Raw genomic sequence first — 117,674 nt, forward strand, 5'->3', positions numbered from 1 at the left:
CCCCTCCCTCACCTAGGGGCCCCCCCTTCCGCGCACCCCCCCTCCTCCAGAAGTGCAGCCAGCAACTAGCGGAGAATAGCTTATCGAGCTTCAGATGATGCTAGCTCCGCTCCGCATGCCGCTGCTGCTGCCCTGCTGGTCTCCGTCTCCAGTAGTGACGCTGTCCAATCACGCTCTCGCACGAAGTACTGCGAGAGCGTGATTGGACAGCGTCACTGTAGGAGACAGAGACCAGCAGGGCAGCAGCGGCATGCGGAGCGGAGCTAGCATCATCTGAAGCTCTGTAGCTATTCTCCACTCGCTGCTGGCTGCACTTCTGGCGGAGGGGGGTGCGAGGAAGGGGGGCCCCTAGGTGAGGGAGGGGGGGGAGGCTTCCCCCCCTCCCCGCCGCTCTGTGCCCAATTTCCCCCCTTCCAAGCTATGCCCCCCTCCCTGTTAGCTCTGGGGCCCCGCAGTCGGGGCCCATCGATGGGACCATCGGTGATTCGGTGGCTCAGTCCGAGCCTGGTTAGATAGGTATGTGTCTGCAGTATGGATTAGATAGGTAGGTGCCTGCAGTATAGGTTAGATAGTTAGGTTCCCAAAGTATAGGTTAGATAGGTAGATTTCCGCAGTATAGGTTAAATAAGTAGGTCACCCCAGTATAGGTTAGATAGGTAGGTTCCTACAGTTTAGGTTAGATAGGTAGGTTTCTACAGTTTAGGTTAGATAGGTAGGTTCCCGCAGTTTAGGTTAGATAGGTAGGTTCCCGCATTATAAGTTAGATAGGTAGGTTTCCGCAGTATAGGTTAAATAAGTAGGTTACCCCAGTATAGGTTAGATAGGTAGGTTCCTACAGTTTAGGTTAGATAGGTAGGTTCCCGCAGTTTAGGTTAGATAGGTAGGTTCCCGCAGTATAAGTTAGAAAAGTAGGTTCCCGCAGTTTAGGTTAAATAGGCAGGTTCCCGCAGTATAGGTTAGATAGATATGTGCAGGGGAAGAGCAGACATAGCAGTTATAACTAACCTTCCGCCGCCGATCCCGCGCAGCCTCAATGTCCTTCCTTTCCCGGCATCTGTCTCATTAGTAACAGCAGACCCTGTGATGACATGCGGTACGTCATCACAGGGGGCGCTGTTGCCATGCGACGGACGCCGGGAGAGGAAGGACATTGAAGCTGTGGGGGATCGGCTGAAGAAGGTGAGTTATAACTATTATGTCCGCTCCCCCCACTGCTGTGCCCCCCTCCTGCCTCACAATACAGCGCCCCGGGCGATTGCACGTATCGCACGCCCATAGAAATGGGGCTGCTTCCACGACATGCCCAACCGCAGAAGTTTTAGACAGATAAGGACTGATGTAATTATTTTACTGCACACATTAGTAGAGAGCAGACAAAAGCTTTCATCTGCATGGGGGGCGGGGGGGGGGGGGGGCGGAGGATAGGACACTATGCTTCAACTTTAGAGAAATCACACATGCTACCTTCACACTATTGAAAACCAAGACAAAAAGGTGGTGTTTGGTTCCCTTTTAAGGGAAACTGAAGTGAGAGAGGTGTGGAGGCTGCCAAATGTATTTACATTTAAGCAATACCAGTTGCCCGCCTGCCCTGCTGATCCTCTGCATCTAATACTTTTAGCCATAGACCCTAAACAAGCATGCATAAGCTTAGGTGTTTCTAACATTAGATTAGCTGCATGCTTGTTTGTGGTGTAATTCAGATGTAATTCAGACACTATTGTAGCCAAATAGATCAGCAGGACAGCCAGGCAACTGGTATTGTTTAAAGAGAACCCGAGGTGGGTTTGAAGAATATTATCTGCATACAGAGGCTGGATCTGCCTATACAGCCCAGCCTCTGTTGCTATCCCAAACCCCCCTAAGGTCCCCCTGCACTCTGCAATCCCTCATAAATCACAGCCACGCTGCTGACAAACAGCTTGTCAGAGCTGGCTGTGTTTATCTCTATAGTGTCAGTCTGCTGCTCTCCCCGCCTCCTGCAGAACTCCAGTCCCCGCCTGCATCCCTTCCCTCCCTGCTGATTGGAGGGAAGGGACGGGGGCAGGGACCGGAGCTATGCAGGAGGCGGGGGAGCAGCTGAGACTGACACTACAGATGTAAACACAGCCTCACAGCATGGCTGTGATTTATGAGGGATTGCAGAGTGCAGGGGGACCTTAGTGGGGTTTGGGATAGCAACAGAGGCTGGGCTGTATAGGCAGACCCAGCCTCTGTATACAGATAACATTCTTTAAACACACCTCGGGTTCTCTTTAAAAGGAGATAAATATGGCACCCACCATATCACTCTCACTTCAGTTCCCCTTTAAGGATCTGACACATTGCATCCTTAAGCAACATTGAGTGGCTGCTGTACACACACTAGATAATTGCATCTTTTTTTTATCTAGTTTGTGGACATTCCTATAGTTAAGGAGAGGAGTAAAGCAACAGAGAACTACACAGACAAATAAACCAGAAAGTACAGGAACACACAGACATTACCACAGAACACACTTTCCACATGCACATATTCATAGAAACACATATATGTTTATCCACACATGCACACCCATCTCTGCATACTCCCACATCCATACATGACCATACAAACATATACTCTTCATGCATATGCATATATACAGTATGCTAAACGCACATACAAACAAGCACAGACACATACATGGATTGTCATTTAGCACAGATCGGAATCAATCCCTCGGATGTCAATTCAGGGACCAATGCTTTAAAGATGGTAGCTAGCCCCTAGGCTAGTGATGCACCTGTTACTATGGTGTTGGGAGGAGGGACGACATACAGCAGAGCAGATTCTGGCGGGAGGGTTGAGCAGGCAGAGCAGTGCACTCAGGGGTCGCTCAGAGGTGGGTAAAGATCCACCATGCCAGATTTCATGTTGATGTCCGGGTGCTTCTTACTAGTGTTGGGCGAACAGTGTTCGCCACTGTTCGGGTTCTGCAGAACATCACCCTGTTCGGGTGATGTTCGAGTTCGGCCGAACACCTGACGGTGCTCGGCCAAACCGTTCGGCCACATGGCCGAACTAAGAGCGCATGGCCGAACGTTCCCCGAACGTTCGGCTAGCGCTGTGATTGGCCGAACGGGTCACGTGGTTCGGGCCCGAACGCGCTCTGATTGGCCGAACGGTCACGTGGTTCGGGTAAATAAATACCCGAACCACGTCATATCTCCGCCATTTGTCTGTGGGTTTAGCTTTGGGTAGGCAGGCAGGCAGGGTAGTTCGCTCTCCAGCCACGCTAGCCAGGGTCCCCCCCAGTCATTGTGTGTCGCTGCTGGGAACAGTAGTACACCGCTCGCTCAGCCACACTATATATAGCATTGTTTACTGCCACTGTGTACCTCGCTCAGCCACGCTATATATATAGCATTGTGTTTTCTGACACTCTGTGTACACGGCTTAGCCTGACTAATATAGCATTGTGTGTACTGCCACTGTGCACCTCGCTCAGCCACGCTATATATAGCATTGTGTTTTCTGACACTCTGTGTACACGGCTTAGCCTGACTAATATAGCATTGTGTGTACTGCCACTGTGCACCTCGCTCAGCCACGCTATATATAGCATTGTGTTTTCTGACACTCTGTGTACACGGCTTAGCCTGACTAATATAGCATTGTGTGTACTGCCACTGTGCACCTCGCTCAGCCACGCTATATATAGCATTGTGTTTTCTGACACTCTGTGTACACGGCTTAGCCTGACTAATATAGCATTGTGTGTACTGCCACTGTGCACCTCGCTCAGCCACGCTATATATAGCATTGTGTTTTCTGACACTCTGTGTACACGGCTTAGCCTGGCTATATAGCATTGTGTGTACTGCCACTGTGCACCTCGCTCAGCCACGCTATATATAGCATTGTGTTTTCTGACACTCTGTGTACACGGCTTAGCCTGACTAATATAGCATTGTGTGTACTGCCACTGTGCACCTCGCTCAGCCACGCTATATATAGCATTGTGTTTTCTGACACTCTGTGTACACGGCTTAGCCTGACTAATATAGCATTGTGTGTACTGCCACTGTGCACCTCGCTCAGCCACGCTATATATAGCATTGTGTTTTCTGACACTCTGTGTACACGGCTTAGCCTGACTAATATAGCATTGTGTGTACTGCCACTGTGCACCTCGCTCAGCCACGCTATATATAGCATTGTGTTTTCTGACACTCTGTGTACACGGCTTAGCCTGGCTATATAGCATTGTGTGTACTGCCACTGTGCACCTCGCTCAGCCACGCTATATATAGCATTGTGTTTACTGCCACTCTGTGTACACGGCTCAGCCAGACTATATAGCATTGTGTGTACTGCCACTCTGTGTACACCGCTCAGCCAGACTATATAGCATTGTGTGTACTGCCACTCTGTGTACACGGCTCAGCCAGACTATATAGCATTGTGTGTACTGCCACTCTGTGTACACCGCTCAGCCAGACTATATAGCATTGCGTACTCTGCCAGTCAGTGTGTATATTGCTGGGATCAGTAATACTCCACTCACCGCCAACCACTATATGAGCTCACCATGAGTTCCTCAGAGACCTCCGCTGTGAGCAGCACTCCCAACAACAGCAACAGCCAACGCCCCACGCAAGCTATAACATCCACTACAGCAGCCAGTGGTCAGCAGCAGCCCTCTCCGGAGGAGAATGTTGTGTCCATCGGTCCGTCGCCAGAACGATTAATGAGGGCTGCCATTGAGGAGATGATGGGGCCTGATGTGGAGGAGGAGGTCGGGCTCAGGCCAGCATCCCAAGTTAATGTTGAGGACGATGAGGGGTCTGTGTCTGGGGATGTTGGGGTGGCAGAGGTGGTGGGTGGGTCAGACTCAGGAGAAGAGTTGTATGATGAGGATGATGATCGGGACCATCTGTATGTGCCTCAGAGTCCGACCCCGGAAAACATGTTGTATCGTGTGTTTAGGTACTAAAATCTGCGTTCCCACTTCCCAGTACTGCCTGCAGTGCCCGGGTCCACGGATCCATATAATTTTTTGGGCAGCACTATCAAACTGTGGTACTATGAGTGAGTTGCCATGGTCCTTCTGTGCTGCCTGTCACACTCACCGTCTGTCTGCAGATGGATTGTTCAACACAGCTACGCCATCTGACATGTAGTCCTGGACCTTGACCATCTTCTCTAGGCGATTGGTGTTGGAGGACGTGGAACTGCCCGATTGCTGTTCTGTGGGCTGCTGCATGGGTGTCAGAAAATGTTCCCACTCCAAGGACACTGCCAATACCATTCCCTTTTGGGCACTAGCAGCAGCTTGTGTTCTTTGCTGCCCTCCTGGTCCTCCTGAGGTTGCTGAAGTCAGTCTGTCGGCGTACAACTGGCTAGAGAAGGAGGAGGATGTCAATCTCCTCTCTAAAGTCTCCATCCTCAAGGGCCTGCTGGAATTGTTCCATTTTTGACCTGTCTGACACTTTCTTCAATCATTTTTTTAACATTGTGTTTGTATAAACTGGGTATAAACCCAGTAATTGGTGTTGTCCAGATTCCAGAATAATGAATAATAATGAATAGTGAATAATGCGCGGGCCGCTTTCAATGCAGTCTAGCATGAATTGAGCCATGTGTGCCAGAGAGTCCTGCCAGACTCCTCTATCTTCATGTTCTTGTAAGCGTTGTGATTGTTGTGATGCACCATATTCGTCACCAGCATCACTTTCTTCCTCTTCTGCTGTCCTTTCCCGCTAAATTGTGGAAGTCCAACGTGCACCGCTCTGTCCCTCGGCAGTGGGGGCATCCAATTCCTGCTCCAACTCCAGCTGTTCCTCATCCTGTTCTTTGTCATAGCTGGGACCAGCGTTTCCTGAGGCAGGTTGCCTGATGTTGGTATCATCACGCTGATCGTTTTCATCTTCAGAATCCCCCACTTGCATCATGCCAGCGGTTTCCATCTTCAACATTGATTTCTTCAGTAAACACAGCAGTGGTATTGTAATGCTGACTGTAGAGTTGTCACTGCTCAGTCACGCAACGTGGATTGCTCAAAATTTTGGAGGACTTGGCAGAGATCCAACATGGTGGCCCAATCAGATCCACAGAAGCTTGGTAGCTACTAGCTGCTGGAATGCGCCTCGGCACTGCGCAAAAGCGTGCTAGCATGTGCAGCGTAGAATTCCAGCGCGTAGGCAGGGACATCACCCAGCGAGCGATGGTGCGCTGGATTGAAGCGCTCCTGCATCTCTTGGTGAGTCCTTCAGAAGCGGTACTGGACTTTTAACAATGTTTTTTTTTTTTCCTTCAACAGAAGATCTGCCACGTTGGAGTGAGGAGGACGCCGCCGACCCCGACACCAAGCTGAACCCCGGCGAACTCCAAGCAGAGGATCTTCAGGAACCCTCAAGGCTTTGAGCAAGCTGAGGAGGATCAGCAGTCCCGACGAGACCTCTCCTCATATGCGACTGAGTGCAGTGGAGCTCCCCAGAACAACCTCTCAGTTGTCACTTTGTCACTGGTCACTTTGTCACTTTGTCACTTTGTCATTTTGTTACTTTGTCAGTTGTCACTTTGTCACTGGTCACTTTGTCACTTGTCACTTTGTCATTTTGTCACTTGTCACTTTGTCACTTGTCACTTTGTCACTTGTCACTTTGTCATTTTGTCACTTGTCACTTTGTCATTTTGTCACTTGTCACTTCTCACTTTGTCACTTGTCACTTTGTCATTTTGTCACTTGTCACTTTGTCATTTTGTCACTTTGTCATTTTGTCACTTTGTCACTTTGTCACTAGTCACTTTGTCACTTGGTCACTTGTCCAGATGATCTCGGTACACCTCCTGAGATTCAAATTCCTGCACACATTGCTCTGGGATTTGGGTGTGATGAATGATGCATCTAACTGGCCACCGGAGGCAATTAAGGCCTTCAAAACATTGAAAGCAGCTTTCTGTTCCGCCCCCATTTTGCATCATGTTGAGTTGTTGACGTCATGTTCATCCTCGGCCTCGCCTTGCATTTCAGTGCGAGGTGCATTTTCCACAGAAAAAGGTTGTGAATCCGGGCACAACATTTGTGGCTGTTCCATTGACCTTTCACAGGTAGAAGATTGTGGGGGTGGGAATAGCTCCTCCGAATAGCCCATTGTGTCCTGAAAACTACTCATTGCATTGCTTTGCGCACACATTTTTTTGTCCTCATGCAAGGCCTGAGTTGCACCTGAAAGCGTGGCCTTCTCCTCCTGCGCCTCCTCCTGTTCCATCACGTCTGCTGCTGCTGGGTTAGCGTTGACGCCCGGTCCCTGTTTATTGAACCTCTTATCTTTATTACATTTATGACTGCATGGCGGTAAAAAGCATGCTATCCGCACGCTTCTTGTCCTCATGCAAGGCCTGGGTTGTTGTGTCTCAAAAAGCATGGCCTTCTCCTCCTGCGCCTGCTCCTGTTCCATCACGTGTGCTGCTGCTGCTGGGTTACCGTTACCGGTCCCTTTTCCTGGAACCTCTTCTCTGTATTACATTTATGACTGCATGGCGACAAAAAGCATGTTACCTGTGCAAAGAAACATGACATTTTCCACATTTAAAAGACAGTTTTTCCTTTGAAACTTTACAATCAATTTTCTCAAAAACTATAAGCTCTTTTTCAAATATTTTTTTTCCTCTTGTACCCACTCCCAAGGTGCACATACCCTGCTAATTTGGGGTATGTAGCATGTAAGGAAGCTTTACAAAGCACGAAAGTTCGGGTCCCCATTGACTTCCATTATGTTCGAAGTTCGGGTCGAACACCCGAACATCGCGGCCATGTTCGGCCTGTTCGGCCCGAACCCGAACATCTAGATGTTCGCCCAACACTACTTCTTACCTGAGGCATTCGTTATCTGCAACCCCGGCCAAGTTTAATCTAGCGTGTGTACATTGCTGTTCGTAAGCTCTCAAGGGAACGGTTCTCTCCCTTTTTTGTCTTGTAAGATGCTGAATGTTTTATTAATCACTACATTTGTTACTATTAAGAGTGCTGTCTGTGTCACTTTGAGAAAGAGTCCCCTCTCTTCCTGTGATTCACTAGAAGGTCCTTTTACTTACCACCGTGAACCCTGTTGATCCAGGGATTTTATCTGATTGCCATCTGGAGTCAGGAAGGATTTTCTTTCCCTTTTAGGGCTAATTGGACCATGCCTTGTAAGGGTTTTTTGCCTTCCTCTGGATCAACAGGGATATGTAAGGGAGTGGTGTTCTACTTTGTTCTGTGGTTGAACTTGATGGACATATGTCTTTTTTCAACCAAAATAACTATGTAACTATATGTGTTGCTGTACTCTCCCCTGCCACAGCTCATCACAGTGGCCATTGCAGTCAATGGAACAAGACCCACTGCCTGCAGTGTGACAAGATGTGATGGAAGTGCTCCGTGTAGCACACAAGCTGCAGTGCAATACCGTGTGACTCCCGCGGTAAATCCCGGAAGAGCACCGGAAGTCTCATGTCAATTTTTTTTTCTTCAGTAACACCATGGGCTTGATTCAGTAAACCGTGATAACTCGTAGCACGGCCGCTCTAGCGTTTTCGCATGCAACCGCGATTTTTTTTGCACAAAAACACTAGTGCAGCCGTGCTTTGAGTTATCACGGTTTAGTGAATCAAGCCCCATGACTGTAATGCGCTGTGTGCCTTTAGTCTGAGGTGCAATTGTTCCAAATTGCACCAAGTGTAAAAAGACCCTGAGCATTTTTGGAAGTGTTTTTGAATCACCGACAATCGCTGGTGAACACTTTGCCAATGTAAGGCAATGTAGGTAAACCCACTAGAGCGATTGCGATTACAACAAATAGCAATTGCTCAGCCTGCAACATACAAAGCATAGGATCGCTGAAAAATCCCTTTGAAATCACTGTATAAAAGCAATTTTACTACCAGAATCACCAAAAAAAAAAAAAACACAAATAGCAATCGCAACAAAAACCGCCAGTAATTGGTGCTCAAATCGCTTGGCAATTACTAACTAACCCTATCATCATATTGGCTTAAATGGTGTGTGTGAGCCAGGGAGCTCTACCAATGCACTATTCCTATGCTGTATATCTAAACTATTAAGCCTTTTTTTATATCAATATTATTTGTGTTGTACCTCTAGATGTTTGCACTGACCATGCACATTATACTTATTATTATACAACCCTACTATCAAAGCATAGTCTAACGTCTGACCAGTTGTTTCACAAGCCTCAAGGAAACAGCAAGATTTAATTCTATCCCAGTCAACCTTTCTTTGCTTCACACAACCAATTAGGTTACGGGTAAATAAAAAAGTCCCCTTAATGTGATTGGGTATTTGATGTGAGCAGGGAATCACTGGTCTGGTGAACTCTAGTGATTAGCTTCCACAACCCTACATTCTATTGACAATCATTTGGATGATGAGCTTTGTTGTCTTTCAGCGCTAGGGTCTTTGGTTTAAGCCCAGAAGGAGTTTGTATGTTCTTTTTGTGTTCTTACGGGCTCCTACTGTCTTCCCTGTTCATCCATCTAAAATCATACACATAGATTTGTGGGTTTCCCCAGGTATATAAACTGTAAGGCAGGAAAAAATGTGCTGTAAGGATCTAAAATAAAATGATATACTATAAGTTATATATTAAATGAATGCAGTTAATGGTCTATTTATAAATATTGTCCCTTAATATGATGATGTATTAAGCAATGGATGCACGTGTGTAAATGTCTACACTCACCTATTTTTCAATGGATGGATGCGTTTGCGATTTATTAATAAAATATTATAAAAATAATCATTTGGTTATGTGTCCAGAGTCCTTTTTGTGCACATTTATGTAGAAGGACCAAGACCTCTGGATAGTCCCAAAAATGAGCCAAGCTGCAAAACTATACCCCCAATATAATTTTGAAGGGGTTTAATTAAGGTATATAATAAATATATACTACCCTTATACTACATTAAAAGCTACACAATATACTACCTAAATACTATGTAATCATGCTACAGTATATACTAACTATATACCTATACATTATATATACATTAACTATGTACCTATATACTATATATAGTATATACTATACTATATACTTCATAAATACTAGATTTTATCACGTTGCACTATATTCTAACTATATACCTATATACAATATATATGCGCCTTACTATATACTACCTAAATACTATGCATAATCATGCTATGCTATATACTAACTATATATTATATATACACTCAGTATGTACCTCGAATCCTATCTTGAGCTATAACAGTGTTATTGCTGCACAAGATAGAAAAAAAGTCTCTCTGAATGATGTACATAAATCTCTCTATTGTTTTGCATTAGCTCCCTTCCACCTAAAAGCTAAAGGCTTCAGATTTTGTTGGGTGGGCTGTCGTCTTAATTGTCAGAAGGCAGGAGGAGGGTCCAGCGCTTAAAGAGTTACTCCTGGCCGGTGTTTGATTGCACATCTGTCAGATTTTAGGCTAGTGACGTGTGGTAGCAGGAAACTGGAGTGTTTGGGACTAAAATCGATGAGACTTAGCTGTGGGCTGGAAGCAGAAGCGAGCAGGGGCACTGATCTCTGAGAGGGAGACAATATCACAATAGGACCTGGGCTAGAAGAGAAAGCTCTCTCTCCCTCTCTCTCTCTCTCTCTTTGCCTGTCTGCACAGCTAGGAGCTTCAAACTCTCAAGGAGAGAACCAAGACAGTCAGCATCTGTGGGAATTGTCTTTAACAAACTGAACAGCTCATTTGCCCATGAAAAGAAGAAACTGATGAAGATTTGTAGCTTCCAACCAGCTGATATGTGTCTGATCTAAACAGCATTTCAATAGGTAAGCATCTGTATTGACCATAAGTGCTGTATATTCTGTGCATCCTTCGTGGTGTACTGTGGTGTGGGCATTTAGGGGTTGGTTGCTGTTGCATGTCACAGGGTTGATCATGGTGCTGCTTCCGTTACATGTATTATGGATGGGATCGTAATTTCTGTATTAGTAAATGTTCAACCTGATCAGAATGTAGATCTGTTTGCAAGAAAAAAATAAATAAATAATAAGACAGGGTAGCCGACTTAGGTCTAAAGCTGTGATTCTCTCCAGTCAATTTAGAGTAAAGATTAATGGCACGCAACTAGATAAAGAGGAGGATGTTGTAGCCTGAAGACATGAACGTCCAGTTGGGTTTGGAAACCGGAGAAGACATCTCTAGCTCAGGCCAGGAGCTGATGCACAATCAAGGTAGGACTTTGCATCCACCTGTACCGAGATCCTCACTGGTGTCCAGTATGACCTCTGTGTTAGATGGAAGTGATTATCACCGCTCAGAACATCAACATCACCTGGCTACATCGTTGCACCCAGGGTTGGGATTTGGAGGTGACTCTCCTCCAGGATCAGCCAACAGTTACACGACCTTGACCCCATTACAGCCCCTTCACGAAAAGTTCCACCATCACCAGCATCATCAATGTGTACCAGTTGGAAATGTCATTGGAAGTTTTACCCTTATGAGGGAGGACAGGGGACTGGGGCCTCCTAGCAACTTTTACAGTCACTATCCAAAAGATATAAGCATGGGCCAAAGTCTTTCGTCTTTGCCAAGCCCCAACTTAACCACCATGCACGGTTATGGTCATCCTTCGGGACACTTATCAAATGAGAAAATGGTGTCTGGCAATGGTTTTGATGCTCATCACAGCATGTTTAGCAGGATAGACCAGCACTTTTCTAGAGAGTTATCCCCACCACCTTCCTCTGGAGTGGGGTCACCAAATAACATGCACCAACACCACTATGTTCACCACAGGGCTGATATTAACTGTAGACAGAATCCTCCCATGCCAACGCAAAGCACTACCCTTTCCGGCCAACTGGAAGAGATTAATACCAAAGATGTTGCCCAAAGAATTATTGCAGAACTAAAAAGATACAGCATCCCACAAGCTATTTTTGCAGAGAGAGTCCTGTGTAGGTCACAAGGTACTCTCTCAGACCTCCTGAGGAATCCAAAGCCATGGAGCAAGCTCAAGTCTGGGAGAGAGACCTTCAAGAGGATGTGGCGATGGCTTCAGGAACCAGAATTCCAAAGAATGGCAGCTTTAAGGTTAGAAGGTAAGATACTTTATTAAAAGCATGCTGCTCACAAGAACCTTGGGCAATGCAAGGAAATATATCACATAATGAGTGCATAAACACCTGCAAAAATTATGACTGTCTATAATATTTGTAGCATTTTATAGGATATGTTTTAATACCAGTGTATGTAGGCCCAGAGATCGACACTTATTTTTTATTTGTGGACCACAAAACAAGTGGAAACGGACAGTTTAAATGTTGTATCCTAAAAAGTATCAATAGTAAAAAATACTAATATTAACATTTTCATTTTCACCCCAGGTGGACCCTTGCATGTGAAATCACGTTAGTGTGACACAGCAGATGGTCTGCAAGTGCCACATAAGGTCTGAGCACTTTTACCATGCAAATTAAATGCACTTTCAGTGTGTCTAATTGTGTAATGCTATGCCTTTAGACAGTGGCATCCAGGGTCAGTGACTTAAGTGACATTCCCTGCATTGTTCCTGGTTTGTCATATAACATACATTGCATTACAGCCTCCTGCTACTGAGATGGATTTCACGATTTCAACAGATTGCTGCCTATCTATCTATCTATCTATCTATCTATCTATCTATCTATCTATCTATCTATCTATCTATCTATCTATGTATCTATCTATCTATCATCCACACATATAGAATATGTATGTATGTATGTATATATATATATATATATATATATATATATATATATATATATTTCTTTCGTTATGAAATGTCATGACAAAACAGAGATAGACGTGTTTATTACAACCATCTACATATACCTTCATTACTTCATTATGCAAGCGCGACTCTCTTCATTGTACTAAGAGAACTACCAGATCAATTTTCTATTTTTCGTATTTGTTTTTCTCACTGCCGGGTTTATTTGCACACATGAGACTGTTTCAAGACAGCTTTTCAGTACCATTTCATGCATTTGGAGATGTTGGTTTATTTTTAATACCATTTCATGCATTTGCAATTGACTTGTCATATATGCGTTGTAAACATTAAAGGGTAGCAAATACAATGAGTCACCTCAGTGCTTCCTTTTTTTATATATTTGTCTTAAAATACATATTCATTTTTCTGCTGAAGAAAAAAAATCCAATATGTTAATTGAAGCGCAGGCACAAGATCTGCCTGGTGTATTGATGTATTGTCTAAGGTGAGTTTTATATTGTAAAAAGCTATTGGCCTAGCCAGTTAGCCATCTTGTTTTCTACAATGCTTACAATATCCTATCTTTTTTCAAATGATGGAATACATTATTAAGTTTCTTCTCCAGTTTGCAGCCCAAAAAATTTCCTTATACAGGGTAACCAGTTGGTTCAATTTTCCATTTGGTAAAAAAAAACAATCTTATTAATTATTTATATACAAGTTCCATTGCACTGGCCATGCTAAATTCTTTTTACCCTCCAGTTTAGCCTGCAGAGTTTTCTAATAACCCTAACGATCATGGCTAGCTATTTAGATACATTGCTGAAAATTGATTATGATGAAGGTAATTGTCTTTGTGTTATAACTAAACAGCCGCGCATACAAAATGGCGGCAAGGAGGTTACGTTTGCCATCTAATCCGCTTTTTTTTTCTCTATTCCTTCTAGATTAAAAATAATAATGTATCCTATTACATTATTATTTTATTACATACTATAGTACATCTTTTTTTTTCTTTGACAAACAGCTATAGAGACTTACATAATAATAAACATAACTTTTTATTTTGGGGCAGGAAGAAGGCTTAGGCCTTCGAATTTAACAGGAGCTGAGATTTCAGTTGATTATGAACATACATGCAAATCAATAAGTAGTTCTCACCCATTTATTCAGAAGTCTTCCTTTCTTGACCAAATTTGTGTTGTACAATATCTATAAATGCTAGATATCACAGTGCCATTGCAATAAATGTGTTTTCAAACAGATTTTCTATATAACTTATATTTTTCAAGCCTCCTTTAAATATAGGTTGATTCTAATGTTTGCCTGTTGCTGGTACAAGCCATGTTTGTGACTATACTCAATTATTTGCAGACACTTTTTACAGTATTAATCCTAGCCAGGAGTTGCTTGAGAAAAAGAAAGCCCTCAGATTCAAATTTTAGTGCAATGTTTTGAAATGATGGTTGTAGATTTGTTTTTTTTACATCAAGTGCCTAATGCGAATTGAGTAAAGTTTGTTTTAAATCACTACTAGCAATGCACTTTTTGTATACCTTTGGCTATGGTACCAGAGAATAGCAAAGACCTACATTGCCAATTTTATTGGAATAACTCATAGATGTATTTTCAGGTGCAAAAAAATTAATAGAAATAATGGAATGCATTTGTTACATAGGTATACTATTGACGGATAGCGCTAAGTAAAACTGGGGCTATCTATTTAACACTAAAAGGAGTGGTTTATCAATCATGTCCATACCAGTGAAGCTATGTTGTTTAACCTTCAAATCATATTACTTTTTTTCCTAAATGCACAGGTTTGCTGTTGTAACTATCCTCTTTAGTAACTTATCTCATTAGCTAAAGAAAGAACTGGTTATAATAATGTAAAACTTCCAAATCATCTCAAAGCAAATCTCATGAGTTTTTTTTTATTCTTCCTTAAATGGTTAACACAGGATTTCTAATATGATGATCTTCTTTAGTACTTTTTTCCATAAGCTAAGGAAAATATTGTCTTTATAAACTTTTTAGTGAGTTCAATAAAAGTTGATGAAAAAAAAAGAACATCAAAATACAAAAGTTAAAAAGTAACCATGGACATGTACGCACTAATATTGGTATAAACATCTAACCCAAAATGAGGCACTAACCTTTATGTAAATGAAGTAATTACTTTTTAAATAAATAAATGACATTGTTCATAAGTATAATGCATTGCTAATAGCCCCTTGTATTTATTAAAAGGGGGAACAACAGTTATTGCCATACTGAGATTTTCATTGTGTAGAGCAAAAATGTCACATAAAAGAATATAAAATTTTCAGAGAGGATAAACAATAGGTTACAAATAGGATACACCGCTTATTGATGCTCCATCAGTACAGTTGGTATTACATGGAAAATTAGAGTTATAAAATGAATATAATTTAGCCAGATAAAAAGGGGTAAAAAAGGAATCTGGGTGGGCCAGGTGGTTGCTTTCTGCTGTCCAACTCTGCAATGCTTGCACATGAACAAAAGCCCAAAGTGCATTTTAACCTTTTTTATTGTCAGTGCATTAAAGTGTGAATTGCTGCAGCCCCTTGCAGGAGACGTGTCTGAGACACACTGGTCAATGACAGCTCAGAAAATAAACATAGCAATAATAGATATAAAATACTGGTGTTACAAAAAGGGAATCAAGCCCCTGAAAAAAAGATTTAAACTTAATGTGTCAGCTGTTATGTGTCAGGATTTACATGCACATTCACAAAGTATGCTCACTTCGCTGCCTGATAAATATTTATGACGAGGCAAGCAGAGAAGCCAGAAACAAATATGCAGCTGTACTTTACTTGTTGTAACAATATTTAAGTCAAAAGGGTAAAAAGTGACAAAGTGTAATTTATGAACAGACAATGCATGGTTATTATAAAGATAAGTAAAATTAGTTGCTAGAGACAGGTTTCTTTAAGTATTTAGTCAAAATGAAAAAACAAAACAAAAAGTTCATAAAATAAAATTTAAACAATTTGCAAAACAACATTTCTGAAGATAATTTAGCCACTTACCCAAAAATAAATAAATACAAATATATCTCAGTTCTGAAGCCACAAGACTTTTTTTTAAATAGCAAATTACATGGAGTTTTATCTTAAGTGCGGTTAGGTCATTGTAATCTAGAGCGAATGATTGATTGATGGTTTTTTAATCATACCCCAGTGAGGCATTTTAAACCATGCTTGTTTGTACACATTACAGGTTGAAGCAAAGGGTTTTAATTATGCTAAGCTCTCTACATAGGTATAGATAGTATTAATAGACATTAACTTGTCTTTGTCAATCCAGCATTTAGGAATATGGTAATATCCGGCGACAAGGTAGGGAGTTTACAGAGATAAACCATAACAAACAATTTTGGATTGAATGTAATCTTTGGGATAGCTAAATGAAGAATAGATCAATTAACAATTCAAGAATTATGCCAAAATAGTCAATAAATAAACTTGTTTGCATTATCCCCTCTTTTTTCTTAATAAATAATCCTAACTGGCCGTATAAAGCATACAATGCTCTGGAAAAGCTTTAATTCAAAACTTCTTTAATTTAATTTATCAGCATTTTCAGGGTGTATTAATAATTTAAGTAGAGGCCTCATCTCATTTTGAAAACAGCAATACATTTTCACTTTGGCACGGCAGCACGAGGGTTACAGAGAAAATCATTGATTTCTACAGCAGACTCAGTCAGCGCCACTCACACACACACACACAATCCACTCATAAACTACCCAGAAGCCTTTGCGCTTTGTTCCCAGGGGGAGCTTTCTGTGAGCTTCCTATTGATTTTTGATTTCGCAGAAATTAGCCCCCTTTTCCCCCCAAATCTTTTGATCTTCATTTTTTTGGTTTTTGAACCGATATATTCTCCTGTTTATTAGGCCATTTATTATACAGGATGAAATAGAAAGAAAAGTGACGGTCAGACAAGAAAAGGTTTGACAAAGTATGTAGTAGACACGGAAGACTTAGAAATTATATATTTAGAATAATGGTATGTAAAAGTAGTTGAAGGCTTTAAATTATTTAGACAGAAGATGGCATCACTAAACAATGCAGTTCAGCATATTTACCCATGTCAAGTTAGGCCAGGCTGTAATAATGACAATGATGCAAAAAAATTCCTTCCGCTCTGAACTAATTCTCTCTGTTTATTATACCGGTTTAATATTTAATACAGGGATAGGCCTATTTGAACTGGTGTGAAAGTGAAGCTGCTGCTGCCCACAGTGGCCATTCACATTAAAACTTTAATTCTCTGTGGAAATGAAGCCAGTAATCGGCTTGGATGATGAGAACAAGAGCTTTACTTTTGTTTTGTTTAGTTTTTTTTTTTTTTTTTTTCATTAATCAGCAAGATAATTACAGCTGATTACAAAAATCTACAGAAAACACTGACCAAATATCTAGTGCCATTGTTGCTGTTTTACTCTATTAGAGTATCTTAGAAAATGAAATAAATAATCAGATAGGCTGTTTTGAACAGCAAAGAGCTATCTATGCTATAGTTTTTTTTTTTTTATAATTTGAAGAAAATAGAATACAAGGCTAATTTAGCTGGAGGTATAAGGCCAAGGGTGAGGAGAGTATTCTGCAATCCAGACTAAACTATAAACTATACGTGTACATTTATAATGAATTGACTATGAGAAATGATCTTTATTTTTTTTATCCATGTCATGGCACCTTTTCTATCACTGTAGGCTCAATATTGTTTTTTGTTTTTGTTTTTTTGTTTTTTCTGGTTTCCGCAGGATACCAAAGCAAAGGCTAAGTCTGCATTGTTACTTTAAAGAGGAACTGTAGTGAAAATAACATAATGAGTATAAATGCTTATTTTTTTACAATATTCATTTGTAAATTATTCAGTCAGTGTTAACATCCTTAGTTCTGCAAGGTGTTTACTGAGTGTTCTCAAGGCAGTAGAAAATATGCCTGGTCTACCAGAATGCTTTGGGCTGGATGTTAGGGGGGGGGGGGGGGGTACCACATTGCTAATCAGCCTAGGTTGAACATCACCAGGAGGCCAAGAATACATACCAGTATTGTGTGTATATATATATATATATATATATATATATATATATATATATATATATATATATATATATATATATATATATATATATATATATATATATATATATATAGTGTTTCTGATGCTTAAATTAGGAAAATTACTGTTAAAGTGGGTCTCCCGAATAGTTTACTGCACTTTATTATATGTCACTACAGGGCCTCTTTAATGCCTGGCAAAATCTCATTGACCATAACTGTCAGGCATGCATGGTGCAGGCCGCAGTAGTCACAAAAGAGGAGTCATGCTTGCTGGGATTTTTTAATTTAATTTATCTTAAATTAATCATAAAAATATTGTTGTAAAAGCTGCAGTTTCTGCAAGATAAAAGCAGACACATACCTGCATCGATATATCAGTTCAGAAATCCCCATCTCCTCTTCAGTAACCTCCAGTTGCGCGTGACCGTCCTCTTCCCCAGGTTGCCCGAGTTATTCTGAAACCACGCTATTATACTAGAGAATGCAATGATAGGCTTTATTAGTAGGAAGGTTTCAACTGACAAAGAAACCAATTTCCTCGTTGCATACATCAATATATAGATGTAGGAAGGGTTTTTGATGCTGAAACCAGAAAAATTACAATAAAAGTGAGTATCCTGAATAATTTACTGCACTGTAATTTATATGTCACTACAGTGACTCTTTAAGCTCTTACAGGTAGTTAGGGTGATCTGAGAGCACCCTGAAATCTAAAAAAAAAACACAGACACCGGGAACCTCAATAGTGTTGTATGTCAAACAATTGAAGCAAATGGTGGAGAAGACTGGGTACTCACAAACAGAGGTTGCAACCGGACAACCAGCCACTGTAGGCAGGTGGAGATGCACAAACCCGACTCCATTCGGATGTCCAGACGGGCTGGAAGTGGTCTCTCTCTTGTTAGAAAATAGCTGTAGATGGTTGTGGGGGTAGAAGGTCCTAACCAAAAAGACTACCCCTCCCGAAGGAGGGTGTGTGACACAAAGAGGGATAAGAGGCGCTCAGATGATGATAAAACTGTATTAAAAACAGTTCAAATAGAAGGGGTGACATGGCTTACCTCAATGACGCCAAAGTAAGATAATGACAAGGAACTTTAACATGAACATATTTAACATGAACATATGACGACTTTGTCGTCATTGAGGTAAGCTACCTCACCCCTTCTAATTTAACTATTTTTAACGCAGTTTTACCATCATCTCTTATCCCCCTTTGTTTCTATAAGCTCTTATGCACATTGCTTTTTATAGCCATTTTACATAATTTCATCCATGCAATCCCAGAATTAGAGAAAATTGCACAAAAACGTTGTCATAGGAACCATAAAAAAATATTATAATGTATTTGGATATTATGTTTTTTTCATATACATTTTAATAAATGAGGCCCATTGGGACTGATTTGTGAAACGTGGAACACAGAGGAACCTAACTTGTCACGTACGCAGCACAGACCCTGCCCAAGTTGCCATTAATCAGTCCCATTGATTATGTATCGCTGCTGGACACACATGGATCTATATGTGGCTTCTGTTCTGCTGCTGTGTGTGCAAGTCACAATATTGTAGAAAGCCACATGGATGTATTGATTTTTGTGGCAAGTATAGATTTGCGTGTGAATAGCCATGTGTAACTCAGCATACATATTAAATCTACTGCATATACAATGCATCGATATACGGCAATTTATTAGATAGAGCTGCATAAAGCGCAATGATGTGCCTATAGGAACCCTTCGACCAATCGCTTTCAGCAGTTTTGGTTAGGTAATTGTTTTCCTATTGGTTGCCCAAGATTTTTACAAATTTAAATTTTTATGAAAGAACCACTTTCGTAAAAAATACATATAAATGTACATTTCTTCATGGAATATGTTGGCTCTTTATCAATCAATAATAAAAATAATTTCTTCCAGAGTAAAATGCACTATAAATTACTTTCTTCCCTATTTTGCTGTCACTTAGAGCATCTAATAACATTTAGACCTGTCATGTTTTGGACTAGTCCATCTCCACATGGGGGAATTTTCAGTTACTTCCTTGGTTACAAAAGCACTTACTGCACTGCAATTGCTTAGTCCAACTGCCAAAATAGTGTGCAAATGCATAGGAAAGATGGCTGATATCTTTGTATAGATCCTTTTTAGGGGTGCTTTTGTAAAAAAAAATAAGAACCTCCCCTGAGGAAATGGACTAATCCAAAATCTGTCAGCTTTTTACTACCTACTGTAAGTGACAGCAACATAGGAAAAAAGTATAGTGCATTTAGGCTGCTTTCACAGTGCGACGTTAAAGTCGCACGTTATAAAAAGTAATAACACAGACTACACACAGCAACACAAAGTATGTGTGACATTCACAGTGCTCACGTTGCGTTGTGTGCAACGTGTAGCAATATTTAGAAAGTGCTGCAAGCTGTGCGTTCTCTGCGTTATTAGCTAAGTTGGACTGTTTGCACATGCTCAGTAATGTTTTTTTTTTTTTAAATGTGATGCATGCGCCGTTTTCGTTCTATCAGTATGCAATGAAAACGGTGCACCAAGAGACACAACACAGTTTAAAATAACGTCCAACTTCAAAACCACATCACATCAAACGCAACGTCCCACTGGGAAAGAGGCCTTAACTGTGGGAGAAATATCCATTTTATACGTATGTATTTTACATTTTACAATTGTTTAGAATAGTGGTCCTTTAACCATTTAAGCCTTCTGGAAGTAGAAGCTACGTCCAGAAGGCCATGTGTACTCCGCTCCTGCATGGTGCCCGATGATTGATTCCTCTCCCCCGCAGAAAAAGCGACCGCTTCTCTCGGAAGCCTCGCTTTTTCTGCCTCTTGCGTCCCCCTACATCCCTTTAAGCGTACATGTTACGCTTAGAGAGACGTCATGTAAACAAACTCATGGCTGCCATCTTGTGGCCAAAAATTATACCGACATCTACATGTAAAAAACAATAATAATAAACATATATTTACATAAAAAAATTACTATTTACATCCCACCTTCCCAAAAATACCCAAATAAAATGTTCAATTAAAAAAAATTACAATAAAAAAAACATAAATATTTACCTAAGGGTCTAAACTTTTTAAATATCAATTTAAAGATGACATATTTCTTTTTTATTATAATGCTTTTTTTATTATTATACTTGTAAATAGTGATGGATGCAAATTGGAAAAAATTCATTTTTATTTCCAAAGAAAATTTTGTCGCCATACATTGTGATAGGGACATCATTTAAACGGTGTAATACCCGGGACTATTAGGCAAATACAATACGTGGGTTTTAATTATGGAGGCATGTATTATTTTAAAACTATAATGGCCGAAAACTGAGAAATAATTAATTTTTTCAGTTTTTTTCTTATTCTTCCTGTTAAAATGCATTTACAGTAAAGTGTCTCTTAGCAAAATGTACCACCCAAAGAAAGCCTAATTAGTGGCTGAAAAAATCAAGATACAGATCAGTTCATTGTGATAAGTAGTGATAAAGTTATAGGCTAATGAATGGGAGGTGAAAATTGCTCAGATGCATAAAGTGAAAACGACTGAAGGCTGAAGTGGTTGAAGTGATTGTAATCTTTTAAGGCAGATATACAGTATATGTCAATTTTTAAGCACATTTATAGGGAGTCTTCCCCTTCATTTGACTGTATCCTATGGACTTGACCATTCTTTAGTGCAATGTATGATTTATTCTATATACTTTTATTTTAAAATAATAATTGTTTTGTATTGATGAATGCACTGCCTGCCTAGGATTCCGTAGCTGCTAGAGAGACAGTCTTTTCTCATGTAGTCAGAGAGCAGAGAAGCGACGAGGGCACCTGCCCTGTCTACACAAAAAGAGGGGACAACATCAGACATATTGGTATTATAATAAATGACGGATGCGCCACTATTTCCCATGTCTCAGCATTCTGGCGTTCTGTATAAGCAATTGACCCATTATTTTTATAGCGCTTTGTTTCATGTTAATTTAATGAATCCATAAAGCAGTGGAGTTTAGAAGGCAGAAACTACTTTGTTCTTTCACTGTCTAAGGTTTGAGGGAATTTCTTTTGCTCAGTGTACCTCTGTATTTTTTGCAGGTTACCATTACAAAGCTATCGGGCTAGCCCGTGAAGCAATGCATCATACAGTTCCACAACCTATCCTCCTATTAAAGGAGATCATAACATAACACCCCCCCCCCCCCCGAAAACAAATTGCCCTAAGTTCATGCCCCACGAATATAGTGAAATTGACCTTATATGTCCCCCAATTTTTTTCCATTTTACCTGGTCCAGATGAACTGCAGGAGCTGTGCAGTGCCAGCAGGATAGTGGGAAGCTTTTTTTTAGCTACAGTAACAATCTTACAGCATCTCAGCATGCAAATAACACTAAGCTCCCTATTTTGAATAAGATAAGGACACTATGTAAAAGAAATTGAATCACCACCCCGGTCCATTTGAAGAGTCTACGCAGTGATGCGTGTTGTCTAAGTGATGTTTGCTGTGGGAGGGACAGAAAGCTGTGACAGTAGGGAGGTAAAATAACTGAGCTGAGTTTAAAAAAAAAGGCAGAAGTGATGTTACTTTATGCATCGCATAGGAACAGTAAAGATGGAAACCAGCAGAAATATTATTTATTTTTTCATATCACATTTCTCCTAAATCTGACAGTGAACACTAAAAATAACAGTATACGAAGGCTAAATTAATAGGTAATTTCTTATTGGATATTTAAAAAAAATGTCAGGTAATATGGAGGTTCATCCAACTTTAAAATATCTAAAAAGAGTATAGTTCAATAAATGGAAAGCCCTTAGGCCCCTTGCACACTGGCACATTGTGGCAAACAATTTAGCAAGAGGCCACCAAGTCAATGAAAGTCTATGAAGATTTCCTACTGATGTGATGCGACGCGGCTTAACAAATTCGCCGCAATGCTGTTGCAAAGTCTGCAATTCGTACTGCATGAGCTGCGCCTACCGCATGGATCATGCAGTAATGCGACAACGGCAGAGTGCAGTGCAGCACAGCGCGCATGCGTGGACCAGCGGACAGCAGAGAGTATGTCACTGAGTGGGGGGTGGGCCTATGCATATGACCCTGTAGGCGCACTGTCCCGCAAGGTCATATGAAGATGGATTTGTGTGGTGTGGTAATGCGGCGGTAAGCTAGAGTGTAAAATCAGACATAAAGAGTACTTGAAGTGACATGTAACCTAATGAGATAAACATTTGGATGTGCAGCCCCCAAGGCTATAGACTACTCTTCTTCTGCAGCCTGACTTGATTCAGAGAGTAGCATAACTTTAACTGATAACTAATTACAGTCAGTCCATATCCCTCTCCAACACGTCCGGGAGGGTCGGGGCAACAGTATACATACATGGCTCTCAGCAGAGGCAGCCCTGCACAACTGCTTTGGTTAAGGACCATCTAGTGTATGTGCAACAAGGTTTAAAGAGTAACTGTCGGGCATAAAATCAAAAATCAATTCTTTATTTTTATCTGGTAAACAAATAATAAAGATGCTAACTAGGCAATCCAAAAGTTAAAATCACTATTACTTTTCTTCTTGATAGATTATCATTCCCCAGTTTACATGACTCTTATTTGGTACACAGAAAATTTGGTACACAAAAGAGAAGTGGCAGGGCATGCTGGGTTGTCTTTTTTTGCTTCGCTACTTCCCCTCAGACTTAACTAATGCAGCCTGATTGGCTGAAGCGTCTTTCCCTCCTGTTTTCCACTCCCACACCTCTGTTCCTCTATGATTGGCCAAAACTTCTAAGGCTGAAACAATGCACTTTCTTTAGTAATAGGTGGGCAAATCAGGCAGAGGAGACTAAGGGCGGATATTACATCACGACTGGCTTCAAAATAGACACAATAAATATGGAAACTGTCTAGAATAGGATTCTCTACTTTTCCTTTATAAAATTCACAGGAATCATAACGTGGACAGTGCATATGTTATGTAAGTAGAGCAAGTATTTATCTACTTATATATTTGTTTTTTTTCCCCCCTAAGATAGTATGGCTGACAGCTCCTCTTTAACCTCCCTGGCGGTCTATTAAGATCGCCAGGGCGGCTGCGGGAGGTTTTTTTTTTAATAAAAAAAAAACTGTTTCATGCAGCCAAATGAAAGTTGGCTGCATGAAAGCCCACTAGAGGGCGCTTCGGAGGCGTTCTTCCGATCGCCTCCGGCGCCCAGAATAAACAAGCAAGGCCGCAATGAGCAGCCTTCCTTGTTTTGCTTACATCGTCGCCATAGCGACGAGCGGAGTGACGTCATGGACGTCAGCCGACGTCCTGACGTCAGCCGCCTCCGATCCAGCCCTTAGCGCTGGCCGGAACTTTTGTTCCGGCTGCGCAGGGCTCGGGCGGCTGGGGGGACCCTCTGTCGCCGCTGCTCGCGGCGGATCGCCGCAGAGCGGCGGCGATCAGGCAACACACGCGGCTGGCAAAGTGCCGGCTGCGTGTGCTGCTTTTTATTTCGCTCAAATCGGCCCAGCAGGGCCTGAGCGGCGACCTCCGGCGGTGATGGACGTGTATAGTCGTCCATACCGCTGAGGAGGTTAAATGCAGGAAACAGATAAATAGGCCATTAGTTCAAGATTTTTATGGGAGTTGCAAAACATTAAAAACTGTTGTCATTCACCTGAGACAGCAAAGACATTTAACTTCTTCCATATCTCCTTTAGAAGGGTTGTATCCCATGTGAGTTGCTCTATATTGTGCATATTGCTTGGAAAGTTCGTTTATATGGTTATTCTGGAGATGTATTACGCTCTCCAGTTGTTAAATGTTCTTATTTCAGGTACTTGTAGTCTGGATCAGTAAACCATGGGCGTAGCCAGGGCCGGATTTGTACTTCTTACCGCCCAAGGCCGACTATTACCAGCCGCCCCAACCGAAACCGTATCCTACCACCTCTCTCCACACACACCAATCCAAAAATGTTTGGGCCGATGGTGTCCACTATTGGGGCTAGTGCCGAGGTCTCCATGGCAATGTGAAGTGAATCAATCATGTCACACGGGGGAACTGGTCAATCAAGCGATCTACTCTACAGGTGATGGGCGTGGTGGGAGCCTTCCACCACACACACATAGTCAAAAGTGGCTCACAATTGGACATTGGGTGGGGTCAGCAACATGTAAAAGTGAGTCCTGTACCCACTGCTGTCTCCAGGGTAACAGCGCTGGCCAATCAATAATTAAGAAATGGGTACTGTGAGAGGCTGCCTTCTGTATTCTGTACTATTTGCTGGTGCTGCCCCTAGTCCTTTCATCCCCCACACCAAGTGTGTGAGACCTGGCCTTCTGTAACTGCCTGGAGCTGCTGCTATGTCATTGGACAAGGTCTGGCTTTTTGCTAGTCACACACTGTTCACAAACGTTTGGTTAACGGACTGCAGCTGCCTGTAGCACAGCACAGGCAGATGCCAGCTGGTACTAATAGTGCAGTTATCCTGACCACTTTCATTTGTTTGGACACTTGCAAATAATGCCCACTATCTGCAGGCCGCCCCTTGTTTATCTGGTGCCCTAGGCCATGGCCTATGTGGCCTTGCCAGAAATCCGGCCATGGGCGTAGCAATTACACCTGCGACCCCTGCCATCGCAGGGGGGCCCAGAGGCTTTGGGGGCTCCTCTTCCTCCCTCTCCCCAACCACAAGTGCAGCCAAATAGCAAAAAACCTCCCTGATTGCTCACAAAAACCATGTGCAGGAGCATGTATAATGTTTTCCTGCTTCGAGACGCTTCTTCATGGCAGAGCACTCTCTGCTGCCATTCGCTAGTACCTGATCATGTGATCTGAATGGGGTTCAGGGACCAAAGGGGCCCCATACTACCATTTTTGCAGGGGGGCGGGCTATTAAGTCTTGTTACGCCCCTGCAGTAAACCCACTGATTCTGCACGGTGGCCCTCAATACATGTATACTCTGTATGCCATATGTAGACCTTGTTAACATGTTGGCATTTGATGCCTTGATGCTACTAACATCTGAATGTCATTTCTGTGTAAGTTCTCCCGCTGTATGTGGACGCTAACTGTACCTGATACGTATATATCTGCGCCATGTTGTGTCCGTGTGTTATATTGTAACATATTGTTCTTTAAAACAGAAATAATGTTTTTTGCTGGAAAAACAACAACTATAAACTTCATTTTTAGCTTTTAAACAGAAAATGTGACTACGGGATTGCTAATAGCAATAGGAGCAGAATGTCCAGTTCATGATTTATCAGGATTAGTTGTGTTGTACATTTTTTCTTTACTATTTTCTCTTGCATTTGTGTTTTACTTTATTATTATTATTATCATGCATTTACATAGTGTTGACACTGTTTTTTTTTTTTTGTTTTTTTTACAAAATCCATTGAATCGTTCATGTCACTTACTGTCCTTTGGAGGGGCTCATCTAATGTCCTTACCAGAGACTAGGGTTCATTTAGGAGGAAGCCAGTTAAAGCAGTTATGTAAATTGTTCTTATACCCTTCTGAATCTTCAGATTGCTTGAAGACCCTCAGAGCCCAGGTACCTGCTCTAATGCCTAATACACACCATACGATTTTCTGTAATGCTGGGAATACACGCTAAGATCCGGCGGCTCGATTAGCCGCCCGGATCGATTCCCGCTCATACCCGCGGGCGCTTCCTTATCTTCCGCTCGATTTCCGCTATTGTCCGCCCGCGGGTATCGAGCGGGGAATCGATCCGCGTGTTGATTTGACATGTCGGAAATTATCAATCGAGCCATCAGCGGCTCGATTGTTAACAAACTATCTACCCGTGTATGCCAAGCATAAGATTTAATGTATTTTACGCCGTATAAGACGCTCCGGAATATAAGACGCACCCAAATTTAGAGGGCAAAAACCAGGAAAAAAAATACTAAACCTGGTGCGTCCATATTCCAGGAGCGTCTTGTACATGTTGTGTGCTCCTGTGTACCTCATGTCTCTTCCTGTGTGCCCCATCTGTCCTGCTGTATGCCCCATGTGTTTTTGCTATGTATTCAGTGTGCCCCTTCTCCCCATGTGTACCTGTCTGCCCCATGTGTACCCTGTCTGTCTGTCTCCCTCTGTGTCCTGTTTCCCCCATGTGTCCTGACTGCCCCTTCTCCCCATGTGACCTGTCTCCCATATATGTCCTGTGTGTCCCTTCTCCCCATGTGCACCTTGTCTGCCAGTCTCCCCATGAGTCCTGACTCCCACATGTGTCCTGACTGCCCCTTCTCCCCATGTGTCCTCCTTTGTCAGTCTCCCCATGTGTCCTCCTGTGTCAGTCTGTGTCCTCTCCCCATGTGTCCTCCTGTGTCAGTCTCCCCATGTGTCCTCCTGTGTCAGCCTCCCCATGTGTCCTCCTGTGTCAGTCTCCCCATGTGCCCTCCTGTGTCAGTCTGTGTCCTCTCCCCATGTGTCCTCCTGTGTCCCACTCCCCATCAGTCCTGTTTCCCCCATGTGGCATGTGCCTGGCTCCCCTGCGTGCTTAAGGTGACCCCCTCTAATTTCCTCCTGCCCCCTCCATGTGTGCATCTCCCTCAAACCCCCCCTCCCCCGCGCGTGTCTCTGATATCTCCGATGTCCCTCTAATTTCCTCCTGCCCCCTCCATGTGCGCATCTCCCTAGCCCCCCCACGTGTCTCTGATATCACCGATGTAAAGCCTTCCCCCCTCCGGGTATGCAGCTGAAGCGGCTTACCTGATACATGCCGCCGCGAAGACTGCAGACACCCGGCTACTCCATGTGTTTCGTGTACTGCGCGGCTTGTACTGATGACGCAATCAGTACAAGCCGCGCAGTAGACGAAGCACATTGAGTAGCCGGGTGTCTGCAGTCTTCGCGGCGGCATGTATCAGGTAAGCCACTGCAGCTGCAGACCCGGAGGTGGGAAGGATTAACATCGGTGATATCAGAGACACGCGGGGGGCGCAAGGAAGATGCACACATGGAGGGTGCAGGAGGAAATTAGAGGGACATCGGAGATATCGGAGACACGCGGGGGGGGGGGGGGGGGGGGTTTGAGGGAGATGCACACATGGAGGGGGCAGGAGGAAATTAGAGGGGGACACCTTAAGCACGCAGGGGAGCCAGGCACAGCGAGCGCACATACAGGCAGGGAATCCCCAATGGCGGCGGGTCGGCGGTTCATATCGGCGGGCGTTCGCAAGTTGGGGATTCCCTGCCTCTGCCGTATAAGACGCAGGGACTTTTTCTCCCTATTTTGGGGGGAGAAAAAGTGCGTCTTATACGGCGGAAAATACGGTACCTGCCAGATAGATAATTTCTAATGCTGGGAATACACGGTTAGTTTCTTTCTTATCAACCGAGCTGCTGATGGCTCGATTGATAATTTCCGATGACCCTGCTCGATCCCCGCCCGCTCGATCCCCGTGGGCGGACAATGGGCAGAAAACGAGCGGAAGATAAGAAACGCCAGCAGGGACGAGCGGGGATGTGCCGGGATCGAGCCAGCGGCTCGATCTGGCGCATAATTTGTTCCGTGTAGGCCCAGCAGAACATGTTGGAAATTATCTATCTAACCATCTATCTGCCTAGCAATTAAGCATTGTTCTACTCAGCGGGAGGTAACCCAGAAGACAATTCACCAGAGATAATGACCAGTCTCTACCAGTACTTTACAGAAAATAATCTAATTACAGAAAATCTTACAGAAAATCTAACAGAAATTTTTTTACAGAAAATTGTATGGTGTGTACTAGGCATCACACTGTCTGCACCTGTAGGTCTTGGGAGACATGTTTTCCTTTGTTCACATCCAGTAAAGTTCTGCATTGTCCCGAGAGTCCATCTGTTTTCTACTCAACAGCACCACCTAATAGTCTAAAGAAGTGTTGGTGCTTAAAGGGAACTCAAGGTGAGAGAGATATGGAGGCTTCCATATTTATTTCCATGTAACAAATGCCAGTTGCCTGACAGCCCTATTCACCTTCAAGCATTAGTAGTGTCTGAGTAAAAACCCTGGAACAAGCATATGACTAATCCAGTAAAACCTGAGTCAGGGTACCTGATCTGCTGCAGGCTTGTTCAGGGTTTATGGCTAAAAGTATTAGACACATGATCAGGAGTACTGCCAGAAAACTGGTATTGCTATAAAGGAAATAAATATGGCAGCCTCCATTTCCCCCTTACCTCAGGTTGCCTTTAATATCATTATTATATGGCATTGTTATCATTGCTCTGGGCTCACTTGTGGCTTAAAGTGAGTCTGTTTGAAGTTTACCTTGGCCTTACAGTACACAAGGGAGTTGAAAAAATGGCCAGACCAGCCACTGAATAACCACTCAGAACCAGCTTTGCCAAGTCTAGTTCATCATAGTAAATAAATTAAAAACAAAAAAAACAAAAAACAAAAAAAAAACCCAGAAGGAAGTGATAAGGCAATGAAAGCTACTACAGCCATTATACTTTTCAAAATGCATTCGTTGCTGGTAGCTAATAATTCCAGCTCACGTGCTGATTTCATGATAATTGTTTACAGATTGAAAAAGGGTCCATCAAATGCATCTCTTGTCAAATTTGATGGGCTCACTTGGACTCTGGATACAATTTTCATTACATTTGCATACAAATCAGAATTATTAGCATCTCATCTTTAGTTGCCTTGCCAGTAGTTTAAATGAACCAAGCACAGTTTTTAGCACCCAGGGCATCTCAACAGCACTTCAAACATGCATGCCAACAATGTGGCTCAATATTAAAAACAATTTTAATTTTATCTCTTCTTATTATATTTAGAAGTTTAGCAGAGGCCTTTATAATCCTACTTTCACTTACTTCCAAGGCCTGATAAGGACTGCTCTAATTATCTTGTTGCACACATTTGCTGGAGGTTGGTGAGGGATAGACAGAGTTATGAATCAGTTAGTAATTTTAAGTTTTAAACTATATTTGCTTTTGTTTTGTTTTTTTTCAATAACTGTCTACAATTAAGTTTATTATTAATTTCTCTTAAATTCTCATACCAACTTGTGCCTAACTAGGACTTTAAAACAAAGGAATCAGCAGACTCACTTTATTTTTTACTTGTCAAACCACATCATTGGTATTCACTCTATTTAAAGATGCCTAAAAAGTCCACTCTGGGTATTTGTGGCAAAAGTTAGCCATTCAGAATATTGAAAGTACCAAATATGATAAAAACTGGTGATAAAGCAGAAAAATGCAACAGCATTTAGTAAGAAGAAAGTGTCAACTCTCCCATTGGCCTCCATTGACAGCGCCACCTTCAGCACGCCACAGTTACTGCAGAGCATTGACGGGAGGGAGACTTCTTCATGCTGGATAGTTAGTTGCAGCCAGCCACAGTCAAACCGTACCTACAGCTGTAATATTATGGTAAATAAGACATAGATTATGCTGTACACCTTCTCCTATAAATCCCTGCTTTATATATAGGAGGAAGCAGCAATATCGATTGCAAGTGCTGTTTTAATGTAGTTTTATTTAAAAAAGGCCTCATAGCTTTACATATTGTGTGGTAAAGGTAGTCAGGGATTTTTTGTGTCTGTGTCCCAGGTGAGGAGATGTCCCCTCATAGGCCCAGATTTACATTGCTGGAGCCTATAGGCACGGATGTCCTGGCACCCTAGACTTCGCCCTCCATGACCCTACCACCTCCAGCCAAACTGCACTGCAAGTGTGCTGGCTGTCCCAGCTGTCACTTCTCCCTTACTTCCCTTGCCTGGCATAGGTAGCTACAGGTGTCCCTTCATTGTAGGTAGCCAGAAGTACCTTCAGTATTGAGAAGTTAGTAGTGCCCCGACTGAAGGGAGATTCCATCAGTTGAATGCCGAGAGCTGGGTGAGTAACCTCTCATTTACTCTCCACTTGGAATGGGGCTGTAGGCAATACTACATGTATCCCACTTAATAAATAAACTCTAAAATAAATAAAGGACATTGGACACTTCGAGCTGGCATTTAAAGGCCGTGGCCATCTTTATTCATATTTACTCAAACTTTAACAAATAAGTAATTGGGTCTAATAAAACGAACTTTATTAAACAAACAAGTATAGCTTAGTGTAAATCAGGTGCATATCCGACTACCACAGCCCGGATATGTTTAGTCAGAAAACAACTCAAGACCCCAATTACAACTGACCATGCCTCCAGGCATGCCATAAAAATGAGTAAAGATTGACCACGACGTCTTTTGAACAAAGGGGGAATGGGAGGGCGGGGAGCTCACCTATAGCCACAGAGGTGACAGGCAGCTAGATAGCTGGACGGACTCTTCTTATATATAGGCCCAACTCTCCCCTGATTGGTCAGGGCAGACCTGTTTGACCCTAGCAACACCTGAGGAGAGATGACCTAAGCTTTACCTAGCCAATCACAGCTTCTGATATCGCCACTAACCTTTTTTTCTATCCTGTACCTAATTTTGACCAATCAGGGGAGAGCATACCTCACAGAGGGAAATTCAACATACTGCCTATGAAACAGATACTGCATTAAAATGTATTGTGACTGACTTTTTCATACAGGATTGCCACAGACCCATGCAGGGCCTGCTTTAATGTTAGGCCCTGTTTTATTCTGCACAGGGAAAAAGGGAGGGAGGCACTAGGGGAGGGGAGTGAGCTGCCTTTCCATCATCAGGCGCTTGTAGGCACGTGCCTACAGTGCCTTATGGTAAATTCGACCCTGCCCATCATTCTTGTGCAGGTAAATGGGGTTATCATAGACAAAAGTCACTAAAAAAGTTCTGCAATAGGGACACAAAAAGCATTATAAGCAATGTCAAGAAGGGCTAGGTTTCTGTGAAGTTTTTATTGCTATCTGTGTCCCCCTTGAGGAAATGAACTCACATTTCTTGTTCCTCCATGATTAGGGTCACAAAATACAACAATGAATGTTACAACTGGATGATTCTCTACAGATCTGGGATCACAAATCTTTACCAACTCTTTATGACGATATTTTTTGGAAAAGTTCAAAATTTAAAATTGGATGCAGATCCATTTACAATATGCCCCATGTTGACAGTGATAGAGATAATAGCAGACGTTCTAGACACAACCCATTGCTAATGGACTGATGAAGAAGACTGCTTACAAAACAATCTTAATGGATAAAAACTTACTGGCAATGCAATGGGTGCTGGGTGTGCTTGGCCTGACAACCGTTTCGTATCTCTGCTTCATCTCAGACAGAGAGGTGAACCGGCTTCAGGTCATTTGAAGCAATAAAGGATTCACATTTTATTAGAGCTACGCCAGGCAGAGTTGGATTAAGGTGAAATGGGGCACTAGTCAAGCTAATATACAGGGGTTGGAGGCACCCAAATTGTATATTTATACATCTATATAAGATAAGAGAGGTAAGGTGGCCATACATTAGACGACTTAGCGGCTCATCGACCATCCAATCCAATTATTATAATCTAATTGTATGAAAATCAGTGCCGCCAAGTGCATGCCTGACCAACGATGCAACCAATTGCAGGCAGAAATTGGTCGCATGAATTGGTCAGACAAGCTTCAAAACATAGGGCCGAATTGCTTGATTCGGTGCACGGCGGTAACGGCAAGTGATATCGGGATGAGCGACAAACGTGACGACACCCCCCAGTGCCCAGTGCACTATACATTACCTGTCCATGGCCGCCGGGCGCAGTCCTTAGTCCATACACACGGCCCACAAGATTGCTGGAGTTATGAGGGCACATGTGTGACGCCACACGCGCCGCCCACGTGTACTGGCCATAGTCAAGATAATAAACGGGTTAAAAGCGCCAAAATTGTATATTTATATATCTATATAAGGTAAGATAGGTAAGGTGGCCGTACATCAGGCAACAATGCGAAAAAAAGGTCCCAAGTTACAAACAGCCATATAAGACATAACATACTAGGAAGGGTTTGTACTTTTTACCATAACAATGTTTAGAAATCTTAAATCATAATTACATAGCTAGCAAATGTCTCCTTTTCAAGAGGACTGTCCCTCTTTTGGCAACCATGACCTTTTCACTCTTTCATGCTTGTTTATGCCACTTTCAGGACTGGCACACTGCTTTTTGTAAATAGATTTATTTCTCTCTACTAAAATTGTATTTATGAGGCCCCTATCATAAATCGTGCTGGTGTTTACATTCAGGATACACAATTCTGAATGCCTGAATTTTTCCAAACGCCACACTTCAGCACCATTCAGCACCAAACCGGTGGACAGGGTCAGAGGGAGTTCACTTAGTTGCACTTCATACATGAAAATAAAAGAGCATAAAACTATCTCTTGGATGGTGCTGGCTCACTTCCTTCTACTATTGAATTGTCTGGAGTACTGCTGGACATAGTTAAGGCACAACATATACTGGCAAACAAGAGGTGTGCTTCACACTACTTCTTTCTTACTTGCACTTCATGGCGTGTTCACGTGGCCCTAATACTCCAAAAGCATCAGAGACACGTGAAACACACTGTGAAGTGCACGTGAGTGAACTCCCTCAGGTTCAGTGCTGAATGGTGCTGAGTGAAGTGTTCAGAATTTGATATTCCCAATTCAAACACCAAAACTAATCATAAAAAGCAAGATTGTGGTTTCGCTCATAAATTCTTTGTGGTATGAGTTACTTGTGTGAGGTAAAGGCGGGACTGGAGCAGTGGTAGGGCAGGGGCGTGACTGGAGCAGTGGCAGGGCAGGGGCGTGACTGGAGCAGTGGCAGGGCAGGGGCGTGACTGGAGCAGTGGCAGGACAGGGGCATGACTGTAGTAGTGGCAGGGCAGGGGCATGGGCAGGGGTAAACCACGGATGAAACCCGGGGAATATTTAATGGGGAGATCTTTGCGTGTAACCTCTATTTAGGGTATCAGTAAAAGTTATGCTGCTGCCTGACTGCCTCAACTGCAGAGAAAAAGTCCTTTAGAGTCCTGGATCCTTAAGGGCCCGTTTCTACTTGTGCAGTGGGAATCGCTGCGGTAAAAATTTGCATATGGATGCGAATTTCGCATGCGGTTATAAGCAAATTTTCATACAAATTCACATACGATTTCGTATGGATGACGATGTATGCGAATTTAACCATGGCAGTGCCTGTGTGCTTTTTCATTGATTCCATGAAAAATCGTATGCGAATTTGCATGAAAATTCGCATACCAATACCGCATGCGAGTTCCCTATTAAATACATTGTATGCGATTCGCATAGCGGTATGCGGTATGCAAATTCTGATGGCTCTGCCATGCAGTTTTTTTCTGCACAGAAAAATGCAAAGGAATCCTGACAAGTAGAAACAGTCCCATCCACTTGTATTGGCTATGCGAATTCGCATGCAGCAAACACATGCAAATTATAGAGAGAAAAAGTAAACATAGCCTGGCTTTAACCTCCTGGGCGATAATCCCGAGCTGAGCTCGGGGTATGTCGCGCAGGAGGATTTCTCAGGCCCTAGTGGGCCGATTTGCATAATTTTTTTGTTACATGCAGCTAGCACTTTGCTAGCTGCGTGTAACTTCCGCTCGCCACCGCTCGCCACCGATCCGAAACTACCCGCCGTGCCGCGCAGCCCCCCCCCCCAGACCCCTTGCGCACCCTGCCAATCAGTGCCAGGCAGCGCTGAGGGGTGGATCGGGACTCCCTCTGACGTCACGACGTCGATGACGTCTGCAACGTCATCACGGGCGTCGCCATGGCGACGGGTGAAGCCAAGCAGGAGATCCCGTTCTGAACGGAAACTCCTGCTTGCGCTGATCGCCGGAGGCAATCGGAGGGGGTGGGGGGATGCCGCTGCACAGCGGCTATCATGTAGCTAGGCTAGCTACATGATTTTAAAAAAAATGTTTTTTTTTAAAAAGTGCTGCACCCCCTCCTGGGCGATGTAATTGTATTGCCCAGAGGGTTAAGTAGGATTTGGACTATACTTTTTAAGTAGCACGTGCACCAAATAACTCCCATCATATTGCTCTCTATTATGGTTTCCCGCTCTCCATAGACACCAACCTTACTTTATTGTCCTCTTCTTGTAACGTGTGTCAACAGCCCATTATCTCTTTCTGTAACCATCCTTCACCCACTGTCATCACTACCTTCTCCTTTAGCTGTCATAACCTGCCTCCCACATAACCCGCCTCCAACTAAACCCACCTCCCACATAATCCACCTTCCACATAATCCGCCTCCCACATAACCCACCTCCCACATAACCCACCTCCCACATAATCCACCTCTCACATAACCCCCCTCCCACATAACCTACCTCCCACATAATCCGCCATGCACATAATCCGCCTCCCACATAACCAGCCTCCCACATAACCCGCCTCCCACAAAACCCACCTTCCACATAATCCGCCTTCCACATAAACCACCTCCCACATAACCTGCCTCCCACATAACCCACCTCCCACATAACCCGCCTTCCACATAACCCACCTCTCACATAACCCACCTCCCACATAATCCGCCTTGCACATAATCCGCCTCCCACATAACCCGCCTCCCACATAACACACCTCCCACATAATCGGCCTACCACATAACCTGCCTCCCACATAACCCATCCCACATAACCCGCCTCCCAAATAACCCACCTCCCACATAACCCACCTCCCAAAAAGCCCGCCTCCCACATAGCCCGCCTCCCACATAATCCGCCTTCCACATAATCCATCTCCCACATAACCCACCTTCCACATAGCCCGCCTCCCACATAGCCCGCCTCCCACATAACCCACCTCCCACATAACCCACCTCCCACATAACCCACCTCACACATAATCCGCCTCCCACATAACCCATATCCAACATAACCCGCCTCCCACATAACCCACCTCCCACATAACCTGCCTCCCACATAAGCCACCTCCCACATAACCAGCCTCCCACATAACCCCCTCCCACATAACCTGCCTCCCACATAACCCACCCAACACATAACTCACATAACCCACCTCCCACATAACCCGCCTCCAAAATAACCCACCTCCCCATGCCATTGCCTGCAGTGCTTTGGTGTTCAGTGATAATTACTGTTATATGTGAATCACTGAGCCACAGGTGACTACTCTGTACCAGAAGTTTTCGAATAAGACTTGTGCAGTACCTACCTATTCTTCTAAAAACTTTTCTGTGAAAGTGTGATTTCATTTTAACAGGTAATCCTTGGTTCGTTATCTTTCAATAGTCTTCTAGGACTGAGTTGAATTGCATTAATTAGGCTATGCATAAATCCCTCCACACACAGAACTAGGACAGTGAGGACACAGCACACACTTAGACTGGCAATGTTTCTTTCAGTGTCCCATTGTAGGACCTATACAGGTAGGTATTCTCTTTACACAGCACATTACCCTACAGAGTCAAATAGTTCTCTGCTCCACCCGTTCACATACTTAAAGTGACCACTGTCTAGTACAGGGATGATCCAGGACCTTCCAATCTCCCTGACAGCTGCACTCCTCTGGCCTTACTCACCTTGGCAATGGCCTTCTGTCTTTTCACTACTGCTAGACACCACCAACAGCTGAAGTTCTCAGTCACCTTGACACTGCATCTGCCATAATTACACATACCTTAGATGCAGAGAGCACTCCTACCGAGCTAATCTGTACAGCTGTGTTGGTTCAAGGAAGTGACATCACACTTCCTGTATTTCAAAAGACCAGCAAGACTTCAAATCAGCAATGGGTAACTACAAGACAAAAGTACTTGGCTTCTACTCGTCCACAGACTCCATCCCACTCCGACCCTCACCAACTGAAGTGAACACAGAGGTCATAGCAGTGTTGCCATCCCTTTAATTACTGACATGTATAAATTATACAGGTCTTGTGACTAGTTAGATTCAGTGTAGGCTCTGGTTACACGTAAGTAGCGATTCGGTTCCTATAATTTGTATAGGAGCACAGGAAAATCCCACAGCAATTGCACTGCAATTTGGCAATGCCTTCTTTGTTTATTCCATGGCACAAAATGCACTGCAATCGCACAATACACCCAATGGATTGCGGCAGAATCCCAGTGGTCGAAGTTGAATCATTAGTGGAAAAAAGGTGGCCACTGATGAAACAATTTGTATGGTATATCGGAAGCGATACTTCGGGACCACTAATGAACAAAAATCTCCAAATCAATCCAATCAGATTGATTGACAGGCTCTATTAAAAAATCTGATAGATTTTATTAATCCAATTGGATTATCGGTAGTTAGGAGATTTCTGTCCATTACCGTAAGTAGTCTCAAATGATCATTTCTGATCAATCATATGAATGATTGGAAACAAATGATCATCTGGTCAATTGTATCGTTAGTGGCAATGGTAAGGAATGCTATTCGTTTTTCAGAAGTACTATGCTGAAAACCAATGCATTCCTAACCAAATGCCTCCTCTTCTGTTTGCTGTTTTGTTGCACCGTCTTTAGACAATAAAGTTCCATACAGAAAACATAAAAATAAACGTAGGAGAATGTTTCAATATGAAAAGTCCCTTTTGCAGTTGACAACAGTGGCCATTACCATTCCTCACGATATACAAAGAATCCGTAATTATTCATTTATAGAGCGGTGAATCCCTTGTTAGAAAACAGACATGTAAGATCCACCTTTATCTGGTTTAAGTGCAGTGATCTCTTCTTCTGCTACTCCCATTTTTGTATCTCGCCCTGTATCTACTGCTCTTTGTTTCCAGGTGTGGTGATCATGTGATGTCAAGAATTTCTATTGGCTGTTTTCCATCAAGCAGGTTCTCCATAGATGGGTAGTGTCTGTGTAATAAATGTATATACCCACATAAAGAGGTGCCAAGCTTTTTATTCAGGAAGCAAGTTAATAGCACAGATATTAAATCCTATCCTGCTGACGAAAAGGAGGTCAGCAATCTAAGACCGTGTTAAATAACGTGTCATATAAAACAAAAGGAGCATCAGCCTGAAGTACTATGCTGATTGCATTGTTTGATTTACTAGGCCCCTGTATGTCGCGATCATTGTGCGCTGTCCGCCTGTTAGAGATGCGAATGTCAGCGACTTCCTGGCGTCATATATAATGGCGGTGAGTGTGTGCGGGGGGGGGGGGGTGGATTTAGCATGCGCCACAGTGTCGTTAAGCCAGGCTGATTGCGATCACATTAACCTTTATATAGTTCTAACGTGTGCCGAGCTCTCAGCCTCTGTCCATTAATTGCTTCTCCACTACTTACAAATCACTATTCCAATAAAATTGTCACAGGCCCCGCTCCTTGCGACTCCCATTCTGTGTCGCCACTTAAACAATGATGTCTCCTCATCCTCCATAGGCAGGTATCACTCAAGACTTTATCGCCTTATAATAGAACGTTTACCCTATCAATTGTCCCTAGCTGGCCTCTTCCCCCTGCACAGGAATCTTCATTAAGGAGCCGGTCTGCACACAGCCCTTTCCTCTCATTCCACCAAACAAATCAACTCATTATTGTCATTTCGTATTCAATTACTGCCGTTATTACATTATGGCCCGTTGCATTTTGTTTTAACTGAATCGTTATGACAGGAGCTTTACTTAACCCTTTGTCTAGAGGAGGCGTGTTGATTTCAGGCGCAACTTCATAAAATAAGACTGAGTCTATCACCACAATATAGATTTTTCTCTTTTTTTCTTCGCTGTCTTCGTTTTAACGCTTCCATCCCCCAAATCCCGATTCCAGCTTCGTTAACAGCTAACGAAGAACTAGAGCCCGGCCCCTCGTTCAGATTGTGAATTTCGAGCCTACGTGGCAACTGCTCCTCAGGGGTTAACTTGCACGTATACAGTAGGCTGTGCACAGGCCTCACAGCTGGGTTGTGATCAATATTTTTCTATCAGTGTGCAATGTCCCAGACAAGAGCGGGGGGAAGGGCGCGGAGGGTGGACAGACCAGATGGGGCAGAAGACAGGAGAGTGAGGATCTAGGGGTTTGCCTCTGTAAATAGCCAAATCCATAACACAATCAACCGCAGCAATATAGCTCTATCGATAATCATCCGCATAGCAACATACATGCATTAATATAACATGACCTGGGATTAGGCATTAATAATGTAGCATCGTCCTTAAGCCAAATTCTAGGATAGATTGCACTTATTATAACAAATACTGAATGCCACCATTTTTTTTCCTTGCTGGCAAATGGCATAACACATATTTGTGTAGAATAGGATCAGTTGCCTCATGTTTATCTGGCTCATCAATAATGGTATATCTGACTCTGCAAATTGCTGAGGGGCTGAATACGTGCCTGTAGCTCCAGCATCCATAGAAGCAGTCTGTGCTACCCACAGTAGCCAATCAAATCATTCTGTTTTTGTTCCTAGTGCAGCCTTAAAAACAATAGGAGGAACCTGACTCGTTACTAGTAGCAACAGACACCCAAGCTTTCAGACAGACACGTTCCTATGAGTGGACCGATGATGCTGCTTGTTGCTATGACAGATCTAAGTAATTGGAGTGATGAGCAGTGAACTCTTTTGCTATGAATATGTGATCAGTTCACTGCTAATACAGATCAGAGTGAAAGATGAGATCTCTGCAGCAATCCAAGCACAGATATAGACAGCTTAACGTTACAATAGTCATTATTTAAGTATTGAAATTTATGATTATCTCTGCAAGTCCCTTAAAATTCCCTTTGAAATCACATTATTATTGGCTTCTGCAAAGAACGTGTCAGCTTTTGGATGTGAGAGAGTCACAAAACTAGAAGACTATTAACTAAATGAAATACAGCTTCTCATTCTGTATGGTCGTGCGATCCTGTATGAAATAATTTTAAAAAATAGCGCTGTAGGGGGATTAAAAAAGGGGAGACGTGACATCATGTCTCACATACAGAGCTTTTTTAAATTTTTTGTGTGTAGAGTTGCCCAGTGCAACCAATCAGATTTCACCTGTTGAATGAAAACTGGAGTCTGATTGGAAGCTCTGAGCAAATGTTCAACTTTTACTCCAGTATTCTTTGCATCTGTCTTGATAAATCTCTCTCACTGTCCCACTACACAAGAATACGAGCATAAAGGAAATCATGTAATTCCTATCTGTTAGTGCTGTGTGTCTGTATAAACGTTACAGGCAGATATCGTTTGCTGCATTCACAGCAGCACTGGCCGTGATTGATGCTTTCAACAGACTATCAACAACTGATCATCCAGCCATGGCAGAAAGGGCCAGTTCTCTCATGAAGCAAGGTGAAGCATTTGCATCAGGCGCAGAGGTTACAGGGGCAGCATGTTTGTACTGTGTTTACACTTACAGCATGCAGATAGAGTAGGAGGAGAAGCGAGAGGAGAGCAAACAAGGTGAAGAGGTCATCATTGGGGAAAAGCAGCCTGTTGTGCTGTGTGAGGAGTCTGACAGTGAGTGAGGAGGGGGGAGTTGGGAGAGCAGCATTGGGGAGAAGCAGCTTGTTGTGCTGTGTGAGGAGTCTGACAGTGAGTGAGGAGGGGGGAGTTGGGAGAGCAGCAGTGTTTCATTTGACTTGCACAGCAGAAGGGAGGAGGTGGCTCTGCTGACCTGACAGAGGAGGAATGGAGTGGCTGAGGGTGAGCAGTTTGTTTGTCACAGACTCACAGCCAGCCAGTGTGCTATTGTGTTTATCTACAGCATGTCATGTGAGAACATTAAATGAAGCACAGTAAATTGTCGGGTGATGTGTGATCATTCTAAGTTGGGGCACATCCTCACAAGTTTGCCTCAGGCAGCAAAAAGTCTAGAACCAGCCCTGATGGCAGATCATTCTCTAATGTCTTATGAGGCAGCTTTACACTGAACATCTAGAAGCTGATGCTGCCCGTAGTATGCTTAAAAGAAGTACTGTAGTGACATATAGTAAATCATTCAGGACACTCTAACGTTACTGTATTTTTGGACTATAAGATGCTCCAGAAGTTAAGACACTCCCTAGGTTTAGATTGTAAAAACCAGGGGGAAAAACCTGCTGCGTCTATGGAGCAGGGGCATCTTATGGACTTTTTACCCCCAAACTGACTCTATCTAAGCTACACTGCCCAGCTACACTACACTAACCCCTGCTGCCCCACCAACTACACTACACTACACTACACCTTACTAACCCCTGATGCCCCCCAGTTTCACTGCACTACACTAACTTCTGATTCCCCCCAGTTACACTACACTATACTACACTACACTAACCTCTGATGCCCCCCAGTTACACTGCACTACACTAACTCCTGATTCCCACCAGTTACACTACACTACACTAACTCCTGATGCCCACCAGCTATATGTGGCCCTCTTGGGTTTTCTCTGATCCACCACACATCCATCAGCAACATGCCCAATGCTTACACCTTTGTGAACATGAAACTAGCAAATCATGTGGGAGGGTCTTGAGGTCATCAGAATTAATGGATAAGCAATGCACCTGCTAAAAATCCCTGACAAATCTTCAGATCTGGTATGCTTTGAAATGATTTCTAATAGTGTATAGAGATGATCACATTAAGCTAACCAATACACAAATACATGATTGATTTCAAGGTCTCTAATTAGCTTTTCAGGATGACCTGGTCAGTAGTCACTTCTGTATCCTGTGTAATTCTACATGATTTTGTCTATAGAACAAATCATATGCACCACGTCCACAACACTGAAGGACAACAATTGAAGAGAAATCGAGAGCCCAATATGGTGTAGTATGTCAAGACAGATTGAATAATTGAGACAGTGAGATGGTAATACTCACAAACATGGGTTACCGCTCAGGTAACTACTCAATAGGCAGGTGAGGATTAAGAAGTCGCTCTCTGTAGATAGGAAGAAAGGGAGTAGATCACCCCTCCACCTGGGGTGGACTTAAATATATTGCTAGGTGAACAGAGGCGCCAGAAGGAGAAAAGTACATAACATTTTAAAAAAATTGCTGGGAGGAAGTGGTGGACTTGCCTCCGTTAAAACAGACACCAAGGACTGTGATTAAATAAATAAATACACATTTATTGAAGATACCCCAAGGATGCAACGCGTTTCGCGGGCACAGCCCACTTCTTCAGGCAATAAGCAGGGGATAAACAACAGCAATTCTGTTACAGCAAGCAGAGCACCTCAGAGGTACAATAAATGTGTATTTAATTATTTAATCACAGTCCTTGGTGTCTGCTTTAACGGAGGCAAGTCCACCACTTCCTCCCAGCAATTTTTTAAAAATTTGATGTACTTTTATTCTACTGGCGCCTCTGTTCACCTACCAGTACAACACTGAAGGAATACTTGCAGTCAGTGGTGTAACTACAGTTCATTGGGCACCCCAGCAAAACTCTGATGGGCCCCCAATGTTCACACCCCTTCCCTTGCCTCCCTTTGGTGCCCTTCTCAGTCATGGGGCCCATCTCACAGGGGTCATAATACAAGTGTGGCCATCGTGATCTTCACACCCATAAAAAGTGTAGCCACAAAAACACCTCATCTGAAGTCTTGTCTCCTGTATCGGAGGAAGGGAAGGTTAGTAGTTGGGTCCCCCCCACAGCTCTGGGCCCCCCTGTGATCACAGGTGTTGCTGCCCTCTAGTTACACCCCTGCTTGCAGTATCAAATAATTAAAAACAAAAAGGGTGAAAATCCTTCAGAAATAAATTTGCACTAGCAAGTAGCAAATATTAAAGAGACACTGAAGCGAAAAAAAAATATGATATAGTGAATTGGTTGTGTACTATGAATAATTACTAGAAGATTAGCAGCAAAGAAAATATTCTCATATTTTTATTTTCAGGTATATAGTGTTTTTTCTAACATTGCATCATGCTATAATATGTGCAGATTACACAACATTCAGCATTCAAAATGAGTCTTTCAGAGCAGTCTGTGCACTAATGACCTCTCCTCTAGCAGAGGAAAAGAAAACAGTTGAGATAATAAAAGTCAGATAACAGCCCTCTCCACGACTAAACTTAGTCGGAGAGATAATGGCTTTTTTGCATAGAGATAACAACTGGAGTTTCTTAACTCTTCCTGTACTGGAAACAATTAGACTGATGTATCTGATCTTAATGTTTTATTTCTTAGCTGTACTACACATACAAATCATATTATCATAATTTTTTTTTCGCTTCAGTGTCTCTTTAACAACTCAAAATAAACTCTTATTTTGTTGTAAATGTTAGTAAGCGCATAAACTGTTATACACATTAAAACCAAACAATGGCAACTCCTGCCTCAAAAGACCACAGACATAACTAGAATCTCAACAGCTCTAAGCAACCCAACACCGTTCAATAAATATGCCCAACTGGAAGATCAAAAAGATAAGCCAAAATAACATGGATGGAAAAATAAAAACACCCCGTGAATATGATGTGCAAAATCAAAACAATTCTGAAACCTTAAGTGGGATAAAATCTAAACTTCATCCAGGCAATACTGATTAAAAAGCAAATGGTGACAACACTGATTCCAAGAAATGTACCATATTTAGAATACATGAAGCGAGACAGGCACTGCTCAGTAATTCCCATCCGCAATCAGTGGCGGAAATGTGACAGGCTTGCTGTGATGTTCCCTCCTATTACCCTCCAAATTCCTCCTCATAAAGTAGCCCTGAACTCGGAACTTCTACTTTGCTCCAAAAGATAACCAACAGCATAATAACATTTACAGAAAAAAAAAATGTTGTTGCAGTCCACAGAACACCTGCAACATATCTACCGTGTGCCTACTTCCTACTTTCATGGAAGTAGACAAAGGGTAACATCCTGTGTTTTTTAATGAATTGAGGCTGCTGAGATTCCGGTGCTAACACAGCTGAGAGCTCAAATTATAATTGTGATTACTTGCAGCTGATGGGGAATTAGACAGGCTCTTCACACTAAACACAAACAGGGTGTATTAATCTGTGTTTTTCTAGAGTCCTGTGCCTTAGATTCACTTTAAGCGGGAGTGAATGGGAGCAACACCGGATTTGTACTCTTTACCGCCCTAGGCCACTGTCACAAGCCACCCCCCTTCAGTGTAGGTAGCGAGATTACCCCCCCTTCCCTCTAGTATAGGTAGCCTGATAACCCCCCAGTATAGGTAGCCAGATGACTCCTTCCCCCTTTCCCTCAAGTATAGGTAGCCAGATGACTCCCTTAATCCCTCCATTTCCCACACTCCCCCCTTTCAAAATAGGTAGCCAGCTCGACTTCACACCGCAGCAGCCATCTGTGTCACTCATTTCTCCGCTCATCTCCAGTGCAGAAGCTTCCTCTTCCTTTCTGTCTCCAATGCTGCCCAAGTCAATAGCCGCTGGCCACAATGCAAACGTGCACAGAGAGCAAGGTGGCTGCTGCACAGGCAGCTAGCAGCAGAGTACTGCGGTCAGCCGCTTGCCTGATCTCTCTGCATTGCAGCATTTGTAAGCCTGCTGCTTTGGTGCCCTTCCTTTTGTGGTGCCCAAGGCCATGGCCTTCGATGGCCTTGGCCTGAATCCGGCCCTGAATGGGAGGGGGATAAGAGGGAACAATGCAGCAAGTCCACCTTTTCCTGTCTGAAAATTTCACATTAGCCAAAAGTAAAAATTTTAAAGGTGTGATTGAGGGATGGGGAGGGGAATAGATAGCACACAGAGGTATGCAGCTCCAGCATAAACATTACGCTGTGATTACCTTAAATAGCTTTGCTTTAGGTCAGGCAGGCTTTAAAGGTAAAAAAATACCTTTAAACTTTTCACTGACTCTGGTACATGAGTGTAGTTCCCTGCTTTATACGTGTTTCTTAGCCACACTGGTTCATATGCATTTATCTTTCTACCACAAGATCATTTTTTATCTTCTCTACAAAGTAACTTTTCAGTACTTTGTAACTGAAAAAAGAAAAAAATTACGTAAAAACAAATAAGCATTTTTTTTAAATATTTTTTTGCTTGTTGGTGGCTTAAAATGAATTTTATTTATACGGTGTGAAAATATCTCCTAGATAAAAGTTAATTAAACAGGGGCCAAAAAGTCTTATCATCTCCAATTAGGTATCAGAGTACCCGCTACAGTCTCATTGCAGAAAAAGTTTCCTTAGAACCTTGATTCTTAACCCTTACAGTGAGAAAAAAAATTAAAAAAAGGAACATAGCCTAGTTATAAGTTGGATTGGGACTGTACAGTGCATAGACATGTTCACCATATCACAATCGCATGATACTTCAGGTACCTTTTTGTAGCAAAGAAACAGCAGTGGGACTGGCACTCAAGCAATTCCGGAACACAACAGCTGGACCCTGGTTCCAAGCAGTACGTGCTCTAGGTCTCATACAACTTAGTATTTCCCATAGAACAAACAGCAGACCTGGCACCGATTTGCAATTTTCCAAGAGTTTCCTTTAATCCAGCAGGTACAAGCAATACATAAAGAGTAAGTAGGTGGTCGGCCTAACAGCCACTTCGCAGGTTGCCCTGCTTCTTCAGGGGCAAAAAGACTTTGTGCCTCTGAAGAAGCAGGGCAACCTGCGAAACGGCTGTTAGACCGACCACCTACTTACTCTTTATGTATTGCTTGTACCCGCTGGATTAAAGGAAACTCTTGGAAAATTGCAAATCAGTGCCAGGTCTGCTGTTTGTTCTATGGGAAATACTTCAGGTACCCTTTCAAGAAGAATTGTCATTCAATTAAATAGCCTAACACTCAATAACTTTTAAGAGCTATGTGCTACAAAATGTGTCCTGACTTCCGCCAATCCCCTCTTGCCCCTCCGGAGGCCTTCTTTAGTTAGCCAATGACTGGCCAATTGAACCACACGTCCATGTAGTATGAGGATCAACAGATTTTGAATACTATGAACAGATTGCATAGGTAAGCTATACTACATGGAAGGTTGTAATGTAAGCTTAGCATTTTTTTTTACTTTATTACTTTTATTTTACCTAAATGGATAGTTGCACAGCAAATACTGTAGAAGTAATTAAGCCTCATTCAGAGTGGAGGCTGAACTGCGTGCTTTTCTAGCAATTTAGTGTTCCATCTGCTGACCGATTTGTGTGCAATTAAAACGTTTTTGTCACCACAAGTGTCAGTGCTTGACACACGGTGTTGTTTCCCATCAACAGCGGTGCTCAGATGTGAATCAATAGTGGAGCCACCTGCCCACCACCAGTACCAAGCACTAGCAAGTGCCCGGCCTGTGCAAGAAAGCAGCTGACAGTTGTTGAATTCACCACCTTCAGCTGTCCATATGAAAGAGCCCTTATATTCATCTCCCTGAATAAATATAAATTCAGATAAACAAAAAGATAAGGGATTCAGCTGACCCACAGTATGCCAAAACACCTTTTAATACAATGTCTGATAAAAAAAACAAAAAACAAAAACGGAATGCATGAAAACAATAGCTCACATGTGAAAAATTCATGGTTTGTACAACAGCCTGGTGTGTGTTTTGTGGCTCATATGAGTCACTTCCTCAGAGGTCAAATTCCACCTTATATGCTAACTTGTCATGACTTGGTGACTTGGTGTTCAAATCTCCAGATCATTAAATACATTAGTGAGGCCCCTTCCCCAGTTGAGCGCATCGGGAAGCAGACGTGCCGATGCAAAGCATTGGACTTCTGTTTCGAAGCAATTTTTTGTGACGTGTTTGCAATAACATTATTACAATGAATGGAAATCACAACGTGTTTGTGTATTTTCATCGGCAACAGTTGTGTAGCAATAAGGGATACAGAGGTTGCAACCACGCCGATGTCCCTGGACCAGATGCACCCACTAGGGGCCCTCTTTCATCAATACTTTTTAGGTTTTCATTGGTACTTTGCTTGTAATGAATATCTCTATATGTGCATTAAATAGTGGTACATTAACAAATGGTTTCCCTCCTCTAATTACTCACCTCTTACACTGGAGATGTCTTTGGTAGGTATTGGGGCTAAATATCAATAAAGAGCTTGGAGCCCCCAAAACTCATACTGGGACCCCTGACTCCTTAGCTACACCACTGGTTGGCAACTATGCATTATGGTTTCACAGTGAATCACAATGCATAGAAGGGGACATCAGACAGTGCAGTTTATGCACTTTCGATGTCCCTGTGGACCACGTTGCTCCATGTTCCTGCAAATGAGGTGAGAATCCTGATCTGTGAGGCCTTACACACGTAATGCATTACACTATATATATCTCCAATAGTTGAATGAACTGCCCACGTGATCCCTTTTGACCCCCATCTTCCTAGGGAGTCACCCTGTCCAATTGTGTTATTTCATTCAACAAGGCATCTGCTCCATTTATCACAAATCAGAGAGCCATGAGACATCAATGACCATGTCTAGGTAACAAAATTATGTAAATATATTATGGAATATGTGCAAAATTATAAACAAAATAGTTAAAAATAAGAGTCTATCATCTTAAGCTTATAACCTTTACTGAAAATGCACAATAGTTTGACTTCAAATTCACCAGATTTTCCTCTTTTTATCTTGTCTACAGCATGCAAAAGGAAAGAGCAAGAGCAAAGCAAAGCCGAAAGAAACCACGTGCCTAAACGGCACCGCCTGGTGTTCACCGACATCCAGCGACGCACACTGCATGCAATTTTTCATGAGAACCAGCGGCCCTCCAAGGAGTTGCAAATCACCATTGCGCAGCAGCTGGGCCTAGAGCTTTCCACTGTTAGCAACTTCTTCATGAACGCCCGTAGGAGGAGCTTGGACAAGTGGATGGATGAGGGTCATGGACGTCCACCTTCCTCCTCTGGCTCTTTAACTTCCAAAGGTGGCTCTGCCATTGCTTGCACCAAAGCATGAGAAGATGCCTATCGCACTATAAACCAAAGGTAGTACCCACTCAGCCTTCATAGTCATCACTTCACCATATTTTGGGACACCATAACAAAGAACATTGACCTAAAGGTGTCTCATCAAAGATGGTGACTTGTAGAGGTTTATGAGTTGACTCACTGACTGTTTTTCACCCCAAAATAAGTCATTTTAACTGTTTTGGCTGATGCCTCCTTCACAGGAGATCTATGGGTACAGAACGGTTCCTACGTGTTATTTATTTATTTATTTTCTAAGGCACTGTTTGGACACAGAGCGCACTATAGAAGATACAGGTATCATGTTTATACGCCCCTTTTAATGATAGCTTCAAAGTCACATGACAAAGGAGTTGTTTGGCCGCCAACTTAAGATTCTCAATGTAGTCATTGCTTGAATCCATAGGCTACGTTTAAGTTGTCCTTTAAGGCTGATAAAAGGCATTCTGGACAGTAGTGCCACCTGGCATATATCCTAGCATGACAGATGTTGGTGGAGCTATGAGAAGGCATAAGTCTGTCTCCTCCTACCAATCATGCACACTGGCAACTCTGATTGGCAGGATTGCCTAAAATGGAATCAGTTCTGCTTTCACACACCATGTTCATGTCCATTTGCTTTCAGACTCCTGTTATGCATCTAAGCTGACAATTCTTATATGGCACTACAAAAACAATGACACAAAAATCCTCTACCTCTCTTTTGAAGCTGTCAGTGGTGGGTTGTCGAAGTGCTTTACAATTCATGTGACTGTGAAGACTTTTAGGATATAAAATGTCATTTAACAGCTTAATAGTGTTTTTATGGCAGAGAACAATAAGAACATTAAAACAAGCTTACTGCATTTCATGGTGTAGAATTAAGAGAGCTTTGAGTAAACCAGAAAGTCAAAACGTGATTGGTTGTGCGAACTACAAACTACTCTTCACTAGTGATGGTCATGTCTAGGAGAGCTCATGGAGAAGCATGTGAACAGTTTGGTCAGGTGATAGACATGTAAATCTATGATTTGCTAGTCATGATCATGTGCTAAAGCAGGATGTGATCACAGCTAATCAGAGTTTTGCAAATTATCAGCTGATCAAACAAATCACGTGCTCCTCTATGAGTTCTTCTAGACATGCCCATCACTACTCTCCACAAACTCAGTTTCTCATAACACTATGAAATGCACCACTTGGTTTTTAAAGCTGAAACTTTAAGGTTGGCTAAGGCAAGGCTAGACTATTGCCCACCCCATTTCTGACTTCAGTTTTGGACTGATCTTTAGATGAGGCAGGTAAGACTACTCCAGGGAACCTTTAAGTTAATAATTACGTTGTGGTCACATGACCCCTAGTATTGTTTACTCCTCCATCTACTCTTGGCTCTGGAAGAGGGTCTATAGCAGATCTATCCTTTAACTTTGATATAGCATTTCATTAACTCCTGAGGTGATAGGGAGAGTCAGGGACTTGTCAGTTGAGCCTGTTACTGAAACAGAGAAATACATCATGAACACAATGTAAGCATCTCAAATTAAAATATTTAATAATCTTTTCTTGTATTTAAAGTGGTACCCCACTCAAGTACAATAATCTATTGATGGGACATAATCACTACACAAGTCATTTTGCACCCGAATATCAAAAAAATATGAACTTTCATTTTAAGTCTGCAGCAACTATAACTTTTCTTTAAGGAAACTTGCTGGAAACATTGGCAAAAGTACACAACTGGGCCTGAATTATCCTCTCCCTGATAGTGTCATTGGTTCATAAGGCTACACAAAGCAGGAAGTAAAACTTACTGCATGATTTTCAACCCAGATTGCTTTTCTGAGTTTACTGCAGTGACAAATACATTTAACAGGAAAAAGAGGATGTTACACATCCGTACGTATGCCCACTATGCAGCGTTCTCTGTCCCATCTCATTAGCAGCTGAGAGCGAACAAGGTAGGTTTCCCAGTGAAACATGCAGAGCTACTGAGTGTAATTTGCAGCAGAGAAATCACAGGTATCAGTTTGCAATACATATTGGTAAAATACTTAAAGCACACCTGACCCAAGGCAACGCTATCTAAAGTAAGCATACCTCTATGCATCCTCTCCTTGTTTTCCCCAGTCCCCACAATCACTAGTTGTAAAATGTGACTTGTGGCTAGGGAAGAGGCAGGCTTGTGGGGATGTTCCCTCCTATCACTCTCCCATTTCCTCCTCTTCCCTCCCCCATTCACGCCCTTTAAGAGGAGGGAATAAGAGGGTGATAGGGAACACTGCAGTAAGTTTGAAAATTTCTCTTGAGCCAAATGTCAATTTTTTTAGTGAGTAATTATGGGGTCGGGGGGTGGGAATGGACAACGCACAGAGCTGTGTGCAACCAGCATGAAAATACCATTGTACTTACCTTAGGTAGCTTTCCCTTGGGTCAGTTATTTTTTTAAAAAAATATAGGTCCCTATTCAATCAGTTTTTCTCTTGAGTTTTCTCACAGGAATTAACTTTAAACCTAATCAATAAAATGTTCACAATAAGTTTGATACTACAGTACTCTGTAATCTTCTTTTTAGCACTTGAGAAAACTCAAGAGAATAGTTATTTGCATAAAGGCCATAGAGGCAGGTTTCTTTTGTAATGGAATTATTCTCTAAATACTTTTATCATTGAGGGTGGAAGCTTGATGTTAAATTTGTGTAATCCATAGCACTGAATGTAATGTGAGGTCTCACTTATGGTACCGGGAGGAATTACAGAATCTTGTCACAGGACAACGTGCTGTGCAACCCCTGACTCCTTCCTCTATGTCTAGGACAGCTTTTTCTCCTAGGTGGTATTTCACACCTCATCAATGAAATGCCTTATAAGCCACCAGCAAGCAATAACATACACAGAATAATTTTGACAGTATTTTTTTCACTGACTTTTTGATATTTTTTCAGAGTGTTGAAAAGTTTTTTCAAACAAACTATGAAAAATTATCCCCTAGGAGAAAACTTAGGAGAAAAGTGAAGGTCCAATAAAACTACAATAAGTAAAACTACAAATAGTTCGGGCTCGAAAAACCTGCCCCACACATTTACTTGTCTCTGCAACAAATGTTCTCAGAATCCCATATTGGTGGGAGCAATGCGGCTTTCAGCAATGGGGTTTTTAAATACACTACAATTTCGGTATACCTGGACAATAAACGGAAGCAATAGACATCAAGGTGGGGCACTGCAAGGTGAATTGTAAAAATGAAATTAAGCAGAGCCCTAAATGGTATTCCTAATGGTATTGCTAAGCACTTTTGAAAGATATACCCATCATTTTGATAAAAGAGGCTGGCATTTCTGTAAAGAGAATATGTTTTTGATAGATGGATACAATACTAGGCAATTGCCAGTCATTCTGTGTCTTCAGTGATTGCACAGATTGCCTGACTGAAGTATACAGCATGATGGCCTAGTGGTTAGCACTCTTGCCTTGCAGCACTGGATTCCGGGTTTGTATCCAGGGCAGCCATCGGGGGGGACAACTGACACTGCAGTGAGGGGCCCAGGGCTTCTGGGGGCCCTGCCCCCCCCCCCCAAAAGTGATGGAAGGGCCGCATGTGCTGGCTGCGGGCCTGTGGCTAAGTAACCAGCACACCGCGTTCCAGCACTGAGAGAAGAGTGACATCAGTGCTTAAATGTGGGAAGCAGATGAGTGATCCTGCTACAGCGGACTTTCTATACTGGGGCACCACCTATATCTGGCTACAGGCTACCTATACTGGGCCACCACCTATACCTTGCTATCTATACTGGGGCTGGAACCACCTATACCTAGCTACCTATACTGGGGCACCACCTATACCTGGCTACCTATACCTGGCTACCTATACTGGGGCTGGAACCACCTATACCTAGTTACCTATACTGGAGCACCACCTATACCTGGCTGCCTATACTGGGGCACCACCTATACTTGGCTTGTTAACCGGGGCCTACCTGTATTTTGCTAGTATTTGGCTCCACCCACAACATGCCATGGCCACTTTTTGCCACATCACGATGTGCATGCCCCTTTCTCCGGTGTCGGAGCCATGCGCATTTTTCGCCGCAGAGTAGTTCACGCATGGACACAGGGTGGGGTGGCTAGTGGGCGGGTACATCAACCAGTGGGTGGGCCCAGGGAGGGGGGCCCAGGCCTGATGATGTGTGAGGGGCCGCAACATTTCTGATGGCAGCCTTGTTTGTATCCCAGCCAGGGCAACATCTGCAAGGAGTTTGTATGTTGTCCCCGTGTCTGCATGAGTTTCCCCCGGGCGCTCCAGTTTCCTCATGTATTCAAAAAACATACAGAGAAGTTAATTGGCTTTCCCTAAATTGCCACTAGACTACTATACATACACTACACTATACATAAAAATTGGCTCTAGGCTATGATATAGACATATGACTATGGTAGGGATTAGATTGTGGGCCTCTCTGAGGAACAGTTAAGTGACAACACAATATATAATCTGTACAGCACTGCGGAGGATGTCAGCGCTATATAAATACTAAATAATAAGAATAACAGATCATTAGGAAACAGCTGCACCGATAAGACGTTCTTAGGGTGCCCCTACATTACTGTACTTGAGGCATCGATATCTGGCCAATTCGATCATACTGATCGAATCTGTCGCAACACTGACACGCGATCGATCATTTTGATCGATTTCTAGCTGCATCAAATGAAATCAATCGATCCAACATGCTGGAAAGATTTCACTTAATATGTGCAGCAGTGACGGCGTTTGATATTTTGACAATCAACGGACCTGACGAACCTCATGGCCAGTCTCCCTGTGAGAGAGTCACCATTCTGCTCTCTTCTCCTGTAAACAAGCTTTTTCTTCAAAGTGTACAGATTCTCCATAAGATTACTGTACATATCAAAAGTAGTGGAATTAAATGTTGATATTTCTAATGTATACACCAAAACACTAATATAGTGTAATTTCCTCTTGTGTAAATGCAGATTACCTAAGCTTTCACCCATCTTTGCTGCAGTCTGATGCCACTCATGCAAGTCATGCTGGTCTATTCATGCCAAGATTGCAGAATCATTTATATAATGCAAAACAAAATTTTGTTTTCTTAAAACTAGGGATGCTCATTCGGATTCCGCGGAAATGCAATTTCCGAAATTCCGATCAGAAATTGCATTTGCGTAATGCAAGTGCGGTAGGCGGATTTCCGCCGGAAATCGCGGAAATTTCCGCCGGAAATCGCGGAAATTCCACTCTACTTTAACATCGATTTTCTCAAAAACTATAAGGTCTTTTTGAAAACTTTTTTTTGCATCTTGTTCACAAGATTCTGTTTAATAAACCCTGATTTTTACTGTAATGTAAAATGCAGAAAATCTGCATTTGCCTATTTTCTGCATTTTACATTACAGTAAAAATCAGCCGACTTTAGCGGTTAATAGCAAAGCCCTCGTAAGTCCTAGAAACACCAAATTTTCAGGGTTTATTAAACAGAATCTTCTGAACAAGACACAACAAAAAGTTTTCAAAAAGATCGTATAGTTTTTGAGAAAATCTATGTTAAATTCGGGCGGAATTTCCACGATTTCCGGCGGAAATTCCGCATTGGTATGCGGAAATTGGTAGCGGAAAGCGGAATCGGTAATTGGCAATGGCGGAATGCAGATTTACCGCGGAATCGGAAATTGCCATTTCCGACCATCCCTACTTAAAACAGACGGTACTTGTGGTAATTCAGGTTGGAGTGAGCCTATGATGTCTCCCACAATGCATCACTGCTGAAAATGCAAACCCCCCTTTGTTGTCCCTGTAAGCTTGCACATTCAGCAGTGATGCATCATGGGAGACATTATATGCACACTCCAACCTGAATTATAGCAAATACCTTCTGTTTTAAAGAGACACTGTAACATCAAAAAGTTCCCCTGGGGGGTACTCACCTCGGGAGGGGGAAGTCTTGGGGTCCCAATGAGGCTTCCCACACCATCCTCTGTCCCACGGGGGTCTCTCTGCAGCCCTCCGAACAGCGGCCTGACAGCTTATTCAATATTTACCTTTGCTGGCTCCAGCGGGGGTGCTGTTGCGGCTTTCGGCTCCGAAGTAGACGGAAATACCTGATCTCAGTCGGGTCCGCTCTACTGCGCGGGTGCCGGAACTTGCGCCTGCGCAGTAGAGCAAACCCGAAAGCGATCGGGTATTTCCGCCTATTTCGGAGCTGAGAGCCGCCACAGCGCCTGCGCAGGAGCCGGGAAGGTAAATATTTACATCGCTGCTGTTCGGAGGGCTGCAGCGAGACCGCCGAGGGGCGGAGGACAGCGTGGGAAGCCTCATTGGGACCCTGAGACTTCCCCCTCCCGAGGTGAGTACCCCCCAGGGGAACTTTTTGATGTTACAGGTTTTCTTTAAGAAGGCAAACTTTTGTTTAGCTTAACATTTTAGTAAGAGGGCTTTTTGGTCCTTTGCAGCCCCTTACACACTCTAATGAGTTCTGGTCCACCATGAGCTTGCTGGGTAATCTGTAACTGGTATATTATGCAATGATCTGGAGGAATAGAGAACCTTTAGCATATCAGGATTACAGTCATTATCAGGCCACCAGCAATACCTCTAATTTTACCCAATGTATCCTTCTGCACCACCCAAATAATTACCTCTTAAAATTGTTCCAAATAAAAAAAAGGTGTCACCACCTGCAGGGGTCTCTGCAAACACAGACAATGTAATTATAAATAATTCCCCACCCCAGCAGCATCGCATTCTATTATCCCCTGCCACCCGCTTGAGTAGCGCTGACCCCAATCACAGTGCTGAAAATTCAAAGCCTCCCCGTGTAACTTTGAAGAGGTGATGACCTTTTCGCCTTCAGAAGCCATGGCCTGCAGTCTGGATGTACAGCCGGACCCACCCCAGGCTCTTTTCATTTTATTCCTGACCAGCTGACAAGGAATTAGTGAGTTCAATGGAACAGTGGGAGATGAGAGGAGGCCGAGGTTGGAAGGTCAAGGCAGTCTCCATTCTCCAGAGTCCACTGATCACATCCTCTGCGGGAGTCACTAACCCTTCTCGCTCCAGAGCCACCTCCAATGCATTGTCTTGGCCTGGGCATATAGTGGTCCCTCTTCTATTTATGTTTGGCAACAATAACATATCACAGCGCTTTCAATTCATACATGGCTGTTCTGATTAGCACAGCAGCTTTTAGGGCAATACAGGTGCACATCAACTGCTACCAACCTGTGCAAAAGATCACTGGACAGACAATTCCATCTGCCAGTGTGTGGGGAAGTGTAGCAGAAGCAAGTGCAGTACAGCTCTTTAAAATACATCTGTTCTGAAAAGTAGAAATATTTTAATGATTTGAATTATTTTTTGAATCAACATTGTTTCTCTGCTGAAACAATATTATATTCACTTGGACCTCAGCATTGTTCTTGTCACATAAGAGCTTCAAATAACCTGCGACCGATCACTAAGGTCCCTTTCACACTGAGTCGGGTGCGTTAAGCTTGCAGTACAACATATGTGAAAAGTTGCATCACGAGGTAACATTGTGGCGCAATCATACAGAGAAGCATGAAGTACAATGAAAGTATGCCTCACTGCCACTGTAAATGCACGTTACCCAGTTAACGCACAGCATGGGGTGCACAAATCAGCTAATAGGCTGTAAGGAGACGTACAGCTATAGTGGTGCTCAGTGATTAATTCGGGCGTCAGCGAATTGGAAAAAAATAGGTAATTCGGCTTCTGGCAGTAGCTGGGGCCAGAATTATGTATTCCCCCCGAGTTGCAACAGCTCAGAGTGGGAATAGCATTAACACCACCCAGGAGTTTCTTTGCAGCAGGGTGAGCTGTTTTACGGCTTCACCCTGCACTGAAATTTGTCCGGGGCCATTTCAAATGTGTGCGCTGTGCATTACTGTGTCAGACCCCGCTGCTTTGGTACTCAATGTAAAAGCCCCATCCAATGGTCTAGGTGCTAGGGCCCTTCTCCACTTCACAACTTTCAATCAGATTTTCGGATCAGACACGATTTGCTGATCACAAGTGTACCGTGATTAACTTACTAATCGTGGTGCTATTTTTGCACTGATGATATTCAATTTTTTTGCGTATACTGCATTTTTTTTTTACTGTATTTGGTCAACGGCAGCACAAGAAAATTGCATAGCAAATGCAGTGCTATGTGATGTTCTTGCGATTTACCAGTTAAACGTTTTTTCCCAATTCCCAACCCTGACTGTCACAAACTGCGAATGCAGTTGTACAGTAAGGAGCGTCCACACATGATAATTGTGTTGCAGCGAGTGTAGTGGAAACTGCGTGTTTCTGTTTGCATATTAAAGTTGAAAAGGTCCTTAAAAACCAGCTTAGCGGTATGGACGAGCTCAGCTCGTCCATGACCGCCGCGCTGGATTGCTCTGGCCCTGGTGGGCCGAGTTTCGTAATTTTTTTTTAAAACACGCAGCTAGCACTTTGCTAGCTGAGTGTTGGGGCTGCTCGCCGCTAGTGCGGCGCTACCTGCCGCGTAACAGGCCCCCCCCCAGACCCCGTGCGCAGCCTGGCCAATCAGTGCCAGGCAGCGCTGAGCGGTGGATCGGGACTCCCTCTGACGTCACGATGTCGATGACGTCATAACGATTGTCGCCATGACGGGGGAAGCCAAACAGGAAATCCTGTTCTGAACAGGCTATCATGTAGCTAGCTCTAGGCTAGCTACATGATTTAAAAAAAAAATGTAAATAGTGCTGCGCAGCCACCCTGGTGCAATCAATAGAACGCCAGGGTGGTTAAGAACCATGCATAGAGGGATAAGATTGTAAGGCAGTGCTTTCCTGGTCTTGTGAATGATATAAATGGGTGACTATCACTCTACAGTATATGGGCATATCTTTCAAAAGGTCAAGTAATCATCAGACAATTACAATTTTCTACATGAATAAAGAATCAAGGCAAAAATGAGAAAGCCGTTTTACGTTGCATCACTGAATTGTTTTGTGGGGTTATCCTTTACTTAATTGTACCACTGGCTCCCCCATCTCTTTGGGGCCATATTTCGTTCTGAGCAATGATGCAGAAATGAACTGAGTGACCCAATAAAAGAGTTTAGTGTCTTGAAATTCTTTGCTGCATGAAACAAGTGAAATGTAATGGACTTGTTCCAAATAAAACAACTAACTATAGACTTGAAGTGCTTTGCAAAACTATTTTCTATCATGATGGGGTATTTTCACTAAACCTTTGCACGTGTCTTTGACTTTTGACTAGAAATCAGAGATGGAATAAGATGTAATGAGGACCAAGGCAAAATAGTGGATTTGGAGACCCTTGTGGTCTTTTTGGTAAGATAAAGTGGAGAGAGATCGAAGAAGGTGGCAGATGGGTCACTTGACACCCACTAGGCCCCAAGAACCTGCTTAGGTTGCCTGGTGGATGATCCTGCTCTGCTAGAAATAAGGTGCTGATTCCATCTTGCATGAAAATGAAATTCAAATGATATGCAGCTTGGAATTGGGCTAATAAAAGGCACTTCCTGTCCATCTGTATATGCCCACTACCAAGCTGCATACTGTTTGCATTATATTTGCATGCAGGCCCAAATAATTGCATCTGATTGTCCATCTCTACTTTTGACCTGCTGCAGTTTTCCCTTAAAGAGCCTGCTCTATCTCAAAGTGTTTACTGAAAGTGACTGCTGACTCCTATCCATAGTTCAGTTATCTCTGCCCTCAGCGTTTTTATTTCATACGTTTTACCATTAATGAAGGGACAGCAAGGTCTTGCTCACTATATAAGCATTGCTGCACTTGGTAATGCATATGGTATTAGGTGGATGTCAGGGCATACATATATGAGATGCGATATGTCCTGCTACTGAATTGCACTGCAGGAAATACTGCATGGCAGTAGTCATGTACAGAATGGAAGAAACACTATAGGATAAAATGTCTTAGGCCTCTTAAACAGGAGGCTGAACTGCGAACTTATTGGGCAGTTCAGGGTCCTGTCTGCTGCCAAGGGGCGCAATTAAAATGCAGCCAAATTACACTGTAACACCATGCGTGTCAGCGCGTGCCACTTGGTGGTGTTACCGGGCAGTAGAGAACCACATCATGTGGCCATGCTGAGATGTGACTCCTTGGGGTGGAAGGGGGGGGGAGGGGTGTCTATAGTCATTAAGGAGCACTACCAAGTGCTTGGCTGCTCTAAGAGATCAGCTGACAGGCGGTGAATTTACCACCTTCTGCTGACCTTATGAAAGAGCCCTTATCTGCCAAAATATTTGTAATTGTGTGAAGCCTATCCTGCTAAGAAAGCTCTAGATAACCCAGCTGGAGAGGATTGCCTGCTCTATAAACTAATTTTTCTTGCTTAAAGAGAATCTGTACTCTAAAATTTTTACAACAAAAAGCATACCATTCTATTCATTATGTTCTCCTGGGCCACTCTGTGCTGTTTCTGCCACTCTCTGCTGCAAACCTGGCTTGTAATTGCCAGTTTTAGGCAGTGTTTACAAACAAACTAACCAGCTTGTGATAGGCTCACATAAGCAGAGTGTGTGAGTCATACAGAGCCTGCAGGGGGCCTGGAGAGGGTGTGTATAGCTTCTATCCAATCACAAGCAGCCATGCACATTCCATCCTGAGTGCCTCAGCCCGACAGAGCCGACAGAGGAGAGAAGCTTAGATCATATAACGGAGATAATACAGCCACTGTGCAAGTAGGAAAGGCTGCAGTAAGCCAGACCACATTAGAACAGGCATAGGAACTTATAGGATAGAAGAAATAAGGATGAAAATTTTGTTACAGAGTCTCTTTAAAGCTTAATATAACCTCACATTACTACCCGAGAAACAAAAAGAAATAAAAGGAAGAGGAAAACTCATGCAATAAGATAAAAACAGGATTAAAGTAATACTGATGAGTATGTATATCTGTTAGGAAAGCATGTGGATCAAAGTTATCTACAGACATTCCACACAGCTTATTGCTTCACAAAACTTTGCCAAATAGAAATCTGTGCAAGGACTGCATCTCCACCCATCTCCAACTGTCTGTCTTTATTTTTGATCCTTCCCCAATCCTGTAGATGAGGCAAGATGATGCAAAATGATTGGCTGGAGGTAAGGATGGGAGGAGACTGTGTCCCTTCACACACCTCTACTGTCGAAACAGTCAGACTTCTGGGCCTCGGCAACATCTCAGCCAGACATAGAGGATTAGGTACAGCGATTAAGGATAGTCAGAAAATTTTTGCAGAATACTGATTTCCAAGTTTCAGATCGGAAATGGGCTAACTGCTGTGGTAATTGGGAATCGGTCTTGAAAATCAGTATTCCACAGAAATACAGCATTACTGCAATTTTTTGTGGGAATCAGAATACCAAGGAAATTTACATAGGACTCTGTAGTATCTGAATCTTGTGATTGGACTAAAATTTCCATGGTATTCTGATTTTAGTAGTAATTTACCACATTCTCTGATTGGTCCATTTCTGAATGTTTTGTGTTTTGATCACCCTAAAGCTGGACCCGGAAATACTCAGTAGTATTGGACCAATCAGAGAATGCGGAGGTTTACCTCAGAAATCAGAATACCATGGAAATTTCAGACCAATCACAAGACTCGGATACTACAGAGTCTTGTGATTGGTCTAAAATTTACATGGTGTTCTAATTTCCATGGAAAAGTTCCACAACTTGTGATTGGTTCTATGCTTCCGACTCGGAAGTATTTGGCCAATCAGAAAATTTTGTAGTGTATCAAGGATGTCGGCATAATAGCGGACATCCACAAAATATAACAGATTCTGCAATCAAAAGTTATGTTATTTTTGTTTAAATTACATAACTTTATTAACAAAAATGACAAAAAACACCTTTCTGTGGAAAATGGTATCGGAAATTCAGATTTCCGTGGAAATGGTAATCATATTTTTTGGTATTCGTAATTTCCATTGAATCGGAAATCTAAATATGCATGGATATTAAGTCATCCAGTTATACACTACACTCATGGTCTAAGTCTATATCCTTTTATAGCACGCCTCATATGTTCATATTTCCAGGACATTTCTTCAAGCACTACTCTATTTTCAGCGTGGCAAAACAGGCATATCAGTGTAATTCTACCTCGTAGAATTGGGGTTTATGAATAAATAGTCTTGACGGGTATTTATAACACAGCTGTGGACTCCTTTTGAGGTGCAAGCTGAAGACCACGGCAACGTGGTTAAATATGTATTCAAAAGTTTCATAAAATGTCATTTCCTTGGCAGCCATCTTGGATCTAGCATGTCACTGGTCGGCATCGCTCATCATGATTCTTAACGAGGTGACAGGAGGATAGTGTAGATGATGTTGCTTCAGTATGACAAGTTAAATGTAATGTACATACTTTAATGAAGAGACTTTTTTTTTCTTAGATTAGATCTTGTCACTCAAAATGGCTGTTGCATTAAAATCAATGTTGGGATTTAAAATGGCTGTTGTGCAGATTTAAAATGGCTAGATACTCGTCTTTCTTGAAGGATAAAGCATCCAGCCTTTGAATAACTTATACCAAAGATGAAATTTGCGTGTGACAATTGTTTTGTAAGCCACAAAATTGCTTTTGTGAATTTGCTCAAGTTTTTTTTTTTTTTTTGCAAAATAGAACCATACATAAGAAAAAACACGAAAACACAAGGTTGTAAGATAAGTAATATTACCTAAATGACCTTTTTGGGAGGTCTACAATAAAAAAAAATATCATGGACTCACCAAAACCCAAATGTGTACGGTTGAAACAAGCTGAGTATTGACTTGATTCTCACAGAATTTAGTTCAACATGACACTGAATGACAAGGTAAAATAAAACTGAACAATCAGGATTGCTAAATGACAATTCATTAATTAGGCTTTTTTGTATATTTCCATTATTAATTGACTGAATGTGCAAACCTTTTTAAGCTTAGCTTCCAGCTAAACATTCAATCGAAACCATGACCTACTTCAACAGCATTATTTATTTCGAAGCATATCTCTGGGTGTTAAAAAAATGTAGGAAGAATTAATACTTACCTCCTCAGGAAAGCTCCCCTCTGCTTCCCAGTTCCCCTCCTCCTAATTCCCAGGTATCCTTTCCCTCAGCACAGTGGTGTAGTCTTCAATGAGTGTCTATGTTTTATGATTGCACAGCAGTAGTAAGTGGTTAACAGCCCTGTATATCAAAGCACCTCCTACTACCCCACTGCCTTTGCATTATCATAGACCCAACAACTAGATGATGTCTGATTGGCCTCCATTTTTTTGAAAGTGCATCTGCATGATCTTCCCTGCTGTCACAGTGGTGCTGAGGGACCTGCCAAGGTAGAGTAAGGAGGACTGGGGTCCCATGGAAGCTTGTCTGAGGAAGTATCAGCATTCTTCCCACAAGTGTTTTTTTGTGGGGGTGCCAGAAAATCCACTTTCAGCACTTTTCTTCTCAAGCTTAAAGTGACTATTTCACTTTTTTTCACACAAAATGAAGTTAACTTCCTTTTTTTTTTGAAGATAATTACTTTTCCTTAGTTTAGCTGCAGTTCTCATGTCAAAGATGTCGCTTGTTGTTCATGTGTAGGCACTGTGCAGAGACGTGATGATAAGCTGGGGAACAACAGACACTAAACAATTATCTCTACAATTATTGTTTCCTCAACAATTTTCTGTGCTTTATCCCATCAAACCTGGGGCAAATGGAAATGCTTGCTATTTACTTATGAATGTGAGCTTTACTGACCACCGTATTGCTTATCTTTAGGTCTGTGTACCAGCACAAATGTAGGGTGCTTTTACACAAGAACTGCAGTGAAGCTAAATAAATAGTTTTTAATTCACAAATCTAAAATTGTTTTATAATATGTAAAAAAAGTAAAAGGGTCACTTTAAGTACAGCTGGCTATTCTATATTATCAGACATTTTAAACCAAATAAACCTGGCCATACACTAATTAATTATCACTCAATGTTATGTTTTTTGATTGATTTACTCTCTAAATTACAATCAATATTACAATCGATATTATGATCAATTATTTTGCGAACCCACTAAAACAACATTAAGGATCTATCTCTTGATAGATCGTAGCCCTCAATATTGATCGCAATGTCAATTAAATACAAAATCAAGTGATAATTGAATAGCATATGGCCAACTTAAGGGTCACTAAAAGCCGACCACATTATGACAATATGTCCTTTAATAAGACTACATTGGCTTGGATAATGCTTTTTTTTCTAAAAGCAAATTATTTTGTTAGCTGCTGTAAGTACTGCTGTTCATATGAAATTTAGCCAGACATATCAATTTTTATTAGATATACTTCTTGCCTCCCCCTCACTGGACTGTACTCCATATATTTCTATGCTGGATGTACTAAAGGTGGCATTTAAGCTGTTCCCTAGTGTATTCTCTGTGGGTATGCATGGAAAATGCACCTCTGAGAGGAAAACAGGAAGTCTGGCTCATAGCTGAACCTGGAGTGTCACCAGAACAGGAAGTAAGACGAGCAGACAGCTATAACCACGTGACACAGGTTGTAACCCTTCTCCTTCATACACAAAATGAATCTGTGGAGATGCAGTTGTTAGGAAAAGCAACATTTTATGATATGATCTGTAATGTTATTATGTGCCTTTTCTATAATACCTCAGTTAGCATACTGGAATACCTCTAGGACAATGACCTGTTGTTTTGTCACAGCTTATCCTAGGGTGACCGTTAAGAGTTAAAGGCAATACCTTATTAGAGGTGATAGTGAGGTGAAAGGCAGTCAGATGTACCTGTGGTCAAGCCAAGCCTCCAGTCTTATGCAGGGAATTTAATCTTAAGGGACCTTCTGTCTTTGATGAAGTGAACGCATGCCTTATCCAGTATATCTCTTTTTTGTGAAGAAATGGAGATGTGCGCATTAACTGCATGTGCTTTGCATTCATCCCTACTGAGTGATGTGGTTATGCATATGGGCTAAGATGAAGTCTCATAGCCCACTGGGTTTTCTGCCCATGGCAAGTCTAACTGTGGCCCTGAAGTGAGGACAGAGTTTATGAAGTAAACACAGCCCCAAGTAGCTCTATGGCTGCACTTAATGTACAGTCAGTGCTGTCCATGTTCCCCTGGTGTCAAGCTCTGTGCATAGCCAACTTTCAACATAGTAGCTAGAGCTTGGCCTGAATGTAGTGGCTTCCTCCACCCCTCTCCACTCACAATGTGATGTCATTTCCTGTCCACTTTCTCCTTGCCAGGCTGTCCATTTGACAAGTGAGAGAAGGTGGGCGGGGAGTGACATCACTAAGTAGGCAGAAAGGGGCAGAGGCAGCCAGGTCCTTGTCTGTTGACTGTGCTGATAGTTGGCTTTGGACAGCTTTTGACACCTAGGGAATACTACACTATGCTAATGAGAACAAGATCACAGATGGCCTATGGTGCTGCATGGGACTGTGCTTGCCTAATTAGTGATTTTTTAGTCACTACATGATTACTTACAAGTCTGCCTGTGGGTATTCACTGTTTTTACCTTTACAAGAGTGGTTAACAAACCAATTTGGAATAACACACTAAAAAACTAAATAAATTGGCTTACATTATTCTAATAATACACATCGGCCCTAATTTACTTAGGCTCTCCACTTCTGAAGAACACCGAAGAACATAAGTGATCCTGCTTGATAAATCCAGGATAGTCTAGTTCTATTGCACAAAGTTCAAGCCTCAGTGGGGACATAACTACATATCAGGACTTGCAGTCTTATATAATAAAGCAGTACTAAGAGCAGTATTGGGTAGTAACTAACAACAAATCAGATTTCACCTTCTAATTGTCTTGAGAAACAAAAAGCTATTAAAGCTGATTACTGATTGGTTGTTGCATATGCCTCTTTGGCTTATTAAATAAGCCCATGTGGTTGGTTGCTGTGCTGTAAAATGGTATAAAATGTGGTGCCCCTTGAAGTCTAGTTAAGCTCCTCCCCTCCCTGATGCTCTCAATCCTTCACCAAATTTCATAACTGGTAATGTCAGGAAATGGTGTAAAAAAAAAAAAATCAACGTATTTCAATTTTATTTTATTTACTTATTTCATGGTCATACACACAGTGTTAAAGAAAATCAGCTGTGCATTTTAATATATATATATAAATATATGACATATATAGAGAAAAAAAAGAAACTTGAATGTTTAAACTTTGTTATTTGTGCTAATTAACCAAAGTCTTTTTGCCTGTACACATTTTAAAACACTTACATTTTATACCAAAGTTTTCTCTCTGATACCTCATCGTGTGATTTGTCCGTGGTGATGTTACGCCAAAATTAAATGTTCTTTCTTGAAAGACTATAAGATGCTGTATTGTGTTTTTATTCTGAAACAAGAAGTTAAAGACTGACATGAGTATAGACTGAAGAAGAAATTGCTAGCATAAGGGATGAAAAAACATTACTCATAAGATGAACAGGGCTCGCAAACAGGCTGAAAAGAGCTGGGTGAACAGAGGTTGAACACTGTTTGAACATGGTGAATAAAGCTTGCATACAGGCCATATAAGGTTTACACTTGGGGTGGACATGGTTCCTTCCGAAGGATGGAAGGTCTCACTTACCAAGAAAGGTTAGATAAACTGGGTTTATCTAGTCTAGAGAAAAGATGCCTTAGAGGGGATCTAATCAACATGTATAAATACATCAGAGGGCAATATAAAAGCTTGGCTGATGAGCTTTTTGTCCCTAGGCCTGGTGTTGTACTTTGTTTTCTGGTTGAACTTGATGGACATATGTCTTTTTTCAACCGAAATAACTATGGTTTGCATTTGGGGTGGACAGGGATAGCACTTGAGGTGGACAGAGTTTTCTCTTAGGGTGGACAGAGTTTGCCCAAGGGATAAAGAAGGTTGCTACATGGGTGGAACCTAGAGTCTAGGAACCTGATTGACATACGTATGTGTACTGCACCAGTGAGTTCGGCAGAGGTTGAGACGAATGATGGCTCACTCTGCTGCCACTCAAATTCTTGACTTAAAATTCTATTCCCCCTCTATGTCATAGCAACCCGGAGGAAGAAGTCATTTGGGGTCCGTCGCTGGAACCCCAAACTACCCATGTGCGGTGTGTATACTATAGCACTAGTGCTATAGTGGCATCTAAGTCAGGTGCTACGTGACTAAGTCAGGCGCTACACGGCTGGAGCTGTGCACCAAAAGCACCTGCTTCGACCTGATTGAAGCCAAAAAGCCAGTTGGCCATCAAGGATGGGCCCAAAGTTGTTACTTCCCTAGGGCCCCATTTCACCCTACTTCATTTCTGCTGCAACTGCAGTAAATATCTTTGACAGATAGTGAGATTTTGGACCTCTTCTTATCATTGAACCCTTTGCACAATCCCACCCCAGAGGATCTCTCACTTAGGTTAACATACATACTTGGCACCAACATCCTTCTCATCTATTCAATTGTCAAAAGTAACTGAATGACCAACGCGGTAAGTGTACTTGAATCCCCTTGAGCATTTCTAGGAATGGGGTTTGAGTTGTCATAGCTACAAAGATTAGGGGTCCTATGTCTTAATACAGAAAGCAATTTTTCATCTCCTAACAAAGGAGCAAACACAGTTCCTTGCTAATATCATTAGAAATATGAATGCTCAGACATGATATGGTTCAAACAAAGTCTTGGTTTATCCGGAGGCTCAACAGAAGCCATGCAGTCAGTAGCACGTGCAGTACTAGTTCCTGATTCTGATGAAAGGAGTACAGCCTGGACACAGGGGCGTAGCAATAACCATCAGGTCCGGCACTACCATTAAGGCAAGGGAGGCAATTGCCCCAGGGCCCCATAGCCCGGGGGGGGGAACAAGCCTGTCCCATTGTCGGATAGTTCAAAATTCAAGTTACCTGGCCCAGCTGCCAGGTACTGTGGCCATTGGGGGAAGCAGCGGCAGGCAGGGGAAGGAGGAAGGGCCCCCTCCCACGCCTGCCCGTATGCAGAGCTATGCGAGCGCAAACATCAGTAACTCATGTGACAGTGCTGTTGGGAACTTCTTCTTCTTGTCACACAGATCCGTGTTTTCTCTCTGCTGCCCCCTAGTGGTGCTTCTCATTACTGCACCACTAGAGGAGTCAGTGAGGAGATATGGATCTGTGTGATGGGGAGAAGACTTGCTGAAGTTCCAGGCGGTGCGGACAGGTGAGTTTTAACTTGTTTCCGCTCACATAGCTCTGCATAGCTCTGCATATGGGGGGGGGGGGGAGGGGAAGGGGGGGCTACCTACAGCTCGGGACATCTGGCTATCTATACTATGGGGGACTAACTAATAATGGGGTGTACAGCTGCCACATTAGATATATGGGGAACGGGGACTACCAAATCCTGGGGGGGGGTGCACCTGGCTATCTGTACTGGGGGGAGGCTACCTAGCCTAATCCTTGGAGGCACATCTAGCTATCTATACTGGGGATGGGGGCTATCTAATCCTGGGGGACACATCTGACTATACTGGGGGGGAAAGGATATCTATTCCCTGGGAGGACATCTGGCTATCTATACTGTGGAGGAACTACCTATGGCAGCATAGTTATGGAAGCAGTGGAGGATGGGGGGTGGAGGTCAGGAGGGCCCCCCAGCTACTTTTCCCCCAGGGCCCCACTGAAGCTAGAACCGGCCCTGATAGACATAACAGCTATAGCAGCTGTTCTGGAGCAGAGGGGACCTAGGTTGTACTTGATGTATTCGTTATTAAATTTCTTGTGTTTCTCCACCCTCTCACTATCAGTGCCCATGGACTATATGCACTGTAGATTGCACAAGAATGTAAATTGCCGATTAACTCATATCCATATGAGAAGGGTCAGGTGGCATAGCTAAAGAGTGCCTACATTAGGGGTCCCCATGAAATTTTTGCTGAGGAGCTCCATAATCTTTAGCTATGACACTGCCTGGACAGCAACTGGAATCATTGGGAAACTGGAAGTAATGGCTGTTTGTGAATTTAAGGTAGAACAGCTGGTGCTGGAGTCTGGAGCTTCAGTATTGTCAAGGACAAGTCCTGCCCTGAAAGATCCCCAGTAGAGATCAAAGGTGCCCAGAAAATGGTGGCTGTGTGCCAGGTAACAGTGAGTATCATGCATGTACTCAGGATGCTGAAAGTGCCCTCTTTAGGCCTTTCATGTACTACATGTAAGGCATTCTCCACTACAACTTCTCAATAGTTGCTAGTGGGCAGTGGGCACCATCCTTCCACCGGTGTGCTTATGGTAACCTCCTAACCTCTACCCAGTCTTGTTCTGGGAAAATGCATGAAATCAAGTTCACCAACAATTCAACACTGTGTCACAGAGATCACGGATCCATTGACACCACACATTGACACCAACAGCTACAGCTATGTGTGTAAATATGGTGATCTGGGGAGGAAGATCAGTGTTAGACTGGGAGGTGGAAAAACTGAGGAAAGCCACCTGTTGGCCAAACAGCAGTAACCCTGTGTTGTCACTCCCAATGGAAACCTGCAGCAATTCTTCACCGTGAGCAGCAACACATGATCAATACTGCCTGGCCAGCAAATGGCTTTTCTCAGCTTTACCACCTCCCAGTTCGACACTGAGGAAGATACAGAGCAGTGAACTGACTAAGATGGTAGCTTAGACGTTGGTAGTTGCAAGGAATGTCACCATCCCTTCTCTTTGCCTAGTTAATGTTTTAAATGGATGTCCCTGGCCTTGCGGCTCTGTCATTATGACTGTTGAATACTTTGGCTCCTGCTATTCCCAATCAGGTAAGTGTACGGAGAAAGGAAGCAACGCTCCTCCTCATAGATGTGATGCAGATGTTGTGAATGGGTGAAGCTAAAAGATATGGACAAACAGAAAAAGCTCTATAAACTTAAGCAGGCCATACATACATTGATTTTTACTGGCAGATTCGATCACAGTGAAAAACACAGCAACTGAGCATATCAAGTATGTAAATCACTTACCTAGGGCAATACAAATCCATAGCATTGCTGATAGAAAAGGCTCAAAAGTGACAGAATAAATAATCACACATTTCCATATGCAATGAAAAAAATGTATACATTTTATTTTAACAGATACTAGACAAAACGATAAAAAAAAAAAAAACATAAAAAATCTCCATAGACTAAATATAATCAGCGTCCTTAACCCACAAGGTAAAAATACTGGTGTTTATGACAAAACTATAGTTTGCTGGAAGCAATGAAAGTGCTTGGTGCAATACAACAAATTTATATCCATACACAACCAATCTATTCCAATCCACTGTGTTTAGCAATGATGACAAAATGTAAAAATATATACAAAAATGCATAAAAAAACAACCATGCCAAAATTTGATAGGCTAGGTTGAAGGAAAAAATGCCAAGTCAAAAAAATTGCATAAGAAGAAGATCTGTCGACCATACATATAACAACGCAGTGTACAATTCTGTAAATAAAGTGCAGATAGGCCTGGTGCACACCAGAGGAGTTTTTCTGAGCATTTTGAGTTTTTAAATCTGCTGCTAATGTTATCCTATGTGTCTGTGCACACCGGAGCAATGGGGTTTTGTAAAAAAACCCATAGCATTACATTGGGCGAGAGCTTTTGAAACCTCTAAAAGCTCTTCCCAATGTAATGCTATGGGTTTGTTTTACAAAACCTCATTGCTCCAGTGTGCACAGACACATAGGATAACATTAGCAGCAGATTTAAAAACTCAAAACGCTCAGAAAAACTCCTCTGGTGTGCACCAGGCCATAGTGCTAATCAGGCTTACCAGAGACCAGCTGTGGACATAGGGAATGAAGAGCGTGTGCCTTAGGCGCTCACAGAAATGTTCTGCTTCAATGGAGTCCAGTGAATCTGCTGGTCATCTGTTATGCAACGAGCTGCATCGATCATAATTTCCATCGATTCATGGCAAATATCGATCAAAATCAAGATTGGAGCAGACAGTAAATTTTGGTTAATTGGACGCTGGTAGGTAGCGTATAACATTGCAATGTAACAAACAGTTACAGGTCAGGTCTGACGAACATGTGAAAACGGTGAAACGCGTAGTGATGTCACTTGCACACGGATGTTTGGTGAGGGTTCAGCTTGCGTCCCACCAACAATCCAACAGACCACTGCCACTGCTGGCCAGAACGTCTAGGAAGGCTGCCCCCCATGGTCACACTGAAGGACTTCTTATTCCCAATTACAGATGTTTTAACTACTGTTATACAGTAAGTGCATATTTTATTGCTTGGTTATATTATTAAAGTAGTACTTCACTACGGAGCGCTCCTCCTTTTGTTCTTCTTTTCAAGCTTACCATACAGTTTCTCTCCATAGCTTTGCTGATACTCCTGTCTCTGTAGCACAAGATTTCCCATCTCTTTTCTCTTCTAGAATTTTTGTGTGCTGCATATGGGGGGGGGGGGGGGGGGGGGGAACTGATCACTCTCTGATCAGATTCTGATTTGAGAGGAATCAATCTGTTTGCCACATTGGGTAAAAATCTAAGCATGTTTTGCCACCATTAGACTGTGAATCTTGAAGTGACACTGAAGCAAAAAAAAAAATTGATTTAATGAATTGGTTGTGTAGTACAGATAATTAACAGAACATTATTAGCAAAGAAAATAGTCTCATATTTTTATGTTCAGTTATATAGTTTGTTTTTATAACATTGCATCATTCTCTAATATTTGCAGTTTACAAACTACACTCAGCATTCTAAATTATTTCACAGAGCAGGGTAATGACCTTTTGAACTTTCCTCTGCAGAAAAAAAACAAAATACAGTGACATACACTTGAAATAATAAGCTTCAGGAGACAGAGCTCTCTTTGAAAGCCTGAGAGATCAGTGAAGCTCGTTTGTATAGATAACAACTGGAGTTTCTTAACTCTTCCTGTATTGAAAACAGTAGACTCATATCTCTGCTGCTAATGTTTTATATCTTAGCTGTACTACACATACAAATCATTATATCATAAGTTTATTTTCATTTCAGATTCCCTTTAAATAAAGTATAATTTGCAATGCATGAACACTATTCATCATCACAAAGCAAGAAAACAGGCTTTGTAGCATGAGCTGCAGACAGACCCAACACAAACTGAAGTTTACCTGACAGACAACTGTCTGTGCTTTCCGGGCAGTTCACAGTCAGGGCTGGGCCGAGGCAGAGGCGAGAGAGGCTCCAGCCTCAGGGCGCAGTGTAGGAAAAGACACACAACTCACTCAGCTATCATTCCCCTATTGTGTTTGAAGCAAAAATAAATAAGAAAGGGCATACATGGCAGTGATTGCAAGTCAGATAACTAGAGATTAGGGTGTTTGGGGGGAAGGGGGGGAGGGGCTCTGGAGCACCTCATAGTCTAATAGCAATCAGTGTATGACAGCTGGGGTATAAGGGATGGAGGGGCGCACTTTGGTGTCTCAGCCTTGGGTTCTAGAGCAGTGTTTCTCAACATTTTATAGGTATGTACCCCTTTTAAAAGCCTGTACTCACCAAGTACCCCCTACCATAGTAAACATTATCACAAGTACCCCTTGACAGATATATATTTAATCGTAGTACATGATAATTGGTTCTAAACAGTTTCCAATCATTTACTATTGCTTTAAATTAGCTAAAACACTAATATGGTGTTGTGAAAATAAGATGCATTATTTCCTAAAACTCTAAATTTGTTATTCTTGGTTAAATATATCAAGCCCGAGTACCCCCTGGAACCATCAGTAGTACCCCCTGGGGTACGCGTACCACACGTTGAGAACCTAGGTTCTAGAGGACCTTGTCCCGGTTCTGTTCGAAGTAGCACCACTCAGGTGGTGTTATGGACAGTCTTTAATATTTCCTGAATGTTCATTCACATTTAACGCATGCAATAAGTTTCCCAATCCACCCCAGATCCAGCATACATGAAAATACATTATTACAGAAAGAGTGCCGTAATGTCCTGAGACAGTTGTATTCTGAGTGCACGGATCTCCTTTTCATCCAACTCGAATAAACAGACTCAATGAAACGAATCTAAAGATGCAAGTCAGCCAACGTGAATGCACTGCAGTGCACAGCTTTTTACGCTTTAGTAGCCAATTTATTTAGAGGCTTGCAAGTGCTCCAGGCCAATTCATTTTAGCAAATTTTTTTTATTTCTTATGTGTTACATTTCCTTGCAACTAATTAGTACAGCTGTAATGTGTATTTATGGTCACTTGTCACTAGGGGGCAGTGTGAGACAATAACAGAGGTCTTCTGCTTTCTATATCCTCAGCTAGCAGAGAGACATCAAAGCATTCCAATAATTTACAGCACAAAGAGTTCTGCCGGCTAATGTCAAAAGTAGAGCACTTGTATCTCAAATGAGATAATTCCTTTGAAGCTGCTACTGGGTTAAATTACACATGCTGTAAATGCCTCTTATGCTAGGTACACACGTTACGATTTTCTGCTCGATTTTCCCACCCCATCGTTTTTTCCGCCTGATTCTGCACTCGATACTGCGCTTGATTCTCTTATCTTCGCTCGTTTTTTTATCTTTTTCCATTCACTTCTATGAGAAATTGAGCGCAGAATCGATCGGGAGTAATATCAGACATGACGAAATTTATCAATTGTATGCATCTATTGTACGGAAAATTGTAACGTGTGTACTCAGCATAAGGATGTATCTGGAGGCGTATATGCATTGGAATGATGCCAAACGCCAAAGTTACAATGACAAGCTTGCCAGGCGTTGCACTACTTAAATGACAACTAAACTGAGAGGGATATGGAGGCTGTTTCATAGTTACATAGTGACTATTGAAAAAAGTGAGGGTTGAAAAAATGACATACGTCCATCGAGTTCAACCAGAAAACAAAGTACAACACCAACCTGCTCTCTCACATATCCCTGTTGATCCAGAGAAAGGCGAAAAACCCTTACCAGGCATGGTCCAATTAGCCCCAAAAAGGAAAAAAGTCCTTCCCAACTCCAGATGGCAGTAGAAACATACATATATTTACACAGTTCTGTACATCAGTCCTGAAAGAGGGACAATTGAGGAAAAAAGAGGGACAGGAGGATTTGGTTCCTAAAGAGGGTTTGTACCTCCGAAAGTGGGACAGTTTGGAACTATGGTAGCTGGTTGTCCTGATTGTGTGTTGAACTACTCATGTATCTTTGATCTCAACTACTGTCTATTTTGTAGTAAGTACAGCTCTACAGGAGATGTATGGAGCTATATAATGAAAAAGTAATAATAATAATACATCGACCAAACCGCAGCAGAGGTGAAGTTACATACTCACCTAAGAAGAAAGGCTCTAGATCCCTTAGCCTTACCGGTCCTGTGTGTCTCCTCTTAGTCCACTGCCGGGCCCACATTTAAATAACGTCGGCAGCATCTTCGGGTCTCCTCGGAAGGCTTCTCCGGTCTCTGAGTACTTCTAAAGATTGGTGGCTCTATTCTGCACATGTGCAAGTCCCGGCTTGTGCATGCATAGTACGATGCTGCTCATCTTTGGAAGTACTCAGAGTCCCGAGTACTTCCTTGCCTTTCAAGGAGACTCGAAGGCTACTTCGACATTAAAGTCGGACACTAGAATGGGAGGTCCAGCGGTGGAACAAGGGGACAAAGAGAAGACTGGGAAAGCTCTAAGGGATCCAGTGCCTTCCCTCTTCTTAGGTGAGTATGTAACTTCTCTCTTCTGGTGGTTACAGGTATCCATTAAATACCTTACTGCATGGTATATGCAGTGTGTGCCTTAAAACTTAAAGATGTATTATAGTTCCTTGTAAAACTGATTAGATACAAACAGGGGCGTTTCTAGCCTTTTTGTCACTCTAGTAGGAGGAAGACAGAAATGGACACCAAGAGCCCAATATAGTGTAGTATGCAGTATAACCAGGTTATGGAGAAAGACAAAATGGGCATGATTCACAAAGCTTTTTCACCTTTTTTCCTCTGTTTTCACCCTATCAATGTTACATTTTTAAGCTTCCAAAGAGCAAAAATATAATATAATTAAGGTAAGAAAAGTAATATTGAAATTAAGTTAATCAGGAACAAGTTACTTTGAGTGGTTATTTTGCTTGTAAATGTGCTGAAAGGTTATTTTTAACTATTAGGTGATAAATAAGTCATTTATGAGAAGTTTTGTGAATAGAGCCCAATGTGTGTTGTTATACTCACAAGTGTGGGTTACCTCAAAGGCAACCCCTGTATAGGCGGGTGAGGAGCATTAGGACTGATCTCACTCAGGTTAAGAAGTCACTCTCTGTAGATAGGAGACAAGGGGTAACACACCACCCACCTAGGGTGGACTCGAGAACAGGGGCATAACTAGAAACCACTGGGCCCCCCTGCAAAACTTTTGGATGCCCCCCACATTCCGAACCAGCCCCAGACAGCCCCTCTCCAAAAACATGAAATTAACAGAAATCATGCATGTACCCCCCCCCCCCCCCCCACACACACACACACACACACACACACACACAACAGAAAAAAGACAGCCCGTCTCCAAAATAATTAAATGAACAGAAATCATGCATGTACCCCACACACACACACACACAAAACAAAATCAGGCAGGCCCCACCAAAACAAAAATTACGCAGGCACCGACCCCTCACAAAATGGAGATCACACAGGCACCCCCACCCTACCCACAAAACATATATATATACATATATATATCATTCCTGCATGGCTGCGTGTCCCTGATTTCTTTTTTTGAGGGAGGAGGGAGGTTAGTGGTGGTGCTGATTACTGTTTTGTGGGGTGCCTGTGAGTTCGGTGCCTGCCTGATTTCATTTTTGTGGGTAGGGTGGAGGTGCCTGCACAGTGAATGGCAGCGCACACAGCTGCACGCAGGCTGATAAAGGCCGCAAGCTGAAACGTCGTGTGTATCTTTTGCTATGGTATAATAAAATGTAAGCATTTTTGCATAAAATCCAGGTAGAGACCCAGCCATTTTTCTTCAATTCAGTAGCGCACACAGCTGCAGGCAGGCTGGATCTCTCAATGGTGGAAGCGTCGTCCTCTTATTCTTCCCAGCCTGCACTGAATGAAAACAGGGTGGCAGAAGGGATTATGTCCGGCCATCCTGCGTGCTTGGGAGGGGCGGTGACGGCAAGGTAGGGAAATGTCCAAGCCACCAGCCAGACCAGGAAGTAGGTCTCCTCCTCCCAGGTCCTAGTCCCCCGGGCACCATCTAGGCATCAAGCTTCTCCTCTTCTGGGCCTCCTCTCAGGCTTCTCCTTTTCCAGGCCCACCTGCACCTGCATCCCTTGCAGGCTCTATAGTTACGCCTCTGCTCGAGAATGTAGCATGGATGGAACAGAGGTGCCAATAACAGAATAAAACCGTAAAAAACGTTTAAAAGAGGAGGTAGTGGTGGACTTACCTCCCCATTAACCAGACACCGAATTTGTTGATTTAATAGTCAACAATGACATCAAACCAGCTTCATCAGGCAATAACAAGAGCAATAACTAGTACTGGTCAGTGCAGCTGCCAGGCGCTTGGCAGCTGCACTGACCAGTACTAGTTAAGGAAACTTGAACCGAGTAAAATTATTTTAAATAAATACATGATGTGCCTGCAAATAAATGCTACAGTCTTACCTAGCCGTCAGTTCCTTTCAGAAGCTCAGTATTTTCTTCTAGAAACGATCCCTTCCAGTTTTGACAAGTTTTTGTTAGAATTGAAATATATCCGTTGCTCTCAGTTATATATCAGTAGCTGTCAGTTACAACTAAAAGTACAATTGATGTGCAAGGTAATGTCCATGTTTCCCCATGTGGGCGATATTACAGTTTAACAGTGTGCTGACCCAGAAGCTGTTACATGGTCATCCCCATTTTAAAATAGAGGACGGAGAATTCCATTGATCACAGTGCACGTGGTAGAGGAGAAAGGGATTGATAAACGGGAGGTAAGTATGATGTGTGTATGTTGTTTTTTTTTACTTTTCATTTTTGGTTCAGGTTTGCTTTAAAGAAAATTACCATTTTATAAATCAAGATATTTGATATTATTTGTGATTTAATGTCTGTCACCTCTCTCTTCTGCACAAAAACATAACAGATCTGTGCAGGGTGGAAAGAGGCCTGGAGGATTATACGTGGTAACCCCACTAACTGCTCTAAACTTACCAACAATGGCAGTAGGCTCTCCATGGTCGGGTAAGGGGGGGGGTTCCACTTGGGAAGTGGTGCGAGTGTGGCTACGTAGCCGCATTGCATCACTTACGCCGCCGGCCGCATCACTTCCGCATCTCCTGATGCGGAAGTTAAACTGAGGGGATGGCACGCGGCTGCGGGCGGATGCGGCCATGCGAAAATCTGCAGCATGCTGCAGATTTTTGGATCGCTCCGCACCGCACAACATGCACGCAGTGGAAACTCTTCCACTGGCGTGCATGTGTTTCAGCACACCTGTGGTGCGATGCGGCTATGTAGCCGCATCACTCCTAGTGGAAACGGGCCCTTAGTGTTTCCTTCTGCCCCCCCTGAATAATTCTGGACACCCCTGGTCATTTCTATACTTCCTTTCACAACTTCACAAAATAGTATTTGGCCACTAGTAAGGTAAATAACAGGTGCACTGTGAGTACACTAATATGCACCTTCAGACAACAACATCACTGTTGACTAAATCACCACGAGTAGTATTGAGATGTTCTATACCTCTCATAACAACAATACTGCTTATCTAGCCTCAGGCACCAATTAGAGTTGAATAAATCAGCTGTGCTTAGATCTATCGTCTGAACAAAACTAATTTCTATAGATCCAACTGATAGCTGATTGAATACTTTAATAACTGCTCGGAATGGGTAATGATTCCTTAATACAATTGTGAAATCACCTTTTCTTTAAGCAGAACCCCATTGAGGATAGAAAGCACTTAGATGGTGTTCTCTCTTTTGCTGTTTAGTTATTAACCACAACCATAGGTTTTCCCCACAGGTTTCGTAGGTTTCCTGTGTTATAGGTGCGGAACTGCGTTATGTTTGGGCTAAGGAAAACATTTGTCCTGTATGGAAATTTCTGATGAACAGGAAACGTTAATTTGCCTGGGCAATTAAATGTACATTTGTATACAGGGTCAATTTTTCATTCATCCCAAATTGTGTGCAGTGGTCAGTTTGCGTGTTAAATAGTGCCCAAATATTCTCATCCTGAAAAGGAAATTAGCTCTACCCATAAGGGAGAAGTACATATGTTTGAGGGTTCACGGCCGAGTTGTCCAGTCTGAAGCCGAGAATCTATCTTGTGTACAGCCTCTCTGATGCGTTGCTGAGACATCCGAAGCGCTGGATCGGCTCAGTGAAGTGCATTTTTCTCCTCCTTACCCTGCCCACTAGAAGGCTGCCATATTTGCTTTCTTTTAAACAATAACCATTGCCTGTCCACCTGTTGATCTTTCATGCATCATTAGTGTCCGGATAACACCCGAAACAAGCATGAGGAAAATGCAGTCAAATTTAAAAAGAGACTCTGTAACAAAATTTTGAGACATATTTCTTCTATCCTATATGTTCCTATAGCTGTTCTAATGTGCTCTGTCTTACTGCAGCCTTTCCTATTTGCACAGTGGCTGTATTATCTCTGTTATATGATCTAATCTTCTCTCCTCTGTCGGCTCTGTTGGGCTGAAGCAGTCAGGCTGGAATGTGCTGTGCTGCTTGTGATTGGATAGAAGCTATACACACCCTCTCCAGGCCCCCTGCACACTCTGTATGACTCACACACTGAGCTACTTTCAGCGTATCACTTGCTATGTTTTTTGTTTGTAAACACTGCATAAAAATGGCAATTACAAGCCAGGATTGCAGCAGGGAGAGGTAGAAACAGCACAGAGGGGCCCAGGAGAACATAATGAATAGAATGGCATGCTTTTTATTGTAAGAATTTTACAGTACAGATTATCTTTAAGTCAAACATCTGATCTGCATCCTTGTTCAGGGTCAATGACTATAACTACTAGAGGCAGAGGATCAGCAGGACAGACAGACAGACAATGTGCATTGTTTAAATGGAAATAAATATGGCAGCCTCCAATCTCTTCTCAGGTCAGTTTTCTTTCAAAAAGTCAGCCCTTTGACTAAGGGTCTTTTCAAACTGCTGCGGTGCGGTTTTTTTTTTTGCTGCACCTTACCGCTATGCCAATGAAAGTCTATGGGTGCTTTTTATACAGCACGCGATACGGAGTGGCGTGGCAAAAGTAGCTAATTTAGCGCAAGTGCATACTTATATACCGTGCGACCTCTCCGGTGGAATGAAAGCCATGTAAGTCTATGGCGATACGTGTTTTTTAAAATGACTGCCGCAAGCTTTCCATGTTGCGCATGTGCAGAAGCGTATTTTAGCAACACACTTCCGTGCAAGTCATACAGGAAATGAGCTACGGCTACAGGAAATGAGTGTCACTTCCTGCTTGGCCTGATGCCAGGAGGGGATTACTGTGTTTTATTGTGGTAATCCCCAAAGGCTGTTTTCGGCGGTGTGGTGCAGCTCCACCACACTGCAACCGCAGATATTCAGTGTGAAACCGGTCTCAAGGTTAAAATGTGTGACACTGTTACTAATGTTCTGTTTATCATTAGCACTACAACTATTTATCTCATTAGTTTATGTGTTAAGGGCCTGTTTCCACTACACGCAGCTTGGATGCAGAATGGATGCAGAAAAACTGACTCCAATGAATGCCTATGGGCCTGTTTCCACTAAACGCGATTTTTCTGATGCAGATTTTCACATAGGCATTCATTGGAGTCAGTTTTTCTGCATCCATTCTGCATCCAATCTGCGTGTAGTGGAAACAGGCCCTAAACCTGAAGACCCAGGAGGGAAAGTCCTTTTGAAAAATCCCTCCATTAGAGTAGCGATAACTGTGATGGTAGCTGCTCTCAGCCTTACCCTGCACAGAGATTCTCCATCTCAATGGACAAAAATCTAAGTATCAGCAGTCTAAAAGTAGCTTCCATTGGGGTAGGAAGATTGAGCAGTTACCCCTTTTCAAGTACCTAGCCCCCCAGTGTTTCAATGGAAACACGGAGTGTTCTATGGCAACTACTTTTGCAGGTTTGACCCTTCCAGAATGTCTCTGTCACTTGCTGCCACATCCATCACCCCTGATGAAGAGCACATGCCAGAAACATGTAGAGTGGATTTCTCCAACTACATTGCTTTTCAGCAGAGCCAGTGGTGTGCCTTATCACATCCACAAGGTAATTTTCCATTAATGTAGCTTCTTCATACAAGTCACATTTATTAAAGGACAAATAAACTGATGAAATAAACAATTGTAACTATCTTCCTACTAAAAATGACTTTTTAAGATATTCCACAGTTTTATTTTATATTTAAATCTACTTTTACTGTTTTATTGTTTTTGCTTAATTACAATTTCATTGAAGTATGCCAGAGCTAAAATCTATGAACTAGAGACCCTTTTTTATCTCTTTCCTGCTCTCAGAAGTCATTTTCTGCTAGGAAAGTGTTTTATAGTTGTAATTTCTTATCAGGATAATACACATGGAGGAGGGGTCTACACATGGAATGGGAGGGGCACTGTGACACAAGAAAGGGGAGCCACAACATATTTGGCTCAGGGGCACAAAAATAATAAATCCAGCCTTGGGCTTCAGATCATGTGATCACTGTGTTCACCAGTGATCATACTAAAGGAAGGAGCACTGAGGGCACCTACCTCTCCTATTCCACTGACAATTGTGGCTCCCCTCCATCTAGCACTGCAACCAACCACCAGGAAATGTATGGGGGACCACTAGACTCCCTAGGAAGCTTATGGGAGGTAATTAGACCATCAGGGAAACATATGGGGGACCACCAGGGACACATATAGGGGACCACTAGACTACCAGAGAAGCACAGACCTCTAGACCAATAGAGAAATTAATGGGGGGCCCACAAGGGAAACATATGGGGGCACAGGCACGGAAGGCTCCTTGCCACAGGAGTGTGATGGGAAATGCGCGTGGCCAGACTGTGTCTGCGCCGACTGCAGCAGAGCAGGAAAGCAAGGGACCGATTAGCCTGAAGGGGGCTGGAGGAAGCCCCAGGTATGTATATTTTTTTTCTATCTATTCATCTCAGGAACACTTTAAAGAGAACCTGAACTGAAAATAAAAAGTCAAAATAAACATAAACACGTCATACTTACCTCCTGCGTAGTCTACTCCTCAATCTCTTTCTCCTCTCCTGCGTCCTGTTTGTCCACTGTGATCAATGGAATTCGCCGTCCTCTATTTTGAAAATGACCATTACCCCATAACTGCTTCCTGGTCAGCACACAGTTAAAGGATACCCCAACTGAAATGTGACATAATGAGATAGACATGTGTATGTACAGTGCCTAGCACACAGATAACTATGCTGTGTTCCTTTTTTTCTTTTTCTGCCTCAAAGAGTTAAATATCGGGTATGTAAGTGGCTGACTCAGTCCTGACTCAGACAGGAAGTGACTACAGTGTGACCCTCACTGATAAGAAATTCCAACTATGAAACACTTTCCTAGCAGAAATGGCTTCTGAGAGCAAGAAAGAGGTAAAAAAGGGGAATTTCTTATCAGTGAGGGTCACACTGTAGTCACTTCCTGTCTGAGTCAGGACTGAGTCAGCCACTTACATACCTGATATTTAACTCTTTCAGGCAGAGAAAGAAAAAAAGGAACACAGGATAGTTATCTGTGTGCTAGGCACTGTACATACACATGTCTATCTCATTATGTCACATTTCAGTTGGGGTATCCTTTAAGCTGTAATATCGCCCACTTGAGCCATGGGGAAACATCGACATTACCTTGTACATTTAGTTGTAACTGACAGCTGCTGATATATAACTGACAGCAACTGGTATATTTCAGTTCTGACAAAATCTTGTCAGAACTGGAAGGGATCACTGTAAGAAGAAAATGGTGAGCTTCTGAGAGGAACTGACGGTGAAGTAAGTATGTAGTATTCATTTGCAGCTACCCCATGTGTTTATTTTAAATAATTTTACTCAATTCAGGTTCCCTTTAAGGTCAGTACACATGCTCAGTTAACAGATTCCAGTGAGAAAACCCAATGCACAGGACTCAGGAGCTAAGACCTGATCACCATACGTGCTGTAGAGTGCAGCTTACCAGAGCTTAGTAGTAAGAAAAAGTGGCAGCACACATCCATTGAAACATCCTGTTGTGTAGAAATAGTTGAAAGCACATTACCAGGCAACAAGAACCACTTGGAGAGAGGGAGCAACAAGGCAGTGTTGACAAGGGTCAACAGTCATTTCACACTGCCAGCATGCAGCTCTTCTTCAAGACCTGGCGAAGCACTGCATGCTGGCAGTGCAAACTCCTTCTCCCCAAGTGCTTCTTGTTGCCTGGTAATGTGCTTTTAACAATTCCTATAATAAAGGATGTTTTCATGGATGTGTGCCGCCACTTTTTCTTATTGGGTGGAAGATGCTTACTTAACCTCTGCCAACAGGGACATTGCGGGGCCAAGGCTGTGCGATATGTTCAGCACTATGCAAGAGGGAAAGGGGTGGAGCGGCGCAGGTGAGCTGTTGTGCATGGGGCGGGGTAAGTGGACCTGTCGCTCTGCCAAAGTGCCCCACCAGGGGATTCCCTGACCGAGCGTCCAGGGGGCATCGGTTGCTGCTATGTACACACTGGATTCTCGGCAGAGGTGTTCGTAATCGTCCGCCTCGGCCGAGGTTCATCTGGCGTGTGTACAGGCTGTTACTGTTTGGTACAGTTCAGAGTTCAGTTTATTTGATGATTAAGTCAAATCAGATTTTACAAGAGTCAGTGGTCTTGGCTCCCACTAGAAATCGCTAATCACGATCGCTCAGCATTTTTGGTAGCGTTTTGTAAAGCGATTTAAGCGATTCCGAACCTGTTTTGTAGCAATTTTATTTTATTGCGATTAGAAATTGGGATTTAATTTTTTTTTTAGAGGGGGGTGATAGTAAAATAACTTTTTTTACAGCAATAGCAAAGCGGTTTTGCAGTGATCCTATTCTTAACATTGAATCCCAATCGCAAAAATGCTGCAGGAGAAACGATTGCGATTTGTCAAACCACATTCGCTCCATTGGGCTCACCTCCATCCACTTTCATTAGAATAGCTATTTTTGGAATCGCTGGTGATTGTCAGGGATTCCAAATCGCTGCTGAAATTGCTCTAGTGGTCAATAGCATTCCCATGATGTGGGGGTCTAATTTACTAAGCAGAGGGATTGCACATTGGGATCCCTTGGCTGAGATCTGTCATGATTGTCTAACATAGACTGAGTAGCAGTGGTATACACAGGGCCAGATCTCTGGAAAGGCCACAGAGGCCATGGCCTTGGGTGACTGCAGTCCAAGCGGAAACCTGAAAATGAAAGAGGGGTTGCTACATACGAAAGAGGAGGCTAAAAATAGCGGACAACACATGAAAAAGGGAAATTGATGCCCAAGGTAGCTGTTAATGAAAGAAAGGGGCTACAGTGCATGGATCATACACATGGGAGAGGGGGCTGCTCATGGAATGAGAGGGGGCGCTGCTGCACATAATAACAGAGCCACAACATACTTGGCCTAAGGGTAAAAAGAAGTATAAATCCTGCCTTGAGTATACAAGGGCATAACAATAGCTTCCACAAATCCCGCCATCACAGGGTGGCCCAGGCACTAAAGGGCCCACCTCTGTGTATCTTACTTTTTTCCTGCTGCTGCAGGTTTGCTTTAAGCTCTTTAAGCTGCAAGTATGTTTTTAGGATGTGGGAGGAAACAGTAGTGTGTCATAGCACAGTTTAAAAATAACTTCACCAATTGTTTAGTTAATACTAACTCAATCTAAATGGATGGAATTCTGTTCATGGCTATATTTACTTTTCTGTAGAAAGGCCTCTGTGCAGCTGAATGTATTGTAAATGCTGCCATCTTGTGGACTGTCATGAATTCACGTCTATCTCCACTATTGTTTTTCCTTTTGTGCTCTCAACCTCCCAGTCCTTCACATAACACCAACATGGCATCCCCCATGCCCCAGACAATCTCTAATACTTACAAAAGCTCCCTACAGTTCTTTTATTGATGTCACACTGGGCTTTCTGTGGACTCCTCCATTGATTTCTGGGAGCCAGGCACCTACATCATCATAGCGCCTTCGCCTCTTGCTGTCACTTCTAGGAGGTATGTAGCACGTGTGCCAATCATCCTCCCATTGCAGTAAATTAGAGAGGTTTGGCTGGCCTCCCTTTCCGACCAGTGTCAGCGGTGCAACTAGAAACATAGTGGGTGCAGTATTAACAATCCTGCAAGACATCTGTGATTTGTGATACAAGGGTTGTCACAGATTTCTGGAATGTTATTCCAGCCTTCAAGCAATTGCTATGATAATGATGAATTGACCTCAATTTCTGCCCCTGTGCGGTGAGTATGAGAGGAATCGCCACCGGAAGACTTGGGCGCAGGATACAGCCGGTATAGCTTATCCTGCTCCTGCATAAGTACCCAGCTGCGTTAAATACTATTCCCCCTCCAGGCCGCCATGGATGGTGGGGAATGAAATAATTCAGCTTCCAGCAATAGCTGGAATCCGAATTATAGTGTTTTATAAGTAACTTTAGCTCCATTGTCTGACGGCGCTGAAGTTACTCCCTGTGCACCGTTATAGCTGTAATTCCTATTACGGCCTATGGTGGCGCCGGCTGCGCCCAAATCTCCTGTGCAGGAATGAAAGTGTTCGTAGTGCAGTGGTGTAACTACAAATCACAGGACCCCCTACAAACCTTCTATGGGGCCCCTCAATGTTCACATCCTTTCCCTTGGTGGTCCTCACAGCCTGGGGGCCCATCTCACAAGGGTCATAAAACTAGTGTGGCCATCAGGATCTTCACACCCATAACAAGTGTAGCCACACAAACACCTGTTCTGAAGAATGGATCCCTTTTTCGGAGGTACTAGTGAAGTAGTAGTTGGGGCCGCCTTACAGCTCTGGGCCCCCCTGCAGTCACATGGGCTGCTTCCAGTTACGTGACTGCCCCAGTACATACTGCCACAGGGCCAGATTTGAGGAGGAAGCTGTCAATTTCTGGGGTTGATTTATTGGGCGGGGCACTGAAAATCAACACAAAAGCTGCACACTCCCAGAACAACCAATCAGAACCCGTGTTCTAACTAGCAGCTGGGCTGCTGCTCCACATTTGATCCAGTTTTCCCAGCAGCTAGCTTGGTAGGTTAGCCTCTGTGACCCAAGCAGCCAAACTATTCCCAAAGAATTTTAATGCTGAATACTCATCTGAAGATGGATCGAGGAACCTCACAGTGACGCCTCCTGATGAATGAGGTTCCACAATACAGCTTCCTACCCATGTGAACACATGACTTCATGCGATGGCACATGACGGGTATGAACTGGGAAGTGAAACAATCGCAGTACTTTGCGCAGGAGTCGTTGGGGATCTTAAAGGGATTGTTATCAGTGTAAGTCACCAAACATCATTCTTGTAATCGTGCACCTGTATGCACATCACAAAATCGTGGAAATGATCGCTCGGCAGAGCTGGGACAAGGTCCTCCAGGACCCAAGGCTGAGACACCAAAGTGCGCCCCACCATCCCTCCCACCCCAGCTGTCACATACTGATTGGTATTAGACTAAGAGGGCCACAGGGCCCACAACCTCCGCAACACCTTAATATCTAGTTTTCTGGCTTGCAGTCACTGCTATGTATCCCCTTTTCTTATTTCTTTCTGCTTCAAACACAATTAGAAATGACAGCTGAATTAATTGTGCGCCCCCTCCTACACTGTGCCCTGAGGCTGGAGCCTCTCCAGCCTATGCCTCGGCCCGGCCCTGTCGCTCGGCACTCAAAAAAATCACAGACCAGTGAAAAAATCACATAGTGGGTACAAACCTTAAAGGGATACTTAAGTTAAAAATAAAAAATGACTTTTACTCACCAGGGGCATCCCTCAGCCCCCTGAAGCTGTATGGTGCCCTCGCAGCCTCGCTCCGATCCTCCTGTCCCCACCGGCGGCTACTTCTGGGTTCGGCGACAGCCGCCGACAGGCTGGGAACGCGAGTGATTCTCCGCGTTCCCAGCCGCTATATCACCCTCTATGCTGCTATAGCGTATATGTTATACGCTATAGCAGCATAGAGGGTGATATAGCGGCTGGGAACGCGGAGAATTACTCGCGTTCCCAGCCTGTCGGCGGCTGGGAACGCGAGTGATTCTCCGCGTTCCCAGCCGCTATATCACCCTCTATGCTGCTGTAGCGTATATGTTATACGCTATAGCAGCATAGAGGGTGATATAGCGTCTGGGAACGCGGAGAATCACTCGCGTTCCCAGCCTGTCGGCGGCTGTCGACGAACCCGGAAGTAGCCGCCGGTGGGGACAGGAGGATCGGAGCGAGGCTGCGAGGGCACCATACAGCTTCAGGGGGCTGAGGGATGCCCCTGGTGAGTAAAAATCATTTTTTATTTTTGACTTAAAGAGACACTGAAGCGAGACTAAATCTTGCTTCAGGTCTTATATATAGCAGGGGCACGTGTGCCCCTGCTAAAACGCCGCTATCCCGCGGCTTAACGGGGGTCCCTTCACCCCCAACCCACCCCCCGCAAAAGTTGGTCGTAAAATGGTCGCTGGGAATCTTCTTCCTGGAGGCAGGGCTAACGGCTGCAGCCCTGCCTCCCAGCGCGTCTATCAGACGCGCATCGCCGCCTCTCCCCCGCCCCTCTCAGTGAAGGAAGACTGAGAGGGGCGGGGGAGAGGCGGAGATACGCGTCTGACAGACGCGCATGGGGCAGGGCTGCGGCGGTTAGCCCTGCCCCAACCAGGAAGCGCTCCCCCGCTGCACGGAGGGGGTTTGGGGGGACAGGGACCCCCGTTAAGCCGCGCTATAGAGGCGTTTTAGCAGGGGCACGCATGCCCCTGCTAGCTATGAGGTCTGAAGCGAGATCTATTCTCGCTTCAGACTCTCTTTAAGTATCCCTTTAAAGCTGTATTCACATTGGTCCATTATAATGAGTGTGAACTGCTATGGAGACTGAACATAGACTTTAATACAAAGTCTGCATACAGCGAGTTAGAATAACGCGATCAGTTACAATTTAGAACTGTGAACAGGCCCATAGAATTGTATGGGTAGTGAGCTGACACGCAGAATTATCCTGCAATGCAGCTAAGCACTGTGAACTAGCCCTAACTCTTGCTCACTTCATCTAATACTCCCAAAGGCGTTCCAGTTTAAAAGATGCCTTTACTAATGGAAACTGCCATTGCTGATTACCATATTTCTCCCCTTAATTAGTTACTGTTCCATTTTTACCCCATTGGTTGTATAAGTGTCTCAGGAGAGTGACTGATAAGCTGCTGAAGCCTTTGGGGTTGATTCACAAAGATTACCGTACTTTTCACCTTAACTTTAAGGAGAGCTAATCCTACCATACAAGTGTCCCATGTCCGTGTGTCAGTGCTTTTGCGTTACTGCGTATGTCCTGCAGTGACACAGCCATTGGGACAGCACGCAGGGGCCAGGAGGTTGGCCGGCTGGCCGAGCGGAGTATGGCGTGTGCTCGAGCAGTTAGAGCGCGCGTGGTGGTCGAGTGAGTGCGTGCGCTCGGCGGTCAGGTACGCGCGTGGTGACAGACCTAGAGCCCGTTTTTAAACAGGTTTAGGTCACTAGTACATGAGATAAACAGATAAGGTGGTAGATTAATCAAATGTCAGTATTTGTGTGATGCACACATACCGCATGGCAATATTACCGTTACAGTTCCGCATACAGCAACGCAAGTTATGCCAGTAGCATGACTTGTAGTACTAGAGTAACGCGACTGTTGCTATGGTAACGTGCGTTGCTAACGATAATGCTCATAAGTAATGTGTGTTACTGTAGCAACGGTCAAGCTACTGGTATAAATTGCAGTGCTGTATGCTGAAGTTACGGTGATACTGCCGTGCGCTATGTGTGCACCTCAGTATTACTGGCATTTGATGAATCTACCCCCTGGAGAGAAAAGTCATGAGTTAAGCCAAATAAAGAGAGATAAACCATGAGTTTATTGAGTTAAGGAGAGGTAAACAATGAGTTAAATTAGGAGAGATAAATCACGAGTTAAGTCATTTAAAGTGGACCCAAATTAAAAATACAAGATTTCAGAAATAAAATAAATTTTTCGAAATTATAATGATAAATAGCAGCCTTTTTTCAGCGGCATGATGACAAATATAAAATATTTTACATTTATTGGAGGAACCCCTCCCTTACTTTCATATTGCCAGGATTTTTCCGGCAAACTGGTGGAGGAGATAAAAAACAAACACAAAACACAGGCTGCTACTGATGATGTCACAGGGGAGGTGATCTCAGCTAGTGTGAGATTTCACATAGACGACGCCCCTGTGAGGGAGGGTAGCTGATGACAAACACATCCATGATCTAAAACCTCCTACTAAGCTCAGAAGTAATGGCTGCCACCTGTATAACCCTAGTTATGAAAAGAGAAGCGTGAAAAGCATGCACTGAAATTCTCATAGGCTTGAAGGAGTGTTTATTGATCTTTGTATGTGTCAGAGTGGTGCAACTAAATATTTTGAATAAAAAAAATGTTTGGTTTGGGTCCGCTTTAAGGAGAGAAACAGTACATTGTAAGTAAGGTGAGATAATTCAACAAAAGGGCTTTGTGAATCGTCCCCATTGGCATCTAAGACTTATTCAAGTCACTTTTTCTCCTACATTTTCTTCTAGGTGATATTTTCACACCTTATCAATGAAATGTACAGTCCACTCAGTGGGGAAGAAAAAGGATTACCCCGCACTCCACACGATCAGTTGGAAACACTCTTAGTGCAGTCAGCTAATATAACACTTTGCCTCCACAGGAAATAGGATAAGCAAATTTGAGAGATGTGGACACCAGTGAACTTCAGCAAACATTTATTGCACAGCAGTGTAAAAAACAGTGATAGCAGTTGTATCAATGGTAAAACCAGTTTGGTACTTCACCCGTCCGGATGTCACCACACACACAGAACCCGTCTTCCAACAATTGTTTTGCACCAAGCGGTGCTTGATCACGGAAGGCCTGTCTCTATGGCGCTGAGGAAGACCGACAACGCCACAGAGGGGGGCGTGAACAAGTAGCAGCAAATCAGCACGCCCCTCTGCACGTCTAACCAATGCAGTATCGGCTCCTGTGGTTGACCGCGGGTGCGTCACAGCCGTGCGCACTTCCGCTTCCGCCCTTTCGTTCCACCAATCCCGGCTGCTAAAGACGCCACGTCATACGGACAATGACATGTCTTTTAAGCCACCAGGAAGCAAGAAAATACGCAGAATAATTTTCCCAGAATTTTTCACCTGTTAATTGGTACTTTTCCAGTGTCAGGGTGCTGAAAAGTTATTTTAAACAGAAGTTAATGGAAAAGGTATGCTTATTCATGCACAATAGACAATGCGTTTCATGGGTCTTAGTCCGCTTCCTCAGTTTAATAAAAAGTGCCTGGAAAGGTTTCAGTCATGAGTGTGAGTGCCTCGTGACTAAAAGCTTTCCAGGCACTTTTATTGAGGTGAGGAAGTGGGCCACTATTTGTTTTGACAGGGAAGATCTTGATAGACCACTATCGTGAAAATTGTAAAATGTACAATACATGTAAACACATACAAATAAGAAGTACATGCGACTAGAGATGGCCCGAACCTCTGATTTTCGGTTCGCAAACCGCCGCAAACGTTCGCGAACATGCAAACTTTTGAAAACTGCAATAGACTTCAATGGGAAGTCGAAATAGACTTCAATGGGAAGTCGAAAACTAGAAACATTTATGCTGGCCACAAAAATGATGGAAAAGATGTTTCAAGGGGTCTAACACCTGAGTTTTTGCATGGGGGAGTGGGATACACGCCAAAAGTCCGGATTTGACGCAAAGCAGCGTTTTAAGGGCAGAAATCACATTGCATGCTAAATTGGAGGCCTAAAGTGCTTGTGTATACATCAATCAGTGCATGTGTATACATCAATCAGGGAGTGTAATTAGAGTACTGCTTCACACTGACAGACCAAACTCACTGTGTAACGCACCGCAAACAGCTCTTTGTGTCTGCTAGCAGCGGCCTTAAAAATTCAGGAATCCGCCCGGAGTCCTAGCCCTGTTGGTGGTGGCGGAGAAGGCAGTCAAGCGGCCTGCAGGCAGAGATGCTGTGTGGGGAGCGGCTTAGTCATGGGGCAAGCAGTCACACAGCGTGCAGGCAGAGATGCTGTGTGCGGGGACTGACTTAGTGTTCGGGCGGGCAGTAGCCCTCCGGGATCCATGCCTCATTCATTTTGATAAAGGTGAGGTACTGAATACTTTTTTGACTTAGGCGACTTCTCTTCTCAGTGACAATGCCTCCAGCTGCGCTGAAGGTCCTTTCTGACAGGTCGCTTGACAGAAGTTGGATGGCAAATTGGGACAGCTCTGGCTACAGGTCAAGCCTGCGCACCCAGTAGTCCAAGGGTTCATCGCTGCTCACAGTGTCTACATCCACACTTAAGGCCAGGTAGTCAACTACCTGCCGGTCGAGGCGTTGGTGGAGGGTGGATCCGGAAGAGCTAAGGCTCTTGGACTAAAGAATGTCCGCATGTCTGACATCACCATGAGATCGCTGGTGCGTCCTGTCCTTGCCTGCGTGGACATGGGAGAAGGATTACTGGCAGTGGTACCTTTATTGCGTTGTGCTGTGACATCACCCTTAAACGCATTATAGAGCATAGTTGCCAGCTTGTTCTGCAAGTGCTGCATCCTTTCTGCCTTCTGGTGATTTGGAAACATCTCCGCCACTTTGTGCCTAAACCGTGGGTCTAGTAGCGTGGCCACCCAGTACAGCTCATTCCCCTTGAGTTTTTTTATACGGGGGTCCCTCAACAGGCTGGACAGCATGAAACATGCCATCTGCACAAAGTTGGATGCAGACATACTATTCATACTGTTCTCCTCCTCCCCCCAGCCACGAACAATACCACCAGAAAGTTAAGCAGCACAAGCCCCCTGCGACACCTGCTGCGGTTGTTCTTCCGCCTCCTCCAAAACAACACCTTCCTCATTATCTGACTCCTTCTCCCCCCTCTGTGCTGCCGCAGGTGTTGAGGAATCATCTGCTTCTGCTGAGAATTGATCCCACAACTCTTCCTCCTGTTCCTGTTCATGTTCACGCTCCTCCACAGCTTGATCCACCACTCTACGCACGGTACGCTCCAGGAAGAAGGCATATTGGATCAAGTCGCTGATGGCGCCATCACTGCGACTCACTAGGTTTGTCACCTCCTCAAACGGCCGCATGAGCCTGCAGGCCTGGGTACTTAGACACAAATCTCTGAATTACGAGATTGAGCACATGTGCCATGCAGGGTACATGTGTCAACTTTCCGAAATTAAAGCCGAAATGAGATTGCTGCCGTTGTCACACACCACATTGCCGATCTCCAGTTGGTGCAGGGTCAGCCATTGATCCACCTGTTTGTTCAAAACAGCCAGGAGAAATGCTCCAGTGTGACTCTCCGCTTTGAGGCAAGACATGTCTAAGATGGTGTGACACCATCGTACCTGGCATGCAGCATAGGCCCTGGGGAGCTGGGGCTGTGTAGCTGGAGGAGGAGATCGCAGCACCAGTAGAGTTGAACTGCCACTCAGCCAAGGAGGAGGAGGAGGACGACAGCGAAGAGGATGTAGCAGGAGGAGAGGAGGTAGCAGCAGGCCTGCCTGCAAGCCACGGAGGTGTCACTAGGTCAGCTGCACAACCACGTGCTCCCTGCTTGCTGGAGGTCACCAGGTTGACTCAATGGGCTGTGTAAGTAATGTACCTGCCCTGACCGTGCTTGGCAGACCAAGCATCCGTGGTCAGATGGACCCTTGACCCAATGCTGTGTGCCAGAGATGACACCACTTGCCTCTCAACTTTATGGTACAGTTTGGGTATCGCCTTTTTGGAGAAATAATTGTGGCCTGGTATCTTCCACTGCAGTGTCCCAATAGCCACAAATTTTGGAAGGCCTCAGAGTCCACCAGCTGGTATGATAACAGCTAGCGGGATAACAGTTCCGCCAAGCCAGCTGTCAGACGCCAGGCAAGAGGGTGACTGGCAGACATTGGCTTCTTCCGCTCAAAGATTTCCCTCACGGATACCTGGCTACTACTGTTGGCAGAGGAGCAGGAGCCGCACAAGGTGAGAGGCGCAGTCGCCGGAGTGGAGGAGGTTGGCTGTGATTGTGAAAGTGCAAGGGAGAAAGCGGCTGAAGAAGATGATGCACCTGAAGGAAGAAGAGGAGAAGGAGGGTGGCTTTCCTTTTGTGTGCTGCTTTTGCTCAGGTGGTCTTCCCATTGCAGTTTGTGCCTTTTCAGTATGTGCCTTCGTAAGGCAGTTGTCCCTACGTGGGTGTTGGCCTTTCCACGGCTCATTGTTTGGTGGCAAAGAGTACAGATGGCATTGCTCTGATCTTTGGCATACACACTAAAAAAATTCCACACCGCTGAGCCACCCTGGGGTGTGGGCACTATGGTGGCGTCAGCAGCTGACGTTGAAGGGCATGTTGGCTGGCTGTCCATAGGTGGCGGTACATGGCGCCGGACACTGCCACCAGCTGTTTCTGATGACAAGCGCCCCCTTCTTCTTTTAGCAACTCGTCTCCTCCTACTCCTCACTGACTCCCCCTCTGAACTGTCTCCTTGGTCATCGTGTCTCTTAGGATCCCACATGGCAGTATCATCATCATAATCATCCTCCAAAGCTTTGCTTGTATCAGACACCTCCAAAACTGCACCAACAGCAGGTACTTTATCATCCTCCTCCGCACACCTTACGTCCATAGTGTCGCCTAACCTGACATATGAGGTGGTGTAACTTGCTTAGCGCCTTCATCTTGTTGTAACAATAATGGCTGTGAATCAGTGATTTCCCCACCAAATAACTCCTGCGAAGTGTCAAATGTAGCGGATGTGGTACTTGGAGTAGCGCTGGTGGATGCGTAAGATGAGGTGTTCTGTGTTAAATAGTCAACCACGTCCTGACAATCTTGGGAGTTGATGGGATGTGTCTTCTTCTGAGCACTGTACTTTGGGCCAGGGCCGCATGAAATCACGTCAGCACGACCTCGAACAGACCTGCCGGGTGGCCTGCCTCTGGGTCTGCCTCTGCTTGTTGTTTTGTCCATATCAGGGGGGATGAAGTGAAAGGTATGCACTGACTTGACTAATACAATGTGCGGTCACACAGGTGCAGTGAACAGGTAGAAGTGACTGGTATTATACCAGGTGCACTGAACAGTGAACAGGTGCAGTGATTGGGATTACAAATGTGCAGCTGCCTGTCACACACACAGGTAGTCACTGAATGTGCTGGCCTGGCAGTGGCACAGTAGGAATGACCAAGGCTGTCTATGTAACCAGAGCTGCTCAAATACGGAACCAGGAGACATCCGGATAGTTTTATCCGGATATCTCCCAGTTACCTGTGTGGGGTGGGCGGGGGGAGTCAATCTTACCTGTCTGACGTCTTTTTCGTCTGTCCCTCGGCGCCTCCCATGATGCGGTCCAAGCGGCGGTCACCTGATTACAAACACTTCCTTCTTTCGGGTTGACTGGCGTGGAGCGCATCGTGGGAGGCGCAGAGGGACGGACAAAGAAGACGTCAGACAGGTAAGATTGACCCCCGCCCACCCCGCACAGGTTTACTGGGAGCAACTATCCGGGTATCTCCCAGTTCCAGGTTTGAGCAGCTCTATAAGCAACACAAGTGTCTGTGACACACACACACACACAAAAAATAGGTCACAAGAACAAGATTAGCTCTCAAAAGAGCTGTTGAGTGGTGCTTTTTTAGCAATAAGAATCAGCAAGGAGCAAGCTAACAAGCCTACAAGAGCCTAACTAAGCTTTCCCTATAGCTCTCTCTGCAGCAGTTCTCCCTTCTATAATTACTGCAGCCACACGAGTGAGTGAAAAGGCTGACGCTGCCTGCATTTTATAAGGGGCGGTGGGGCTCCAGGAGGGAGTGTAGCCTGATTGCCTACAATGTGCCTGCTGACTGTGATGATGTAGAGGGTCAAAGTTGACCCTAATGATGCACTATGGGGGCGAACTGAACTTCCGGAAAAGTATGCGGTTCTCCGCGATCGCGAACCCCGGATGTTTACCAATTCCCGTTCGCCGGCAAACAGTTCGGGCCATCTCTACATGCGACCCCCAATCTCGAGGGGAAGGGGGGACCCTTGCAGGAGAAGCCCTTCTGCAAAACACCCACTTGGGCATTACGAATGCGCTTTTTCCTGCTTTATTTGTCCAGCTGTGCCTTTCCTCACCCATTTTACATTCTAGCATGCCTCTCACCGCCTCTGCTCTGACACACAGAGCCAGAGCTGCAGCATCGTAACCCCAGGTTTTTTTTTACATACAGTCGTCAACTGGACGCAGGAGTGGGGGTAATTGACTCTACCTGATCCAGCTAGTATCTTCCTAACCCCGCCAGCCCTTCCACTCCAGCCCCCGTCAACCCCTTGTATGAGGTAGCATGATCCACCTCGGGTTTCCTTGGCAACTGTGCTAATAATTCTGTCATTTGCTAACTCAAACCTCTGCATCTTGGATGACGTTAGTGAGCTTATTAGGAGAATGTTTCTCTCCTTACTATTAAGAAAAGGGAGGGGAATATAGACCGAAGGACTAACTGTACATGATCTATACCACAGAATAAGAACATTTATTATTATTATTATTTATTGTATTTATAAAGCGCCAACATATTATGCTGTGTAATATGTTGGACAATAAATATATCCAAGAATACAAGAATGACAGACGTAACAAGGTTATACAACATAGAACAAAGTTATACAAGGCAATCGGTACACGATACATGATCATGCACTTATGGGCTGGTTATTTAGGCCCAGTAATACAAGTACAGGCTGTCATAGGACAGGAGCACACGATCCTGCAGATTACACTAGGGAGGCCCCTGCCAGAGGCTTACAGTTTAATTTGTATGTAATGGTTTATGCCACCTAGTGTTATCCTGTGGGGGCTAGAATTGCCAGAACTAGCTTGTGGTGATGCAATGGAAGCACCGGACATAGTGACAGGTGACAGAGGAAGGAATACCCCATCCTGGATGGAAATAATAGTAATACTGTAGTTCAGAAATCTTGTAGCTGATAACTTTTATGAAACCAATAACAAATAAATAATACAAATAATAATAATAATAAGTAAAGGTTACAAATATTACTTTTCAGTCGGATGAGACAACATAGAGGAACTGATCTTCCTTGCTTTTCTCCTTGTTAAGCATACAATACATCTTTCCGGAGAATATATTAGGCTCTGGTTACAGCAATGGTAGGTTATCACTGCCCTCTAGTGGATATCCCACAGAAATACATGCAGAATAACTAAAGTGGACCTGAACTCATGTAAAGGACACAAGGGGCCATATGCAATTCTCTTTTCACCCGAGTTTTCTCCTAGGAGAAAAATGTTCATCTTTCATTTAAAATAATTTTTTAGCACTTTGCAATGGAAAAAAGTATCAAAAAGTAGGTGAAAAGTACTATCAACATTATTTTGAGTATTTTTTTTGCTTGCTGGTGGTTTAAAAGGGATTTTATTGACACGTTTTAAAATATCACCTAGGAGAAAACTCAGGTGAAAAAGTGAATTGCATATGGCCCCAGGACACCAGAGATGAATCCACCTTATATGTATTTAGAATATTTAGCCTGTGTAGTTCCCCCTCATCTATGACTAATCACAACTGTAATTTGATCTCTCAGCTGTGTCAGCACTGGAATCTCGGCAGTCCTCGGCTGTCGGAGAGATACGTAGAGGGTGCACTTCTCTTGTGTGGACTGGCCGCGACTGAAGGAAGTTATGGGACCCGATACCGGAGATAGAGAAGGCTGAGGACGGTGGCGTGAGAACGATCCGTGTGCATGGGGCTGGATGAAACCCCAGGTACATACAAAACTTTTATTTTAAAACATCTGTGGTTTCCTTTAAAGGATACCACAGCTGAACGTGTGTGGTTAACATGAGTGCAGCACTGTACAGGGTGTAATACGCACATACCTACTGTTCCTGCCGCCCCCCTCCGTCTGCTGCCGTTCACACTCTATACACTCCGGTGTGCGGCGACTTGCTTGACCTTTGCCCCGGACATACTGTGCCCTGTGTGCGCAGTATGTCCTTCCCCCTTCACTTCTGGCCGTCGCACAGCGCGAGGCTCAGAATCTGCTGTCCCCTCTGTGCTGCGTGTGCGCTCCATTACACCGAGCGTCACATAATTAGCATGTGACGCTCGGTGTAATGGAGCGCACACGCAGCACAGAGGGGACAGCAGCTTCTGAGCCTCGCGCTGTGCGACGGCCAGAAGTGAAGGGGGAAGGACATACTGCGCACACAGGGCACAGTATTTCCGGGGCAGAGGTCAAGCAAGTCGCCGCACACCGGAGTGTATAGAGTGTGAACGGCGGCAGACGGAGGGGGGCGGGAGGAACAGTAGGTATGTGCGTATTACACCCTATACAGTGCTGCACTCATTTTAACCACACACGTTCAGTTGTGGTATCCTTTAAGCCAGGGGTCTCAAACTCGCGGCCCGCGGGCCATTTGCGGCCCTCGATACAATATTTTGTGGCCCTCGCCCGCAAAAGCTTCCTTATAGTTCGCTTCAGTGCTCCCAAGTAATCCGCCGCATCCCCACTGCTAAGCGAGGGCTGCAGAGCCCCCAAATTGCCCGGGGGGCAATCCGCCGGCATTTCCTGAAAGGGGCAGAGCTTTCAGCTTCAGCTCTGCCCCTCCTGACGTCAATCTCGGCGCATCGCCGCCTCTGCCCGCCCCTCTCACTCTTCCTTCACAGAGAGGGGCGGATAGAGGCGGCAATGCGCTGTGATTAACGTCAGGAGGGGCAGAGCTGAAGCTGAAAGCTCTGCACCTTCCAGGAAGTGCCGGCGGATTGCCCAGGGTGATTTGGGGGCTCTGCAGCCCTCGTTTTGCGGCGGGGACACAGCGGATTACTTGTAATGGGAGCACTGAACTATAAGGTAAAATAGGCAAAATAGTTTGCTTCAGTGTGAATTTGATTTTGAAATAAAAATCAATGCAAGGGACAGGAGGGGGGGGGGGGGGGGGGGGGATAACTGCTGATTGACTTTTTTTTGTGAAATCCCTTATGCGACCCAGCCTCATCCTGACTTTGCCTCCTGCGGCCCCCAGGTAAATTGAGTTTGAGACCCCTGCTTTAAGCCTTAGCCTGGAATAAAAAAAGCAGTTTTACTCACCTTGGGCTTCTACCACACCCCTGTAGCCGTCCCGTGCCCTCGCAGTCACTCACGGATCCTCCTGTCCCACACCGCCGCTAGTTTCCTTTCGCCTGCACAGGCCTGGCCACGCGTCTCCTTCTACGCGTTCTCGCCCACAATACCGTCCTGCACTATTGCGGATGGGAACGCGAAAAGGCTACGCCTGGTCAGGCCTGTTGGTGAAAAGAAGAGTTTGGCAGTTCCTTGTTTAAGTTTTGTTTGCTCCACTACCAAGATTTAACCCTTTTTGAAAAGCTGAAAGTCCTGGCTTTCCAATACACCAGGTCCCGTGTCAGTGTAATGCTCCATTGCCAAGTTAAAGGGTTTTGAAGGATGGATGTCCCCTGCATCTTGGCTGCACAAAGCGTGATTGCAGAAGTACTGGACAAACACAACATTGATGATCAGCAGCACCCCCGAGAGATCGTCTTCTGTTGCAGGGGTCTCATTACAGAAGACGAATGAGCAGACAAGCTATAAACCCTCCTGACCTCTCTCTGTGTGTTCAGGGCCAGATATGTACTTTCCAGTGCCCTAGGCCTGCTGTCACCAAGGCCCCCCCCCCCCACCCCCACCACCACCAAAAAGCATTCTGTCCAACACTCTGACTAGCAATCACTGGTTTGAATTGACTCATTTCAGTTGTGCTGCTCTGCCCCCCATTCAAGAAATAATTCCTGTAATTTGCGCTCCTGCCCGAATGTGCACAGCAGTCGATAGTGTTCTGGGCATGCATACTTGAGAAATGACACTGATGTATGACCGGTACTTGTCAAGAATGCATAACACTGTACCGGCCTCGGTTGCTGTGCACATCTGGGCAGGAGCGAGAAATTAAAGGGGGCGCGAGTGACCAGAGCATGCGCTGCTTCTTTGTCCTCTGTGCGAATGGCTGCAGTCGGAGCCACAAACAGGTGGCAGGGCAGTGCAATGGAGAGAAGCCCATACAAAACAGAGAACAGGTAAGTAGCAAACATCCTGTCAGGACCCACTTTGGATGTTCTGTTGTAATTACAGTGGACTTGAACTCAGAACTTCCTCTCTGCTCTAAAAGATATGCAACAACATATCCTTTAAAGGGACTCCGAGCTCAAGTAAAAAAAGAAAGTTGTACTCACCCGGGGCTTTTTCCAGCCCAGTGCTGGTCGGGAGGTCCCACGACGGCGTCCTGGCTCCTCTCCTAGTCCCCGCTCCGGAATGGCTGACCGGCCGCAGCCCGGGCGACACTCTGCTGAGTGTCGGGCTGTTCCTTCCGCGTATGACGCGGCTGACGTCACACGCCGGCCGCCTCGCGTCATCACGGCGGCCGGCGTGGCAGTACGGCGCATGCGCGCTTTAATCGCGCATGCGCAGTACTTTCACGCCGGCCGCCATGATGACGCAAGGTTCAGGTTAATGGTGGAATCTGGGAGTCCCCTTTAAAAAGGGGTCCCCCAGATGCCCACCCCCCCTCCCAGGAAAAATGAGTATAGAGGTACTTGTACCCCTTACCCATTTCCTTTAAGAGTTAAAAGTAAATAAACACACAAACACTTAGAAAAAGTATTTTAATTGAACAAAAACATAACCACGAAAAAAGTCCTTTAATATTCTTAATTAACCATTAATACTTACCTGTCCCTTTAAATAAATGATCCCTCGAAATAGCCTCGGAAATGTTCTATCAGTTACAATGCAACAAAGTTATTACAATGTAACAACTTTGTTGCATTGTAACTACGCCGCACCCGACGTCACTCGCCGCTCAGCCGCCGCAGCATACACTTACGCGTCCGTGCAGGACGCTAAGTCCCCGCAGCTCCCGCTGTCCACCCCGCCCACATCTGTCACCCACATGTGAGTGACATGTGGGTGACATGTGGGAGAGGCGGGGAGGGCAGCGGGAGCTGCGGGGACTTAGCGTCCTGCACGGACCCGACAGAGCTCTGAGCTATATAGCTCAGAGCTCTCTAAAGCATCTTTGTATTTGGGCTCCAAGGAGCCCCATTGGTCCTTAGCAGACCAATGGGCTTCCTTCTGATTTGAAGGAACCCCATTGGTCTGCTAAGGACCAATGGGGCTCCTTGGAGCCAAAATACAAAGATGCTTTAGAGAGCTCTGAGCTATATAGCTCAGAGCTCTGTCGGGTCCGTGCAGCGCAGACGCGTATGCGGCGGCGGCGAGTGACGTCGGGTGCGGCGTAGTTACAATGTAACAAAGTTGTTACATTGTAATAACTTTGTTACATTGTAACTGATAGAACATTTCCGAGGCTATTTCGAGGGATCATTTATTTAAAGGGACAGGTAAGTATTAATGGTTAATTAAGAATATTAAAGGACTTTTTTCGTGGTTATGTTTTTTGTTCAATTAAAATACTTTTTCTAAGTGTTTGTGTGTTTATTTACTTTTAACTCTTAAAGGAAATGGGTAAGGGGTACAAGTACCTCTATACTCATTTCTCCTGGGAGGGGGGGTGGGCATCTGGGGGACCCCTTTTTAAAGGGGACTCCCAGATTCCACCATGAAACCCCCCCCCCCCAGGAAATCGCGGCCTCCACCTCCACCGCCCATCGGAGGTGGAGAAAAGCCCCTTGTCCTTGGATTGGACAAGGGCTCGGAGGGGGAGGGGAAAGCTTGGCTGCCCCTCCCCTTCCGAGACCCCCCAATCCATGGACCATGCGGGCTGGTATAGTCAGGGTGCGGAGCCCCACGCGGCCGGTGCTCCGCATTCTGGCTATCCCAGCCTGCATGGGGGACAAGGGGTTAAAGAGGTCTGGGAGGGGGGGACCCCACGTCGTTTTTTTTTTTATATTTCCCACACTCAGAACGAAGTAAGTAAAACTCTTCCCACTTGGGGGAATCTATGAAAATAATACACTATTGTTACCTGTGCAAAAAAAACTGACATTTTCTGCATTTAAAAGACATTTTCGCTCTTGAAACTTAAAAATCGATTTTCTCAAAAACTATAAGGTCTTTTTGAAAAAAAAAAATTTCCTCTTATTCCCACTGATCCCCTTAATATACCCTGGGAATTTGGTGTTCCTAAACTTTAAGCAGGCTTTGCTATTAACCGTTAAAGTCGGCGGGTTTTTAAATGCTTACATTTTTCCTTTGAAACTTTAACATCGATTTTCTCAAAAACTATAAGGTCTTTTTAAAAAAAAAAATTTCCACTTATTCCTCCTGATCTCCTTAATATATTCTCCAAATTTGAGGCTCTTAGCATTTAAGGGGGCTTTGCTATTAACCCTTAAAGTCGGCGGCTTTTTTATATTATACGGAGCGTTACGGTTTAACGCGAAATTACGGTAGCGTTTAATGCGAAATTACGGCATTAACGAAACGCGAAATTACGGCATTAACGAAACGCGAAATTACGCGTTGAAAATTACGCTTACGGTATTTTCAATTACGATTTTAATGGCAATTACGCTACTGTAATTTCGCATCGTAATCGCAAATTTCGCATGCGTAATTTTAGTAATGCGAAATTACGAAAATTTCAGCTCAACTCTATACGTAATTACAAATCTGAATCTCGAAAAAAATAACGAGTACCGGGCCTGTCGGGGGCTAAGTCTCTTAGCGCCCTCAATGTACTCTAAATTTTCGTGGTCAGTGTAAACTGCAATGGTGTGTTCTGCCCCTTCTAGCCAATGTCGCCATTCCTCAAAGGCCAACTTGATGGCTAGAAGTTCCTAGTTGCCTATATCGTAGTTTTTCTCTGCGGGTGAAAACCTACGGGAAAAATAGGCACATGGGTGGAATTTTCCCTGCAAACCAGAACGCTGAGACAGTAAAGCCCCCACCCCTACCTCTGAGGCATCAACCTCCACGATAAAGGGAAAGGTGATATCTACATGTCTCAATATGGGTGCAGGACAGAACAGTTTCTTCAGAGTGGAGAAAGCAGCATGGGCCTCTGGGGACCAGTGGTGAGTATCTGCCCCTTTCTTGGTGAGACTGGTGAGAGGCGAGATCACTGTAGAGTACCCCTTTCTGAACCTCCTGTAGTAGTTGGGGAACCCTAGGAATCTCTGGAGTGCCTTCAGTCCTACAGGCTGAGGCCACTCCAAGACAGCAGAAACCTTTCCAGGGTCCATAGAGAGGCCAGAGGTCGAGATTATGTACCCCAGAAAGGTGACAGAGGTCACTTCGAAAATGCATTTTTCCAATTTAGCATACAGCATATTCTGTCTCAACTTCCGTAACACAAACCTAACATGTTTCCTATGCTCTGAGAGATTGGATGAAAAAATCAGTATATCGTCTAAATACACCAAGACGAATCTGCCCAACACCTCTCTGAACACCTCGTTAATCAGCTCTTGGAAGACGGCCGGAGCGTTACACAACCCGAAGGGCATCACTAGGTACTCGTAATGCCCGTCGGGTGTGTTAAAGGCCGTCTGCCATACATGGAAAAGGAAAGATGCAAAATATGCATCCAAAGAACCTACTATATTAGAGGCATACTTGCATGGCAGCACGGGCAATCACGGCGCGGCCAGGCATGTATGCCTCTAATATAGTAGGTTCTTTGGATGCATATTTTGCATCTTTCCTTTTCCATGTATGGCAGCTGGGCGCTGACTGGCCTGGCCGTGCGCTCCGGCTCGTACGTCATACATCACCTAGCTACAAGGACGCTCTCCGTCCTCTATACGAGGCGGGCGGGCGTCGTTGGCTGCCATGGAAACTGGGGGCGTGGCTGGTTGATGCAGGCGGAAGTGCCGCCGTGACGCGAGTATGTAACTCGCGCCGAAACGGCCCGCCCCCACCTTTCCCCCACTGCGGTGAACAAGCGCTAGACGCGCGAAACGTACGTCCGCAGGGGGACTTAGACCTGGCGCCCACCACATCCGCATCGCATCCCACCTGAATCGACTGTAAGTGCTTTACCATATTTTTGTCTCAATAAACACCATTTGAATCGCAGTGCTGGCTTCACCTTGCCTCCCTCTTCTACATCAACTTGTTGTCCTTCATCCAGTCCGTGCATGCCTTTCAAAGAGACCACACTTGCATATTTCACAGTTCATCAAGGTTGAGTCCCATCTCCTACTGCAGTCGTGAGAGTGCTGGATAGCAGTAGGAGAACAGAGGCGCCAGCAGGATAAAAGTGGATAAAAACTTTAAAATTTGCTGGGAGGAAGTGGTGGACTTACCTCCATAAAGCAGACACGAAAGACTGTCTGAATAGTAGTCACATTTATTAATTAGTACCCCAAAACAGTGCAACGCGTTTCGCAGGCTCAGCCCGCTTCATCAGGCAATAAAAATGGGGACAAGACAGAATTTCAGCAATAGCAGGTGTAGCGCCTCAGGAGCTGTGAGAGTGCTGGAACTCTCCTTTCCTTGTTTTCACTGACATAGATCAAAGATGTATACGCACATACAATTTTGATTTGTCAATCACTGACCCCCAATTTTACCACCCCCGTGCAGTAAGTGGGCCAACAGACAATGAATTTTATGAACAGAGCTAAAATTGGCTAATCAAAATTGTATGTGTGTACCAGGCTTTACAGCTAATACTGTACATACTGAAAGTAGCAGGGATCAGCATACAATACAGCTGATTTACAATCAGTAAAGGCACAGAGTAACACCTTATACTGTACACACTGGAGGTAGATCAGCACTAGTGTTGGGCGAACACCTGGATGTTCGGGTTCGCGAACGTTCGCCGAACTAGGCCGCGATGTTCGGGTGTTCGCGCCGAACTCCGAACATAATGGAAGTCAATGGGGACCCGAACTTTCGTGCTTTGTAAAGCTTCCTTACATGCTACATACCCCAAATTTGCAGGGTATGTGCAACTTGGGAGTGGGTACAATAGGAAAAAAAATATTTGAAAAAGAGCTTATAGTTTTTGAGAAAATTGATTGTAAAGTTTCAAAGGAAAAAATGTCTTTTAAATGCGGAAAATGTCATTTTTCTTTGCACAGGTAACATGCTTTTTGTCGCCATGCAGTCATAAATGTAATACAGATAAGAGATTCCAGGAAAAGGGACCGGTAACACTAACCCAGCAGCAGCACACGTGATGGAACAGGAGGAGGGCGGCGCAGGAGGAGAAGGCCACGCTTTGAGACACAACAACCCAGGCCTTGCATGAGGACAAGAAGCGTGCGGATAGCAATGCATTTTGTCGCCATGCAGTCATAAATGTAATACAGATAAGAGGTTCCGTAAAAAGGGACCGGCAACACTAACCCAGCAGCAGCACACGTGATGGAACAGGAGGAGGCGCAGGAGGAGAAGGCCACGCTTTCAGGCGCAACCCAGGCCTTGCATGAGGACAAGAAGCGTGCGGATAGCAATGCATTTTGTCGCCATGCAGTCATAAATGTAATACAGATAAGAGGTTCCGTAAAAAGAGACCGGCAACGCTAACCCAGCAGCAGCACACCAGATGGAACAGGAGGAGGCACAGGAGGAGAAGGCCATGCTTTGAGGCGCAACCCAGGCCTTGCATGAGGACAAGAAGCGTGCGGATAGCAATGCATTTTGTCGCCATGCAGTCATAAATGTAATACAGATGAGAGGTTCAATAAACAGGGACCGGAACCGCTAACCCATCACAGATGTTCATTGTTCATGTTACTTGGTTGGGGTCCGGGAGTGATGCGTAGTCGTTTCCAATCCAGGATTGATTCATTTTAATTTGAGTCAGACGGGTCTGCATTTTCTGTGGAGAGGCGGATACGCCGATCTGTGACGATGCCTCCGGCAGCACTGAAACAGCGTTCCGACATAACGCTGGCTGCCGGGCAAGCCAGCACCTCTATTGCGTACATTGCCAGTTCGTGCCAGGTGTCTAGCTTCGATACCCAATAGTTGAAGGGTGCAGATGGATTGTTCAACACAGCTACGCCATCTGACATGTAGTCCTTGACCATCTTCTCCAGGCGATCGGTGTTGGAGGTGGATCTGCACGCTTGCTGTTCTGTGGGCTGCTGCATGGGTGTCAGAAAATTTTCCCACTCCAAGGACACTGCCGATACCATTCCCTTTTGGGCACTAGCTGCTGCTTGTGTTGTTTGCTGCCCTCCTGGTCGTCCTGGGTTTGTGGAAGTCAGTCTGTCGGCGTACAACTGGCTAGAGGAGGGGGAGGATGTCAATCTACTCTCTAAAGTCTCCACAAGGGCCTGCTGGTATTCTTCCATTTTGACCTGTCTGACTCTTTCTTCAAGCAGTTTTGGAACATTGTGTTTGTACCGTGGATCCAGAAGGGTATAAACCCAGTAATTGGTGTTGTCCAGAATGCGCACAATGCGTGGGTCGCGTTCAATGCAGTCTAGCATGAATTGAGCCATGTGTGCCAGAGTCCTGCCAGAATCCTCATCATCCTCTTGTGAGCGTTGTGATAGTTGTGATGCATCATAGTCGTCACCTTCTTCCTGGTCTGCTTCTGCTGACCATTCGCGCTGAATTGTGGAAGTCCAACGTGCACCGCTCTGGCTCTCGTCAGTGGTGGCATGAAATTCCTGCTCCAACTCCAGCTGTTCCTCCTCCTCTTCTTCATCATAGCTGCTGGGGCCAGCGTTTCCTGAGGCAGATGGCCTGATGTTGGTATCATCACGCTGATCGTTTTCTCCTTCAGATTCCCCCAGTTGCATCATGACAGCTGTTTCCTTGATTTTCAACATTGACTTCTTCAGTAAACACAGCAGTGGTATGGTAATGCTGACTGAAGAGTTGTCACTGCTCACAAGCAACGTGGATTGCTCAAAATTTTGGAGGACTTGGCAGAGGTCCAACATGTTGGCCCAATCGGATCCACAGAAGCTTGGCAGTTGTCCGGATGCGCCTCGGTACTGCGCCGTCATGTACTGGACCACTGCACTCTTCTGCTCGCAAAAGCGGGCTAGCATGTGCAGCGTAGAATTCCAGCACGTAGGGACATCACACAGCAAGCGATGGTGGGGGAGATTGAAGCGCTCCTGCATCTTGGTGAGTGCCCCCGAAGCAGTACTGGAATTTCTACAATGTTTGGCCACTCGTCGCACCTTCAACAGAAGATCGGCCACGCCTGGGTATGTCCTCAGGAACCTCTGAACTACTAGGTTCATCACGTGCGCCAGGCAAGGGATGTGTGTCAGCTTAGCCAACCTTAAAGCGCGAATGAGATTACTCCCATTATCACACACAACCATGCCCAGTTTCAGGTCCAGCGGTGCCAGCCACAAATCCGTCTGTTCCTTTATTCCCCTCCAAATTTCCTCCCCTGTGTGCTGCTTATCCCCAAGGCAGATCAGCTTCAGCAACGCTTGCTGACGCATGCCAACAGCTGTGCTGCACTGCTTCCACGATCCTACTGCTGCTGGGTTAGCGTTTCCGGATGAGGTACAGCTTTGAGATGCGTTGGAGGAAAAGGAGTCAGAGAGGTAGGTGCTGCTGTTGTTATCCAGTGGGAGGGACGGCGGTGCAGCTGTTTGCGGCGTGGGCAACACCCGCGCCGTAGCAGGTGAGGAATCGCTGCCAGGCTCCATAAGGTTCACCCAGTGCGCGGTAAGGGAGATGTATCGACCCTGGCCGAACGCACTCGTCCAGGTGTCAGTGGTGAGGTGAACCTTGCAGGCAACGGCATTCTTCAAGCTTCGGGTTATTTTGCTGACCACGTGCTCATGCAACTCAGGCACTGCAGAGCGCGCAAAGTGGTAGCGGCTGGGAACCACGTAACGTGGGATGGCCACTGACATCATGCCCTTGAAGCTGTTTGTCTCCACCACTCGATATGGCAGCATTTCGCAGGCCAGAAGCTTGGCTATGCTGGCTGTTAGTGCCACGGCCCGGGGGTCATTTGCTGGCAATTTCCTCTTGCGCTCCAACATCTCCGAGACAGACAACTGAACCGTAGGGCTGCACACTGAAGGGCTGTTGGTTGTTGTGTTTGATGAAGACTGGGAGACCTCAAGAGCACTATTCCGGAAAGTGACAGTGTCAGCGTCGTCTGATATTTGTGAATGTTGTTGTGAACCACGCAATGGCTGGGCTACTGCTGCTGCTGAGGAGGGTCTGGTGGTGAGTCTGGTGACTCCAAGGGAGGCAGTGTTGCTGGTACCCTGTCCTGCCGCGTTTGCCCACAGAGTGGGATGTTTGGATACCATGTGGCGGGTCATGCTGGTGGTGGAGAGGTTGTTAATATTTTTCCCCCTGCTCAGGCGGGTCTTGCACACCTTGCAAATCACCATGGTACCATCCTCACTGCAGTCTTCAAAGAAAGGCCAGACTTTGGAGCACCTGCCTTGCTGGCGATTTCTGTTTGCGCCTCTTTTGCGTCTCACTTGAACTTCCACGCTTGTGGTGCCTGAAATTTCGCGCCGCCTACCTTGTGGCACAAGGCGAACTCGTGCAGCAGTGGGTTCTTCAACAGACTCATCTGTGCTGCTACGACGGCGATGTTCTCCTTCACATACAAAATCTGGGTCTGTGTCCACATTGTCCAAACCCTCCTCCAAACCCTCCTCTTCCATCTCCTCAAACTCGTCATATGTGATTGTGGGCCGCCGCCGTGGAGTAGAGCTCCCCAGAACAACCTCTGCGCAGCTCACTCCAACGTCGTCTTCCAGATCTTCTCGGCCGACCTCCTGCAATTGAAACCCCTCCTGCCCAACTTGCTCTGGGATTTGGGTTTCAAAGTCCTCGGACTCGCCTTGCATTTCAGTGCGCGGTGCATTTCCCACAGTAAATGGTTGTGAATCCTGGCACAACATTTCTGGCTGTTCCATTGACCTTTGAAAGGTGGAAGTTTGTTGGGCTGGGAATAGCTCCTGCGAATACCCCATTGTGTCCTGAGGAAATTCTTCGGACTGGTTATTTGGCAGTTGTGTGCGTGGTGTCCAGGCATGGTCGGAAGAGCCAATTTCCGATTCCGTGGTAATTCCGCATACCGCCACTACCGAAATTCCGCTACCGTTTCATTCCGACTGAATCCCTGAGCTGTTCCGCGGAATTCCGTATAAATCGGAAAAATTTTTACATCTCTCTCTCTCTCTCTCTCTCTCTCTCTCCTCCTCCTCCTCCTCCTCCATCCATCCATCCTCTTATATCATCCAGTAGGGAATTGCAGATTTTCAAGACAGCTTATATACCATAGCTGGGATTTGAACCCAAGATGCAGTGTGTAGTAGGTATCTGTCTTAAAGTGACTCTGTAACAAAAATTACAACGTTTTTTCTACCATCCTACAAGTTCCTAAACCTATTCTAATGTGTTCTGGCTTACTGCAGCTCTTTCTACTATAACCATCTCTGTAATAAATCAATGTATCTTTCCCCTGTCAGACTTGTCGGCCTGTGTCTGGAAGGCTGCCAAGTTCTTCAGTGTTGAACTGTTCCTCTATGCACACTCCAGTGTGTGTTTTATTTACATAAGTCAGCAGCTTCTCTGCTATCTTATCAGTGATAGAAGAGAGCTGGATAAAAATCCTCCTCTGGAGGCTGTGAAAGGAGCTGGTCTGTCACATACTGAGGAATTAACGACATAGGTAGAGCTGTCTGCAGGAAGCCTGTAATGTTCAGTGCATGAGAGAAGCTGGGGACAGAAGGTAAACACACAAATGATCTTTTGAGATTCAGAAGTAAGGCTGTATACAGCCTGCTTGTGTATGGATGTATTTTCTATGTGTGGACATACTGTACATCAACCTATTTCCTGTTTTGGTGGCCATTTTGTTTGTTTATAAACAAACTTTTTAAAACTGTTTTTGACTACTTTTAATGCGGCGGGGAGCGGTGAAATTGTGACAGAGGGTAATAGGAGATGTCCCCTAACGCACTGGTATGTTTACTTTTGTGCGATTTTAACAATACAGAATCTCTTTAACCTCTAGACCATGAACCACACTACATGGTAAAGCTGTCCTAGCATAAACCATACTACCATTATGATCAATGCAATAGAAAAAGTAGCATGATTAAGGATTGGTACTTTTTGAAAAGCATGCTTATATACCATAGCTGGGATTTGAACCCAGGACACAGTGTGTAATAGGTATCTGTCTTACCCTCTAGACCATGAACCACACTACATGGTAGCAGGTATCTGTCTTACCCCCTAGACCATCAACCACACTCAGGGCCGGGCCGAGGCTGGAGAGGCTCCAGCCTCAGGGCGCAGTGTAGGAGGGGGTGCACAATTCATTCAGCTGTCATTCCCAAGAGAGAGAGAGAGAGAGAGAGAGAGAGAGAGAGAGAGAGAGAGAGAGAGAGAGAGAGAGAGATGTTATTCTGGAAAATTCCGTTGGAATTATAAAATTTCCGCGGAATTCCGTTTGAGATATATAGAAATTCCGTTCCGACTAACAAAATCGGAATTATTAATTCCGACCGGAATCACGGAATTAATAATTCTGCTGAATTTTCAGACCATGCCTGGTGGTGTTGTGTCAGCTTTGTGCCCACTGGCTCCTTGTAACTGGCTGAGGACTCGGACCTCGTGCGTGATGTGCTGGTGCTGCTTAACCCACTGCTGGACGCTTGAGAGGTCATCCAATTAATTATCTGGTCCTGTTCTTTTGGATTTGTGAGGGTTGATTTCCTGGACAACATGGGCGGTATTGAGTGGGTTTTCTTCGGTGCTCCACTGTGGCCTGTACGTGAACCGTCAGGGGAAACACCTCTTCCCTTGCCCCTCCCTCTTTCACAGGATTTCTTCTTCATTTCACTTATCCTTAACGTACACGCTGACTGGCAGCAGTACAGTGGCAGTACAGTACTGTTCCCAGCAGCGACACAGAGCTATACAGTGGTGGGTGAGCGGTGTACTACTGTTCCCAGCAGCGACACAGAGCACAATGCTATACAGTGGTGGGTGAGCGGTGTACTACTGTTCCCAGCAGCGACACAGAGCACAATGCTATACAGTGGTGGGTGAGCGGTGTACTACTGTTCCCAGCAGCGACACAGAGCACAATGCTATACAGTGGTGGGTGAGCAGTGTACTACTGTTCCCAGCAGCGACACAGAGCACAATGCTATACAGTGGTGGGTGAGCGGTGTACTACTATTCCCAGCAGCGACACAGAGCACAATGCTATACAGTGGTGGGTGAGCGGTGTACTACTGTTCCCAGCAGCGACACAGAGCACAATGCTATACAGTGGTGGGTGAGCGGTGTACTACTATTCCCAGCAGCGACACAGAGCACAATGCTATACAGTGGCGGGTGAGCGGTGTACTACTGTTCCCAGCAGAGACACAGAGTGGCAGTAAACACAATGCTATACAGTGGTGGGTGAGCGGTGTACACAGAGTGGCAGTAAACACAATGCTATATAGTGTGGGTGAGCGGTGTACTACTGTTTCCAGCAGCGACACAATGACTCGGGGGACCCTGGCTAGCCTGGCTGGAGAGAGAACTACCCTGCCTGCCTACCCAAAGCTAAACCCACAGACAAATGGCGGAGAAATGACGTGGATCGGGTATTTATTTACCCGAACCACGTGACCCGTTCGGCCAATCAGAGCGCGTTCGGGTCCGAACCACGTGACCCGTTCGGCCAATCACAGCGCTAGCTCTTAGTTCGGCCATATGGCCGAACGGTTTGGCCGAACACCATCAGGTGTTCGGTCGAACTCGAACATCACCCGAACAGGGTGATGTTCTGCAGAACCCGAACAGTGGCGAACACTGTTCGCCCAACACTGATCAGCACACAGTGCAGGCACTAGAGAACTGTACATACTGTAGGCAGCAGAATTCAGCACACTGCAGCTAGCGTGCCAAAAATATGAGGATCACATTGTGCGGCGTGCTTATCGCGCCGCACCGAAAAATGGGTGGGCCATATACCAGAATATAGGTGTGGTAACGGGTGGAGACAAATTTACATGAACCTAGCAATGGTGGGACATTAGATTATGACAGTGGTGGCGAACCTTTTGGAGGCCGAGTGCCCAAACTGCAACCCAAAAATCACTTATCTATCGCAAAGTGCAAACAGCAATTTAAACTAAATACTGTACAAACTTTTTAACTCATACATGAACATTATGGAAAATCCAAGTTGAAAATAAACTGTGAAGATAAAGAATTTCATCCATCCTACTCCTGAAAAATGTATTCAATTTTTTAGAACCTCCCAGTTTTATTTTCTGTTTTAAAAAGCTAAAAAAGTAGGTTTAATGCTATTGTCTCATATGATAAGGATTCAGCTTTTCCCATAGTCTCGCAGTTAGCAATCATGTGACCCCCAACAAGACAAATTCAGCAATCATGAGGCCCCCGACAAGACAAATTCAGCAATCGTGTGGGCCCCGACATGACAAATTCAGCAATCGTGAGGCCCCCGACATGACAAATTCAGCAATCGTGAGGCCCTCGACATGACAAATTCAGCAATCGTGAGGCCCCCAACATGACAAATTCAGCAATCATGAGGCCCCCAACAAATCATGAGGCCCCCAACAAGACAAATTCAGCAATCATGAGGCCTCCAACAAATCATGAGGCCCTCAACAAGACAAATTCAGCAATCATGAGGCCTCCGACAAATCATGAGGCCCCCAACAAGACAAATTCAGCAATCTTGAGGCCCCCAACAAATCATAAGGCTCCCAACAAGACAAATTCAGCAGTCATGAGGCACATAAATAGACAGCATTTCACATAAATAGGCAGAATTCCCCTTAATATGGTAGCCCCCCAAGTTAGGTAGTGAGTGACAGGGACCCCCAGGTTAGCTAGTGAGTGACAGGCGCCTCCAGTTAGGTAGTGAGTGACAGGGACCCCGATAGTGAGTGACAGGGAGCCCCTTTAGGTAGTGAGTGAGTGACAGGGAGCCCCTTTAGGTAGTGAGTGAGTGACAGGGAGCCCCTTTAGGTAGTGAGTGTGTGACAGGGAGCCCCTTTAGGCAGTGAGTGAGTGACAGGGAACCCCTTTAGGCAGTGAGTGCCAGGGAGCCCCTTTAGGCAGTGAGTGCCAGTGAGCCCCTTTAGGTAGTGAGTGAGTGCCAAGGGGCCCCTTTAGGTAGTGAGTGAGTGACAGGGAGCCCCTTTAGGTAGTGAGTGAGTGACAGGGAGCCCCTTTAGGTAGTGAGTGAGTGCCAGGGAGCCCCTTTAGGTAGTGAGTGCCAGGGAGCCCCTTTAGGTAGTGAGTGAGTGACAGGGAGCCCCTTTAGGCAGTGAGTGAGTGACAGGGAGCCCCTTAAGGCAGTGAGTGAGTGACAGGGAGCCCCTATAGGTAGTGAGTGAGTGCCAGGGAGCCCCTTTAGGCAGTGAGTGAGTGCCAGGGAGCCCCTTTAGGTAGTGAGTGAGTGCCAGTGAGCCCCTTTAGGCAGTGAGTGAGTGCCAGGGAGCCCCTTTAGGTAGTGAGTGAGTGCCAGGGAGCCCCTTTAGGTAGTGAGTGAGTGCCAGGGAGCCCCTTTAGGCAGTGAGTGAGTGACAGGGAGCCCCTTTAGGTAGTGAGTGAGTGCCAGGGAGCCCCTTTAGGTAGTGAGTGAGTGCCAGGGAGCCCCTTTAGGTAGTGAGTGAGTGCCAGGGAGCCCCTTTAGGCAGTGAGTGAGTGCCAGGGAGCCCCTTTAGGTAGTGAGTGAGTGCCAGGGAGCCCCTTTAGGTAGTGAGTGAGTGCCAGGGAGCCCCTTTAGGTAGTGAGTGAGTGACAGGGAGCCCCTTTAGGCAGTGAGTGAATGCCAGGGAGCCCCTTTAGGTAGTGAGTGCGTGCCAGGGAGCCCCTTTAGGCAGTGAGTGAGTGCCAGGGAGCCCCTTTAGGTAGTGAGTGAGTGCCAGGGAGCCCCTTTAGGCAGTGAGTGAGTGCCAGGGAGCCCTTTTAGGTAGTGAGTGAGTGCCAGGGAGCCCCTTTAGGTAGTGAGTGAGTGCCAGGGAGCCCCTTTAGGCAGTGAGTGAGTGCCAGGGAGCCCCTTTAGGCAGTGAGTGCCAGGGAGCCCCTTTAGGCAGTGAGTGCCAGTGAGCCCCTTTAGGTAGTGAGTGAGTGCCAGGGGGGCCCTTTAGGTAGTGAGTGAGTGACAGGGAGCCCCTTTAGGTAGTGAGTGAGTGACAGGGAGCCCCTTTAGGTAGTGAGTGAGTGACAGGGAGCCCCTTTAGGTAGTGAGTGCCAGGGAGCCCCTTTAGGTAGTGAGTGAGTGACAGGGAGCCCCTTTAGGTAGTGAGTGAGTGACAGGGAGCCCCTTTAGGCAGTGAGTGAGTGCCAGGGAGCTCCTTTAGGTAGTGAGTGAGTGCCAGGGAGCCCCTTTAGGCAGTGAGTGAGTGCCAGGGAGCCCCTTTAGGTAGTGAGTGAGTGCCAGGGAGCCCCTTTAGGCAGTGAGTGAGTGCCAGGGAGCCCCTTTAGGTAGTGAGTGAGTGCCAGGGAGCCCCTTTAGGTAATGAGTGAGTGCCAGGGAGCCCCTTTAGGCAGTGAGTGAGTGCCAGGGAGCCCCTTTAGGTAGTGAGTGAGTGCCAGGGAGCCCCTTTAGGCAGTGAGTGAGTGCCAGGGAGCCCCTTTAGGCAGTGAGTGAGTGCCAGGGAGCCCTTTTAGGTAGTGAGTGAGTGTCAGGGAGCCCCTTTAGGCAGTGAGTGAGTGACAGGGAGCCCCTTTAGGCAGTGAGTGAGTGCCAGGGAGCCCCTTTAGGTAGTGAGTGAGTGCCAGGGAGCCCCTTTAGGTAGTGAGTGAGTGCCAGGGAGCCCCTTTAGGCAGTGAGTGAGTGCCAGGGAGCCCCTTTAGGTAGTGAGTGAGTGCCAGGGAGCCCCTTTAGGTAGTGAGTGAGTGCCAGGGAGCCCCTTTAGGTAGTGAGTGAGTGACAGGGAGCCCCTTTAGGCAGTGAGTGAGTGCCAGGGAGCCCCTTTAGGTAGTGAGTGAGTGCCAGGGAGCCCCTTTAGGTAGTGAGTGAGTGCCAGGGAGCCCCTTTAGGCAGTGAGTGAGTGCCAGGGAGCCCTTTTAGGTAGTGAGTGAGTGCCAGGGAGCCCCTTTAGGTAGTGAGTGAGTGCCAGGGAGCCCCTTTAGGTAGTGAGTGAGTGACAGGGAGCCCCCGCCGCCGCCGCTCCCCCCTTACCTCGCACTCGCAGCCAACAGACCTCAGGATCAGCAGCGACCCGACCAATACAAGCGGGCGCCGGACGCACCCGCTCTATATGCGGAAGTGATGTCACTTCCGCATATCAGTGCGGGCGCTGGGTCCTAGCGCCCGCACGATTGGTCGCCGCCTGATCGAGGTCTGAGTGACGCAGCGGCTGGAGGGAGCCGCAGACAGAGGGGGTGAGCGGCAATGCACCCACCCAGGCGCGGCCCTGCGGGCACCCCTGGGGAAGGGATCCGTGGCACCCCAGGACAGATTGGGGGCACGTGCCCCCCAAAATAGGGCTAGCGACGCCCCTGGTGGTTGATATTAAGGGAAGGTTAAGGTTAGATGACAGGAAGGGGTTAACACTAAGGTAGGATATACAGTAAGTGTTGGCACTAAGGAGGTGGTTAACATTACAGGTGGTGATTAAAGTTTAGGAGAACCTGTGAGTCTAAAAGAAAAAGTTAGATGCTTAACTATGTGTCCTCCTCCACTCCTTCCTCTTTTTGTCCACAGCTGCGTTCCCCACCATGTACGAAGATGGCCGTACTGCACATGCGCGAGTTTGGCCGTGCCTGTGCAGTAGCACAAAGCTGCGCTCATACATGAAGGGGAATGTGGCCACAGGAACATATCTGACAAGCTCTTGTGGAATATGTTCAGAGAGACCCTACACAGCAGCAGTGGGCTCCAAGATGGATTTGGAAGCCTCTGGATGGTCCAGAGCATTTTCAATGCATCTTGGAGCTCTACGTGGGTGAGTATGTAACTTTTTTAAAACTCAAAGGTTCCCTTTAAGCTTTGGGAAGGTGCTAACACTGGGGGAGGTTAATCTTACCCAAACTCCCCCCTCACACACATGATATCACAATACTACATGCAGCCACTGTAAAATAGATTGCCTCCTAAATTCTCCCCATCTGGATGCACCACCAGAGTGGACCAGTATCTTTTATCTTGATCATGAAGTCTTGCTTAACAGACTATAAGAGTACAGTGGAATTTTTATACTTTTTGGCTTCAGGTACACTTTAAAGAACGCTAAATGTTGTATATCTGTACATGAGAAGGTCTAGCCAATCAGTTCAGTTAGCAGAATTTAGTTACAATCTGTGGTGGCTGGGTACTGCTCTTCTCTGCAGTTGACTCAAACAGGGCTGTGGAGTCGGTACAAAAATATTCCAACTCCGACTCCTCAGTTTATTAAACCACCGACTCCGACTCCAACTCCAGGTACCCAAAATGGCTCCGTCTCCTCGACTCCGACTCCGTAGTCTAATACTTTCCAGGGCTGTGGATTTTCTTCAAAAATCATCTGACTCCCGACTCCTCAGTTTATGAAATCTCCAACTCCGACTCCGGGTACTCAAAATTGCTCCAAATCCGACTCCTCAACTCCAACTCCGACTCCACAGCCCTAGACTCAAAATAATATTTTTGTGGCACCTGACCTAACAATATACGGTACTAATATCAGCTGGAGAAAAAAAAAGTGTTCCTAAGAACACTTAGTATGTGCAAATTCAGATAGGTCCTTTAAATAGATCTAGCGATCATCAGAAAAAAACAGTATAGAAGGATAAAAATCTAAAAATTGCAATAGTTTTCCAAAAGTATTTGTAAGTGACACAATTTAAAGAGGAACTGTAGTGAAAATAACATAAGGAACACGATTGCTTCTTTTGTACAATATTCATTTATAGATTAGGGAGAAATTGCTTACTTGGCAGTTGGAAAAAGCCTCTATTTTTCACAATGCAACAAGGTTCACAGACGCAAACTGTCAGGACCAAGGTCACTGTGGGGTTTCACCACAATATCAGCTATCCCCTCCATCATTAGGCAGCATCCCACCTCCAAATGGTCACTGACCCACCCTTTGTCTATCAATGTAATGGTAATGCTGCATTACTTGATGACAATGACAAAGGATTGGGATGAATGCCAAAGCACCCCTGGGAGATGCTCAAGGCACCCCAGTTTCAGAACCCCTGGCTTAGGGTATTTAGGCAGATTAGTATTCTGAGAAAATAGTTGCACATCAGTAGGGATGATCAGAAGAGGCGATTTCCAATATTGTGGTAATTCTGCCTACCGCTATAACGAAATTCCGCTACTGGATTTTTCCTTTTAAACAAATACCAGTTCCCTGGCAGTCCTGCTAATAACTTTGGCTTTAGTGGTGGCTGAATCACAATCCTGAAACAAGCATGCAGCTAATCCAATCTGACTTCAGTCAGAGCACCTGATCTGTATGCTTGTTGAGGGGCTGTGGCAAAAAGCATTAGAGACACAGGTTCAGCAGGAGAGTCAGGCAAATGGTATTATTTTAAAAGGAAAAATCCACATCCTTCTCAGTTTAGGTTCCCTTTAAAAAGATTTCTGTAAATTTCCAAGGTATTACTCACAGACTCATTTCAAACATCGTTTTTGAAACATCGTCAGGCCACGGGACCTAGAGGTTGTTCCACGGCGGTCATCACAATTTTTTTTGTAGCAACAGGAGTTGTCGTAGGCCATGGGACCTAGAGGTTGTTCCACAGCAGTCATTACAATTTTTCTTTGGAGCAGCAGGAGTTGTCGTAGGCCATGGGACCTAGAGGTGGTTCCACAGCAGTCATTACAATTTTTGTTTGGAGCAGCAGGAGTTGTTGTAGTCCATAGGACCTAGAGGTGGTTTCATAGTAGTCATTATAATTTTTTTTGGGGAGCAGCAGGAGAAGTAGTAGGCCATGGGACCTAGAGGTGGTTTCACAGCAGTCATTATAATTTTTTTTGTAGCAGCAGGAGTTGTCGTAGGCCATGGGACCTAGAGGTTGTTCCACAGCAGTCATTAAATTTTTTTTTTTGAGCAGCAGGAGTTGTCGTAGGCCATGGGACCTAGAGGTGGTTCCACGGCAGTCATTACAAATTTTGTTTGGAGCAGCAGGAGTTGTCGTAGGCCATGGGACCTAGAGGTGGTTTCACAGCAGTCATTACATTTTTTTTGGAGCAACAGGAGAAGTTGTAGGTCATGGGACCTAGAGGCTGTTCCACGGCAGTCATTATAATTTTTTTTTGTAGCAGCAGGAGTTGTCGTAGGCCATGGGACCTAGAGGTTGTTCAACGGCAGTCATTACAATTTTTGTTTGGTGCAGCAAGAGTTGTCGTAGGCCATGGGACCTAGAGGTGGTTTCACAGCAGTCATAAAAAATATTTTGGGGAGCAGCAGGAGAAGTTGTAGGCCATGAGACCTAGAGGTGGTTTCACAGCAGTCATTATCATTTTTTTTTTGGAGCAACAGGAGAAGTTGTAGGCCATGGGACCTAGAGGTGGTTTTTCACAGCAGTCATTATAATTTTTTGGGGAGCAGCAGGAGTAGTCGTTGGCCAAAAGCATAGGGTTAGGATAGAATATAACGTCAGACAGCTGCAAAAGCTACATTTTTATGATCTTAAAAAGCAAAAATATGCGATGATAGTGATAGGCAGCAGAGTTTAAGAGGGAGACCATTTGAGGCTTGAAAAACAGCAAAATTTTAATTTAGTCTGTCTAATCTTCATCATAAATTAGTGAGAGGGGCCTTGTAATTATCACTGATCCATGACTCGTTTGTTTTAATGTTAGTATGTCCACATTGTCTGTGGACAGTCGGGTCCGTTGGTCGGTGACCAACCCACCTGCAGCACTAAATACTCGCTCAGAAAGAACACTGGCGGTGGGGCATGCAAGAACCTCCAGTGCATACTGAGCGAGTTCAGGCCAGGTATCCAGTTGTTTTGTCCAATACTCCATGGGGTCATCATTACTCTCCATATTGTCTGGAGCACTGGCCGACCCCAAGTAATCATTCACCATATGGTCCAGCCGCTGGCGGTGACTACTTTGCCCGCTGGTGGTGCTGCTGCTACAAGGAGTATCTGGCATTGGCTGATAAAATTCCTTCTTGCTATTGGTGCTGCTGCTGGGAGTGGGACCACCAGAACTTTGCTGAGTATGATGAGGCTTGGTAGCTTGGGCCCGGGATACAAGTTCAGGAAACGCATCTTCTACCCAACGAAGAAGGGCATACCGGATGTGGCTCATCCTGGCGTCTGCTTGGGAGGGGGGTATGAACTTCCGCATTTTCCCCTTGCACCGGGGATCTAAGATGGTGGCCACCCACATGTCGAGCCTTGATTTTAAAGTTTTAATCCGGGGATCCTTACGGAGGCACTGGAGCATATGCGCAGCCATAGGGAAGAGATGTCTGCCATTAATCACCTCTTCCTGGCTGTCAGAACTGTTGTCATGCTCCAGCTCCACATCAGAATCTTCTTCCCACCCCCGGACAATGGGCTCTTCCGCTTCCACAATCTCTGCCTCCTCATCCAGGACTTGAGCATGCTCACTCCCCCACTTGACTGACCACTGTTCAGTAGGGCTTCCTCCCCCTGTCTGAGCAGTTTGTCAAGAGCCTTGTCCAGCATGAAGACAAGAGGGAGCACTTCTGATATGCTGCAGTGCTCCTCACTGACCAATTTTGTTGCTCAAACAGCTCCAAGACTTTACACACCTGTCCAATCAGCTGCCACTGGTCCCAAGTAATGTAGTCCAGTGGCCCTGTTCTGGAGGAAGATGTCCGAGTCAGGTATAGCCTGACCGCCATTCGCTGCTCCCACAACCTCTCCGCATGTGGAGGGTGAAGTTCCACCGCATTGGACAATCAGAAATAAACCTGTGCTGTGGCAGGCTATGGCGGCACTGCAGCAGTTTCAAGGCCGCGGTGGCGGTTGCGGAGCGCCAGATGTGGGCTGACACTTTTCGTGCTGAGGCCACAGCATCCTTCAACCCATCAAAAGTGCGTAAGAACTTCTGGACTACAAGGTTGAAGACGTGGGCTGAGCAAGTTAAGTGAGTGTAGCCACCTTCAGAAATAGCGGCCAACATGTTGGCACCATTATCAGACACCACTACACCTGTCTCCAGTTTTCGGGGGGGACAACCACTGCCGAATTTGATCCTGTAAGGCTGCAAGGATTACAGATCCAGTTTGCCTGTTCTCGTCCATGGATTCAAGTTTCAGCACTGCTTGGCATCGATGGTGCTGCAGACCAGTGTAGGAGCGGGACCACTTGCTGAGAGGCTCAGCAACGGCGGACTGGCCTTGGACAGAACAGGTAGCAGAGGGAAGTAGAACAGACCTCCCCTTCAACCCACTTGGCGGCACCACCAGGTGAGATGCCCCAGATCTTGCACCCTCCTCAGCACCATGGAGGGTGACCCAATTGGCGATAAAAGTTAAATACTTTCCCTACCCATGCCTGCTGCTCCAGCCATCCATAGTGAAGTGCACCTTGCCACCGACAGCGTGATCCATAGACCGGCCGACACACTCCACAAAGTGCTGGTGAAGGGCAAGGATAGCATTCCTGGCAAAATAATGGCGGCTGGGCATCCGCCATTGTGGAGCAACACTGTTCATCAGTCTGCAGAAGAGGGCACAGTCCACAAACTGGTAGGGCAGCAGCTGTTGGCCCAACAGCCTTGCCAGGAGCGCATTATTTTTGACAACAAACGGATCAGTTGTAGGGAGCATCTGCTTCCTCTGCAACATTTCTGGCACAGAAGCCTAACGCTGGAACACTGGTGATTCACAGGAAACCAACAAGGGTGATGATGAGTTGCTTGCCGAGGTCTGGAGCCCTCTTCCAGCCTGGCATGCAGAGGGATTTGAAGTAGAATGGGACTGAGCAGGTTGGGTAGAGACAGGACGACTAGAAAAAGAAGAGGAGGGGCATGTTGCTGCTGCTTTTCCTCCACCCATCTTATTGTAATTCTTTACATATTCAAACTCCCGTCTGTGGTGGATGCACAGATGGCTTATCAGCCCTGAAGTGCCTGCCCAATTTTCCCCTGCTCACCGATTACGGCACACAGAACAGACTGCCCTGGATTCATCCTCTTCCAGAACAGTAAATTAATTCCATGATGGGGACGTGCGTGCACGTGGAGCAGTGCTGCGACCTGTTCTAGCAAGTTGATGCCCAGCATTAGACTGGTGGGTACTGACAGACGGGATAGCACTTGCAGGCTGCTGGCCAGTGGCGTAGCTAAGGAGCTGTGGGCCCCGATGCAAGTTTTACATGGGGCCCCCCAAGCACTCTATACATAACAATCGATACGGCATGCCAAAACCTGCCAATGGCAACTACAGTGTCAGAGGTGCAAGAAGAGGCTGGGAAACAGTTTGTTAGTGATTACTACTATTCACAGCATCTATAGAAATGATTATTATGAGCACAGGACCAATAGAGAGGTAATAATGTAGATGAGGGAGAGCCCTTTGGGGCCCCTCTGGCCCAGGGGCCCCGATGCGGTCGCTACCTCTGCACCCCCTATTGCTACGCCCCTGCTGCTGGCCAACCGTCTGCTCTGTTTCTCCATGCTGCTCACGCCTGCTAGTGCCACCAGATGACGACCACGTTGGATCAGCCACCTCATCATCCAAAACATCATCTAGTTCAACCAAATCTCTGTTAACCATAAGTGACTCTTCTAGACCCTCCACCTGGCCACGAAACACCTCTGTAGTTGACTGGTGATGTTGATTGGTGGTGGTGAAACAAGCTCCCAGTTGTGATGGATTACTGGATGAAGAAAAAACAGGGGCCATTTCTGTCACTCACCACAGAACCCACCACTTCTTGGGAGCTTGGTCCCATGGTATCCTCCAGTGCCTCATCCCAATCCTTCTGCACATCTCTCTCATCGACAAAGGTGTGCTTTAATTCTGGAGGAGAGTACTGGAAGGAAGCAACGTTGTCAAGATAAG

The 117,674-nt window shown here is 44.8% G+C and overlaps 1 protein-coding gene across 1 annotated transcript; it reads left to right on the forward strand.

Annotated features, from left to right (window-relative positions):
• Nucleotides 1-11,143: 11,143 nt before the first annotated feature.
• Nucleotides 11,144-47,605, forward strand: LOC137531679 (hepatocyte nuclear factor 6-like). The gene is made up of 2 exons (XM_068251632.1): nt 11,144-12,089; nt 47,246-47,605. Exons 1-2 carry the CDS (start codon nt 11,144-11,146, stop codon nt 47,560-47,562), a joined length of 1,263 nt encoding a protein of 420 aa, XP_068107733.1. The 3' UTR covers nt 47,563-47,605.
• The last annotated feature ends 70,069 nt before the right edge of the window (nt 47,606-117,674 follow it).

Source organism: Hyperolius riggenbachi, chromosome 9, assembly GCF_040937935.1.
Source record: "Hyperolius riggenbachi isolate aHypRig1 chromosome 9, aHypRig1.pri, whole genome shotgun sequence".
Taxonomy (NCBI): Eukaryota; Metazoa; Chordata; class Amphibia; order Anura; family Hyperoliidae; genus Hyperolius; species Hyperolius riggenbachi.

What these genes read in the sequence shown, in the direction of transcription:
- LOC137531679 (XM_068251632.1), top strand. Translation starts at nt 11,144, where the DNA reads ATGAACGTCCAGTTGGGTTTGGAAACCGGAGAAGACATCTCTAGCTCA. An exon ending in GGCAGCTTTAAGGTTAGAAG is followed by an intron (nt 12,090 to 47,245) that starts GTAAGATACTTT and finishes TCTTGTCTACAG; the next exon opens with CATGCAAAAGGAAAGAGCAA.